General features: G+C 43.9%; 2 protein-coding genes across 8 annotated transcripts; one reads left to right on the forward strand and one right to left on the reverse strand.

The window, feature by feature from the left end:
- Positions 1–10,019: 10,019 nt before the first annotated feature.
- On the forward strand, positions 10,020–117,760 carry APBB2 (amyloid beta precursor protein binding family B member 2). Of its 7 annotated transcripts, none has more exons than XM_054382861.1 (15): positions 10,020–10,038; positions 14,331–15,131; positions 44,045–44,253; positions 49,690–49,752; positions 50,213–50,298; positions 50,924–50,984; positions 73,836–73,982; positions 79,485–79,612; positions 99,879–99,884; positions 111,292–111,406; positions 112,977–113,064; positions 114,599–114,682; positions 115,151–115,266; positions 116,291–116,470; positions 117,593–117,760. In XM_054382861.1, exons 1-15 carry the CDS (start codon positions 10,020–10,022, stop codon positions 117,758–117,760), a joined length of 2,271 nt encoding a protein of 756 aa, XP_054238836.1. The 7 variants fall into 7 exon arrangements, with proteins under 7 accessions (XP_054238836.1, XP_054238833.1, XP_054238834.1 ...); XM_054382858.1 differs by having other exon boundaries at positions 44,048–44,253; XM_054382859.1 differs by lacking the exon at positions 99,879–99,884.
- A 5,746-nt stretch (positions 117,761–123,506) lies between these two features.
- NSUN7 (NOP2/Sun RNA methyltransferase family member 7) lies at positions 123,507–134,768 on the reverse strand. Its single transcript, XM_054383298.1, has 11 exons — positions 134,456–134,768; positions 133,629–133,687; positions 132,769–132,899; positions 131,471–131,623; positions 129,965–130,148; positions 128,128–128,338; positions 127,217–127,360; positions 126,380–126,481; positions 125,424–125,538; positions 124,943–125,060; positions 123,507–124,082 (listed from the first exon to the last, which is right to left on the reverse strand). Exons 1-11 carry the CDS (start codon positions 134,766–134,768, stop codon positions 123,507–123,509), a joined length of 2,106 nt encoding a protein of 701 aa, XP_054239273.1.
- Positions 134,769–143,346: the final 8,578 nt, after the last annotated feature.

The following is a 143,346-nucleotide window of genomic DNA, read 5'->3' on the forward strand; positions in this document are numbered from 1 at the left end:
AGCTCCACATGTGCTTGTGCTGGCTGGTGCAAGTAGTAAACTGCAGTGAGAGCTAGCAGCTGGGACAGGACAGGGACTGCTTGTGGTGGCTTTGCCATCAGACATGAGGAACTGCAGGGTAAGGTCTTGTATTCAGAAATTGACTGTGGGGCTTTGTAGGCTAAATCCTAGGAAGTCATAAAACATGTTTACTCTCTGCTGCAGACTAGTTATAGATGTCATGAAGATGTGTGTTAAAATGATGCATTAGAGCCAACTTAGACACTACTTTTCCAAAGAGTTTGTCTTGGGTATTAATTTCAGGGTATTATCTATACTATAACAAAGGAAATAAATGGTTGTTACACTTTTGACAGGTCTGTGGTGGTCAAGTGCTGCAGTGCAGAATTGGGCTGATCTGTTTGGATCCCTTGACATTAAGTTTAGCCTTCAAAGGTATACTGCAGAGCATGATACCCACATCTCATGGCTAGGCTGGAGGCTTTAAAATCATAGAATCATAGAATTGTTAGGGTTGGAAGGGACCTCAAGGATCATCAGTTCCAACCTCCCTGCCATGGGCAGGGACACCTCACACTGGATCAGGTTACCCAGAGCCACATCCAGCCTGGCCTTAAAAACCTCCAGGGATGGGGCCTCAACCACCTCCCTGGGCAACCTGTTCCAGGCTCTCACCACCCTCGTGGTGAAGAGTTTCTTCCTCATGTCCAGCCTGAATCTCCCACTTCCAGCTTTATTCCATTCCCCCTAGTCCTGTCACTACCTGATAGCCTAAAAAGTCCTTCTCCAGCTTTCTTGTAGCCCCCTTCAGATACTGGAAGGCCACAATAAGGTCTCCTTGGAGCCTTCTCTTCTCCAGACTGAATAGTCCCAACTCTCTCAGTCTGTCCTCATAGGAGAGGAGCTCCAGCCCTCTGCTCATCCTGGTGGCCCTTCTCTGGACATCTTCCAGCACGTCTGTATCTTTCTTGCAGAGTTTGATCTAGTGTCGAGGCAGGTAATCAAGTTATTTTGTATTACTACCTAGAGAGAACAAGTAATGGGCACTAAATTCTTACCAGAAGAGCCTAGGATGTTTTTCCTGTTGTCTAGCTGAGCAGTTAGAGACAGTGAAGAAGAAGAATAATTGTTTGCTTGGAGAAATGCTGGGATTCACATCATCTGGTGGGGCTGAAACTTACGTCAGAATCAATTGGTGCCAAAGCTCTCTCTGTTTTGAGGACAGAGATATCAAAATATCTACATCATGCTTGCTCTATGCTTTTGTTAAACCAAGTTTTCCCTTTCCTTAACCTGTCAGGGTTTCTAAGCCAGGAAACTTGCCTTTTTAATTTTTGTTTTGTTGCTTTGTGATTTGTGCAACTTCCCAGTGCTGAACATAATAAGTGCTTTGGATATCCAACAATAATGGCATTGAAATTGCCCAGTCTTGGGGAAATGTGGATCATAATGAAATCTCTGATAGCAGATTAGATCTCAGGGAAAGTGCTGGTAAAATACATCATTTGGCTTTTGTTTTCTTTGCATAAATAATGAGTAATTGCACCATCTCACCCATTGTATTTCACATCCACAGTTGCTGCCATCTTAACCATTAAGGACCTTGTACCATTAAGGACCTGGTGCAGCCTTGAGCCTTAGTCCCTGACTTTTATCTTCTCTCTGGTATCTACCTAAATAAAGTCTGTGAAGGGCAGGCTTAGGTCTGTGTGGAGTATGACAGTCATATTGCAGCTTTAGCAGTGAGATAATGTTTCAACCCTTTATGACAACAGCTCTTTGGTTGAATGATTTCATAAATTTAATGAATATAATAGTGCATGGTCTTAGGAGAATGCAAAAAGTTTTGTATCCAAGGAAACACATAACAATTTCAATAGAAAACAACTTGTTTGAAGCCCGGTGCTAGGAAATATATTTGAAATATAAGTGCTGAAGATAGAAGAAACTGCAAGGTGTTTAAAATGTCAGATTGAAAGCTGTGACTTCAGCAGGGGTGTGCTAGTTTAGACTTTTAAGTCAAAGTGAAATTAAACAGCAGTTGTCTCCCTTGATTACTGAAAATAAGCAAAGCAGTCTTGGGTGTATCCCTAGTGCTGCTTGTCCTGACTTAACACTCTCTCATGTATTGTTTTGTTGGATTTTATTTTTCCTTTTCTGTGTTTTTCTTATGAAAAGAAAACAGCCACTGGAAAGCAGCCACTGGAAAGCTAGGTTTTGTGAACAGGCTTCTTTCACTAATTTCTCCTGGGCTTCATTGATGTTTATATTTTTCTAATGTTGGCTCATAAACTCCACTTTTCTGCAGCAGCTTTGCTGCAAACGCAGTACTGCTGATGTTGTTTAGGTAGCCTCAGATTTTTCATACCAAAAGAATCCTTTTTTTTCCATGCACAAAGTGAAAGGGGTTTGTGTGTGCGGGGAAAACCCCATTTTGATAGGTTGTCCATGCATGCCATGCCTGGAAGACTGTGTTCAGTTTGGGGCTCCCCAATTCAGGAGAGACAGGGATCTACTGGAGAGAGTCAATAGAGAGCTGTGAGGATGATTAAGGGACTTGAACATCTCTCCTGTGAAGAAAGACTGAGAGCCCTGGGACTGTTAGTCTTGAGAAGAGAAGACTGAGAGGACATCTGACCAATGTCTATAAATATCTGAGGGGTGAGTGTCAAGATGAAGGTGCCAGGCTCTTTTCAGTGTTTCCTAGTGACTGGACAAGGAACAGTGGGTACAAGCTGAAACACAGGAGGTTCCACCTCAAGATGAGGAGGAACTTCTTCACTGTGAGGGTGCTGGAGCCCTGCCCAGAGAGGTTGTGGAGTTTCCTACTCTGGAGACTTAAAAACCCACCTGGATGCTTTCCTGTGCAGCCTGCCCTAGGTGTTCCTGCTCTGGCAGGGGGTTGGACTAAATGATCTCTGAGGTCTCTTCCAACCCCTAACATTCTATGATTTTATAATTCTATGCATAACCTGTCCGCAGCACAGTCTTCATTTATTTTAGTTAGTTGTGGTGTTTTGCAGACCTTTGAAATCTGAGCAAAGCGATGCAGAGAAAATGGAATTGGTTCCATTGCCATTCTGCTGGCATTTAGTGCTCAGGAAGGGTTTAAATGATGATGATAATAATGATGATGATGATCATGTGAAGTTTCGTGAGAGTACTGTGCAAAAAGGAAAGGAAAAAGAAGTGCTTTCTTTTGGGAGACTTTGGAAGTGAGGAAATACAGGAAATCGTGAGTGGTACTTTGGCACTTGTGGACCTTTGATGTGCCAAGGTGGAGGTGCAGTCCTGTGGTGGCATATCAGTGTTTACCAGAGGGATGGGACCTGCTTGGTCCTCGAGCTTCATGTCCAGTCCTTACTGCCTTAAGTCATCCTCTTGATCTGTGGCAGGCAGAGGTGGAATTTTCTTACGTGTTTGAACTATTTGGTATCGCTTCTGTAAAAACAACTCAGACTAGGGCCCATATGGAATGATTTATTGATATAATTCTGCCAATATAATTATTAGAACGGACTGGAGTTTTAGTACAGAGACTTCTGATGGGAGATGATTTTTATTTTTCTTCTGAGTAAACCCTTTTTGGGAAAATCCAGTTTTGATTAAATGTGTATAGGTCGAGGATGAGAATAAAACGTCCCTCTCATGAAGGCAGTCCTGGACTGCAAAGGAGAGAGGTTTAAGTCTTGATTCTTCCTTGTCATCCCCTGTGCTAGAGCTGCTCCTATAAATAATTCAATTTACTTGAGGGCAGAGAGAGCAGGGTTGATTTTATAAACTTGGGCTTTGATTTCCCTCCAGGAACACTCAAATTCCTGCTCTGCCTGTGTCTCTTGAGCTACCCAAAGAGTTGGACAGGCTGGCGGTATTGCAAGGGGCTGTTGCTTAGTGAAAACTGCTGAAAAGTCTTTTATAGAGTCATTAAGGTTGGAGAAGCCTTTTAAGATCTTTGAGTCCAACCATACCCCAATTACCCTGACCATTAGACTATTCTCTGCTTCATTGCAGTGAAATAAAGAACCAGATGTGGAAGTGGTGACTTTATAAATAGCAGGAAACCCCCAAACTTCCAGTCTTGCAATGCAGTGCCAGTACTGACTTTGCTATCAATAACCCAAGATGAGCTGATGTGAAAAAGTACCAGGGAGTGGCTCTGTGGGCTTGGCTTGGAGCCACTTCCAGAGTAACAGAAAACTCACCCAAAGAGATACCTTGAGCCCCAAGGAGGAGTGTGTTCACCATGCAGCTCTTGGTTGAAGCTTCTCAGTTAAATTCTACATTCATCAAGGCTTTTTGGGTGGTCCTGGTGAAGCCCCAAAACATGCACTGGTTTCTATATTTAGGAACTAACGTGAAGCCTGCAGATAAAAAGCTCTCTTTAAGAGCTGAGCATACTCAGAATGCATATTGGCACTTCTGGTTTTATTTCTTAGCATAATTAAGTTCTGCTCCTATCCCAGGCCCCTGGCAGGTCCATTTCTTCTCTGTGGTGAAGCTAGAGGTAGAGTGCTTTGAAGCTCTACCTCCTCTTGGGGTAGTGCATGTTCAATGGAGAACCACCACAGTACCAGATTTGCATTGCATGTTTGTCCCCTTTCACAGGAACTCCAGTTCCTTTGGGGTTAAAGTGCATTGTGAAGATCCATGAGTTTGTAAATAAGAAAAAAAGAGCAGAGACACACATCAAGAACTCAAGAGTCCTTGTTGAAACTCAAGTTTAGTAGTTTGTTCTTTTCCACTGCAGCCAAGTTTGCTGCTTGTTGAAACCAAGTCCACTTTTAACCACTCTCCAATGTAATTAATGTAAATGCCAGGAAGTGCATTTTTTATGTTCTTATACTTTATTGGGGATTGATTTGTTTAGACCATAAAGCAAATGTGATAGTTTGGTTTTATTTATGAGCCATGTGGGTTTTGAGCACATGTGGGTAGAAGTTTCTCAGCATATCACGACAAGGAGCTCTACTGCAGGCCAAGATTCAAGTTATTGCTGTTTTCTAGTGCCATAATTCCATTGGGAGAGTTACTGTAGGCTCTGGCCATTCTGGTCATGTCTTGGCAGCCTGTCAGCTTAAGCAGTGCTGCAACTCTGGGTTTCTAATCTGTGTGTTTATAAACTTGCTGAGCTGCAGCTCTTTGTGTAATGAGCCTTACTTCAGGTCAGCTTTTCATAGAAAACCAGACTAGAAATAGGGAGACCTTTTCTGGTTTGATGCTTCCTGTGCTCTGGAATACATCCTGTTCTATCACTGGGAGCAAGGGATATGTGGGTAGGACATGTGAGCCCAACCTGAAGACCATTTTAGCAGGTAGAATTAAAATTGCACATATAATAAGGTTACCTAGAATATTTTTAATGTATGTGGAACAGAAGCCATCTTGTCAATGTGCAAAACCTTCATCTCTCCTCAAGAGCCCTGATAGTTTTGCAAAACCTGGCAATCAGTCTAATGCTCTGTTTTGTGACTTAGACTTGGACTCCTTTATTTTTGACCACAGGTCTCAACTTACTCTTAGCAAGTTGAAATTATTTGCAAACACTTGCAAATTAATGAAATTAGGGAGTTTCATTCTTTATATTAAGACCTTCGATGTGATTACAGTTTTTTGCTTCCCTCTCTTGCTTCCCTTCCCTCTCTTGCTTCCCTTCCCTCTCTTGCTTCCCTTCCCTCTCTTTGCTTCGCTTCCCTTCAATTCTATATTTCTTTTCATGTAGAGTTCTATAGAGTCTACTGAAAGATTCTCCCATTTATTTAATTCACAGATTTTGATTTCTGAAGCCAAATTTGACACTGAGTATAATCTTAGAGTCACAAGGAAACAATTTTGGTGTACCATACTCTTTCAGATGCATTTTAAAATCTCAGCTATGAGGCACTGCTAACAGTTGGCTCAAAGCTATTGTTACCAGTCTGGGTAATTTGAGGGTGAAAACATTTCTGTATAACCTTGATAAAAGCTTACTGTGTAACTAGCCATGAATGAATTACACTTAATTCAGGGGGCAGCTGAAGTTGTAGCAGGTGAAATCATCATCCCAGACCAGGATAAGTTCCATTGTTAAAATATATCAGTTTTAAAAAGAGAAGCTGAAATTGTTGTGCATGCAGTTAGTTGTTCCTGGGGAATTGGCTTGTGCTCAGGGATGTGCAGTCTTTTTCCTAGGCTTTGCAGAGACAGTTGAGTGTTTGCAGGCTGCAGAAGGCAGGGCCATAGTCAAGACGTATGGGAGCTGGTAAATGAGATATTTTTTTTCCCAAGTAATTATTTTATTTTAATTTTTTGTGGATTTTGTTGTTGGTGGGGTTTGGTTTGTTTTTTTGTCTTTTGTCCAGCACAACATCTGTGCTGGAACTTATCCCATCCATTGCAAGTGAGAGGGGCTTAGTTAAGATTTTTGCTCCTTCTGTTAGTAATGCTGTGACCTATGCTTCATCTCTTTGCTACTTCTGCTCCCTGTCAAAGAGCTCAGTATTGGGCTGGTGCCATTAGGAACAGCTGGGAAGCTGGTGCTGGACCTTGTGGGTTTCCTTAACCCTGTTAAGGAATCGATTATCTGTGGAATGGTTCTGCTTACTGATTTAGGAGCTGTCAAATGATCCAAGTTAAATTTATGTGGGGCTGAAAAATCCCTGCTCTGAACCCAGTCTGAATCAGGCAAAGTCATTGGTTGTGCCAAGTGCATGGCCTTGATTGCTTTCTGTTATTCCATTAAGCAGATGGGCAGGCTGCCTGTCCTCCAAAGCATTTTGGTTACCTTTATTTGCCTGAGACAGCTTGTCTTTCTCATGAGTTTTGGTAAGTCTCATCAGGCTTGATTACTCTTTGTTTACCTTCAGATTTAGTAATTTTGGATGGCACACAAGATTGAAATTGAAGAATATGGAAGACCAACTCCCTCTTGCTTTATTGGTCATCTCAGTGGCAGAAATTCAAGTTAGAATTTCTGGGTTTGTGTCTGAGTAAAAAGAAAATGAAGGGGCTTTTTACAAGGGCTTGTAGTGATGAGAGGGAATGAACTGAATCTTCATGAGGGCAGATTTAGACTGGAGATCAGGAAGAAATTCTGTACAGTAAGGTTTCAAGTAAAGACCTCAGGGAGGTCATGGATGCCCATCCCTGGAGGTGTTCAAGGCCAGGCTGGATGAGGCTTTGAGCAATGTGACATAGGAGGTGTCCCTGCCTGTGGCAGGGGGTTGGAACTAGGTGGTCTTCAAAGTCCTTTCCAACCCAAACCATTCTATGAATCTATGAAAGTTCATGCTTAAGCCCTCTATTAGCACAGGCATTTAAAGCAGTTGTTTACAATTCTTAAATAAGTCTGAGGTGTAATCTTTATTGTAGAGATTTGAGTAATTTATAGATGGATTGGAAAAGAAAAGAATGTGAAGGCTCAGGGGTTTAATTTACACAGCAGGATTAGCCTGAGGTTTACTTAGCAAATGTGGCTGTGAATGTATAGATCTGGTGACAGAAGGTCTTATTAGCTGTGCTTGTAAGTAGCCAATAGATAAAACACACTCCATCTTCTTGCTATGACAACACTGGCTTTGCCTGCCAGGCTGTTCCATTCTACACAGGGGGGAAAATCTAATTAGAGGAAGAAAATTGAATTAGGGAAAGACTTAGTATGCCATCCCGACTTTTCCCTTCCTAAATGCAGGATTAGTCCTGATTGCATGTCATGGCTATACCCTATTTAAATGACAGAATTTCCCCAAGTGATCACTTGATTTGGGAATACTCCAGTAACATAAGATGACCCAGACTGTCTGCAGCAGAGTGTCAGTCAGTCATATACACACTGATTACTTAGATGTATCCTCCAAGAGATTTCTAAGTAAGGGAGCAATGGATTTTGCCTGTTTCTTTCTGTCATTATTACTTTTATTGTTTTTCTTCTTCCTCTCTAGCTGTTAGAATCTGATTCTGAGAGGCATCTTTTTCTGAATTTTTAATGGATGAGGAACTTGGCTGGATGGGAAGGGAAAATTGGCAAATGGGAAAGCACTTGAGTGCCAGAACTCATCGAAGAATCTGCAGTCGGATTTTTCCTTAATTACGTTATTTAAAGACAGATCAGCATTATGGATTTCCATTAATAAGAGCATCACTAGAACAGAGACAGCACTGCTGCTGGGCTGGTGCAGTCAGCTGGCAGCATGATTAGCTCTGAAAGGAAAAACAGCATTTTGGTGGCAGCAGGGCTGGCAGGTTGCCTCTTGGGAATAGAGGAGCCAGGACAGAAAGCTGGTTACCAGGTGGTGATTTCTGTAGGACTAGATGAAGCAGAAGGAGCTGAAAATGGGAGAAGCTGCATTACCAAGCAGGTTGAAGTGAATTTGTGCTGATGTGAGGTCTGAGCCAGGGTGGAGTGGGGAGAGCAGCAGTGATTCCCTATTTGGGCAGGGAGGTAGGACTTAGATGATCTTGAGAGGTCCTTCCCATCCTCAGCAGTTCTAAGGTTTGTGTGGAGGAGCCTGCAGATCTGTTTGACAGGTCATGTGAGGCTGCTTTCCTGCTTTTGCATTCCCCAAACTGCTCTGCCCACTGCTGGAACTTATTTTCCTGACTTTGCTGAGCTTTCTCTCTCCAGCTTCTAAACTCTGTCCATCAGAGATGTCATTGATGGAGGGAGCAGCAAGAGGAAAAGAAAAATATAGGAACATCATATGTTGCTCTGATCTACCACAGCACTTCATTGAAGGGTTTTCCTTCCTTTTCCTTTCTGAGTGTTTAACATTCCCTGGTTTAACATAACTTATCTACGTAAGTAGATAAATAGGCAAGAAGAAGCATGATGACACTTGACCCTAAAAAAACCTCTGATCTTGAGTCTGATTTCAGCTACCTTAAGGATGTAAATCTAGACTTTATTTGGATGCTTTTGGCTGACATCTGCTTACTTATCATTTAGCTGGCCCTAGCTGAAGAACAAATGCAGGGGTGAAAAGACAGCATGTTAGAATACTTAATGATTAATGTTTTAACATTGTGAGTCACATTTTGAGGTGGAGGGAGATTGCTGGGTTTGAGTTGCAGTCACTGTGCAATGGAGACTTTCTCTCCAGCTGCTTTAAGCAGAGCCAAAGAACTTGAGGCTTCTAGCCCCATGGCATCAGTTTGTCACTAGATGTGTTGTGCTCAGCAGATACCCTTGCAGGAATCACAAAGTGTTAGGGGTTGGAAGGGGCCATCAAGTCCAACCCCCTGCCAAAGCAGGATTACCTAGGGCAGGCTACACAGGAACACATCCAGGTTGGCATTGAAAGGACGTTTGCTTTACTGAAAGAGTTTGTATTATTTGTTTCCTTTATTTGCTAGACACAGTGACAGAAATAGTCCTGAGTGCATAGCAATACCTTGTCCCCAGCATGTGTCATTCACAGCCAAACCAGAGACTCTAAGACCAAGTGGTTTACTTAGGAGAAGATGGCCAGGAAAGGGTCCTGGAGAGGATCTTGTCTGGGTAGCTTGCTTTTTATGATTCCCTCCTCTGGGACCAACTCTGCAGATTGTCCTTCTTAGTTTCACATACTGGGTCTCATTCTGCAAATGTTCATGTGAACGTGCCTGACTGCTGTGCTTCCTTTTACCAACACTGCTGTACTTTCCTCGGTAAGCTGTAGCTGGGTAATAGATGGCAAAAAAAACAAACCAGATTTTCTGATGTCATGACATTTTTGCTACAGTCTGTTGACCAGAACTGGAGAATACTGTTGAACCTGTGCTGCTAGAAAAAATTTACATTAAGGAAAATGTCATAAGTGTTTTTAATGCCTTGTTCTCATTGCTGCAGACTAGCCTTTAATGACTCTCAGATATCACTGAAAGCTCAGAAGACCCCTGCTGTTACATTCTGAGGTTTGTTTAGAATGCTTAACGTCTCGTAGGAGCTTCTTAAATGTGGTATTTTTATTTTGTGTTTTCCTTTGGTTTTAATTCTTCAATGATCCCTCTTTTCAGATTTCAAATTATAATCTATTTCCTGATGCATTGCTGACGCCCCGTGAGCCATGTCAGAAGTACTTCCAGGTCAGATGCCCTTTAAAAGATTCTGCTATGCAAATATGTGAAACTTTCTTCTTCCTTTCCTCCTTCGTCTTTCCAGGCCCATACTTCACTTTCATTTTGCATTTATACATGAAAAAGAGCAAGCACTTCATTTTCTTTTTAACAGAGCCTTTTTGAATGAACTCTCAATTCAGCTTTTTAAAAAAACTCTTCCAATAGACCATAGAATGATTAGAAGTAAAACCCAAGTTGGTCATGCAGTGTTTTCTGTTTGCAATGATGTTTTCTCTCTCCTCCTTCCAGCTCTGTTAGCTTTATGTGAGGATTGGAAAGCCTCAGTAAAAGCCATGCAAGTAATAGTGTTACTTGTGTTGTTATGGTCATCTTAGACAACTGGGACTGCTGTATGTTAAACCTGGTAGAGTGGTGAAAGTGAATCAATCTGTATCTGTAGGCTTGTTTCTAGATGTTAGAAGTATGCAGTTGAGACAGATTTGTTATAGAATAAGCAAGCTAAAACATTAATGAGTTGCTGTGACAGATCTACTTAATGAACTGTCCTTAAGCACTACTAATGTTACTGTTCTCACTAGTGAGAACACCCTAATTTATTCTTAGTTTTTCACCAGAGTCCAATTTTTTTTTTTCTTACATACATTATTTTTACTCACAGCTTACTAGTGTTGACCTATTTTTCACAGAATCACAGAATTGTCAGGGTTGGAAGGGACCTCAAAGATCAACCTGCCATAGGCAGGGACACTTCACTCTACATCAGGTTGCTCAGAGACCCAGCCAGCCAGGCCTTAAAAACTTCCATATTTTAGCTGAGATATATTATCTTAGAATGGTTTGTGTTGGAAAGGACCACCTAGTTCCAACCCCATGCCATGGGCAGGGACACCTCCTACTAGACCAGGTTGCTCAAGGCCCCATCAAACCTGGCTTTGAAGAGTTCCAGGCTTGGAACCCCCACAAGTCTTTCTGGGCAACCTGTTCCAGTGCCTTACTTATGGGAAAGAGTAAATATGTGAGCTCAGTGATTCCTGGTCTGCTGGTTTATTAGTGTTCACTTTTCAGTGGAAGACAGAGGAGTTGAAAAAAAAGAGTGCTCTGTGCCAGTAGCATTGTCTCTGGGGGTGGCCATGCAGCATGAGGAGCTGCCCAAGCAGGGTGAAGGAACACAGTCTGCCTCCGGAGGGGGACTCCTGGCACAGGTGATTAGAATTTTGGTCTTCAAATTATAGGCACAGGAGAAAGTTTCACTTCCTAGGAGATTTTAATTAGAAAGCTGGGATGTGCTTCCTGTGGCAGAAGTGATGCCTTTCAAGTGTCACCATGTCCAGTACAAAGGAGGGAACACAGACTGTCACTCTTCTTCCTTATGCTGTTCTATTGTGCAGTCTGGGAGGGGGTCAGCATTTCTTTGAATTCAGAAGTTTCCCAGCACTTAAGTTAGTCCTGGTCTGGTAGTAGCTTCTGCCCTTGAGACGCAAGACCTGCTCTTCCCTTCGTACTCTCTTTTTGCCTCTTCCATTGCTTCCCTTTTTGCTACCTTTTTATCTGTTTCTGAGGAGGGTGGAGAGATGCTGCCTGTGCATATCCCAAAGCCTGGCTGAGAGTGCAGGGTGATGGCCAACAAGCAAGCACCTGTCCTTTGAGAGGACAGCCTGCTCCTCTCCCTGCACACCTTATGGTACTATTTACATGTCCATTGATTATTTAATTGTGATGACTTGGTCAATGGATCATTTGAAAGGGGATAAGGAGGGAGGTGGTGTCTAGTGAAAGGGTTGTTTTGACGTTTTTCCACTTACAATCATACATCAGCCCCAGCATAGCACCCAACTTACAAACACTGCTTGGAATTTTGGAGGCTTTGGCTCAGTCATTGCTCAATGTATCAATATTCATCATAAACCCATGGGGAAACTTTAATAAGCAGATGAATAAAATGCAATACATTTTGTTTCAGTGTTTCTGTGTATGTATTCTAACAATATTTTTGATAAGTGAAGTGCTGACAGCAGGAGACTGGCTAAAGATGGTCTGGCAGACAGATACTTAAACATTTTTGGAGGAAGATTAATTTCTAAGAAGTTTGTTAAGCAGTAAAAATAGTGGCAAACATTGCAGGAAGCTGCTCATTTGTAACAAAGAAGAAGAATAAATTTCAGTCTTGTTCCAGATTGTGGCAGTTTGTATTTATTGATGAGGGGGAGGGGGAAAGCTTGTTTTAATTTGCTAAAGCATGAAGTAAAATACAATCTAGTGAAATTCATGTGTTGTACAGGTCATAATCCATAAGATTTAAAGGCCAGGCAGTGGGGCAAATTTATCCTGCACTATTAATTTATGTGACTTCCAGATTTCAATCAGAGTTTTAACTGATTCAACAAAGATATAAGGCAGGCAGTGCATAAACACAACCCATTTTGTAGTTTCAAATTAAAACGTGTGCTTTGGTAGCATTATGCAAGATCAAATGTGACCTTCCTCACATTAGACTTGGTTGGATTTAGGCAAGATGCAGAAAGCAACAATTATTGATGGATTTATATGAGAAGTGAATTTATAAAGTCCCTTTAAATGATGCAGTGGCTGTGTTCTAGAAGTGGTTTGTGACTAAAGCTCCAGTTGTCTGTAGGATATTTGTTAGTTGTTACCTAAACTGATGGGTTTTGCACAGCGTGGGTGGGGTGATCAGTCTTAAACTTGTAGTTGGTCTGGACCAACTGGCTGGGACTTGAAGGAAATGGCAGAGAGGCAAATTTGTCACATTTAGTTTAAACTCCTGTTTTGAACGAGTTGTGGAAGTTGTTCTAGGTAGATGATTCAAGGAGCAGAGCATGCTCCTCTGCTTGGTTTGAAATGAACCAGTGATGGTTACAAGTGTGCAGCTTTAACAGCACATCAAAGATGCAGCAACTCCATCAACTGTGTGTGCATTTAGGTAACATTTTGAAGTGCTCCTTGTCACTCTGTGTTTATGTATATGTTTTTTTTTAAACCCCATATAGTCAATCTCTTGTAAATCTGTACAGCAGTCACTTTGCTCATATATCAAATACACAAGGATGCAGCCCGACTCAGCTGCAATCAGCTGTCATCAGCTAGCTCAAATTACAGCTTTGCATTGCTGGAGAAGCCCCAGACACATTTTTATGTGCAATATAAGCAGTCAGTGGTATCTGAGAATTAGGAACAACAGAAAGGGTGTTTCATGCTGTGGCAGATGGGAGTGATTTATTAATTGGCCTCTAATTTGGTTGCCAGGTGTCAAACAACAGTAACTACTGCAGTATGTAAATTAAGGTGTTCATGGAGCATTTATGCAGATTAGTGGGAGCCATAAATAGTGCAGGAACAAATTATATTTAAAAAAAAATATTTTTGATCACTTTTAATGGTCTAGAAATCTGTTCCCTCAATAAACTTTTTTTTTTCCTACCCCCAAAAAATGAGCTGTGCCCCTGGCTAGCAAAAATCAGAAACTTGTCTGCAAGTAGACAAAAGAGTGGTTTTATTTAATACTGGAAAGGGTGAACTCTGCCCTAGGATGTGTGGGTGTACCCTTAAATTTGAACTTTGTGAACTGAAAGTGAGTCATCTTCATCTCTGGAGCACAGCACTCTTTTTAAACTCGATTGAATTAGAGCAGGATATTCTGTCAAGGGTTCCCCCCCTGCTTTGTTTCACCTTTGTGAAATATACCTTGCCTTCTGGCCCTCTGCTTCCCACCTCCAAAACAGAAAGTGGCAGGGGGGAAATAGAAAGATGAAGAACAGAGAAAATGCAAATATTAAGGGCAGCAGGCAATTGTCTTAAAATGATCAGTGCTTGAGTTCCACCCTAAATGAAAAAGGAGCAGCTTAGACATTTCTCAAGTTTTCTACTTCCTGGTGCTAAGTGGTTGAGTTTTTCCCCTCCTCTTCAGAGGTAGAGATGAAATACTGAAATGAAAGGATGACTTCTGGACTTCCAGGCATTTGCAAAGGATACCTTTCCTTCCCACAAGCCCACCTGCAACAGAATCAGATACGAAAAACCTGCCCAAAAACTGCCTTGTATCGGGTCAAGCATTTTGCTTTTTCTCAGCTTCATGGTCCTGGTGATCTCTATGTTTTTTTAGTGCTTCTGGTTTTCCTTATTTAATAAGCTAAGCTTTTTGTCTGTTCTCTTACCCACTTAGGTTGTGGTAATTTTCCTACTGTAAACCAATTATGTCAAGTGCTGCATCTCTTTACCAGAAGCCCTGTTAAAATCTTGTGTGTACTGAAGGAGTTCCATGAGTGTCTCTCTTGCTTTTGCAGTCGATTCCGGCGTGGACGCCCTGGCAGTGTTTATGGCCAGCAGCAGCACGACGGACGTTGTGAACCGCAACAGCCCTGCCACCCCACCCAACACCCTCAACCTGCGCTCCTCTCACAACGAGCTGCTGAATGCAGAGATCAGGCACACGGAGACCAAGAACAGCACTCCCCCAAAATGCAGGAAAAAATACGCCCTGACTAACATCCAGACCGCCATGGGGCTTTCCGACCCGGCGGCACAGCCCCTTCTGGGCAACAGCTCTGCAAATATAAAGCTGGTGAAGAATGGAGAAAACCAGCTCAGGAAAGCGGCTGAGCAGGGACAGCAGGATCCCAACAAAAACCTCAGTACCACTGCGGGCATAAACGTAACTTCTGAGAAGTTTGAAGGCAAAGAGCCGATCCCACAGGATTCCTCTGGCTGTGAAATATTGCCCTCACAGCCAAGGAGGACCAAGAGCTTCCTGAATTACTATGCGGATCTAGAGACATCTGCTAGAGAGCTAGAGCAGAGTTTTGTTGCCATGGAAGATAAATCTGCACAAAGCAACAGCCAGGCTTCTACTGTTATTGTCAATGGGGACGTCCTGCCCCGGAAACAAAACATACTGTCGAGCCCAGAGGATGGCCAAGTTGCCACAGTGTCATCAAGCCCAGAGACTAAGAAAGACCACCCAAAAACTGGGGCCAAAACAGATTGTGCCCTCCATAGGATTCAAAACCTGGCCCCAAGCGATGAGGACTCCAGCTGGACTACACTGTCCCAGGACAGCGCCTCGCTGAGCTCGCCCGACGAAACAGGTAGGCAAGGAAAGGCTGCTTGTGGCCACTCTTCTGGACATGCTTCACTTAACTCCTCTCAGCTGGTGGCTGGAAGGAGAGAGGTGATTCAGTGCTGCTCTCTGTGAGGAGGTGACTTGCATCAAAACACAAGCACGGAGCTTCCAGTGCAGCTTTTTGTCCACTTGGGAACGCTTGGCAGCCTCCAACTTGATCCTAGCAGCTTTACAAGCACCAGTGGGTGCTGTGGATAGGTTACTAAAAATACGCCAAGTGAACTTTTTGCTAATTTATAAATGATTGCTCTTCACTAATCAATGGGTGCATGTTGTGAGCAGTACATGATTCTCTAGAGATGCTAAATGATAGGTAAATCTCCACACACAACAAAGAAACTTTCTCTGCAATGATATTTTTTTTTTTTTGGCTCAACAGAGGGTTTGACTTTTCTAATTGAATCTTTTATGAGTGTCCACCCTCTGCCCAAGTCTTTTCATGGTGTTCTTTTATTTTTATAAGAGTCCTCCTAAGCCTTGGCTCAGTTAATTTCCACATTTTATTTTCTTTGTGCAGCACTTAGGTACAGTAACTCAGAAACTTGAAACCATGGCATTTCCTGGTTTGGAAACCTGGGCTCATTAATTATTTGAACAGTTATAATGACTTCTGCACCGGCTCTGCTGTGATTTACAACATTATTTTTGCATTCTTTTTAAAACTCTTGTGATCTCTTTTATTCTAATTAATGGCCTTGAGCAAGTTTTTATATCCAAGCCAGTGCTGAAGCGTATCCAGAGAAGGGCCACGAGGATGATCAGAGGGCTGGAGCACCCCTCCTACGAGGACAGACTGAGAGAGTTGGGACTAATCAGTCTGGAGAAGAGATGGCTCCAAGGAGACCTTATTGTGGCCTTCCAGCATCTGAAGGGGGCTACAAGAAAGCTGGGGAGGGACTTTTTAGGGTGTCAGGGAGTGATAGGACTGGGGGGAATGGAACAAAAATAGAAATGGGTAGATTTATATTGGATGTTAGGAAGAATTTCTTCCCCATGAGGGTGGTGAGACACTGGAACAGGTTGCCCAGGGAGGTGGTGGAAGCCTCATCCCTGGAGGTTTTTAAGGCCAGGCTGGATGTGGCTGTGAGCAACCTGATGTAGTGTGAGGTGTCCCTGCCCTTGCCAGGGGGGTTGGAACTGGATGATCCTTGAAGTCCCTTCCAACCCTAACAATTCTGTGATTCTGTATAAAGGTACAGCTTTGTCAAAAAGGGGAGGCAATGCAATTCTTGATGTTGACATGAGGTTAAAGAAGTTCATTATCTATTGTTTCTATTTTAAGTGATTTCATTATTTTGATGCAGAGATTATATACTCTCTGGAGGTCACCATGTTCCAAACACACAGCTGCATTCCATGTCAGGCATGCATGACTATCTCAATAGTGGTTTTTATTTTAGTATATAGTTTTGGGGTTTTTTTTTAAATCCCAACCAGAAATCCCCACTATGTGACGTATAATGGATCTTCTGAACTTTTTGATACGTAACAAACCTTTGTTGTTCAGAGAGAAACTTTTCATGGAGTCATCTCTCCATGTGCAAAATGAAAAAGGCTTCAGTTTACTAAAATTGCTGGTTGAGTTAATATTATTTCTCTGGACTCTAAAGAGAGTCCCAGAAAGGCTTAGGTTGGAAAGTACCTTAGAGATCACCTACTCCAATCTCTCTGCCATGGGCAGGGACACTTCCCAACCAGACTTGGTCGCTCAAGGCCTCATTCAACCTGGCCTTGAACACCCCCATGGAGGAGGCATCCACAGCCTCCCTGGGCAGCCTATTCCAGAGGTGAGATAGTTGATGTTGGAGAGACACAAATTTTCTTACCCTTGAAACACTTGCCCTACTTGCTGCCTTCAGTGTTCTGGGGACTGCACAGAGGCAGCAGCTCCCTCCAGCTCCTCAGCCTGTGGCTTGCACAGCAGCTTGTTTCCACCCAGGGTTGAAAGTGCCATTAAAAGAGGCATCAAGAGTACAAGTGCCCTTTTTTTTTTGGGCAGTGCCACTGCTGTATGCAACTGCCATGTACCAAATTGCAGTCTGCTGCTGGTCCCTGAGCAAATCTGGGAGGGCCATTTAATAGCTGATTACAAATAACCCAGTGCAGAAATGACAGTGAGGAGACTGGTCCTTGGGCACCAGGATTGTGACTTGTAAATAGAAACTGATATTCTGAAATAACTGTGTGTCTGGGTTGAGTAATCCTCTAATATAATGAAAATTACAGCAAATCATGAACTAGTCAGAAGGGTTCATACCAATGGTCAGCTCTGCCCCTGATTTGAACCAGCATCTTTGACAGAATTAAAATGGGTGTCCTCTTAAAAGCACCATTTTTCCTTCACAGCACCTGTCTGATACAGACAGCAAGTATGTTATTTACTACAGAAGGTGCTTTCTGTGTTCCTGAGGATGGTAAAAGATTTATGGGAGCAGAAATACTTTCAATTACACTGTGGATAAACACAACTACTATGATACTAAAGAAAAAATATTTCCTCGCTGTACAATTGTAGAGTTTCACAGATTACATTGGGTCAGAGGGCATCTGCAGTGAGCAGGGACACATCCACTAGATCAGGATGCCGTGGGAAACATTAACTCTGATCTTGAATGTCTGCAGGGATGGGGCCTCAACCACATCCCTGGGCAACCTGTTCTAGTAGTTCCCCACTGTCATGCTGCAGAACTTCCTCCTGATGTCCAACCTAAATCTCCCCTGCTCCAGTTTCAAACCATTACCCCTTGTCCTATCACTACAAGCCCTTCTAAACAGTCCTTCCCCAGCCTTCCTGTAGGTGCCCTTCAGATACTGAAATGTAGCTATAAGGTCTCACCAGAACCTTCTTTACTCTAGGTTGAACAGCCCCAATTCTTTCAGCCTGTCTTCATAGGAGAGGTGCTCCAGCACTCATCTTTGTGGCCTTCCTCTGGACCCAGTCCATCAGGTCCATGTCCTTCCTGTGCTGGGGGCCTTATAGCTGGACACAGCACTCCAGGTGAGGTCTCACCAGAGCAGAGTGGCAGAATCACCTCTCTTGACCTGCTGGCCACGTGACTTTTGATGCAGCCCAGGATACAACTGGCCTTGTGGGCTGAGTTCTGGGTAAACATTCAAATTGTTTGGCAGAAGAGGCTCTAGTTCACACCTGCTGATCATCCTGATGGCCTGTCAACTTTTAATGTTGAGCTGAGTGTTTGAATCCTGCACCTTACTGGTAACCACATATCAAGAACAGTGCATGCTTCATGGTCTCCGACTTGACCATTTGCTGACTGCTTATGGAATAGGAAAGATGACTCTTGCTGTGTACATCCTTGTGTAGGAGATGTTCTGTGTGTGGAGGAACCAGCTGCATGCTTACCTTCCTTTTAGCTACCCTTGTGATAGGATTTTAGAGCAGAGAAAGTAAGCCAGTTTAAAAGAAATAAAACCTAACAGGCCCTATGGTTACACAGTGTTCACAGGAATGATCAGCAGTCAGGGTCTACTGGTTGAAGACCATAAAAGAAATTGAGCTTGACAGTAAATTGAGCTTGAAAACTGACTCTCTTGAGTACATGCTGCTGTTATCGCTTGCACAGAGAGGCTGCTTGCTGTGTTTGGGCAGTCAGGTTGTTCTTACCCTCTGGTTCCCAGTGGAACTACCTAAATCCATGACTTGAGTGCTTGCATGAGTGGTCTGACTCAAAACTCGAAGCTTCCAGGGTAAAGACCATTGATCAGGATACTTTTGAATTGGGATAGTTAACAAAAATAGGGATGCAAAAGTGAATGAACATGTTTAAATTCAGGAATGGGAGGATAGATGTTTTGTGCAGTAGTGATTAGCATCCTCTCCCAAACTCTGCAATTACCAAAAATTTGGGACCACAGTAGAGGTTTTCCAGGAGGCGCTGTATGGTCATAGTTGCAGTTTCATATTTAACTGTTTGCCAAAAAAGAAATAATCACAGAATCACAGAATGTTAGGGACTTGAAGAGACCTCAAAAAATCATCCAGTCCAACCCTCCTGCCGGAGCACTATCACCTAGAGTAGGTCATGCAGCAATGCCTCATAGAAGGAGACTCCACAACATCTCTAGAAAGCCTGTTCCAGGACTCTGTTTTCCCTTATGTTCACGTGGAACCTCCTCTGCTCCAGCTTGCACCCATTGCCCCTTGTCCTGTCATTGGACATCACTGAGCAGAGCTCCATCCTCCTGATACTGCCCTTCTCATCTTTATAAATCTGAATGAGGTCACCTCTCAGCCTCCTCTTCTCCAAGCTACAGAGCCCCAGCTCCCTCAGCCTTCCCTCATAAGGGAGATGTTCCACTCCCTTCAGCATCTTTGTAGCTCTGCATTGGACTCTCTCAAGCAGTTCCCTGAAGTTCATTTTGACCTGAGGGGCCCAGACTGGACATAATATTCTAAATGCAGTCTCACCAGGGCAGAGTAGGGGGGGAGGAGAACCTTGAACTACTACACACCACTTCTAACACAGCCCAGGATGCCATTTGCCTTCTTGGCCACAAGGACATATTGCTGGCTCATGGTCATCCTTCTGTTCACCAGGACCCCCAGGTCCCTTTTCCCTATGCTGCTCTCCAGCAGGTGAGTCCCCAGCCTGTACTGGTCCAGGGTGTTGTCTTTTTGCAGATGCAAGACTCTCTATTTTATCAGATCTGTAAATTTTCCTCCCTAGGGACAGCTTGATTCAGCTGCCTGCCTGGTGTCCCTTGAGGGTCGCTAATGGTGTCCAAGGCAGGCAGTAGATAGGAGGCAAGCACTAGGACTTATGTTCTGGAGGAGCAACTGCAGGCTAAGTGGGACACACATGAAGTAATGCTCATAACGGAATTAACAAGCTGGACAGAAACTGCAACATTCACCCTGCCCTGCAGAAACAAAATTGTGGCCTGGTGGTGGTTTCAAAATCACTCTTTGGTTAATCACTGCTGTATTGAGCCTAAAGCTCGAGCGCTGTTTGTCATATTCTTTCCAAACAGCTCTGTCATCTCTCCCTGCATGCTCTGGGGTTGGAGGAGATGGAGTTTTAAAGACAGGTGCCTTCTGGTAGCTGTGTTTTGACTTCAAACCATTGCTGTGCCTAGCTCAGTGCTTCAGCTAAAATAGTGTCAAATGTGGCCCTGCCCTACCTGATGTAGTTTCATTCATTTTGACATTACTCCAGCTGAGCTTCTGGCCACTTGATGAGAGTTCAACAATCTGGTTTCTTTTGCCCTTGGTATTTAATTTCTTGTCTGCTGTCTTTTCAGGGACAATTTCCTTGTTAAGTGTAGCAAAGCTCATAGAATCATAGACTGGCTTGGGCTGAAGGGACCTCCAAAGGTCATCTAGTCCAACCCCCCTGTAGTGAGCAGGGACATCCTCCACTACGTTAGGTTACTCAGAACCTTGTAAAGCCTGACCTTGAATATGTCCAGGGATGGGGCCTTTACTACCTCCCTGAGCAAGCTGTTCAGTGTTCCACTCCCCTCATAGTAAAGAACTTCTTCCTAAAGTTAACCTAAATCTACTCTCCTCTAATTTCAAACCACTGTCCCTTGTCCTATCACTGCAGGCCTTTGCAAACAGTCCTTCTGCAGCTTTCCTGGAGCCCCCTTCAGGTACCAGAAGGCTGCTACTAGGTCTCTCTGAAGCCTTCTCTTCTCCAGGCTGAACAATCCAGCCCTTCTAAGGGCTCCAGAGCTGGACACAGTACTCCAGGTGAGGTCTCACCAGAGCAGTAAAGTGGCAGAATCACCTCTCTCCACCTGGACAAAATCAGAGTGGTGCTTTGTATGAGTGTGGTGTGTTTTGAGTGTTTTCAAAATAACTCTTTTCTCCTCAGTAAGATAGATATATATATATATATGTGTGTATATATATATATATATAAAATATAAATACCTAGTTGTGGAGCAAACAAATGCCTGCAGACCTGGCTGCTGCAGTGTGGGGAGCACTGGCATGGCAAAGTGAATGGTGACAACAGGAATGGAGGCAACACAGGAGAGCGAATACCTGCATTGTCCTTCTACCTGAGTGGAAGCTGTAGAGCAGTTCACAGAGTTTTCAAAGTAGCACAAGTTTCCCCAGACTTCATAGTGCAGTTTGCATTGATGTGTGACATTATGAGATATTAGGATGTGTCTTTTGGTGCAGGGCTTGTTGTAGCAAAGAATCTGCAAGGAAAACTCGAGTTTCAGGAGTGATGAACAAGTTAATCATGTCTGGTGCTTCATTTGGCAAACTCTTTTTAGAAGCTTTTCAAGTTTCTATTGTTTCAGGGAGGGGCAGGTGTAATTATGGGTCCCTCTTGTTATCTCTGAGGGTCAATGAGTCTTCCTGAAAAAGCTCTTTTCTGCCTAGGATTATATGTCTTCACAGGTCTCTCCTGAGACCACGGAAAGGTTCAGGTCCAGTCAGATGCAGGACCAAGCAAAGAGGAAGGGAAAACAAAATACAGAAGAGAAACCTGAGAAGGTAATGGTGAGGAGGAAGCCAGGATCCTGATAGGTCTTTCAGAGGGTTGGTAAGGCAGAAAGTTGCACAGAAGAAAAGCCACATTCCACTAGTATCAGACTAACTGCCCCTCCTTAAGAAAACCCAAACCAACAGAATTCTTAGTTCATAAAGCTGTGCAAGTACTGACAAATTACAACCAAAATTGATCCAGTAAACCTCTGCCTCAGCACTTCTCAATGCTGCATAGAACTCAGGCCAAATTCCAGTCCACCTGATGGATGTTTTGAAATGGGTGTAGAAATCTCTGGGGAAGGAGAAACCTGTGCTAGCTTTGGGAGGACTCTTAACCTTTGGCCTTCTGCTTGCTAAGGCAAGCAGAGAACTTGAATATATTCTGCTGAGTGGATTCTGTATGCTCCAGAGCTCTTTGCAGCCTGGTTAGGTGCTTGTTTGTCATCTTCTGTGCTCCTGCATCTCAGCTGCAGGACGGTGTGGTAGAGAAATGGTTTTGTCACTCAGCAGGATGTCTCTTGTGGCTCCTGAGCTTCTGAAGGCTCTCACAGTTGCTGGGGTAGCAGTAACCCACCCAGGTGTGCAAGGCTGGGGATGGCTAGTACAGTTTGGGTGATTTCATGCTCCAAAGTCATCCCTGCCTCTTTGTAGCTAAATCCCCTGCAGAGTAGAAACCCAAAGCCTGTGCCACTGTGGTCATTTCTCTTAAGTATCTACAGTGATACCAAGCATCAGGCCCTAGCTGCGGTGGTGAACTTGTCTCTCGCTGCTGGCTCTCAGTGAACAAGAATTATGGAGTGGGGAGGAAAGCAGGAAAGAGTGGAAGGTGGGAGCATGACCTGGTGGCTTGTTGGGGAACGAGCCCACTGGAAAGGGAAGCAAAAGGAGAGTAACTGCAGCTATGGAACTAAATCAGAATTTGGCACAGACTGAGTGGCAGCTGGAATAAGCAAGAGCTGGAAGCAAGCAAGGGTTAGGCAAACAGGACTAGCACAGAGACAGCATGAGTAAGTAGGATAGACTAAGACTGAGGGTAAAGCAGCAGAAGTGAGTATTGGGGAATCTGCTCTTGAGGCTGAAATTTTATTTCGTGAAGTTCTGAAAACTTAAAGCTGGCAAAAATAGGAGAGCTGTGGGTGAAAACTACTTGATATTGAATTACTGCAAAGAGAAAATCAGATCCTAGTGCAGGATTAGATTAAAGCCCTGGTAGCAAGAGATATCTGTGCATTGAGGGACACAGATCTCTATTCCCCTGGAGTTCCTGCCTGCTATGTTTGCACCTGTAGGTATTTCTTTTCATCTCCCCAAGCTAGTGGCTCTCTTAGACTCCAGTCACTCAGTGCACTGGTTTCTCATGTCCTTAACTCTCACACAAGACAACCTGAACTGATTTAAATTTAATTCAGCTCCTTGGAATAGGCTGCCCAGGGAGGTGGTTGAGTCACCAACCCTGGATGTGTTTAAAGGTTGTTCAGATGTGGTGATTGGGGATATGGTTTAAGGGTGAACCTTGTAGAGTAGAGTCAATGGTTGGACTTGATGATCCCAGGGGTCTTTTCCAAACTGAATAATTCTGTGATTGAATTAATGACATAGGATTGACTGAACTGGGTCCCTTGGGTCACAACTCCACTATGGCAAGCTGTGGTATGAGACAGAAACCTATGGCATGTACCACTGAGATGTGGACACAATGGTGCTGCAGGCAGCCTTGAGTTCTTTGCTGCTGCATCAAGGAAAAGGTGGGTATATTCCAGACAGTACTGAGCCGTCTCAGTGGGCCAGGAGAGATCTTGTATGATGGCTTTTGGCATGCTGCAGAGACCTTTCTCTGAACTCCAGTCCTCACTTGAGAGTGGATGTATGGTCCCTGCCTCAAGGGACGTGAAGCCTTTCTTAAGCAATCCCGTGAAAGCACAAACATTTGCCATTACGACTCAATTGCTTCATTGTGAGATGTATGGAGCCCCGGGGTATTCAGCATAAGGTTGTAAATGTCCAACATCAGGATGCCACAGAGCTCAAGGTAATGACATTAAGTGGGTTTCTTGTAGAGTCTGAGATCTGGATTTCTGGAGCCAGCAGCCCGTGTCCTTCGCTTCGCACGGCAGATTTATCCATGAGAGCTCAGGGCTGAGAAATCCTCAGGGGGAGAGGAAGAAGGCAACCCCAAATCTAAAACATTTTATTTTGGTGCCTGCTTATAATGTCTCTGGGGCATTTTTAGCCATTTCTATATGATGTTGTGTTACAGGGGTTGTTTTCAAGCACTATTTGTTATGCTGGTCATTTTATATGTACATCATTTGATACACTGGGTTGATTTGTTACCTAATACAAATTTCAAACAGAAACCTCCAAGTAATACTTCTCAGAACTAGTCATGAAACTGTTTCTTAATTAAACTATTTTTTGCCTAAGCAGGGACATCATTCAGTATTAACTGAATTATTTTTCCCCTGATTCTAGTTTTACTTGCTTTTGAATTGAGTTTAAATATGAATCACTTCCTCAGTTATTAACCCAGTGCACTGAGAGCACAGTAGCACTGTGATGATATTCAAGTAAGAGTTGTAGCTCTGCAGAGCATGCCTCTTTTGCATGTAACTGATAAAATGCTCTAGATACAAGGGTTTGGCTTCTTTTACTTTTTAGAAGTGGATTTTTGGCTCTTTCCTGACCCTGAGAAGTTTTCAGTAAGGAAGAAAGGAGCCCATCCCTCCTCCCCTTCGTAAAATGAAAGCCAAATGGCACAACTCAGACCAGCCAAATTAATTTTTAAATTAGAACTACATTTCCATGCAGAATTTAATTTAATTTTACTTCTACTCCACAAGAAAGAGACAGTCAGGTTACCCTGGTCATTTTGGCTGCCATGATTCTTGGCTTTGCTTTAATTATTGATTATAGCAAGGGGAGGGACTCTGGGATGAGAGCAGTGCTCTCGCTAATAGAAGCCTTTCACTAAATCAATTCCTACCATTGCTGCAATGCACCTTCAGGGAGTCGCAGGTTTGCAGCCTGAAGAAGAATTTTGCTTTCAAAGAGTGGAGCTTTGCCATTTGTTTTTATAAGCCTTTCCTTTTTGTGTTTATATAGGCAGCTAAGGAGAGAAAGAAACAACAACATAACTACATTTCCAGGGGCTGATTTGCAGAGCGAGGGACCAAAGTTGAGCTGATTAAATCTTGATGTGATTGTGGCTTGTGGGCTGGAAGTACTGTTTTAAAAGCTTGTCTCCTGAGCAGAGTCAGTCAGAAAATACATCAATGTCTTGCAAGCTGGAATCAATTCACTAGAGAAAGCACTGTCTGCACATGCTGCTGTAATTCCTGTGTAGCCATACCTCTCGTTTTTTCCTGGCTGATCAGAAAACACAGGCACTTAGATGGTCAGTGTGGTGTTTCCTCTGTTTCTTCTAGCGGCAGTTGAAGCACTGTTCCTCATTAGACTAATTAAGTAAGTGCCTGTTTAAACATAGCTGTGCCTTTTGCCATATTTGAGTTGGAGATGCCACACAGAAGGAGAATATGAAGCTGTTGGGACATGTATGTGGCAAAGTTAAACGATGCTGGTAGCAGATCAGTACGTGCTGAACTATCCAGGAGCATCTAGTAACTGTAAGTAACACTTCTTGTCTGGTTTGCTTATGTATAGCTCTGCTTACCAGTGCCACTTAGCTCTGGATGCAGTTACCTGTTAATAAAAATCCTGTTCAGTGGAAGATCAGCCTGTATCTGGCAAGTTTTGGAGTGTACAGTGTGCAGTTCATACTGTAAAGTTACCTTTCTAAATGCTCATCATTTTAGTAGTGAACTGACAAGTGATGTATTAGACTTGTGATCCATAGAGCTTGAAGGTTTTTTTTTATGTAGGTTTAAAATACTTTATGAACAGGACTTTCAGTTTCTCCTTCACACATCACAAATTTCTCCCTTGGGACTGCTTTATTTTCCTTGCAGTCAAAAGGGGAAAAAAAGTCTGTCTGAATAATATAAGAGCAGTACCCCTAGTTGTTTCCTAAAGTCCAAAGTAAAGCAACTTCTCATGTACTGAGTGAGGTTTTAGAGGTTAGAAATGTGAGGTGGTTTATTAACCAGTATTTGATTGGGATGTGTCACAGAATGTTGACTAATATCTTGGACATTTTGTTGTTGTTGTTGTTGTTGTTCATTTTGCCAGCCTTAAATCAATCAATTTGGCTGGGTCAGGAAAGTGATCCTATGTCAGAAAAAGCTGGTTCAGGCAAAGTTAAAAAGTACCAGATAGCACATGATACAATACAAAGTTGTAAATAATTCTGCCCAAAATGCTGCAAACAAGTGTTAGCTCACCAGAGTGGCATTTCATTTCTCCAGTGGTTTAAAAGTAAGCTTTTTGAAAGTAATGAGCCTTGCAGCTTGAATTCTGCAATGATGAACAAATCTCCTGTCTCATTGGGCAGTGGGATGTGATTTGTTATTGTGTGTTGGGTAAGGTGGTAGTCAAAAGTTCGGAAGAGAGAGCAAACTCTTTGTTTTCTCCTTCTGGTAATGTTACTGCAAAAGGCCACCAGATCAGGTTATTTTAACTTAGCTATGTTTCATTTGGTTTATCACTCTACAGATGCTATATCAAGCTTGTCTGTTGTGCTGGCCACAATCCTTTACCTGGGCTAATTCTGTTTTCAGAAGGTGGCAGGATTCACTGAGGATTCGTTACCAGTGCAGAAACTGAACTTCAACTAGCATCTCACATCCAGTATATTGCTGTCATCTCTCCTTTCTATTTCTGCATTTTTCTGGAATGCAAATAATATAAGGGAAGCAAGACTGTAAACATTTACTGACAGAGAGCTCTTTTGAACTGTAATAATTGACACGTGTACAAGCCTGTACTTTAAGTGGTGTTAATTACCTCTCAAGAGCAGTCAGCTCTGCAGTAATCACTCCCTGAGATCTGCTTTTAGTTAGTTACTGCACTTTGTGGTGGTTGGAATACATTTCCCTTTCTTGATTCACAAAGATATTTAAGCCAGACAGATGTATTTGCCTATAGAGAAATTTTTAGGTATTAGATGGCTCCGCACAATTTAGTGTAAAAGTAATAACATCTTAATTTTAGACACGTATTAATATATAATTAGAGGTTCCAAATCTGTAAGGATAATATTCAGTCCCATAACTCCTGTTGTCATATGAGGGTATTGTGTGTATTGGGGTAGAAAACTGTGTACCTTTGTACTTATGTTCCTTCTGGGAATATATCTATATCTATCTATGTATCTATGTCTATCTATGTATCTATATCTATCTCTCTCCATATATATATATATCTGCCTTACAAGAGGCTTCTATATATCAGTTTGAGTGTTCTCATTTCAGATGTGGCTTTCTAATCTGGCCCTTTATAGTTGTTGTGCTTACTTCTATCAAAGTCTTTCAATAATTTTGTTAATTCCCCTATTTCCAGTGCAAATGAAGATGCTGACAGGAGGCTAGAGCTCACTTTTACAAGAGTTACAGAGGTTATAGTTCCATTTTGTATGTCACCAGGTAGTACAGCAGCCTGGAAGAATGGCCATATCCAGCCAGCATGCAGTTCTTTATGGGGTGCCTCTGACAGTGGTCAATAGCAGAAAGTTACTGGAGGAAGAAGAGAAACCCCAAAATGGGGCTATCCTGTTAACTTTCAGCATTTGGTGATTTTAGGGCTTTGAGACTTGATAGGCCATTCATGTTATTTTCTTTAATTGCTCTTGGTAGACTTTTCTAACATGAGTCTGTTTAATCATTTTTGGTCTCATTTGTATTTCTGGCATCCACAATATCCTGTGACCATGAGTTCCATAATTTAATTATCTGTTGTATGAAAAAGTACTTCCCTTTGTTATAAAATTGCTCTCCAATAATTTCATTAGGTGCCCACTGCTTTTCTATTACAGAAAGCAGTAAATAACAGTGAGTGATCATTTCCTTTCCATTCTTGCCTTCTTCCCTACCATTCATGTTTTTAGAGATTTCTGTGACATCCTTCCCTCCTCCCTGTCATTTGTTTTGCAAACTCAAAACATCCTGCTGAATTCAATGTCTCTGCCTGCAGAAGCAATTTTATCTGTCTTGGTCTTTTTTTTTAGTTCTGCTACATCTGTTTTTATAAAGGGACACGTGAAAGTGAACTCACTAGTCTGTGATAGTTCAACTCTCTATTAAAGCTGTAGACATAAGGACTTTTGTCTTGATCTTAGTTCTCAGTAGATAACTTTAGCAACTTTTTTTCAAAGAACTCAGTGACCTTGATCCTTCCAAAGCAGCCAAAGGTAATTAGTTGCCTTTAGTAGCAGATTAGCAGAATAACAGTAAAGGAACTTTAAGAAATTAATAAAATCCAGGAGATGGACATCTCTGTGGTGAAGGAAACTGAGAAGTGAAGGCTCTGCATTAGAAAAAGCACTCTTGAAACCATGCGTCCTAATTCTGTAGGACCTATCTGCAGTCTTGTTTTCTTGCACAGCAGCAAAGGTAAATACAAATCTGGAAATGGAAATCTTCCCATCCTGTGTAATTCTGGTTTCCCTGTGTTCCAAGCCTGCCTGCAGCCCTTTGGCATGTCCACAAATTGCAGCATTTTCACCAAAGAAGGGCCATGCTGTTGCTTGCCCATCTCTTGTTCTACTGTTTGTGACAACTTGAGGTGACAATCAGCCCTGTCTTTGCTCTAGTGCTAATAGATCTCGATGGCTTGTGGTACATCAGGTACTGGAGATCTTTTGTATATTGTTTTATTCTGCAGTGGCATCTTTACTTTCTTACAAAGCAGGTGTTTTGAGGTAGACTCCAGCTCAGGTTTCACAATAAAGGAAACTTTGGAAGTGGTTGGATTCTGGGGATATGCAAATTTAAGGAGAGCGTGTCCTCAGGTGGAGAGTTTGTCCTCGGGTTTTCAACACAAGTGGCTATTTTGCTAATATCCTTGGAATTGAAGGTGGTGTTAATTGCCAGTGAAATTCTGTTGTGGTTCTGCAGAACTGTAAGAATGAAGCCCTATCAAATGCTTCTCTAATGCAGAACTCCAGTTGTTATGTGTTAGGTTTGTTTCTGGCTGCTGTTTGCTAAGTTAGCTTTACCAGGATGATTGATGACACACTTACTTTCCTGAATGTGCTTCTAACTCTTAGAGTCAGAACCATTTGGCATCATCAAGTCCAACCATTAACCCTACTCTGCCAAGTTCACCACTAAACCATATTGCTAAGCACCATGTCTAAAGGACCTTTAAACACCTCCAGTGATGGTGACTCAACCACCTCCCTGGGCAGTTTGTTCCAATGCTTGACCACTCTTTCAGTGGAAAAAAAATTCCTAATGTCTAGCCTCAACCTACCCTGGTGCAGCTTGAGGCCATTCCCTCTTGTTCTGTCACTAATTACCTGTGAGAAGAGACCAGCACCAACCTCTCAGTATTATCCTTTCAGGTAGTTGTAGAGTTGTCTTGTTAGTGGTTATGTCAGAGAGACCATTTCTGTAACCCTAACCCTGGATTTATGATTTTAGCATCAATTATGTGTAGAAATCCACCTCCATGGAGAAATAAACAGAGAATTGTGGTGCTGGAGTGCCACAGAGCAGATATAAGATTTCAAATTATAATAATTTCTAATATTAGATGGATGCTTTTGAAGATGATCAGGGGGCTGGAGCAGCTCTCCTGTTGTAGATTCTGTACATTGTGCTTCATACATGGCTTTATGCATTGTGCAGAAGACTTAGTTCAGCTGAGGCAAGGTTGCTTTCGAAAAGGTTAAAGACTGGTGTTGATTGTTTTGGGTTTGGTTTGTGTTGTTTTATGATGATGTTGTTTTGAGGGGGGCCTCTGTTTGGTTATTTGGGGTTTTTTTGTTTCTTTTTGTTTTGTTTTTTAATGTCTCAAAGCTTGAAGGCTGGGAAGTGGAGCTGAGCTCACATCTTGTGGGATTTCAGCACAGTCTGATGTGCCTGAGCTTCTCCCTCATCTTTCTTTGCAGGCCAGCTGTAGATGCTGAGGGCAAATTCCTCCTCTGCTTGTGCAATATTTCATGCTTATGGGCCTCTAATGAGAAGAGTGGATTTTCACCATAGTGACTTCTTCCTTCTCTTCAGTACTGCAGCAATATAAAATGAATTTGGAGGTGGGGAAACATTAACTCTTCACCTTATATATAGTTGGGAAAAGAAGGAGCAGTCATTTTTTCTCTAGTGCACATTTGCCTTAAAGTGGCAAAGTAATTCATTATATAGAAAGTTAAAAGTAACCTTCTGGCTTGTGCTGATAGTTCTAAACTGACTAAATTGGGTAGAATGGGGCAGAAATTACTTTTTTGTCCCATCAGGAAGAGCAGCCCTTCATGTGGGACCAAAGAGGAGTCTGACATGGGGACACGCTGGAGAATGATGGATGGTCTCTGTGTACCTTCGTCTTGTGGTTGGTGTTTGGGGGCATGGAGCCTGCACAGATCGCAGGGAGCATGCAGACTCTGGGCGTAATTCCAGACCTCTCCTCCTACCTCTGCCTACCTGTGTTTAAAATGAGGCTGGCACTCTCCTGCCTCTCAAGGTTGGTGTGAAGATAAAGTTATTTTCACGATGGTCCAGCGGCTCTGCTGTGCTGTGGACTGAGGGATGAGCAGAGCTTGCATCGGAGATGGGAAATGGCTGTTCTTGCAGGTTTTGCTTTTCCTTGAAGCACAACATTTAATTTCATAGAGTAACTCCATTGTAATTCAATTTTATGTTCTGTTTTCATTGAATCATTAAATTCAGAAAAAGGTTTTCCTAATGCATTTGCACAGGGCTGGAAATGAAGCTGTCAAAGAAAAGCAGCTTTAGTCAAGCCACCATTTGAATTGTATCTCTGTGCCAATGGCCAACTTCATTGCCTTTTAATTAGCCTCTCACATGCACAAAACCCACTAATGAGCATTGCTATAAAATTTCAGACTATCAATATAATCATGCAGTATGTTCTCCAGAGAAGTCTAATTCTTCTTTTCTCTACACTGTTTTTTCCTGAAGTCTGTAAGCTTCATCCTGTTTTAGATGAAGAAAATTCTCCTTTGCCTAGTGCCTGGCTTTTTATGCAATTTTTTTTTCTGAAGTTCCTGTTCTAAAGGGAGAAGAAAATAGCAACTACTAGTCAAGTGTCCTTTCATGCTCTAGTTTACTACTTAAGTCATTCAGATTAAAGAGACATTCACTAACATCACCAAATTTAAACTCTTGAGGCTCTTACAATCTGATAAAAAGTGCAGAGTCCAAGCCTGTCACTATTCTTTAGGATCAGGATTTGAAGGCAAGTGTGTTGCAGTTAAGGGAGTAAGAGCTGTCCATCTGTCTTTTGTGGCATGTGTCAAGTTAAGTAGCACCATCTACTAGCAGAAGGTCTAAGGACCCACTTATGTCTACAGTCAGTCCCAACTAAACTCTCAAATGATGCTTGTAAAGCAGAATTTTACTTGGAAGTAAGGCATTGTGGTGCAGCAGTTCCTATGTGGAGATTGGAGGTTGTTGAGGTGACCCTGCTGCTGTATGCTGTACGTTGGCACAGTGTCTCTGCCCACTCTTCAGGCATCTCGTGTCTTGAAGTCAGAGGGACATCTGTGTTGAACTGCTTTTTGTGTCAGTATTTATTGACTGAATCTCTTTGGTTTGTATGATTATTCCACATTATATTTGTTCCTTACCTGAAATCACAGGTAAGGCTTGGGTTGGAAGGAACCCCAGAGATCATTTGCTCCAGCCTCCCTGCCATGGACAGGGATGCTTCTCAACTAGACTTGGCTGCTCAATGCCTCGTTCAAGGCCAGGTTGGATACCTCTAGGGAGGGAGCATACGTCACTTCCCTGGACAACTCATTCTGGAATCTCACCACCCTAGTACTGAAGAACTTCTTCCTAAGATCCAGTCTAAATCTACTGTCTCTTAGCTTGAAACTATGCCCTCTTGTCCTATTGTTAGACACCCTTATGAAAAATCCCTCTGCAGCCTTCCTGTAGGACCCCTTCAGGTACTGGAAGGCAGCTATAGCTATAAGGTACCCCTGCAGTCTTATCATAGAATGGCTTAGGTTGGAAGGGACCTTAGAGATCATCTACTCCAACCTCCCTGCCATGCGTAGGGACACCTCTCAACTAGACTTGGCTGCTCGAGGCCTCATCCAACCTGTCCTTGAACACCCCCAGGAAGGAGGCATCTTCTGTTCTCCAGGCTGAACAACTGGCAACTTGAATGCAATTGTTGATGGTCTCTTTTGTGGATGTTTTGACACTAACATATCAATTTGTTTTGAGGGGACAGGAGAATCAGGCTCTTTGTTTTAGCAGAGAAATACATAAAATCAGAGCTGCTGCCAAAGCGATTTTCCTTGCTTTTCTGCCAGGTGGTTGGCTGCTGTTGCTGTGCATTTATGACTGAAGAAGTACAGCAGGCAGTTCTGTATTCAGTAGTGCTCACTCTTCTCTGGCTACTTTCATTAGTAGGTGCCTGTTGCTTTTGCTGGGCATGCTGTGCAGGGTGGCTGCTGGTATGACAGTACCTGTGCAGGCTTTGCTGGGTGACTCCAGCAGTGCCTTGCCTGAGATGGCCAGTTTGTTTTTCTTCCTTAGACTGGACCAGAGCAGACTCCTCCTTCTACAACCTTGTAAACCACTAAAAAAAGTAGCTAAATAGGGTACCAATCCAGAACACAAGATCACATGCTGCGATCCTGCTCTTCGTGGCAAAAGGCAAAGGAAGAAGTCAGAAAAGCAGATGCAGATTGCTGCTGGGCTGGTTTAGCCCTGGCAGCTAATTCACAAGCCCGTTTCCAGTGCTAATGAGGAAGAAGATATTGCTCTGAGTGAGTTATTTGTTGCTCAAAGTCCTCCATGGTGAGGAGGTCTTTGGAGGTGTAATCCCACAGTGCACGGTCGCAGTGGCTTTAGACCAAGTTAGAGACACACTCTGCTGCATGTTGGACTATTTTTAAAGTAAAACCTTTTGCCATCTAGTGGAAAGAAATGAGAACAAGCATTAAAAAAAAAGGCAAGAAATCCACTAATACTGGTCACATGCAAAGATTTTACAAGCAGGAGTAACTCATTTGCTAGCACAGTAGTAAATTCCTCTGACTTCTGTGAAAATTAGCTGGTAGAAGTCTTCTGAGGTGTGGTGGAGTCTCTGGCTGAGGGCAGAGTGAAAAGGAGGTGTCTTGACTCCAAGCACTGCTCAGCTACAGGTAAACCACTGATGTGTTCTCAACACTTATTTTGGTCACAAATCTAAAGCACAGCACGTTACAGGCTGCTATGAAGAAAATGTAACTTCATCCCAACCAGACCCAGTACAGCCTCTTAGTTGTCCAGCTCTCCTAATGTTCATCAAGAGGTGGAGATCTCATTGCACAGTAGAATCTGTGAAAGAGGTGTGGAATGTGCTTTCCCTACTACTGAGGTGGTTCTTCCTCTATGTCTACCATTTCATGTTGTCACCACTGCTTCACCTGGCCAAGCAGCCAACCATCTCCAGTTGGGATGGGTCTTCCCAGAGCCTGGCTTTGTTCCTGGTTCACAGCTTCTACCACAGCAGCCCCCTTGAGGCAGCAGTCCAGGTCTTCCTTCCTTTACCAGTCTCTGCTTGTTTCATGGCTGGGTATTTTTGGTTGGTGAACAAGCCTCTTGTTCTTACCTATTTTCAGCTCGTTTTCCAGGAAGGAACACATAGAGCTTCCTCACAATCTTCCTGCAGTGTTTTTTCCTACTGCTGTTGGTATCAGTTCTTGTAAATGAAACTGCAGATTTCTTACTGTTTCACCTCTGAACCTCAGGCTGTATTGCCCCTGAGCAGACACCTCACAGAACCCTGAAATTCTTCCATGTAAGATGGACAGATAGTACCATCCCTGAGCATTCCTCCAGGGCTATCATCAATAGTTCTTCTCAACCTCTCTCTTGAAGTCACTTGCCCTTGGTTTTCTTTGGGGTTTGTGCTGGTACTTTGGTCCTTTGTCAACAGCTTGGGGTTTGCTGGTTGAAAGGGAGAAGTCGTCAGTACATCAAAACAAGTGGGTTTAGTGGTATGGCTTTTATCCTTAAATGCTGACAAGTCTGCCTTTCTCTCTCTCCCTTAAGATTAGTCAACTCTGCTTGAATGCCCTGTATGCCTGTAGTAACTCATGATTTATACAGCAGGACAGAGATCACATCACATGAAAAAAAATAAGTATCTACAAGCTTCCTTGGGAGCTTTAAGAAGTCAGTCTTTTCTGATTTCAATGTTACAGTTGATCAAAATGGCAATTCATCTTGGCAGAGATTTTGTCTGGTTATGTCTGTGCCTCTCAATCCCACATTTCAGCACATTCCCCTGTGACCTCTTTGAGAATCTTCCTCTCCCCAGACGCATGTGGTTGCTTCAGCAGTTCAGCAAGGAGGATGACAGGGTTGTCATGACAACCAGTTGCATGCTGTGATAAAGACGACGCCAAATGACCAGCTCCTGGCTGTTCATCACTGCTCATTGAGTAATGTTCCCCAAATTAGACAGGCTTGTCTGATTTGTAATTACTTGTCCTAGTGGTTTGCGTTTTTGCTGTGTTTGCTTCTGAGGTAGCATTCATGCTCCTTGCAATGATGCTTAGGCAGGAGTGCCTGCTGACCATCGTTGTTGTGAGTTATGAGAGTAGGTGGTACTGTTGATTTTGCTGGAGTGTGTGCAAAGGGAGGAGAAAATTTCTCTATGGATCTTTTGTTGTTGTTGTTGTCGTCGTTAAACCCCAGCAATTTAAACTTGCACATTAAGCCCACTGCATGAAATAAACCAGACAAAAATACTCAAGACCTATGGTTTTGTTTATTGTGATGTTTAATGGAGAGTTCTCCTTGAATTTTGTTTGCCTTCATTTAATAATACAGCATGCCTTCTCCTCCCTTCCAATGTCTGCCTTGGTGTTCAGTATGCATATGGAGTGGGGGAGGAATATGCTCCCTTTAGGATCAAATCCTGGATCTGCTGAAGTCATTGGCATCTTCTCAAGAGAAGACTGAATTTTTGTGGCTTTGTTTTTATTTGTTTGGTTTTACTTTTATTTAGACTCAGAAGGCAGAAGGAAAATATTTTTATTTCAAGGTTTTGGAAGTTCAGGACAGGAAAAAAACACTTTTCCCCATATTTTTCCTTTTTAATAAAAAATACAGCCTCTTGTCTTCCCAGTTCCTTCCGTGTGCTTCCCCTTGGGCACCTTGTGGTTTAACTCTTTCTTTATCCCAGCAATGAAGGAAAGCCACCAGATTTGAAGCTAGTGGTTTCCAATTGTTGTCCAAACACTAGGACAACATGTTGTTGGATCTTGTCACCATCCCATTCTTCGCCATTTTTGACATAGGAAACGTTGGAGCGGATCTTTTAGGTACAAAGAAGGTGCTTTTCAGTTTGAATTTCTTCATTTACATTGTGTATCCACGGCTGGAATGTGAGCAGTGGCAGGGCCAGAGGTTTGGAAGTAGATTTACAGATTTATTATTGGCCAGGTTGTTTCTCTAGATTTGGAAAACTGAGCATTCCTATTGGGACCATTCTGCTTCCAGCCTGGACACTGAGCACTCCTTTTCAGTTAACCTTGCACTGTGGAAATCCACTTTTGAGATGATTTTAGATAATCAAAGTCTGGATGAAATCCTGTGTTTGGATGTGTTCCTTTTCTTCTGAGGATCTTTACAGAAGAAAAACTGTTAAACAGTCCAAAGAATTGAGACAACTAAGAGGAGTACAAACCAAGTGAGATTTCTCACCTTTATCTCTGCACAGTATGAGTATTTTATTTCTTAACCTTTTTAGATAATGTAGATCAAGTGCTTCCAAGCATAGTTGAGCCTTTCAGGCAAGTGGTCTCACTTGGTCATTCTGCCTTCATGTAGTGAAGGGGCCCTTCTCAGCTGGGAAATCTGACTGGAAATCAGGCACTTGCTCTGACTCCTGCAGAGCTGGATTTGCATCAGCTGGAGACTGCATTTGCACCTGCTGCTGCTTCCAAGCAGGCGAAATGAGCCCCGTATGTGGAAATGAATCCCTTAAAAAAGCAAAACACGTATCTCATATGTCCCTTTAATGGTGCAGTTATACCTTTCAGGTTCCTCTGACTAGATTTTCTATCTTGCTATGATTCTGCCTTACTGTTCTCTCTCAACTGCCCAAGAAAGTGCTTTTTAACTCATGAAATAACACAGCTAAGTGTCCTGGAACTGGTGCTGTTACGGTGCATCAGGTACAGAATTGCCAGGAGTCTGGTGGCTCTGTACAGCACTTCTACAGTCTCTTGTTATATATGCTGCCAACCTTGAGCACTTTGGGACTGTGGTTCCTCTTATTCCAGAGTACTGTTCTTGGCTATAACGTCATGCCCTAGCCATGTTAGTTGCTGGGATTTATTTTCACCTGAAGAAGTGAACCAGGCAACCAAAATCCACGTCTGCTTTTCCAAGTACACCTCCCAGTTCAATGCAAAATGTATTGCTTTATAATTGTTGTCTTTCTTAGGACTCTTTTGTTCAGATAGTTGGTTTGCTTGGCCCTTGGTGAGCCACATTTGAAGCTCTAGTTCCCTCAAGCATGCAGGTATAAGTAAGGAGATGCTGACTCTTTGGTTTCCTCTCTCAGCATCTTGCTTATCATCACCACCAAGTTCTCTTGAAGTACAGATAACACCTGCTGGCTGATTTTTGTCAATTTTTGTTAGTTCAGCTAAATGAAAGCAGAAAGTTTGTTTATTACAGTCTATTCTAAATGATGGTTTATGCTGCTGTACAGTTTCATTGCTGGTGCATTTTTCCTTGGCCTGTCAATTACTAGTTTTTCATTCTATCGCATAATGTGATCTTTTTATTCTAGTCCTAAGTGATGTGTAAGTACACATTACATACATGCATACATACACTAGTCATCTTCCACTGCCTTGCCTTCAGTAAGGGATGTCATGCAGACAGATTTAGTACCAGAGTGGTGTTAAACCAACTTATGACATTTTTGAGTGCAGTATTTGGTTTGGTTTATGCTGATAGATGCTGGAAAAAAACCAGTTTGCTTGGTAACAGAATTTAGTCTGGATAGGAAATTGAGCATCTTGCCAATATTCTTCCATCCTGCCTTTGTTACGACAGCAATCAGCCTGGATGGAACTGGATGCTTGCAGCCTGGAAGGCAAATCACATCCTGCATCAAGAGAAGTGTGGTCAGCAGTTCAAGAGAGGGGATTCTGCCACTGTACTCTAGAATTCTAGAATGGTTTGGGTTTGAAGGGACCTTAAAGATGACTGAGTTCCAACCACCCTGCCATGGACAGGGACAGAGACACCTCCCACTAGCCCAAGCTGCTGAAGGCCTCATCCAGCCTTGAACACTTCCCCAGAGTGGGAATCCACAACTTCCATGGGCAACCTGTTCCAGTGTCTCACCACCCTCACTGTAAGGAATTTCTTCCTAATCTGCAGTCTAAATCTGCCCTCCTCAAGCTTAAATCCACTCCCCTTCATCCTATCACTACAGCCCTTTGTAAAAAGTCCCTTCCCAGCTTTTTTGGAGCTCCCCTTCAGGTACTGGAAGGCTGCTTTAAGGTCTCCCCAGAGCCTTCTCAAGGCTGATGACCCCACAGTTTCAACATTGTAACACTGTTTCCTAGATCAACCTCAGAGTAAACTAATTTTACCGAGAAATAAAAAAAAGACAAATGCTAAAATCTCTAATCATTACACCTAAGGTATCTGAACTGTAACTACAGCATGGAATTTATCAGTGCTCTGTATCAGATAGTTGGCAGAGGCTGACATTTGGAAAAGGGAATTACAAACAGCAATAGATTACATTATATGGGCTCTAGTATCTTCCTTAGAATGCAAAACGTGTTCCCAAAGCTCTCCTAGCCAGAATTACCAGTTCAAAGGGTCTGTTTCTGGGTTTGTGGAGTTACATGAAATCATAGATTCATTAGGCATCTCTGTTGCTGGATGTTTCAAAAGAACAAATTAATAGTTCCATTTTCTGCAGCAGACTTTATTTTTTCTGTTATCTTTGAAGTTTTAATTGCTCTCCTCAATTATAACCATACTGGGAAGAAGGTTGCATATGATTTATTTTTCTTTCTACTACAGTTTCTCTTTCAGGCAAAAAAAAAATCAGATAGAAGCATTTTTTTCTGAGTGAAACCTGGCCAGACAATTTCAGCGAGTGGGAATCTCTTCAGATTGTTTTACTCCTCTGTACATTTATTAAAAATGGAAGCAACTATTTATAACTTAAGAAAAAAAATCTTGCTTTGGTACTTTTTTGAAGCCTTAGTGGCTTTTTGTGTGTTAGTTCTTTCTCTGTATTTTTAATTTTTAAAGAGAAATGGCTTAACATAATCTCTCTATTGAGTTTTAAAAGGGAATGGTAAGGCTTTATAGGCACTGCCCTCCCCTTGGGCTCCACTTCTAATTATTTCATTTTTTTCATCATTTTCCCATTCTTTTAAAATCCTTCCTGTGATCACTGTTGCTGAGTCTCTGAAGAGATGGAGCTGAGGCTGCGTGGTGGGATGCAGCAAGCAGATTATTCTGAGTTCTGCAGAGATCAATGGCAAAGGTTTTTGGGGAGTAGCCCTGTGCCTGGTCATGTTGGGCCCTGTAAGAAGGGACTATGGCACCAACTCTGTGCAAGGAGCAGAGGGGTTTATTAGGGACTGGTCAGGTCCTCTTGAAGGAAGAGCATGGACACAGGAAAACCCTATGAAGTCCAGTCCATGTGTTTCTAGTTTTCCTCAGATGAAGTTAATTTCTTCTCTGAAGAACATAAACCTCTATTTTAGTCCTCAGAATCCTCTACTGCATCTCTTCTGCTGCTGTGGGTGTTTTGCCAGGATTGGCCTCTGCTTATTCCATAACAACATCCATATGAGTAGCCAGTGTGGGGATCTTTCCTTGGTATGGACAAGGCTTTAATCATCTATCTTTAGTGAGACAGAACTCCAGTTGAAAAATGTCTGCCCTCTCCTTGCAACCTGTCCTTTCACAAGAATCTGCCTGAAGAAGACCAGCTGTGAACGTCTAACTGTGTTGACCTTTAGGCTGGCAGCACTGCGTTTCAGAAGTCAGGTAGTGACAGCTCACGCTTCTCCTAGGCAGATTTCCAGGTAGCAGCTTGCTGATGAGGACTTACTGGCATAGCCCTGATGGGGAGGTCTGGAAGGAGACCTGGCCCTCCTCACTAGTGCTGGTTCTTGTGCACCCTGTCTTTGGACAGGGGTACAAAATGAGGTGAAGGATCAGCACCCAGCTGACTGCCCAGTCTCCTGTGTTGACAGCCAGCTTTGGACTTCATCTCAAGAGTGTGTAGGTAGGCAGTGGAGCCATCCTGTTCAGTGAAGTCTTTCTCCAGAAGAAGAGACAGCTTTCAAAGGTCTGCAGTGCTGTGTGAGTCTGCATGACACCTGGGTGAAGATACAGCTTGTTCCCATGCAGAGTTTTGAGTCTGTTATATCTTAAAACAGTCTTTCTGCAGATCAGAACTGGACTTTTTCTTGCTGTAGAGAGAGGTTATACAGATAATATGAAACAGTGAACGTGGATGAGGAAAAGGCTGAGGTACAGGTACTTAATGCCTCAGCCTTCAGTAGTAGAACTAGTTTATATCCTGGGTACTCAGCCCCCTGAGATGAAAGACAGGGACAGGAAGCAGAATGAAACCCCCACAATCCAAGAGGAAATGGTTACTGACCTGCTATGCCAACTGGACCCACACAAGTCTGTGAGGCTGGATGGGATCCACCCAAGGGTACTGACGGAGTCTGGCAGAGGTACTCACCAAGCTACTTTCCATCATTTATCAGCAGTCCTGGTTAACCAGGGAGGTCTCAGTTGAATGGAGATTGGTAAATGATTCTATGAACAGTTCCTGATCACTGTAAATCATCAGCCACTGAGGAAGCACGAGGGACTTAGACATGCACAGACAGAAGGAACTATTTCCATGCAATGTTTCTATGTAACCTTGCAGACAGAAGAGGAGGAGTTCCAGGTTTCAGACGAAGTCCCAAGTGCTCAGTTCTATTTCCTTGAGTTTGTTTCATGCAAGTTGTTTGATGCTAGGTCAAGAGAACTGGATTGATACACAGCATATCTGCTTCTTTTCTCCCCTGTCTTGTGGTTGCCACTTTGTCTTCTACAAGAAGACTGGGATAGGGAAGGCCTGAATGTAACAGAATATATCAGCATGATGCCTTCATTTACTTGTGGGCACCAAGTACTGCCCTCATAAGGGACTGCTCTTACACTGACCTGTGCAGCAAAAATTAGATGCTTTGACTCAGTGTCATGCCATTGGGCAGAGGCTTTCAGATTCAGAGGGAAATTATTTTACTACCTGTAGTTCTGTATTCAAATAAAGAAAAAGCATTGGTGCCCCGTAGGAGGTCCCTGATGCCTCAAGCACGTTCATCTGTCCTGTCAGCTTTTGTATGTTGACTCTTACTCTTTTTTTATCTTTCTTGTACTGGCGTCTCCTGTGATGGTTCCTTGCCTTTGACTTGCAGACTGAGTGCTTGTGTCTGTCAGAGCAGACAGCAGTTTGTGCTGGTAGGAAAGCACAGCCTGTGAAAAGGTTCTCCCTGCCATTCTGCCCCATCCTGAGGTGTGTTTGCCAGTGGGCTGGGGGGGAACACACATTTCATTTTTTTTTCAAGTAGGTTTGCACAGCTGACATGAGGAGCAGTGTCTGAGTGTGAGCCTGTTCAGCCATGCTTATCAGATGGTCCGAGGTCAGTACCCAGACAACAGCAGTATGCATGTCACACACAGACATAAATCATAGTAGTTGTGTGGAAAATGCAGCTCTTTGAAAGCCCTGAGCTACATTAATTGAAAAAAAAAACAACAAACCCTGAAACCCACAACCAACTGAAATTTAATTGCTATTTATTCTCTAAGCACATGCAGACATATTTTGGTGTATTTATTCTTATTAATTGAAAAGTTTTCCAAGTAAATTAATATTACTCACCTAGTCGATATTTTCTTATCCTAGAGTGCTCCCAGCCGTTTCATGAGATTTCCTTGCAAGTATTCACTCACATACAGGATAATTTCTTCTCTTCTAAATAAATGTTGCAGAAATGCTGTTGGTTTAAGTCTCTGGTTAACAGTTTTCTTTCTGCCATGAGCTTTGTCTGCTTTTACTACAAGGTCTTTTCTGTTTAGGTCTTTCAGGTACTGCATGTCATTACAACAATAAATAAGAGTGCTCTTCCCTCTGCATCTCTGCTTCCTCTGCCTCTTTGGTTGAATGGTTGGAAAGGAGTAATTTAGTGCGGCCAGAGCTAGCTGACTGCATGTTTGAATACCTGTGTACACATACACATATGTGTATAGCAAGGGCAGAAGCAGTGACTCTCTTAAATTGACAAGAGTAACATTTCATGGCCTGGCAATGTTGAGATATGGTTGTTTAATGAATTGTGTGAACCTGCAGTCGTAGATTCATAGAATGGTTTGGATTGGAAAGGACCTTGAAGATCATCTAGTTCCAACCCCCCTGCCATGGGCAGAGACACTTTCCCACTAGCCCAGGCTGCTCAAGGCCAATTTTCTTCCATCCTGCCTTTGTTACGACAGCAATCAGCCTGGATGGAACTGGATGCCTGCAGCCTGGAAGGCAAATCACATCCTGGGCTGCATCAAGAGAAGTGTGGTCAGCAGCTCAAGAGAGGTGATTCTGCCACTGTACTCTAGAATTCTAGAATGGTTTGGGTTTGAAGGGACCTTAAAGATGGCTGAGTTCCAACCACCCTGCCATGGACAGGGACAGAGACACCTCCCACTAGCCCAAGCTGCTGAAGGCCTCATCCAGCCTTGAACACTTCCCCAGAGGGGGAATCCACAACTTCCATGGGCAACCTGTTCCAGTGTCTCACCACCCTCACTGTAAGGAATTTCTTCCTAATCTGCAGTCTAAATCTGCCCTCCTCAAGCTTAAATCCACTCCCCTTCATCCTATCACTACAGCCCTTTGTACAAAGTCCCTTCCCAGCTTTTTTGGAGCTCCCCTTCAGGTACTGGAAGGCTGCTTTAAGGTCTCCCCAGAGCCTTCTCTTCTCAAGGCTGAACTACCTTGGCCTTGTTGAACTTCATGAGATTGGCTTGGACCCCCCCTCTCAAGCCTGTCCAAGTCCCTCTGGATCCCATCCTTTCACCCCCCAGGATGTGAACTTGACCACAAGCTTGGTGTCACCCCAAACTTGCTGAGGGTGCCTCAGTCCCACTGTCCATGTTGCTGACAAAGATGTTAAACAGCACTGGTCCCAGTGTGGATCCTTGAGGGATGCCACTTCTCACTGGTCTCCATTTGGACATTGAGCTTTGCCTCTCTGCCTAATAAAGGCTTAGTGTTTTCCTATCCCAGTGTGCATTAAAGACCCAATATGTAAGTTTTATGAACACTGTCATTATTGTATTTTGGAGTTTTATGAAGCAGTTAATTTAAACTTACCCATGTCTGTCTGGACTTGCAGATGTTGCCATGCATGTTGGAGTGTGATACTTCAGTATTTGATCTTTGATCATCAGTTTTTGCATGATGTGGTGAAATTATTTGAAGTTTTGCTTTTATTTGCCTTTTATATGACTGAGAAGAGTGGCAGCTGAGTTGTTTGGTTGGAAAACAAAAATGGCAAGATTGAAGATGAGTAGGTTGAAAGGGTGGGACCCCAAGTTGAAATGTGTAAGAATTTGGAGTCAGGAATACGTGAATACAGTAGAGGCTACAACAGGGGACATTTAGAAGTGGGTGTTCAGAACATTTCAGAGTTCCTGGAACTGTTTATGTGAAGTTTGCTGATTTCAGATATTGGGTGAGGCTCATTACTGTGTATGAGTGTAATGATACTGTCTAGTTTTTCTTCTGCAGAACTTGCTCAGATTAGTCCTGAAGTGGTGAATCAATAACTTAAGAACTCTTTAAGTTGCTCTGGGGAAGAAATAGTCTGATTTGAGTCATGGAACGTAAGAGTTACTTCAAGCTGTTGTGCCGTTTGTGTGTGTGTGTGTGTGTGTGTGTGTGCAGAAATGTGGGGAGCAATGAGAAAATGAGAGAGATGCAGAAATAAGCAATCATGATAAAACACCTAGTAAAAGGCTTGAGGATAGACTACAACAAACTTTTAATTCAAAAAAGAGATCAAGAAGGGCAATACAACAACAGGTTGTCCATTGTTGTCTACATATAACATCTGTTGTCCACTTAAGATGTTTTGAGGGCTATCTTTGAAGGCTGGAAACAAGTTACTGAACTAGATGAGGCACAGCTTGTGATGCTTCCTTTATTCTGCCTTTTTTAGCTTGCTAACTTGGTTTGCTGAGCTGCTGTCAGCCTTCATCATGTCTTCTTGAGTGCTGCTAGAAACATCAGGCCAGAATATGTTTCTCCCTGCAGCTTGATGGTCCTTGGAGTAGACTATAGCTGCTGGCTAGTAGCACATACCATAATGACATGACTAAAGCAGTTCAGCTGGGAAGTTTAGAAGAGCTCTGGCTCCCGTCCCAGCCTCTGGAAAGCATTATCCAGCAGAAGGTGCCTGCCCCTTCTGGGGTGCAGCTGGTTTGTGCACAGGTGATGCTCCTGCCTTTCTAAAGCACCGTGTGCTCTCCACTGGTGATGTCTCTGATAATCCCAGCTAAATCTGGGAATGTCTCTGATTGCAATATGAGTTGCTAGTGTCTTCTTAAGGCGGTGTCAGTAAAACCAGTGTTTCTTCTCTGTGTTGGCACTGTGGATGAGGTTTATTATCTGGTTTTCCTACCTCATTATAAAGCCAGCTGAAAATAGTATGTTTGTTTGTGACAATCAGACGTGTGCAAAATGGTTGCTCAGTTCTTTTGTTCCCATGATTTTGAGCAATCAATCTTTTAGATGTTTTAAGTAAACCCAGTGTGGGTTGGTTGGTTGGTTGGTGTGGGAAGTTTTTTGGTTTTGATAAGCTGACTTTGATCAGCAGAAATATATCCTCTGCTACCATGCATTGAGAAAGGAAGGTGCTGTGATGAAGAGGATGGAGTGCACCATAACACCAAATATTTCTTTATATGCTGTGATTTAATGTACTTGAAGCTAAACTTCATTAGAAGAGCTCATTTATCTGATGAGATGAGATAGCTGCCATATTAGAGCAGCTCTTTGGAAAGTGGTGTATTTTTCCTTTCACTTTATAGGTCAGGTCAAACCAGGCTTTGTCACCTTACTTGGAACCTCAGTAATTGAGGGTGTGTTTCTGATGCTTATTTTCACAGGAGCTGGTGAGCAGCAGTACCAGCTGTGCATCACCTGCACCAGGGACAGACCCGTTCCTGTCTTACTAACACCAATTCATTTTCCTTTCTCCCATCCTCCCCTGTTCCCAGCAGATATATGGAGTGACCATTCATTTCAGACAGACCCAGATCTACCACCTGGCTGGAAAAAAATCAATGACATTGCTGGAATCTATTACTGGCACATACCAACAGGAACAACTCAATGGCAGCGTCCTGTGTCCATCCCAACAGATCTCCAGGGCTCACGGAAAGGATCACTTGGTTCCATTACCCCATCTCCTACTCCAGAAACCGAGGTAACATACTCTGTCTTCTTGAGGGCTCTAAAGAAAGTTGAAATAGCTTTTTGAACTTGCAGGTTGAACTGTTAGCTAAACTGAGCTTTAGAATCTGGGGCCTGAAAATATCCCAAAGCGTAGCTATTTGTTGAGAACACATCGTAAGTATCTGAGTGCATTTTCTAATGGCAAGACCAGGTTGGATGAGGCCTTGAGCAGCTGAATCTAGTTGAGAGGTGTCCCTGCCTATGGTGGGGAGGTTGGTGTAGATGATCTCTAAGGCCCCTTCCAACTAAGCCATTCTATGATTCATGAAACACCCTAAACTTTGTAGCGTAGAGTAGAATCTGCCCTCTCAGATAAATTAGACAACCTGTCTAACAGGTCTGCAGCATGCACTGAAGCACTGCTGCATTATATGGATGCATCAAATTTTTGGACATTACAGCAGTCTATTGGCTACATCTTTATTCTTGGTTTACTTGATAGGAGTGTTACACAAGGACATAGGAGTTGTCATTTGAGACACTAGTTCCTTCACAGGGTAGTTTCTGTTGAATAAACATGAAGTAATCTCAAACGTAAGTATCTTAACATCCTGCCAGTATGAAATACTTGCACAAGTGGATCACTGTGTTGCAGGCAGTCTTTAATTGAAAACAGAAAGAAATGCATCCTCTCCTCCACATGTCCTAAAAGAGCAATATGCTGCCTTTTAAAATAATCCTTTCAGGTACAATTCTTGGGCTTGATTGGTGTCATATAAGTAGAAAAACAAAAGTATGCTTCAAAAGAACGCAATCACTTTGGTTTAGTGTGTTGGGAAGAGTTCTGTGGAATGAAATCCTAACATCAGATCAAATTATTTGGAAATGAATTCTTTTTGCTACTAACTTTTCAGAGGAATGTCCACAGCTTTATGAAATCAAGGGAGGTCTTAGTATGAGCTTTGAGGTTTGGAGCAGGCAACCCTTAAGTTTTACGTAGCTTTTTGAGAATGTATTTAGATATGACATTTCTTCTGTTCTTGATTTTGCTGATACATAAGCCAAAATCACTTCAATAGAAGTTAAGAGGAGTTAAGGACATTCAGATCTGTATTACCATCTTGATCCTGAAACTTTTATCCCCTATAAGCTTAAACATGCACATTCTTATTCACTCTCTTAGAAAGGTTGCTCCCACATGTTCAAAAATGCTGCTCATAAAGTTTGCAAACTTGACCACAACATTTGAGTGATGGTTTGTATCAGTCAAGCCCCCTTGGAATGTGCTGTGCACCAAGAATGCTGGAAATGATTTATAAGAGGGTTCATGGAGGAAAACCAGCAATTGTTATCATTCAGGTAGAAAACAGGAAAAAAAAGCAATCTAGAAATGCTCAATACAAAATCCTTCACATGCTCCCAGGATAAATTCCTGTGATTTACACTTGAGGTATATATCTTCACTAATAAGTGTTTTCCTTACTTTGAAATGTGGTGACAGGGCTTTAATTTGTGAGTTATAGATGTCTTTCACAAAAGCCCAGAAATCAGTGTGGCTAGTAAATTCCAGTGGGGAAATGCATGCATTCAATTTAAATGCTTTTATACCTGTGTTAAAATTGTCTTTACAGTGAAAATTTAAGACCTGCTGGTAACATTACAGATGCATTTTAACTTTCCATGATTTTTTTCCCCTGAAAAATAGTTTGTGATTATAAATAGTGCTCATTAATTCTCAACAGCAGCATGGAATATATAAAATGTAAAAATTAACAATAGTCTAGATTTTTATACAGTTTAGATGTATTAAATAAGACATGTAAGGAGTCATTCTAAAATTCTGTGTGTGAGCACCTGTGTTTTCATACGGCAGTTCTAATTCAGAAAGGAATTTGATCCAGCAAAGATTCATGCATACGCAGTTCTGTGGCAGCATCAAGACCATACACAGTAGTGTAAAAGATGATACAAAAAATAAGCAAGTTTCCAACATTTTTATTTGTGTGATATTATGTAGCTATTTTATGTAGCCTGAGGCTTTTGTCTCCTGAAAGTTTCTGCATTCATTGATAAGCACCTTGCATACCGGTATTGTAGGGAAGGCTCTGAGGAGACCTCATTGTGGCCTTCCAGTATCTGAAGGGGGCCTACAAGAAAGCTGGGGAGGGGCTTTTTAGGGTGTCAGTGATGGGACTAGGGGGAATGGAGCAAAACTAGAAGTGAGTAGATTCAGACTGGATATTAAGAAAAAGTTCTTCACCATGAGGGTGGTGAGACACTGGAACAGGTTGCCCAGGGAGGTGGTGGAAGCCTCATCCCTGGAGGTTTTTAAGGCCAGGATGGATGTGACTCTGAGCAACCTGATACAGTGTGAGGTGTCCCTGCCCATGGCAGAGGGTTGGAACTGGATGACCTTTGGAGCCCCTTCCAACCCTGACAATTCTGTGATTCTGTTTTTGTGTGAGTGGTTATTAAGATAGCATAGCGATAGAGAACTAGCTGAATTTTGAACTTCATCATTGTCAGTGTGAATTGGGCTCAGGACTTTGTGCACTGCCAAGTACTGAAACTGCTACAAAGAAGGGATGCAGCTGGAGTTATAATGGAAACCATTAAAAAAAGTCTTGGAACCACAAATGTTGAGCTTTATTAAGAGGTTATGGAGGGAAGAATCCTTCTGGGATTCAACTAATTCTCAACAGAACTCTGGTACAGACAGCAGGAGGGAAATAAATCACAGTGTGGGGTTAAGAGGTATGGGTAGGTAATGAAATAATTTGTAGTCTAGATGTAAGAGCATCAGCTCTTGTGGATCTTTGGGTTTCCATCTCTCCACAATCAATATTTGCCAGCACTTCATCATCTCCGGGTCACTTGCAGATGATGCTGGTCTCAGTCCCTCTTCACTGCACTGCAGCCTACCTCAAGTGCTGCTCCCCTTCCTCCATGTGAAGGATTAACCTGGGTATCTGTGATAGGGTCAAGCTGAGACTCCACAAAAGATGTGAAATTCGAGCTAGAATAGAGGCTCCCAAACGCCTTTACCCCGGCACTACCATTGGCAGCAGTGACTGTGGTGGACAGCTTCCAGCTCCAAGCTGGACCACGTGTGGGCTGTGTACTGCTGGTTCCCTCAGTGCTGTCTGGGAGCCTGTGCTCCAAGATAATCAGGTTTGGGAGGGCTGGTTTAGCTCATTCCCACATGCTGGAATTTGTATTGCTTTCTCCTGCAGAGCTTGGGGGATAGCTGGGTTTTAGGCAGATGAAAGAGTATAACCTGGGATTGAAGGCTGGCATGGGTAGCATTTCATATCTGTCCCAGCAGGCTTCCATGAGTCCATAAAAAGTACTTTTCTCATATTTGTTTGTGAAGCATCATGTGCTAGTCTTGAGCTGAGTTTGAGCTGGTTTGGCTTTTGAATTTGTCAAATAAACATTTAGGAACACTTTTTTTTCTTCCCCCCCCCCTTTTCTTCCCTGAGTGATGCTTTTTTTTACCCTTTGTCTTGTTTCCTTTTTTTTTCTTTTTTTTTTCTTTTTTTTTAATTATTTCTTGTCCCTGTCTCTTAAATTATGTGCTATCCAGAGCTTCACTTGGTAGAATGTGGCTCACAGCTGAGAGCAGCCAAGAAAGAAGAGATCAAATCAGCCACTTCTGTGTTGTAGCTTCCTCTGGCTATTTGGCATAAAGAACAGTGGTTGCTTACTGTTTCTGAACTGAGAACCTGAGAAAAATGGGTAGGGAAGAATGATACTGTAATACATACAAATGAAGAGGAAAAAAATTAGTTTTAAAAAGGAAAAAAAATTGGAAATGTCTGACTTTTGTACAGGCTGCAAAAGCAATTTTTCTTTCACAAGACAATCAGTAAATCTCAATCCAAAGCAATTAGGGGTTAAGCATGTGGAAATCATGCAGATTTAACAGAAATGCTAATAAATGATCAGTAGAAATAACCTGGAGCTTTCCTTTCCTTCCTTCTCCTCAAAAGCATGAAAATGTATTTTGGTTTTGTTCAGGTGATTAAATTTGTCTTAGTTTTAGGTGGCTTTTTTTTTTCTCCTGTGTTGCCAGATGACTTCCTTTGTGACTCCCTCTCTTCTGTAGCATTCTCTTCCAAATTTTAAAGATTTTGCCAGCTCTTTCCCATTTCCTGTGCAGAGAGAAAGCCATAGGGTTTAATTTGCAGGAAGAGATTCTTTGAGATCATGGTAGAATTTGGTGATGGTAGTTGTGGCTTCTTGTAGCCTGAATCACCTCTAAAAGTGCTTCTGCAGGTAACACAACCACGAGCAGCTAGTAATGAAAGAGGAGTGGCTTAGGGAAAACTAACAACTCATTTAATTCAAAGGCATGTTAGGGAAGAATTACTCTTGGGATTTGTTTCTCACAAATAATTCCTCCAGTGGGGATATAGTGAGAACACTTCTGAAGTGAGAGTCCCACCCTCCAAATTGATGCATTGGGCCATATGAGCAGGTATCACTTCATCTTGGGGCTGAACTGGACAACCTGGGACAGTTTGTCTTAGAAGGGACTACTATTTACAGGAATAGTTGATTTGGTGAAGGCTCTTGAGTCTTTCAGCAACCACATGTCCCACTTGGCCCTTGCTCAGGACTGTGGGATTTCTTTGTGGGCAAGAAGAAAAGAGCAACATCAGCCACTCCTCCCAGGCTTTATAGAGAAGGACGAAGCTCAGGTTGCTGTAGTGCTAAACACACTGCTGCTTGCTTATTTGTACCAGTGAATGCCTCTGAAAAATCTGAGAACCTTTGAATAGCCATTGAGATGATGGGTGGTTGTTTTGAGGCTGTTTTGGATTTGTTCTGTTTTTTAAAAAGAAAGCTGCTAGCCCTTACAAAACTATCAGCAAAAGAAATTCTCTGCATTCCTTACTAATCCTCTTCTCCTTCACTGCCCTTTTCTTTTGCTTTCTCTCTAGAAATATTTGATTTTTACCTTGTGTGTGTCTTACCCTTGTGTATATCCTTGTGTTTCATTATTTCTAGTTCCAATAGCATTAAGGTGTATGACAAAAGTACCAAGCAAATGGAAATCCTAATGTTTCCCCTTAACTGCTGTTTAGCAAAGGCTGTAGCAGCTGTGGCCAACATTCATATTCAGATTCATTTTGCTTGCTTGTGAGACCATAGTTAAAGAATGATTTCATTGTCTGTTCCTAATTTATATTAACTTTCCTTGTTTCAATCATTTGTTTTGGTAAGTAACTGTTAGAGGCATGTCTCCTCTCCCCTTCCCTCCAAATGCCATGCTATAGTGGAGTAATTAGTTGAAGTTTGAGGTAATCTGTTCCCTAACCCATCCTGTAAATATCAATGCTAACAACAGTGTCTTGTGTTTTTTTTTTCTTTTTTCTTTTCTTTTCTTCTTCTTTTTCTTTCTTTCCTTTTTTTTTTTTTTTTATCAATGTGCTTCTTCCTGTGTGAATAATTATGTGTCTAGAAACAGCCATGGAGTGATTTTGCTGTACTGAATGGGGGAAAGATTAATAGTGACATTTGGAAGGCAAGTATATTGTCAGATTTTAGAACCTTTAATACTATTACCCTTGTTTTTCTGCATGGCAGTGGCTGTTTTGTTTTTCTTTTCTTTTCTTTTTTTTTTCTTTTTTTCCCTTTTTTATTTTTCCATGAATGTCATTCATACCTAGGCCAAAGCAAGCGGGGGTACTGCTAGGGATGTCTAGCTCACAAACATGCTGCCTTTTCTGATCTTTCCACTTGGAATGGATTCAGCCTAAACCAGCAGGGCAACTGCCATGATGTAACAAATAAGATGCCTGCACTGAATGAAATGCAGCTTGAGAAATATATGCATGCCTCTTTTCAACTTCAGCCAGAACCACTATCGCTTCTCTGCAGGGAGGATTTAATTTCCCTTTCAAATAAGAAATAACACAATGGTATACTTAGTATCATATTAATAGCACTTAATACTACACTAATAGCACTGCCTTTATCTTTAGGATCTGCATGCAGCCACTGTGAACCCAGACCCAAGTCTGAAAGAGTTTGAAGGAGCAACGTTACGCTATGCCTCTTTGAAGCTCAGGTACTCAGAAGTCTTCATGGAACGACCAACTCTGTTTTAGCTTATGGAGTTCAGCAGGGACAAATGTAGGGGCTTGCACCTGGGAATGCATAACTCAGGAGTGAATGCATAACTCAGACTAGGATCCACCTGGCTGGAGAGCAGCGCTGTGGAAAGAGACCATGAGAATGATCAGAGGACTGGAAGCTCTGCTATGTGAGGCTTAGAGAACTGGGTTTGTTCGGCCTTGAGAAGAGAAGGCTTAGGGGAGATCTTATTACCACGTACCAGCACATAAAAGGTAGCTACAAGGAGTATGGAGACTCCCTCTTTACAAGGAGTCACATGGAAAAGACAAGGGGTAATGGGCACAAGTTAGTCCTGGGGAGATTTCCATTGGAATCCAGAAGAAAATTTTTCACCATGAGATCAATTAGACATTGCAATCCTGTCCCAAGGGAGGTAGTGAATTCTCCTACATTGGACAGTTTTAAGACTCAGCTTCACTGCCATCTCATTTCAGCTACACTATCACCTAGAAGGGTTGGAGCAGATGATCCTTGATGTCCCTTCCAACCTGGCATTCTGTGATTCTGTGTTTTTGTCTTGTGCTGTAATTTTTATATCTTTTTTTTTTTCTTTACAGAAATGGTCCACAATCTGATGATGATGATTCTTGTAGCATCAACAGTGATCCAGAATCCAAGGTCTGTAAGAAGATCCACAGTGTGCTAGCAATTAAAAATGTGCAGTTGTAACCATAACTTTCAAGGTGCAGAATGTCCCCTGTGGTTTGAAATGAACTGTACTCCTGACACAGTGTAAGCTGACCATGCAAGACCAGTTCCATTAAAGGAATTTGCAGATTTAAAGCTTCATTCAGTTTGGTTAGGAAAGTGTGACTGACTTTAAAATCACAGAAGCCAAGAAATTGAATGTTACAGCTCAAGATTCTACTGTCCAACTGTAATAACTTATCCCTTGCACAACTGAGTGAGTTTTCTGTCCTGTGTGAGAGAGGCCTCTGTTGTTTACTATGGCTGAATAACTTCCTGGGGCATTCAGTGATGGAATTTGCTCTTTATTCTCAAGTTTGTCCCTTTTCAAAGTATTCTTCCTTGTTTATGTGGTTTCTTGAACTCAGAGCTAGTAACCAGGAAGTTCTTTTTTAGAAGGAAGAACTTTGTATTTTGGAACAGATAATGCTACCTGGTTTGAGGATAAATTCGTAGAGGAAAACAACACCATTATGTGAACAAGCACCATAAATGAATCAGAGCCTCTACTGTTGTATTCTAAGATTACTGGGGAGAAAGAAGCAGCAAAAGGTTTTTGAATGCTTGTAGACATACCTCCAGCCTTGTTTTGTTGATAGCTTTGCCTTGTGCCTACATCTATTTTTAAGGCTGTATGTGAATCTCTATAATTGGAAATCCCAAGTGATTTAAATAATTGTTTTGGCTGTGCCATACACATGCAGTGACTGACAGGATCAGAAGCTACTTATATGCAGGAAGATAGTATGTAATGAAGTTAATAATTAGAATAGCATTAATGATACATTTTAGGATAGAAAACAGACTGATCTGGGTACTTAAACTCCTTTGTCATCTTGATTATTTGGCTTGTGATGTTTAAATCAGATGTGAATAAATGTGTTTTGCTTGGCAGGCTGGCAAGTGAAAAACAAGGCTTTCAGCTGTGCTGGTTACAATGAGAGGCTCTGAATTCTGAACACAGTAAATGGAGTTGGCAGAGTGATGAGCATTAGGCACCAGTGCTCAGAACCAGCAAGCTCTCCTGTTCATGATAAGCCTTATGGTATGGAAAGACATTATAGGGAGGCAGTATTTTGATATGTCTGACTCCTTCACCTGCTGGTTTGCACTGGGTGGAATTAGAAGCCCTTATGGCAGTGTTTGTGTGGATGAGTGACCTGTGTGTCCTCATCCCCCTTCCCTCTCTGGCTTGTTGTTTAAATTTCAAAATTCATGGGACTGATACCCCTGCAGCCTTTGTGAAATGGTTCAGAGCCAAAAGCTTGTACTTTTTTTTTGTCTAGCACAGCTGGCTTGTTTCTCCTGTTCAGGCAAAACCATGCTATCAGCGTGTGCTTCAGTGGAGCACTGAAAGTCACAGAAGTGGCTTGAGAGGAGCAAGACAAGAAAAAGAGGAGAAACTACACATGTTTGGGAGTTTGTGTCTGGTTGGTTGGGTTTCTTTTCAGTTACTTGAGTCAAAGCACCTCACCTGGCAGTTGTCATTGGCTGGTGGGGATGCTGTGCAGAGGCAACAGTGGTTGTGTATGTGGTCCTGCTGGTGAAGCTCAGCAGATTTGATGTTGCTTTGCAGCAAGAGAGGCTGTTCAGTGCACCTCCCTCGGCCCTGAGGAGAGGACAAGCAGCTGCTGTGTGCCCAAATCTCAGGGATAGGAAGTGGTCTAGAAACAGCAAGGAAAATCTTCACCTGTGGTGAATGCTCTGAGGTCTTTAATTCTCACATTGATGGGAAAGGGATGGTGGAGGGTGGTGCGGGTGGATTCCTTGCTAACCTGTTTTACCCAAAATATTATGAGACTGAAAGAACCTGTTGGGATTTGAAACTGATGACCTGAAACTTGGAAAATCAGACTTTTTACCCCCATAGGCTCTCCTCTGCCACACAATGTGCCTTAACTACATTGAATTGAAGCTTATTTCTGTTTGGTCCCAAGCACAGATACTTTTTCTTCTTTCCGCATAAGAGAAGGAAGGGTTTTTTAACATGTTAAACTCTGTGTTGGAAGATTTTGTTAAAATGAACCTTGTTAGAGATGTTTTAGAGATTTTTAATCCTATCATGACAGTGGCCAGTATATCTGAAAAAAAATTTATATTAAGTGGAAAAATGGAATTTCCTGAATGGCACTGAGCAATGCTGTCTTTCAGCAAAGTGAACCATGCCACCTTGTGGAATGCTGAAGTAGTTATCTTCCCGCAACATCTGTCAGCTTCTGCAAAGATTGAAACACTGTAAAAATGTCAGTTTTGGGAAATCTGTGTCATCTAATTCATGTAATTCTTGTAAGCAAAGTGATTTATGCAGCCACACAGTCAAGCATTGAATGTTGTCAATAAGCAACAAATGTTTCCTTATATATCACTTGCTTAAGAGGCAGTGTAGAGCTTCATATCCATGGCATCATAGAATCATAGAATTGTGAGGGTTGGAAGGGACCTCAAGGATCATCCAGTTCCAACCCCCCTGCCATGGGCAGGGACACCTCACACTACAGCAGGTTGCTCAGAGCCACATCCAGCCTGGCCTTGAAAACCTCCAGGGATGAGGCTTCCACTACCTCCCTGGGCAACCTGTGCCAGTGTCTCACCACCCTCATGATGAAAAACTTCTTCCTAACATCCAATCTGAATCTACCCATTTCTAGTTTTGCTCCATTCCCCCTAGCCCTATCACTCCCTGACACCCTAAAAAGTCCCTCCCCAGCTTTCCTGTAGGCCCCCTTCAGATACTGGAAGGCCACAAGAAGGTCTCCTCAGAGCTTTCTCTTCTCCAGACTGAATAGCCCCAAATCTCTCAATCTATCCTCATAGGAGAGGAGCTCCAGCCCTCTGATCATCCTCATGGCCCTTCTCTGGACACTTTCCAGCACATCCAGATCCTTCTTGTACAAGGGGTTCCAGAACTGGATGCAGTACTCCAGGTGGAATCTCAGCAGAGCGGAGTAGAGGGAGAGAATCACCTCCCTCGACCTGCTGGCTATGGTTCTCTTGATGCAGCCAGGCTGTAAAACAGAAGGAGAAGGAGGGGAAAGGGGAAAATTATTACATCCAGCTTCTTGAGTTCAGTAATTTCTTTGGATGGGAATTTCTTGAAGAGATGCCTCATTGTGCTTGACAAGGATCCTAATTCTGCATGTGAAACATGCACTAGAAATGAGTTTTGAATTGGTGCTTCCCAGGAGACAGATCATAACCTTTCTGTTTAATACATAAAGCAAGCTGTGCCTTACTAATTGAGTTTCAAGGGAGGTAAAAAGATGCTTTTACCAGTCCTGGACTGTAAATTCCTTTGGAATGTCTGTTTTCATGTTGTTGTAAATTATGGTGACCAGTGTAAAAATATAGAAAGATGCTACGTTTTTCCTCAATCACAGGTTCTTTACCATTAAGGTCGTGGAACACTGGAACAGTTTGCCCAGGGAGGTGGTTAGGGCCCATCCCTGGAAATACTCAGTGAGCTTGACAGGGCTCTGGGCAACCTGATCTAGTTGAGGATGCTCTTGCTGACTGCAGAGGGGTTTGGACTAGATGACCTTCAGAGATCACTTGCAACCCAGACCATTCTATAATTCTATGTAAAGAAACTAAACCTCCTGGGAAGCCAGTCTGTGCCCCAGGAATTGCATGAAAAGTACAAAGCTCATGTGACAGTTTCTCCAAAACCTTGTCAGAGTTGACCTATTTGGGCTTGCTTTTGTGGTCTCCTTTTAATGTTGTTTTCTGCTCAGCCTTGATTTAGTCTTTCCGTGCTAAGCATGGATTTTCAAGTTCCCTGTCCACATTAGCAGCCTCAGCGGAGCTCCACTTTTCAGCCTTGCCATTTTAGAGTAGTTTCAGCTTTATATTGGCATCTCAAAGTGGGAAGAATGTCTTTATACCTGCAGAAGTAATAGCCAGCTGCTCCAAAAGTGTGTTTTCTAGTTTACAAACTAATAAATGCTTAGGATCTCAGAGGAAGAGGAGACTGTTTCCAAGAGGGATGGAGGCTGGAGGTGCTGGTACCTAACATTTAAATTTAGTGACTTACCCACAGGTGAATGAATTTGAGACATGGAAGGAACTCCTATGGATTACCTGAATTTTAGGTACCTTAACCAGTTGGACCTTCTGGAGTGATGTGAGGCATATTTCTGAGAAGCTGGCTTGTGCCTCCACTGCTGTCATGCAACTGGCCTGTAAATAGCACTATTGAAATAATTTTACAAACAATATCTGCCCCCCAAGGAGTTAATCTCCCATCTCTTTGCTGCCTTTCTTGCTGAGGCAGGTATGTTTTGTGTGTTTTGGAAGCATCCTACATTTTCTAGTTTCTGGTCTTCTCCAGAAGCAAATGTCCTGGCTAGACACAGGACCATGTGTAAATAATCAGCTTGTCTCCTTGGAGATGGAGATGGGTCTGGTTTCTGATGCAAGCAAAGGCTTAACCAGAGAGTTTTTGTCATGCCTCTTGACATCAAGACAGGATCCTCTTTTCACATTTTAAGTAAATTGTTCATTCTCCTAGACAGGAGAACTGTTAAAGTTGCTTGTGCACACTGGGAGCATTCAGCATTTTCCATTCACAGTCCATCTTGTGCTCCATGTAATCTTTTCCTGAGCACATGAAACACTACAAAAAGCTTCAGTTAAATTGATTTCTGTTAATGGTCTTAAATTAATTAAGTCTAAGAAGTTTATTCTGTCTTAAATTCCCTTGCAAAAAAAAAAAAAAAAACAAAAAAAACCCAAAACAACCCAAACTTAAATCTAAAAGAAAAATTATATATTCTCAACAATTTTTCTTCCAAAATGGTACTTCTGCTTCGTTTTGGAACAGGATTGGTTTCTTTCTGTCTAACCCCCCCCAGCAGTGAGCAGGGACATCCTCAACTAGATCAGGTCACCCAGAGCCCTGTCAAGCCTCACTTTAAATATCTGCAGGGAAGGGGCTTCAACCACCTCGCTGGACAACCTGTTCCAGTGTTCAACCACTCTCATGGTAAAGAACTTGTTCCTCATATCCCATCTAAATCTACTCTTCTCTAATTTCAAACCATTGCCCCTCATCCTATTACTGCAGGCCTTCATAAACAGTCCCTCTCTAATTCTTGGGTTTCATTCCCTAGGAAATAGGAGATATTACAGGGGAGAATCAGAAAAAAATCTTAAGATCCTAGAATTGCTTTCATTAGAAAAAATCCCTTTAAGGTCATTGAGTCCAACCATTCTCTAACTCTACCAAGTCTGGTGCTAAACCATGTCCCCTAAGTACCACAATGTACTATCCCACGTATTAATTTCAAGTTGTAATCATTTTTTGAGTTTTTTTTTTTCCCTTAACTAGTCTTACTGACAAACTAATTCACGTATTACCTTCCTTTGGTTGTCAAAAACCTTTTAACCTCAACTTTTTGAGGCCATTTTTTATCTTCTTTTTCTGTTTACCTATCTTCTAGTGAATTCAGAGCAGACACTTCTCTCTTCTTCAGCTTAGTTTTATTAATGTAAACAAGACAGCAATTATTCACAGTGAGCCTAGGAGGATTGCCATCTTCTGGTGAGTCACTGTCTCCCTGACTTCACAGTAACTCTTCTGTTTTCTGTCCTTAATTTTTTAACCATGGGCAATCAGATTTGTCACTTGGAGTGAAGTTTTTCTGTGATCTTGTTAGGGTAGCTTTAAATAAAATGTCCTTATTCTCGATTGGGAAGTTCCTGACAGAGAATTTCATTTGCTTACTAAATGAAATTTTTGCTTAGCTTTTCTTAGCTCCTTAAGAGGTGATCATTCTAATTGCAACTCAAACCATAATTATAATCAGTGTTTATAAGAGTGGTAGAAAGGTTCTGGTCATCTCAACAATTTGAATAGTACCTTGGTCAGGAAGGAGTTGGTTGGTTTAGTTTGCTTTGTTTTGTTTTGTTTTGTTTTTTAAAGAATCTTGTTGCCAGTAGCAGAAAGTTTCTTGGGTACAGCAGAATTTTAGGGGGTTAGCCTAATTTTTAGGGGTTAGCCTAATTAGTGTTTGCATTGTTCTAAACTACTGCCAATAAAATTGTGTCTTTGGAGATACTGAGTTTTGTATGGATGAGATGCTATGTAAATGGTTTCACAAAATGCAAGAAAGCAAATTATGCTCAGTGCTCCTGGATCTTCCTTAAATAATGATCTTAAGTATTTTATGTCAAAAGAACAGAGAGGAAGACTGAAGTAGTTTTCTAAAAAAATCTTACCTGTTGGTACTGGCTTATCTGAGGCTTTCAGAGGCAACAATGATCATGTGGGAGTACAATTTACAGATTGCAATGAGTTGGATGCAGTCCCTCAAAGGTCATCTTGGCCAACCTCCCCTTTATTCAGCAGGGACACCTCCAACTAGATCAGGCTGTTCAGGTTCCACATCAAGTCTGATCTTGAATATCTTCAGGGATGGACCTCAACCAGATCCCTGGGCAACCTGTTCCAGTATTTCACCACTCTCATTGTGCAGAACTTCCTCCTGATGTCCAACCTAAATCTGCTCTGCTCTGGTTTCAAACCATTACCCCATGTCCTACCACTACAAGCCCTTCTAAACAGTCCTTCCACAGACTTCCTGTAGATCCCCTCCAGATATTGAAATGTAGCTCTAAGGTCTCCCCAGAGCCTTCTCTTCTCCAGGCTGAACAGCCCCAATTCTTTCAGCCTGTCTTCATAGGGTCTTTAAAAAAACCCAAACAAACAAAAACCCAACCTAAACCCAAAGTAAACATTTTAGTGGAGTTTGAGGTTAAGATTTTTTTCCTTGTTTCTTTTGGAAACTCTCAGAATCCAGGGAGTCATTTAGTTGCTTTCACAACTATGAGTCAAACCACAGATCTTCTGTTTGAAATATCCAGTGAATAATCAAAAAGAGGTCAGTCTTGGCAATTACTGTGTTATAGCAAAGGTTTATCCATCTTCCCATCCTTCCAGCTTCTGGGCAGCAATGGTGAGTGATGGGGATGGCAGCTGTTAAACTGCTTGGTTGTTCCTGAATTTGGCTCTTTGCCATTAGCAGCATTGGAGCATCTCCTGGCTGAGGAAATGCTGCAGGTAAATGATGCAGGTGCTCAAAAGCATTCTGCTTTGAAAGCAGTTTTAGAAATAGCAGAGCAAAGCACTAAAATAATCTCATCAACAAATCTTTTTGAGTGTCTTTTTCACTTTGTACATCAGAACTTTTGGAGCCTGTGTCGGCTCGTTTGTGATTGATATTTACTGCTACTGGCATCTATTGTGTCATTAGGTGATGATGTGAGGTACATCATAATGGAGATTTCTATCTAGAGCATATTTGCTTCCACCTTGTCCCAAAATTGAGTCTAGTTTAATCAAATATGAAGAGGGCAGAGGAAGATGTAGTGTTTTCCCAAATAAAAGCAATTTACTTTTTAAACTGGGTGTTGTTTAGGCTGGAGAAGAGGAGGCTCAGGGGTGACCTCATTGCTGTCTGCAACTACCTGAAGGGAGGCTGTAGCCAGGTGGGGTTTGGTCTCTTCTCCCAGGCAACCAGCAGCAGAACAAGAGGACACAGTCTCAAGTTGTGCCAGGGGAGGTCTAGGCTGGATAGCAGGAGGAAGTTCTTCACATGGAGAGAGATTTGCTATTGGAATGTGCTGCCCAGGGAGGTGGTGGAATCACCATCCCTGGATGTTCAAGAGAAGCCTGGATGAGGCACTTAGTGCCATGGTCTGGTTGATGGGGTAGGGCTGGGTGATAGGTTGAACTGGATGATCTTGGAGGTCTCTTCCAACCTCGATGATTCTACGATAAATGTACAGAGTTACAATAATATTTAATTGTGATATATGTCTAATAGAAATATCTGGGATAATGTGGTTTTATTTCTTGAGCCCTTAAAGATTTATAATTAGATCCTGCAAAATGCTGCATGTCTTTCACTCCAGAAATCCCACCTGCCTCTGGGATCTAATTAGATGTGAACCTATTGTGCAGGATCAGGGCATACACGTCTGCACAGCAGGAGAGATATAGAGGGAGGGATTTTGCTTGTAGTGTAGCTTTCCTTAGAAAAATCACAGAATCACGGAATGCTAGGGGTTGGAAGGGACCTCTGGAGATGAAGTCCAGCCCCCCTGCAAAGCAGGACTACTTATAGGGCAGGTCTCATAGGAACATGTCCCAGTGGGTTTTGAATGTGTCCGGAGAAGGAGACTCCAGAATCTCTCTGGGCAGCCTGTTCCAGTGCTCTTGTCATCCTCACATTAAAGTTTTTCCTCATGTTGAGGTGGAACTTCCTGTGTTCCAGTTTGTATCCATTGCCCCTTGTCCTATCACTGGCCACCAGTGAAAAAAAGACTGGCTTCATCTTCTTGACACCCACCCTTAAGGTATTTGTAAACATTGATCAGATCTCCTCTCAGCCTTCTCTTTTCCATGGTAAACAGCCCCAGGGCTCTTCTCATAAGAGAGATGCTCCAGTTCCCGTTGTCATCTTTGTTGCCCACTGTTAGACTCCCTCTGGTAGCTCCCTGTCTCTCTTGAACTGGGAAGCCCATAACAGGACACAGTACTCCAGATGAAGCCTCACTAGGGCAGGGTAGATGGGAACTTTGAGGGTCACATTTTTCCCTTGAAGCAGTGACTACCTTACGAATGCTATGAGTGACCTGGTTGCTAGGGCAGTTCAGGTGCCCACTGGTGACCGCTGTCTCTGTGGGGAGGTGGCATCCCTAGTTGCCAGCTGGGCAAGACAGTGCTGGGACCAGCATGTCCTGCCTCTAAAATCACAACTGTGGGGCACTGAATGTGCTGCTGTGGCCTCCACATAACAGGAAACCATTTCCAAAGTGAAACAGCGCTGTAAAAATTGTAGCTTATAGAATTGCGGGGACTGGAAGGGACCTCAAGGGTCATCCAGTTCCAACACCCCTGCCATGGGCAGGGACACCTCACACTACATCAGGTTGTTCAGAGCCTGGCCTCCACCACCTCCCTGGGCAACCTGTTCCAGTGTCTCACCACCCTCATGGTGAATAACTTCTTCCTAACATCAAATCTGAATCTATGCATTTCTATTTTTGCTCCATTCCCCTTGTCCTATCACTCCCTGACACCCTAAAAAGTCCCTCCCCAGCTTTCTTGTAGCCCCCTTCAGATATTGGAAGGCCACAAGAAGGTCTCCTCAGAGCCACCTTCTCTCCAGACTGATTAGCCCCAACTTTCTCAGTCTGTCTCCATAGCAGAGTTGCTCCAGCCCTCTGCTCATCCTGGTGGCCCTTCTCTGGACATGTTCCAGCATGATCATATCCTTCTTGTGCTAGGGGCTCCAAAACTGGATGCAGTACTGCAGGTGGGGTCTCACCAGAGTGGAGTAGAGGGGGAGAATCACCTCCCTCGAGGCTATGCTTCTGCAGAGGTGCTGGTTTGAGAAAACCTGAATACACCTGATTTTTAGGTTGGGCTTTTTTATGAATCCTTTCCTGGTTTTTAATGATGCCTTTTCTTCCAGTAATAGCTGTTTAAGATTTGCCTATTGCTTCACTAGGTCCAAGTGCCGTGTCATCTTCAGCGCTGTTTCTGATGGAGATGCATGGTGCAGTTTTTCTTGGCTGGAATCCATAATACAGCATGTTCCTCCATACAACCATTTAACAAACCATGGTTGTTGAGTAGAACACAAGAAAAACTTGGCTGCTACTCCAAGAGATTTGATTTCTTTTCTTGGAAGAATCTGAACTTCCTAATATTTTAATTTATCTTGGTTACATCAATATTAATCACAATTTATTCACTGTTCTGTGGTGCAGCACAGTAAAATCTTTCTGGGTCAGCAGTACTTTGTGTATGATTGATGAAGGATCCCTGAGGAGTGGGAAGAAACCAGGGAAAGAAGCAGTCTTCATCATACTCATGTCCCACAGGCAAAAGGCTCCTCTTGCCATTCTGCAGACCAAAAGATTCAGTGCTCAGGCAGCTCCCAGTTTAGCTCAGCCTCTGCTGATTTTGCTGCCAGATCTCCCCATCAGCTCACCAGCATCTTTGCAGGGTTAATCACAGCTTGCAGCCCTTCATACTCCCCACTGGAGACCAAACATTTCACCTCTAAAGCAATATATAGCCTCTGTCAGCTCCAGCTGTCGAATGGCTTGTTGGTTGTGAACTGCCTCTTGAAGGTCTGTTTATCATCTTGCTGCTCCAAAGTGAACTGTTGAGATGGTATTTTTATATTTCTCTTCAATTATTTACATTAGCTTGCCAGTTTAGGGTGGCTCAGGGAAACAACTTGTTCTTGTCTGCAGTGTCACAGTTTCCCAATTCACTGAATTTTTTTTTTGTAGTGGAAAAAGCACAGAATGTGTAGTTTTATGTGTGTATTTATATTTATCTGTGTTATGTATTGCATGTACACAGGTTGAAAACAGCAGGGTACAAGCTTGGTGTGTCATTTGTCCATTGTGGACCTACTGAGAGGTACATTTATCCAGAAAGTTAATTTAAAAATCGATTAAAGTAGAATTTTAATGAATGCTGTTGAATGACAAAGCATTATTTAGATAGCTCTAACCAGCATGGATTTATTTTGGTGTTTGTTCTAGCCCTGAGTGTCACTTTAAAACCCGTAAGTCATCCTTGCCAAAATTTCCTGTGAGAAAAGGGAAAAGGAGATAATATCTATCTTTTTAAAAGACCTAAAACCATGAGATATGCAGTACCTCATGTTCCTACATAGGTACATGCTATTCCATTTGCTTGAAGGTGATTGCTCCATAGTGCTGCATGGTAAGTGGGTCCTTAAATGTGAAAGGTCCACCAGGGCTCAAGATTTCTGGACTCAAGATTCATGTTTAGTTGAGTCTTTTTCAGAGTGGGAATCAATCAACAGTGATTTAATTTCATTGACTTTGGATCCCGTTGTAAAGATAATTTCTGCAAAAAACACCCAAATTACTCTCAACAAATTGCTCTGAACAATGTGGCTTCTAAAGAGACATGAAACCCTGACTCTAGTGAAGATGGAAGGGTTTTCTCCATTGATTCAGTAAGGGCAAGAGTTCACCTACAGGTTTTTTTCCTTAAGTTGGGTGTCATGCATAATACCTTTGAATTTATGCACCACAGTACTAAATAAAGTGCTGCTGGCTGCCTTAGAACCACTTAAAGCTATCAGCCTGCAGAAGAGCCCTCGTCAGAAAAGCACAACATTGAAGGTTAAAGTTGACAAGGGCAGAGCATTAGTTTTTAAGAAATGAAAGCAGACCTTCTTTCCTGCCCTGTAAGCTCCTGCAGGGCTGTACTGACAAAGCCTCTGTGTGTTTATTGTGGTCATTTTGGTGTGTGGCAGAACAATGAAACCTGCCTGAGTTCAGCCAGCTGTTCAGCTGTTCTGCAGGAGGGACCCTAATTTGAGCATCATTACAAACTATCATAGAATCACAGAATCAGTCAGGGTTGGAAGGGACCACAAGGATCATCCAGTTCCAACCCCCCTGCCATAGGCAGGGACACCTCACACTACATCAGGCTGGCCAGAGCCTCATCCAGCCTGGCTGCAAACACCTCCAGGGATGGGGCCTCAACCACCTCCCTGGACAACCCATTCCAGGCTCTCACCGCTCTCGTGGGGAAGAACTTCTTCCTCACATCCAGTCTGAATCTCCCCACTTCCAGCTTTGTTCCATTCCCCCTAGTCCTGTCACTACCTGATAGCCTAAAAAGTCCCTCCCCAGCTTTCTTGTAGCCCCCTTCAGATATTGGAAGGCTACAAGAAGGTCACCTCAGAGCCTTCTCTTCTCCAGACTGAACGGCCCCAACTCTTTCAGTCTGTCCTCATAGCAGAGGAGCTCCAGCCCTGTGCTCATCCTGGTGGCCCTTCTCTGGACACCTTCCAGCACCTCCAGATCCCTCTTGTAATAGAGGCTCCAGAACTGGATGCAGTACTCCAGGTGGGGTCTCACCAGAGCGGAGTAGAGTTAGTTTCTGGTGAAAATTGTGACTGCCTTTTCTTCACTGAGGAAGCATGGCCTTCATTCCAGTGTATTAAAATGGAACCCAAAACACCCTTAGCACGAAGCAAACTTTACAAACCCCATCCCTTTACGATGTGGAGTAAAGGTATCTGCAAAGCATCTCAAATGAAATCTGTTCTTTCCTGAGGAAACTGGAGAAAAGAATAAAGTGATTTTAATTTCTCCTTCAGAGCTGCATACAGGAAAAGGGTATTAGGAGAGGATAATGGTGGCCATTCTATTTTGTGCTCAATTGACTAGATTTTTGGACTTGATTCAGAAATAGAACAATGAATAAGAAATTGGGATTCAAAAAAAATCTTGAACCAGCACAATGGACTTCAACATTTTCTTGCCTTCGTAGAGGAGATTTGACCTCTGGCTGTCAGCCAGCAGGAGCAAACCACTGAGACAGGAATATTAAACTCAAACCAAGAGAGAGACTTTTGTCATCCTACATGTTGGAGTCTGTGAGGCTGGGAAAAAAAAATGAGGCTGTAGTGTCTTGGAGTAAGGGACTGTGAGAGGAGAAAGTTCAATATTGACCTGCTTTAGAGAGGTAATTTCTTATCAAGGTTATTTTGCAGTATTTGTAAAGCTCTGGTTGCACAGAAGTTTAGTTTATAATAATCTGCTTGAAATAGCAATTACCAGTGGATTTCTGAATTCTGTTGTGACCTGAATCTCTGTGTGCTTGTTTTTGTATTGCATGCACATTTTCAGCAAGTCAAATAACACAACGTGAACTGCAACAGAAAGCTGAAAATGTTGACAAATCTTCTTAGTGTGGGTTTGATTCTGCATGTTTAATTTCCTGTAATTAAGAATTTTTCTATGACAACTGTCAGTATTTCTCTGGGAAAGGGAATGCTTTGCAGTCTATACATGGCAATTGAATGAGAGTGTTTGCTTGTTCATTAATTGCAAAAGATCTCTTTTTTCTTTTGTTACTCAGCTTAGCTTTGATCATCTCCCATATTTTCATCTGGAATCAGTGCACGCTTTCTTGATGTATAGCAGGCAGATTCACTGGAACATACTTCTTCCTCATGGTAGAGTAGTTATATTTTATGATACTTGATTTTCCAGACCAGGAAATAATACAACCTAGGTCAGGGCAGTTGTGGCTTTCAATAAAGGCTAGGGGATGATGAAATTGAGAGCAGCCCTGCAGAAAAGGACTTGGGGGTGCTGGTAGATGAGAAACTGGACATGAGCCAACAATGTGCTCTTGCAGCCCCGAAGGCCAGTGGCATCCTGGGCTGCATCAAAAAAACCATGGCCAGCAGATCCAGAGAGGTGATTCTGCCACTTTGCTCTGCTCTGGTGAGACCTCACCTGGAGTGCTGTGTCCATCTCTGGAGCCCTCATCACAGGAGAGGCATGGACATGATGGAGTGGATTCAGAGGAGGGCCATGAGAATGATCAGAGGCTGGAACACCTCTGCTAAGAAAACAGGCAGAGGGAGCTGGGGGTGTTCAGCCTGGAGAAGAGAAGGCTCTGGAGAGCCCTAATAGTAGCCTTCTACTACCTGAAGGGAGCCTACAAGAAAGCTGGAGAGGGACTGTTTACAAAGGCCTGTAGTGAAAGGACAAGGGGCAAGAGTTTGAAATTCGAGCAGATTTGGATTGTGTGTTAGGAACAAGTTCTTTACCATGAGGGTGGTGGAACACTGGAACGGGTTACCCACGCAGGTAGTTGAGGCCCCATCCCTAGGGATATTCAAACTGAGGCTCAGCAGGGCTCTGAGCAGCCTGGTCTAGTGGAGGATATCCCTGCTCACTGCAGGAGCATTGGACTGGATGACCTTTGGAGGTCCCTTACAACCCAAACCATTCTATGACAGTCTGTTTTATTTTTAAACTATTAAAAAAAAAAAAAATTCTTCTCCAGAAAATGTAGGTGGAATTTCCAGAGTTGTGTTGGCTGCATAAGAAAAGGTTAATTGTGTCCTACATACTGTGTGTCAGGCACAAGCCTGCTCAGTGGTCTGTGAGAAAAGGCCTTATTAAATACAGATACAACCTTTAAAAAGGAAAAACACAAAGTGGAAACAAAAGGAAACTGCTCAAATCCAAGTCCTGTAATCTCAGAAGTGGAGAAGAAATGAGTAGCATCAATTTAAATCATCAGGCCAGGCATGCTCTGGTGTAGGTTTTTTGCCAACCGCTGTGTGATCTGAACAGCAATCAGTGCCTGGTTTTGTAACCTTCATGAGTTTGTCGTTCTGCAAGTGATGTTCTCATCCCTTTTCTCCCTGTAATGGGGGTCTTTTCTACCCATGCCCTTAAGGTCCATCCAGTTTCCCAGGCTACTTTGCCACCAGCAATGTGTAATTGATTTCGTGTTCTCCGTCTAGTAAGGGTTTGTATTTGCTTTGCTTTTCTTGATTACTTAATTTTTGTGTTTTTTAAAGGTACATGCTTAGCACTGTGTGAGGCAACAGCTAGAGTGTGGCCTTTGTCTGTGTGCAGAGATTTGTCATGGTTCTGCCTTCCTGTCAAAGCTCCTTCCAGCACTCCTCCTGGAAAAGCTCCTGCAGAGCAGAACCTTACCCTGTGGTGAAGGTTTTGCAAGTGTGATCCACGGTTCATTCATTCCTTCAAACCTAAAGCTCCCCAGCTTTAGATGGCATTTTAGATCAGAACTGTGCTGCCAGGGAGGTTTGCAGCCCTTTACAGAGTGTGGATTGCAACATTTATGAGTTTGGTTCTTTGGCTACGGATCATTAACCCTAAAACATTAATTAGATTTGCAGCCATGCAAGTGCATGTTCCCCAGAACAGTAAAACTGAGCTGTGATAGCTGTGTTTTCATTTCCCTTCACCTGTCTTTTTGGGTGGTAGTTTGTGATAAAATGGCCTTTTCCCCTGCTAATTTCTTTGCACAGTGTTCTAGCAGGAACTGTGAAGTCTGTATTCAAGATGAAAATACAGATTATTGACATACTATGGTTTAACTGACATTTTACATTCAGTTCTCTCAGACTCACAAGTGTAGTATCTTTGACCTTTCCAATCAAAAGCAGTAGCAATCCAAATGCTGTATAAAATTCCTAAATCTCATTCACCCTGATATATTTATCATCTCTGTTGTTGTTTTTTTGTTTTTTTTTTTCAAACCTGTTTTATTTTGGCAGCTCTTGAGAAGAATGTGAGGAAAATCAGATAGGAAGATCAGGTTTCACTTATCTTCGGTTCTTTAAATCATCCTTTTTGGAGTTATGATTTTAAGGTAATGCAGAGGGGCTGACTAGGCACAGAAAACTAAGAGTTTATTTTGTAAATTAATGCTAATAATGTATAACATGATACAATGGTTATTTGCTGCTGCTCTAATGGAGAGAAGAAGTGAGGTAGACTTACTAGTGTGAGCCAAAAGTTAGCATCTGGGTTACTTTGAAATGATGATGAGGTAGTAAGTATGATTTGTGAGCCTTGAGTACCCATACTTCACCAGCTGATGTTACTAGGAATGATGTTACCAAGAGTCTGCAGACTCTTAATGAAGGAGAGCTGTGCTCTAGTTCTCACCTTGGCTTGTTTTGACTCTAAATGTCAGCTCCAGGAGGAAAGAGGGTGCATTAGCAAAGCTCTTTCAGGTCAAAGGGAGGGGAGGAATTTGTCTCATGGCTATAAGTATCATTGGTGGGAGCCAGGGAATCAGGATGCTGTGTTGGTGTGCTAGAGAACCCAGCAATTCTGCTGTCCTGGCCAGCAGCTAGCCCTGGCTTGAGAATGAGGTCATAGCTGGTTGGAGACAGCAGGTGGTTGGTTTCTGATGGGTTTTGTGCTCTTTTTGTTTTAAAGAGAACCCAAGTCAAGTAACCAAGGGAAGGGGAAACCCATCACAATAATATGTGAAGTGGATCTTTTATAATATGGTTGCTGGCAACGTGTGCAGGGAGAGAGGGATACAGGAGGGCATGCACACACTTCCACTATTCTCCCACCCTCTGTGTGTGTGTGTACATATATATGTGTATATACACTTCTATTATACTGATGATAAACTAACTGTGGTATCACAGAATGGTTTGGGTTGGAAAGGACCTTAAAGACCACCTAGATTCAACCCCCTGCCTTGGGTAGGGACATCACCATTCTCTGAGGCCTCGTATTTTCTGGTGCTGAAGTCTCCATGAAGGTCTGCCATCACTTCTGAGTCATGCCAACACTGGTATTCAGTTTGAGCCAACAAGTAGTAGGATTTTGGTCTTGAAGTATACTTTGAGCAAAAGAATGTTTCTTGTATGTGTATACTCAGGTACGCCTGTTGCCTTGTGAGTGGGGTTTGAGTCTTTCTGGGTTTGTGGAGAGTTTTTTGTTTGCAGTGAGTCCTTCAGATATTGGTTTGTTTTGATGAAACTGTTCTGTAGCATTTTATTTGAGTTATTGTAAGGGCTTCTTATAAAACACACAAACAAAAGCATTGCCAGAAGCCAATGAGTTTTCTCATGTCTACCTGTCTTGCAAGTACCAAGAGGGAAGCAGGGAAGGAAGCCAAGTGCTTCACAAGGAGGGAAATATGTGGGATGGATGACAGAGCATCTCGTTCAGATTCCTCTGAACAGTTGGAGCTGTTCAGCCTGGAGAAAAGAAGGTCCCAGGGAGACCCTGAAGCCACCTTCCAGTACCTGAAGAACAGCCTACAAGCCAAGAAGGGACTTTCTACAAGGGCTTGTAGTGACAGGGTGAGAGGGAATGGATTGAAGCATGAGGAGGGCAAATTTAGACTGGAGATTAGGAAGAAATTCTTTAGAGTAAGTGTGGTGGGACACTGGCACAGATTGCCCAGGGAGGTCATGGATGCCCCCTCCCTGGAGGTGCTCAAGGCCAGGTTGGGTGATGCCTTGAGCAACATGGGCTAGTGGAAGGTGTCCCTGCCCATGGCAAGGGGAAAAACCCCAACAATTGAACAAAAAACCATTCTACCTTCTTTACCATTAGGTGCATGCTAGCAGCTTGAACTGGTTATCCTTCACCAGTTTTTGGCTTTTGTAAGGCATAGTCCTTGCAATGAACAGACTATATTTATCTCTGTGTTTGCAAAGCAGCTGAAGAACTGCAGGTGTTGCTGAGTTGCAAGGATTAATGAGGAAACAATATGCCTATTATATATATTTAGTTTTTCTCCTCTCTTAAGATGATTTAGAAAACGTTTCCCTCTGTTAGTATTTTTTTAGTCAATGTAATATTGAAATACTTGTAGAAAAAAAAAATCCCTTTCTTCTGGCACAGTAAAAATCTGATTGTAAAAGCTTGCAGAGATAAATATTTAATACCCCCAATGGGCATCACAGCACTTTCAGCAGGATTTGTGAGCATCTGATGTGCCAAAAACAGTTCTACAATTTTGATATTAGGTGACCTTAATAATTGCTAAAAAATGGATATTTTAGTATCTTGTGTAGCCCTGAAGTGAAGAGCACTCCCAAGTAGTGACCTCTCCTTTGTTTCCTCTTTCACCTTCTCCTTCATCTCTGTTTAAAATCTGAAAGCCAGCACTTTTGTGAGTTTCCAGCAGAGCTGGGTCAGGAAGCAGCAGCGGAGGAGAATTTGCACATTGGTTTCCTTTTTTGCAAAGCAAAAAAGAAAGAAATCAATAAAAAACTACATCCACCAGAACTGCGGAGGCATGAGGGTCTTTAATATTTACACTCACAAATAGGTCTAACACACTTGGCCTGTTTGCTGTCTTGACACACTTTTGCTGTTTAATGTCTTAGATAAGGCATTGAGCAATCTGGTTCAGTGGAGGGTGCCCCTGCCCATGGCAGTGGGGTTGGAACTAGATGATCTTTAAGGCCCTTTCCAACCCAGACCATTCTATGAGTTCATGAGATGCAGCACTAGTGACTTCTGGACTAGGTACTAGAGGCACAACAAGGCAGGCTCTCAGGCTGGGTTTTCTGTTGGCCAGGCAGACTAGATGAATGTGTTGTGCAAGCTGGAAGGAGGTTTATGAAGCAGAGAAGGAGGGAGAAGCTCATGAGTCTTTTTACTCACTGGTGAATTTTACTCTTCCCTTAGCTTGCTGAAGGTCAAATATTATGCGTATTTAAAATACCTTGGTGGTTTGGGTCTTCTTTTGAGCACAGTGGTTCCCAAGTGGCACATCAGTGGTGCTGCCTGAGCTTCATCTACTCACTGACTTCACAGCAGGTCTTAGAAGGCAGCAAATGAGTATTCAGGGTTAGCCTTTGAACTCTGAAGCTGATTTATTTACTACATCTCAAGAAGGAGGATTATTTGGGAGCTCCGATGTGGACCTGCTGTTGCTGCTCCTGGGCTGCATGCCCATATGGACAGGGTCCTGCTGGAGACAGTGGGGCTCCTCGTGGTCACAATCACAGGGTGATAGGGGTTGGAAGGGACCTCTGGAGATCATCTTGTCCAACCCCCTCTGCCTACACAGGTACACCTAGGTCAGATTGCACAGGAATGTGTTCAGGTAGGTTTGGAAAGTCTTCAGAGAAGGAGACTCCACAGCCTTTCTGGGAAGCCTGGTCCAGTGCTCTGTCACCCTCACTGTAAAGAAGTTTCTCCTCAAGTTCAAGTGAAACCTCCTGTATTCTAGTTTGTACCAGTTGTTCCTTATCCTGTCACTGGGCAGCACTGAAAAGGGTCCAGCCCCATCCTCTTCACCTCCACCCTTCAGCTCTTGCTGAGCATTGAGAAGATCCTTCTCAGTCTGCTCTTCTCCAGACTATAGAGCCCCAGGTTTCTCAGCCTCTTCTCATCAGAGAGATGCTCCAGTGCCTCTGACAGGTCTGTCAGCATGTCCCACTCTGTGTCTGGGAGACAAAACCCTCCCAAGACAGTCTCAGGACCACTGCTTGTCTTCCTGAGACCCAGGGACTGCTGCTGACAGCACAGGAAGCTCTGTGGCACAAGGCAGCAGTGCTGAGCAATGACTGTTGGTCACCACAAGGTCAGAATTGCACCAAGTACCTAAAAGGAATGTGAGTTGACTGGAGCAATTGTAAGTCAGCTTACCAGAACGACATGACACTTCAGAACAGCTTAACGTTCAGGAGAAACATTCAGAAACATTCTGAGCAACACTGGAGCAAGCAGGGTACCAAGGACTGAGTACTAACTCACATCAGTGCTTGAGCTCTCTTGAAAAGGACAGCAAGTTCTGCATGGAACAACAATGTGCTCTTGTGGCCAAGAGAGCCAATGGGATCCTGGGATGTATCAAGCAAGGTGTGTCCAGCAGGGCTAGGGAAGTTCTTCTACCTCTCTACTCTGCCCTGGACCAGCTGCACGTGTCCAGTTTTGGGCTCCCCAGTTCAAGAGAGACAGAGACCTGCTGGAGAGAATCCAACAGAGAGTCACGAGGATGCTTAGGGGACTTGAGCATCTCCCCTGTGAAGAGAGACTGAGAGCCCTGGGGCTGTTTAGTCTGGAGAAGAGAAGACTGAGAGGGGATCTGATCAATGTCTATCAATAGCTGAGGGGTGGGTGGCAAGTGGAGGGGGCCAGGTTCTTTTTGGTGGTTCACAGTGATAAGACAAGGAGCAATGGGTTCAAACTAGAACATAGAAGATTTCAGCTCAACATGAGGAGAAACTTCTTTCGAGTGAGGGTGACAGAGCCCTGGAACAGGCTTCCCAGGGGGGTTGTGGAGTCTCCTTCTCTGGAGACTTTCAAACCCCACCTGATGCATTCCTGTGCAGACTACCCTCAGTGATGCTGCTCCGGCAGGGGGGTTGGACTGATGATGTCTCGAGGTCCCTTCCAACCTCTGATATACTGTGAGACTGTGATGCTCAGGGTGACACATTACACAACGACAGATTTTCAGTTATTAATTGTCACTCGTCTCACTTCTACTTTTAGAGCTTGTGCCTGCCAAATCCTGCCCCTGAGTAGGAGGCATCACAGCTAGCAAGGAGGATTTGGGTATGAGAACTGTGTACAGCTTCATGTCTGACTCAAGCAATGAGTTGCAGGGCAACCAAGCTGAGAGATGGGGTGGGATTCGATTTGGCCACATCCAGTGGTGGTGTCTATTGCCATAGCAAATACCTGGACAAGAGCAGCAATTTAGTATGGAGTCATCCAGGAACTGTTATTGCTGAACCTTTATGGGCCCATCATAAAGGTTTGGTGTGGCTGTTACCGAGGTACACCAGTTAGTCTGTTGTGCATCCTTCTCTTTCTGAAAATGAGGTACTGATCATGTTCTCTGGAGGAAATCACAGGCTCAGAGACAAACTGTGAGGTTGAGTTTGAGGTAACATCCACCCTAAAGCACTTTTTTTCTCAGAATTGCAAGGTTTTCATCCTCTACCCAAGCAAACTTAGGGATGCTGCCATCCCATTTCTCCCATTTTGTTTTGTTTGCAGAAAGCACCATATGTGCCAAGTCCTGATGCCTTGGCTTGTTCTGCCAACTGAGTATTCTGGTTGGCTAAACATCCTTCTGCTAAAAAGATAGTATAACTAGATTGATTTCTTTTAAAGGTCATTTTTAATTTCTCCTAGAAAAAGCCTGCTTTCCTCTTAGGATAGCTTATCTTTTTGGTAGCAAGTTGAATTTCACAGGATCACAGAATTAACCAGGTTGGAAGATCATCAAGACCAACCTATCACCCAACGCCATCTAATCAACTAAACCATGGCACTAAGTTCCTCATCTAGTCTTATTTTAAACAATTCCAGCCCATTCCAATGGCAGATCACTCTGTGAAGAATTTCTTCCTAACATCCAGCCTAAACCTCCCCTGGCACAGCTTGAGACTGTGTTCTCTCATTCTGTCACTGGTTGCCTGGGAGAAGAGACCAACCCCTACCTGGCTACAACCTCCCTTCAGGTAGTTGCAGAGAGCAATAAGGTCTGCCCTGGGCCTCCTCTTCTCCAGGCTAAACACCCCCAGCTCCCTCATCCTCTCCTCATAGGGCTGTGCTCCAGACCCCTCCCCAGCTTTGTTGCCCTTCTCTGGACACGTTCCAGCATCTCAACATCTTTCTTAAACTGAGAGGCCCAGAACTGGACACAGCACTCAAGGTGTGGTCTAACCAGTGCTGAGTACAGGGCAGAATGAATTCCCTGCTCCTGCTGGCCACACTATTCCTGATCTGGGCCAGGATGCCATTGGCCTTCTTGGCCACCTGGGCACACTGCTGGCTCATGTTCAGCCTACTGTCAACCAGCACCCCCAGCTCCCTTTTTCCCTTTCTGCTCTCCAGCCACTCTGTTCCCAGCCTGTAGCAATGCATGAGGTTGCTGTGGCCAATGTGTAGAACTCAGCACTTAAGATGTGTTAAATCTCATGCCCTTGGACTCTGCCCATGTGTCCTGCCTGTCAAGGTCCCTCTGCAGAGCCCTCCTACCGTCTAACACACCAGCACCTGCCCCCACTGCTTGCTGCTTTAGTTAAATTCAACTGTACACGTGATTGTTGTAATCCATTTTTTAAAAATGGAACTTTCTGGTTAAAAGCCAGGCAGTGAGATATACCAGGAGTGTGAAACTTGCAACAGATGTAATCCAATAGAGTGTACCCTCAGCAAGTTTGCTGGTGATACCAAACTGGGAGGATTGGTTGGTACACCAGAAGGCTGTGCTGCCTTTCAGGGAGATCTGGACAGGCTGGAGAGCTGGGCAGAGGGGAACCTAATGAAGTTCAACAAGGATAAGTGTAGAGTCCTGTGCCTGGGGAGGAGCAGCACCGTGCACCAGTACAGATTAGGGTTTGACCTGCTGGAAAGCAGCTCCATGGAGAAGGATCTTGGAATCCTAGTGGACCATAATTATCCATGGGACAGCAATGTGCCCTTGTGCCCCAATGATATCCTGGGGTGCAATAAGAAGAAGCAGGTCAAGGGACATTCTCCTCCCCCTCTACTCTGCTCTGGTGAGACCAGGTCTAGAGTGTTGTGTCCAGCTCAGAGCTCCCCAGTTCAAGAGGCACAGGGATGTACTAGAGCGTGTCCAACAGAGGCTGTGAGGATGATGAAGGGACTGGAGAATCTGCCTGATGAGGAAAGGCTGAGAAGCCTGGGACTGTTTAGTTTGAGAAGAGAAGGCTGAGAGGGCATCTTATTAGTGTTTACAAATATCTGAAGGGTGGATGTCAAGACAAAGGGGCCAAGGCTTTTTTCAGTGGTCCCCTGTGATGGGACAAGGAGCAATGGATACAAACTGGGACCCAGGAAGTTCCACCTCAAGATGAGGAAGAACTTCTTTACTGTGAGGGTGCTGGAGCACTGAAACAGGCTGTCCAGAGAGGTTGTGGAGTCTCCTTTTCTGAAGACATTCAAGACCTGTCTGGATGCCTTCTTCTGTGGCCAGCCTGAGGTGGTCCTACTGTGGCAAGGTGGGGTTGGACTCGATGGTCTCCAGAGGTCCCTTCCAACCCCTAACATGCTGTGATTCTATTTTCTTATATAGTTAAAATCTCAGTTTGACTGTATCCATATTTGTGCTTTTTCCTTTATTCCTACTTGTGTGTCCTGTACCATTTGTGCTGCTCCCTCTTTTCCTCCTTTATATTAACAGAAGTATTTTATTGGAAGGCATTACTGTTCTCTCCACAGATAGCTTTCCTGGCCAGTCACATACTACACCTTTGTTCCTTTGAACCTTTCTACTTTGCCATTCCCAAATTATATTTACATTTACTTAATCTTTGTGCATCAGCTCATCTACAAGGCTTTGATTTTGCTCCTTTCCCATCCAAGGATCTTTAACCTTAACTGACAAGTTTCTGTCCCATGGCAAGATCTCCACAGCTGGACGCAGCAGCATGTTGTGTGCTCTGATACATCTCCAGGTATTTTCTGCTTGCTTTCCAGTGCTTTGCTGTGCGGTCTCTGGGCTGGGTGGAAATGGCAGAAGAAGACCTTGCTCCTGGAAAAAGCAGTGTTGCTGTGAACAATTGCATCAGACAACTCTCTTACTGTAAAAATGACATCAGAGACACCGTCGGCATTTGGGGAGAGGTAAGAACAGGGTGAACTTCTGCTCCACCTGGAACATCCCTCTTGTGTCATGAGGCATCTTGAAAGCACAACCCTGTAGGCAAATATGCCCATGGCTCTGTGTTTGGGATTTCCCTATCTCAGTTGCCAAAAAATACAAAAGGATTTAAGGAGAATGTTGATGGTTTTGTTCCAAACTTTTCAGGGCAGCAGGTGCCACAAAGACCTCATCTTTGTGTTTGTACTGTACTGGCACACACCTCTGCAACAGTGGTGGGACAAACTGTTGAAATCAGCGGTAGCCTTTTCTCCTGACCAGGTGGCTGAGAGTGGGGATTTGAAATAGCATTTTCACATGTTTCCCAGTGACAGAAGGGCTTCAAAGAAACTTAGACTGATCTGACCTGTGCCTCTAAAATCAATGAGAAGATTGAAAACTGATGGGCAGATGGCTCATTTTAAGATGATTTTATCAGTGTTTCATAAGGAAATTAATTTTATGTCATCATTCTGTCTGCTGGTTCCTCTCCAATAACTCTTGAATCTGTTCACCAGTGTCATCCTGTTTTGAAGGATGCCAAATTCCCACACACGGAGGGAAAAACAGAGAGCCCAGCTCTCCGCTTTCTTGGTTTGATGATTGGTCAGTAGAACCTCAGCATCTGAACCATGCAAGCTCTCTGCTTCTTTATGAATTGGCAGCCAAGATGGGATAATGCTGGGGGATCACAGGGAGAAAGATGAAGGGAGCTAGAGGTGCAGAAAAGAGGTGTGCTGGGGACAGATGGAGTGGAAAGGTGCGGAGGGATCAGTAAGTGAAACAAGAAGAAAGGAAAAGTTGGGGTTATAGTGGTGGGATGTACAGAGGACACAGGAGAGGTACCCATGGAAAACATTTATTATTTGATTGATTATGGAGAAACTTAAAGCTCAGTAACAAGTGATAGCAAATGATAGGATGAGAGGAAATGGCCTTAAGTTGCACCAGGGGAGGTTTAGGTTGATATTAGAAGAAACTTCTTTACTGAATGGATTCTCAAAGACTGGACCAGGCTCTCCAGGGAGGTGGTTGAATCTCTATCCCTGGGGTGTTTAAAAGCCACAGAGATATGGTGCTGCAGGACATGGTTCTGCACCAGCCTTGGCAGAGTTAGATGAAGTTTGGAGTCAATGATCTTAAAGGTCTTTTCCAACCAAAACAACTCTATGATTCAGCCAAATCTTGTTCCTAACCTCTCTCCTGCGTTGTTTTCAGGAGGGTCACACTGCTGTCAATTTACTGCACAAGATCTGAATACAAAACTGATGTAAGAGTGAGTGTGGTTTACTTTTACTGATAGTTGTGTACTCTGAGAGAAACCTCACTGCTGACCAGAAAAGGAATTAAAAGAGAGACTTACCTGCTTCACTACAAATTTTAGGAATAATATCCTTCAGTCTCCCAAGGTGTTATTGCAGTAGTAGGCTTGTGTCTAGTGTCCTGACTATGACCACAGCAATGCAAAGAGGAGCACCTGGGAGAAAGTGCCTGGTTAAAAATGAAAGTGGTGCTTCAGTGAACATAGTTACAGTGCCCTGTCTACATAAAGTGATTTCAGAAAGGTGGTTTATTTAGGTAAGAAATTTATATTCTACATAGAAATGAACAAGGTAACATTGGTCTCCCTTCACCTTACTTCTGGGGAGCAGTTTTAATTAGGGACATGCCAGTCATGGATATTGGACTTACTGCTGACCCCAGGAGGGGTAAAAGCCTACTTTCTCTTTACACATGTGTAGCCCCATCCATTTTTCAGATGTTAGAACTCTGACCACCTTGAAATCCATCATTTACTTTGAAATCATAGAATCACCTGGGTTGGAAGGGACCTCCAAAGGTCATCTAGTCCAACCTCCTCTGCATTAGGGAGGGACATCCTCAGCTAGATCAGGCTGCCCAGAGCCCCACTGAGTCTCACCTTGACTATCTCTAGGGATGGGGCCTCAAGCACCTCTCTGAGCAACCTGTTCCAGTGCTCAACCGCCCTCATTGTAAAGAACTTTTCCCTAACATCCAGTCTAAATCTACTCTTCTCTAGTTTAAAACCATTGCCTTTATTTTGGTTTAAGGGTTAATGTTCACACTTTCCATATTTCTCTCTGTCAATCCCATTGTTCTTTGTTGGAAACCTTTGCAGGTTTTCAAACCAAACTGGTGAAAACTTTTGGTCCTGTTGAATGGAAGTTTTAATTAAAAATGCTGTTCATTAAAAAAAAAAAAAAAACAAAAAACAAAATTGTAGTAGTCAGCCTGACAAAAAATAGAGACACTGTGCTCAAATAGGTGGTGGCCCTTCAAGTAAATTGTCTTCTTGATTTTAAAAGAAATCATTACAGCCACATTTTTCCACTGGCAATGTAATGCTTCAAGAGTGATTGGAAGAGGCACATTTTAAGGAGGAATCTGATCAAAGTGTCCTCATCACTGACATATCAGATGGAGCACATGCAGCAGAAATCTATTATGGGGCTAGAACTGATGATTGCAAATAGGGCTTTTAAGATTGCCTAAAGATTTATTTCAGCTAGAATGCAGTGAAAGTGAAATTGAGACCAGGGCCATTCCCAAGTTTTAGTGATGAAAAAAAAGGGGAAAAGGCAAACCACAAACCCCTGACTTGCTCTGGATAAACCCCTGACCATGCAGAAGCTTTGTCACTGGCTTTCATGTGACATTTCATGCTGTCCACTCCCTTCTGAAAGAAGTTCCCTCTAAATACTTTAACTTCCCTGTAAGTATTTTGACTTCCAGAGTTCTGTAAAATGTAAGATGGAAAACAGGACTCTGCTGTTAGTGTTGCTGCTTTGCCCTGCCTTATCTTCCTGTACATTACAAAATCACATACATTTTTGCCATTCACCTGCATACCACAGTATATGGCACTTCCTGAAAGACTACAGGGATTGAGTCTTTCTTTCTTTCACTCATTTTCTCCTTGTGGTGAGGACTTTACAAAATTAGACTATCAGGGCTCTGCCAGTCTTCAGCAGTCTGAGACAGTGAGGCCTGTGTTCAAGCTCCCAGTCTGTCTAAATAATTTCTTCTTGCCCTATGCAGTGTTTTTATCTCTAAAATAGCTTTTGTGCGATAAGGAAACAAACCTTAACAAAATATATTGCTTCTGGCTGAGGCCAAGGTGTCCCTAGAGCACTGAGAGGATAATTTCCTATGACTTATGTTGCTTATCTGCCTATTCTCCCAATCTTTTCTCAGCTAATTTGGATTCAGTTTTATTACCCTAATCCCAGTGTATTTTGCATGATGAACAGGTTTTGCCTTCTTGTAATAACTTCCTTCTGGAACAAATGCACAAGTAGCAAATGGGTCCTAAAAGCAATCTTTGTCACACTTGGTAACATTCTTCATGCAAACTGTTTGCTGCTTCTGACCTCCAAGCAAATTTCTCACCCTTTTTTCTTTGTGATTGTTTTCTGTTTGGTTTCCTTCATCATCCTGGTCTGCTCGGTGTCATCCTAGCTTTGGTAGTTTGTTTCTTGTTTCTTTTCCTGTGTGCCACAATCAGCTCAGTGCTGCTGATTGCCCCCTTTTACATGCATGGTTATCTCAGCTATGTCTGCTTCTCTAGCAGCAGCCTGTATATCCAGCTTTGCATCTCAGCCACAGTTTTACTTTTTCCATCAGGCAAAATGTTCTTGTGTCAGTATCACACGTACCAGCCTGTGTCCCCTTCCTCTCCCACACCCCTCTCAGTGCTTGTGGGGCCAGCTCTGGGTCACAGCTCCTTTTTGAATTCCTGTTAGGAGATTTAGTGAGGAAAGATGATTGGCAGTGTCTAACCATTGCTGCCTAGCCTGGAAATCCTGGAAGCAGGCTCTCCCAGGGTGACACGAGTGTGTGTCGTACATAGACACAGAATTGGATGTCATTAAGACTTGAGCCACTGCAGCCGAGCAGGAAGAGGTTTTCTGTGTCAGTGAGATGAAGGGAAAGGTCAATTCTGAAACATGTAACAGGAGGAAGTCTGATCCTTTCCATTCTTTCTCTTCATTTATAGATTCTGGCACAATAGAGAGGAAACTAATTACTCTATTTTTAGCTGATAGCTCCCACCTTCTTCTTACTATTAGCAGCAGCAGCTTGTCTTACCTCCTGGCAGTAGAGGTCCATGATCATTTCTGTGGGATCCTGCAGTCTCCAGAGTAGGCATACAGCCTCTGAGGGGACAGCTACTAGATGTTCTAGAAGAGGCAGCAGACCTTTTGCAAATGCTAGCCATAGGAGGAAGATCAACTTTTGCAAATTAGCATCAAAAGGAAAATTGTCTCTAAATTGTTTCCTCTAGAGGGGGAAAAAGCCTTCTCCTTGTTTCTACATGCCAGAAGAGTTAGGGAGAAATCCTGGCTCCAGGATGCTGCAGTCATCTGCAGAATTCACATTCATGTCTTAATGCTAGGGTTTCCCCTTTAATTAATCTTTCTTCAAAGAGCATCCCATAAATCCTTTGATAGGTACAAATTGCTGTCTGTTCCCATGACCCCCCTGGTTAAAGTTTATGGAAACAAAGTATGTGGTTTGAAGGAACTCTGCCCTAAGAGAACACCTTTTGATGTGAGCCTTTGCTATTAAGACAGCTCTTGTCTGGAAGAGCTTACTTGAAAATGGATAAACATGTAATTTGTTGAGTAACTCAGTAGCTTGGGGTTGAATGAGTCAAACAGTTGTGTTTAAAAGTCATCAAAGCTCTTTGGAGCAAGATATTATCTGGGCTCTTTTTCACACCAGAAGTAACTGAACTTGTTTCCAGTTCTCTTGGAACAAACTGAAACTGAGTAAATGAAGAGGCTGCAGGTCTAAACAGTGTAAGTGTAATACCTTGATCCCAGTCAGTTTGAATCACAGAATGTTAGGGGTTTGAAGTGACCTCAAAAGATCATCCAGTCCAATCCCCCTGCCAGAACAGCATCACCTATTGCAGATCCCACAGGAATGCATTCAGGTGGGTTTTGAATATCTCCAGAGGGGGAGACTCCACAACACCCCTGGGCAGCCTATTCCAATATTCCCTCACCCTCACAGTGAAAAAAAAAATTCCTCCTGTTTCCATGGAACTTCCTATGTCTCAACTTCCACCCATTGCCCCTTGTCCTGTCCTTGGGCATCACTGAGCAGAGCCTGGCTCCATCCTCTTGGCACTCACCCTGCACATCTTTATAAACGTGAATGAGGTCATCCCTTAGTCTCCTCTTCTCCAAGATAAAGGATGATGTTCCACTCCCTTAATCATTTTTATGGCTCTGTGCTGGACTCTCTCAAGCAGTTCCTTCTGAAACTAAAGGCCCAGAATGGGACACAGTATTCCAGATGTGGCCTCACCAGGGCAGAGTAGAGGGGAACGAGAACCTCTCTGGAACCTTCTAACCACACCCCTTCTAATACACCCCAGAATGGCATTGGCCTTCTTGGCCACTGGAGGACATTGAGGAGGACGCACTGTGTAACTGGGCTTTTGTCTGGAGTTGCAGGGCAAGGACATGTACCTTATCCTGGAGAATGACATGCTGAACCTGATTGACCCCATGGACCGCACGGTTCTGCACTCCCAGCCCATCGTGAGCATCAGAGTCTGGGGCGTGGGGCGTGACAACGGCCGGTGAGTCTGCCCTCTCCTTCCTCCTCCTGACTTGCAGCTATTTCTGTCTGCTGATACAGAGTACACACACCCTCAGAGCAAGTCAGGTATCAAGCCTGTTTATTTGATTGAGTGATTGTGTCCCAGGAGCTCTGAGAGGATGGATAAATTCTCCGTTTTCGTGCTGGTGTTACTTTGTAAAATCCTGCTTTTCATGGCTTATCTCCTTTATGCTGTTCTGCTAAACCTCTATTGAGCAAACCTTTCAGATAAGTTCAGCCAGGTGCGCTCACAACATATTTTTGTTTCAGATATCTGTAATACTTTTTTAATATAAACCCAGCTTTTCAAATGTGTCCTGTAGTGTTTCTCCTGGCTACATGAAAGCTTGTCTTCCTGCTGGTCCTGCTGCCTGCGTTCTAACTCTATTCATGTTTCCACTTTCTTGGTTTGATAGAGGAAAAAAATTGCACTGAAGGAAGAGAAATGTTTTTAAGCCATTACTAAAAGGTGTTGATACAAGAAAATTCCTAAGGGTGTTGCAGAAAACTGAAGTTTGTCCCTGAAACCGACTGCCTGTGAGCTAAGTTCTTCCTTGGCATAGGGAGCAGCCACTAATGCATGCTGAAGACCTTCCTGCCCTGGAAGCAGTGTTTCCTTAGCTTTCCTTCATGACTAGTGGTCCTTTGGTAGCACCCTTCTTTATCATGTAACATTGCTGTGGAGACAGGGTTGTGAGGGTGTGTGATGGTTTGAAACTGTCTCTTTAATTTTTCCTTGCAAAGTTCAAAACAGAGAAGGAGTGTAAATAAGTCCTCTTGTTTAAAGTGGAACACTGAGCTGTCTCCCTGCCCTGCTGAGCATTTTGATGTATCAAAACCATTGCCATTTGTTAACTGCAGGACCTTTGGACAGCACATAGCCTGTCACACAGGTAGTAAGGGTTGAGTAACACTAAGGAGCTGCTGCTTTTTGTGTGTGTGCTTTGTTATTTCAGTAGCAGGGGTTGTGTTTTTCTGTGTCTGACTTTTGATGGGAAATGTCATTACAGACCTGAAAAATCTTTCTCAGGAAAGATTTTTGGGGGAATTTTAACCCCTCCCCAAAACTTCTGATTATCTCTACTTAACTTTCCAAAAGGAAAGGTGACCCAATTTCACCTTCCTAATTTTTTTTTTTTTTTTTTACTTCTATAAATGACTGATTTTTTTCATGGCTTTTTCACTTCCATTGGTGCAGATTTTTGAGAGATCTAAGAGGGAAAAAAATCCAGTTTGAAATGGTAGGAAGTAAAAAGGTTTTAACTTCTTATGAATAAACCATTGAAGTGCTTTGCCTCAGAAAATGAGTGCATTGCACGTTTCCCTTCAAGTCAGATTTTGTAGTAGCTTGCTTTGGTCAGGAAATAAATAGAGCATCTTCAGGGCACCTAAATGTGGTGCAGCTTTATAGAGTAAAGGAAACCAGCTTTGTGCTTTTCATGAATTTGCTTTTCTTTTTTTTAAACATTTGCAGTTGTTTTTAAAAACATTTAACATTTCTTTGGAAAATAAACTCTTTCCATTGTGTTGGTTATGAGACAATGAGTCACATTTCTCCAGGCTGACTACCTGCTTCTCCTAAAGACAGAACTTAACATAGAAATGTAGAGGCACAGAATGGTTTGGGTTGGAAGGGACCTTAAAGATTATCTAATTATTACCCTCCTGCCATGGGCAGGGGCACCTTCCACTAGATCAGGTTACTCAAGGCCTCTTTCAACCTGGCCCTGAACACCTCCAGGGAGGGGGCATCCACAGCCTCCCTGGGCAACCTGTTCCAGTGTCTCACTACCCTCACTGTAAAGAATTACTTCCTAATATCCAGTCTAAATACACCCTCCTCAAGTTTCAATCCATTCCCTCTCATCCTATCACTACAAGCCCTTATGAAAAGTCCCTTTATTGTTGAGCTGCTGCATTTCTCTTCATGTATACAGAGGCATGCAGTCCTTGGGCTCATCCTGTTGAAACTCCCTGTTGGTAATGGGTGAGAAACACCAAAACCATTCACAAGCTGCATAAGGACCTTTCCCTAAGGATGAGTTTGCCATCATCAGGAAGCTCTTCTGGAAGTCATTGCACGTGAATTTTCTTAATTAGCTACATAGAATGGTCTAGGTTGGAAGGGACCTCCAAAGGTCATCTAGTCCAACCCCCTCTGCAGTAACCAGGAGTGTGCTCAACTAGATCAGGCTGCTGAGAGCCCTGTCAAGCCCCACTTCAAATATCTCCAGGGATGGAGCCCCAACCACCTCCCTGGGTAACCTGTTCCAGTGTTCCACCACCCTCATAGTAAAGAACCTGTTCCTAACATCCAATCTAAATCTGCTCTTTTCTGTCTTCTGATCCATGAGCCTGTATAATGAAATACATTGGATTTGCTATGGAAGGCAGAGTTTCAATTTTAAAATACTGTATAAAATGTGTATTTTCCTCTATTTTGAGCTGTTTAAACCTCGCAATAAGGAGGGCCTGCAGATCATTAACTGTCCCACTTGTAGTCATTTATTTGGGGTTGATTCTGCTTTGGAAGATGAAGAGGTTTTCTAATAACACCTGACCAGATGATTTTCTAAACTATGCTGTAATGAAAGATTGATGAAATACAGAGATCTGCTGATGAAAGTTTAATCTGAAGATGTGTCTGCTAATTCACCTCGGGCAGAAACATCTTCTGGGAGGCTGTAATCACTCTCTCCATACATTGCACTGTTCATCTGACCTCTAGAGCCTCTTTTTGAAACAGTTCTGTGGTAAGCAAAGGCTTCTTCATTTTGTTGACTTAGACTGTGTGGTGATTTTGTGATTTAAGAGGTAGCATCCTTTGTTTTCACTTAGGAGAGTATGTCTGGCCTTAAGAAAGGCTGGAATGCCTTTGCAAAGTGGTGAGCAAAAGCAAGGTCCCACAGAGGGGTGCTATGCATATGTCTGTGAGTATGTGTCTGTATAGGCTCTGACCTCCTGTGTTTGGAGTGTGTATATATGGGCATTGATGTCCAACAAATCTACTGTATCTGCCCAACCTTTTGGCTGGTTTGGTTTCTCAGGTGATATCCTGTGGCTTTTCAAAGTGAAAGCCACTGTACCCTGTGCAGTCTTGCTCTTCTGCTGTATTGAAAACAGAGCCATGATGATTCGTTTAGTTTTATTTGTAAATAAGTCCTCACACTTGATTAGTTCTCTTTCAAGATCAGTAAGGCCATTGTCACATGGAGGATTTGTGGAATCACAGTTGTATCAGGGAATAAGTGTCAGTGCTGTTTGCTTCCTAACAAGCCACCCATGACGTGGGGTTGGTTGGTGAGTTTTTTTTCTGGGCTTGAAAAGCATGTTGGAAAATGTTAGCTTAGTGAAGCTACAAAAGGTTTGTTCTTTTCACTTGCAAGCTGCAGGACTGTACATTAATCATTCCCCAGGCTGGGTTGTACATTAATCATTCCTCAGGTCAGGTTTTGTCTCCCCTTCTTGACTGCTGGTGCATGCCCTTTGCTTTCTGAGCAGAGAGAGAAGGTAATAGCCCATCAGTTGTGTCAAAGAGTTTCCTTTGGCACATTTCCCTGAATCTCCTTTATCTTCATTGCTCTTTGTCTAATCCAAAGCCCACCTCAACTTTTAAAACCCCTACAGGACTTTAATAGCCTGAAAGACCACAGTTTCTTTTCTCTTAGTGTCTCCATACCACAACAGTATATTCCATCTGAAAGATTCCGTGGTTTGCTGGGCAGGAAGGCTGTAGGTGAGTTCAGAAGACAGCTTTGATGGGAGTTTGGAAGTGGTTACTGAACAGTGTGGACACATGGCATGTGTCTTTGTTCATCCAGGAGCTTTGCCACCACATAATGCAGGTTTGCATTCTCTGTTTGGTTTGTGTGTTTCCCTGGCAGACCAAGGAAGGAGCCTGGTTGCTCTTGGTGCAGCAATGCAATGGAGCAGCAGATTCTCTGGTGTTAAGGTTTTCTATTTGTAAGCTCTCTGACTAGACAGGGTGAAAGCATTGCACTCCCTCTGCACTGATAATGCTCATTTTATCAGATGGTGGTGGTGAGGATCTCTTCATCTGTTTCTTTGAACTGCAGCCGTGCTTCTGCTGCCTAGACGTCAGGGAATAAAATGAGGCTGGAAATCAAAAAGAGGAAAAGGCAGAGAGGACAGTTGGATTGGAGAAATTAGGGCAATGCATGCACCAAAGATGAGGCTCAAGCTGCTTCAAACAGGGAGAGCAGACAGATACATGGATAGACACCACAAGTCAGATGGACATAACCCAGTAAGACTGGAAGAGAAGACAGTCCTAACTACCACACAGAAATTACCTGAGCTCTATTATCTCAGGAGCTGGCAGGTCAAGAGCCCAGAAAACTGTTGGGGTGATGTGAGTATGAAAATGGGACAAATCTGTGGAAAATAAGGAGGAAATTCTGTAAAGTGATGGCTCAGATTCCTCAGGATGTAGGGAAATAAAAATAGTGTCTATCTTGCTGTTTCAGCAGCTAAATAAAAGTGGCCTGGTTTCAGAGATGTTCAACACCTGCACTGTCGACTGCCTTTAGTTGCTCTCTGTATATTCAGTGTCTTTGAAAATCCACTGTCTACATACAGACTTGGGAACCTTTCTCTAGGCATCCAGACATGGACATTTTCATTTGAGCAACAATGCTACAGCAGCAGGTTGAATGTTTTCTTTTTAGTTTTGAGTCTGTGTCAAGCTAAGAGGTGCAGGGACATACCTGACTGAGAACTGGTTGTTAGAGGGGTGAGTGGAGAGTGTGGAAGCTGTGCTGCACACTGAGTGCCTATCTGATGGGGTTATGATCTCTATTTCCTAGCAGAGATTGTGGGCTTAGATCTTACCTGGCTTGAGCTCCAGTGCATGTCTGTCATTTGGACATGAGATTTTAGGAGGGCTGCCTGGCCTTAATTAGACAAAAGCTAAGAGAAGTAGAGACAATAAATACCAGTTGAGTGTGGGTGGGATATCCTGTTGTAACTGTAATTTACCATTCCTCTTTGCAGCAAATATTTTGTGTGCAAATAACACACCAGGCATCAGTGATGCAGTGTGGCTTATAGCTGCATCCCTCAGGGAGGTGTTTAAGGTCTTCCTGGATTGCTTTCCCTTTGAGGTGATGATTGAATGTGCTCTGAACCTTTTCTCAGTTCCATGAGAGAAGCTTATCAAGCTGTACAAGATAATAATAAAGGTTCTCTTCTGTGTTAGAGACATGGCCAAGAAAAGCAGAAAATAAATTAAAACTGAGATGATGTTCACACCTGCTCTGCTGGAAAGGTAACACCCATCAAAGAACACATAATTCCAGCTGAACTCTTCAAACTCTGAGCACCATTAATCAATACTGCCTATTCCCCTCTGTCCCCATAACCTTGGAATAAGGACAGAACATACCCTGAGGAATCATTCAAGTAGGGTGTAGGTGAGGGATTACATTGGAAGAAGATTTTACAGGCTTTTCTGACCCATATTCTTAGCTGGTTTATGTTTTGTTTTTTCTTTTTTCACACTACTGTGGCAGCTGAGAGAAAAATACATGCTTAGGGAAAAGTTGGCCATGGAGCAATACATATTTGGTGTAAGCTTTGAGAAGCCTAAACACAGGAAGAGTCTCTTGCTTTTCTCCTTTTCACTAAGCCAACTGCATCTGAATATCCTTCTCTGTATATTTTGGCAGCATTTTCCCTTCTCACCAAGAAATGGTTTAGGTGCATATTTCTATAAAGCTTCCCATTTAAATCCATAAGCCCTGACATTGCTTGTTTGCAAGTGCAGCAAGTCCTAGGAGGAGGTAATGAAACAATACAGCAGTGAAAGGGGAAACCCAGTCAAGCTTACAGAATTAATGTGTTTGCAAGCAGATGCAGTGAAGTGGGTGCAGAGAGCTGTAAGTGTGCATTCTCACTTTGATTAATGAAACTGGTGTGGGTTAGTTTGGGGATTCAACATGGAAAGACTGGCTGAAGATGCTCTGAAACAGGCCCATATTAACTTGAAATAAGCACCCAGACTTTTGCACCCATGAATCACAGAATTGTTTTGGTTGGAAAAGACCTTTAAGGTCATCAAGTCCGACCATTATCTAACTCTACCAAGTCTGGTGCTAAGCCATGGCCCTCAGCACCACACCTATGCAGCAGTGGCTTGGGCTGTGTCAGGGCAACATCCCTCTGTCCTTTCTGCTTAATGTCACTGATGAGATGTGACAGTGAGGGATTTTTCTGTATGATAGATGACACTTGTCAGCAGATGAAGTGCTTACAAACGTTGGATTCACCCTTTGACGGCAGCTGAGAGAAAAGGATATGCTTAGGGAGAAAATGTGTCTGTGGAGCTATAGGGATTTGGTAAGCTTTGAGAAGCTTAAACAGAAGAACAGCAGCTGAGAAGCAATAGTAGCAGGAGATTAGTACAAGTGCAGAGAAGTTTCAGGGATCAAGGGAATTGGAAGAAGAGAACTCTAAGGATTTCTGTGGGAGAGGGGTACAGAACAGAAAACCTGTGAAGGAGAGTTCAGGGTAGTGCTGAAGCATTTGCTTGTAAATAAGTGGAGAAAGTAGTAGGAGGCTTCCCCCCTTATTAGGAAAAACAAGCAGACAACCATTTCAGATGTGTCCCTTGAGGAGCTGGAAACTTGAGCATGGCAGTGAATGCTTACTCACCTTCAATGGAACCCTCTTTAAGTATTTAGTTGTAAAATGGCTTTACCTTCTGTATTGGTTTTTAGGAAATAATGAAAAATACTGCATAAAAAATTGTGAATGGTATCTAGTGTTTCCTCTGGGAGGCTTTTTACACAGCAGTTGAACCCTAAAGCTTTCAGTTAGGACATACAGTATGGCTAACCCTGGCCTACAAATAACCACTGAGATGCAGTCAGGTTGTCTCTTATAATTAATAAGATCATTGACTGAGTCCCTGACATAGTCTTTCTGCAAATTTGTGCCAGGAGATCTCCAAAATTCCCTGGGATTCCAGCTGTTAAACTCAAAAGCTTTAGGATATAATTAGAGTAACCAGTGAATTTAAGTGGCTATTGCCAGCATCCCTTGGGAGTAGCCTGAGCCACCTGTGAAACTGTCTGTGGCTCAGGAGAGGATTCCAGTTTGGGGTGGAAATCTGCCCCCTTCTTCTGTTATTCTTTTCACCGTATGTTAATCAAGCAGATGCTATGTCCACACTGGATTCCTATATTTAGCTGCTGCTTTAACTCTGGCAAAACAGTGATGTGATACACAGAGCAGCTAATCTCCAGCTCTGTAACTGTGAAGAGAAAACCTCTCACTCCCAGGCTCTCTGCAGCCTTCCTTGTTTTCAACACCCAGTTAGAAGCTTTGGTCTTAAATGATGATGAAAGATGGTTTGAATTTGCCTTATTTACTTTGCCTGGCCAGTCATTTGGGTGCAAATACAATCAGTTTTTCCCTCTCAGCAGAGGCTGTGCTAACAAAAAAATCAAAGGATCAGGGAATGTTAGGGGTTGAAAGGAAAGACCATATAATGAGAGATGTGTTAACTAAGAGTCTAACTTCATTGCTGCTTAAGATGAGGAGGGTGAAAGAAAGGCTGGTGCCTTCAGGCAACTCCAGCAGGCTTGGAAAGGTGATAAAACACTGGAACAGGCTGCCCAGAGAGGTTGTGGAGTCTCCTCTGGAGACAGTAAAAACCTGCCTGGACGTGATCCTGTGTGACCTACTCTAGGTGATCCTGCTCTGGCAGAGGGGTTGGACTTGATCTCCAGGGGTCCCTTCCAACCCCTAACATTCTATGATTCTGTGCTGGTGGGTTAGAGCAAGGTAGGATGTTTGTGTATGCCTCTGCTGTGTAAATGTTTATGTCCACCTACATAAACACACTTCTCACGTTTGCAGCAGTGTTGTGCTCAGTATCAAGAGAACTTGTGACATGCCTATGTATTTGTAGACCACTGAAGGTCTTCTGGAATTTGGTATGTAGTAAAATAAGGGCCCAGTTTTGTTCTTTGTCTCTCTGCAAGCACAGTCACAAACTTGCCTGAACTGCACTGGTATAATAATTTGCAGTGTGCCTCTAAAATACAAAAGGATGCTCTTGCTATCGACCCACCAATTCAATTATTTAAATGCCACATCTGCCTCAGGATGCTTTTCCCTCTTTCCTGCTGGCTGATTGCAATTCAAATATTTATATGTAGTCCATCTTTATGTAAATTCTAGCATATACTGTCTTAACCATTACAGATATTTAGAAAGCCTTTTCATTTCAGGCTTTCAATTCTGGGAATGGTGTGTTGGCTTGTTTCCTAACATTAGCTCCACCAGGGAAAGGGGCTTTGGTCTGTGGTATTCATCCAAGAACCTGGGAAATTGAGCTTGCCTGTCTTCTGGGTAGCTTTTACTGACATGTGGTAGTGTTTGGGGTGATGCTGTATTTGTCAACTATAGATTACTTAAGAGCATGACTCTTCAGTAGCTCAGGTTTGTTTAAACACAGGATTAACCAGGTTGGAAAAGACCTCCGAGATCATCAAGTCCAACCTATCACCCAACACCATCTAATCAACTGAACCATGGCACTAAATTCCTCATCCAGGCTTATTTTAAGACTTATTTTAAGGCTGGAAGGTTGCAGCCTGGGTCATGATGACCTGTCCTCTGCAACTGCAGACAGTCTCATAGCTGTTAAGGTCTTTCTTCAGGCAAGCTGATCACAGCTGCCATTCACTTTGCTAAGGGTGTATTGAATTGCTTTTGCTTTGTAGCTGTGGATCATCAATCATTCTTCATTGAGAAGTTTATTTTCAGCCTGTTCCTTTTGGTGATGTTTGAAGAATCTAAAGAAACTTTGCATGTATCACAGTATATCAGAGGTTGGAAGGGACCTCCAGAGATCATCAGGTCCAACCCCACTGCCAGAGCAGGATCACTTAGGGGAGTCTGCACAGGAATGCATCCAGGTGGGGTTGGAAAGTCTCCAGAGAAGGAGACTCCACAACCCCCCTGGGCAGCCTGTTCCAGGGCTCTGTCACCCTCAGTGTAAAGAAGTTTCTCCTCATGTTGAGCTGAAATCTTCTATGTTCTAGTTTGAATATATATCTCCAACAGTTCAGGTATGCTTTTAAGATAGAAAGTACCCACACCCACAAGAAAACAGAGGCACTAAGGAAGATTCTTGCTTTGGTTTAGGGTGGACATCATGTGCATTTTAATAGGATGATTACATTTCATCTCTCCTTTGGCTCAGCTACCATCAGGAACATAATGAGATGAATTAGGCAAAGCAAACCAAGGAATTGCTTATGCAGTTCATTTATGAAGTACATGCATGGCTTCAAGAGCTAAGCTCAGTTCAAAAAACAAACAAAGCTCTTCTGGGATATTGCCAATCCAGGTATTCATAAAATGTTTATTCATTTTGTCACTTCTGAGCCTTTAGGGATCAAAGTAGTATCTCAAACTTCCTTCATCCATCCATGGATGCTGGAAACTTGTTTGTACGTATGAAGAGTCTCATATACCTGGATTTAAACTTTGGGAAATGTTTCCCCACTCATCCCATACCTTCTCCCCTCTCATTTAAAGATAATAAGAACTTTCAGATAAAATAGCAGATTTGGCACTGCTGTGGCTGCTTGGTAATTTGTAATGTAAGTAGATGATCACAATGATGGGAGGGCAGAAACAGTTTGGAATGCTGCAGGTGCATGAGCTGGGATACAAACCTGCTTCTGCTTTTATCTCAAGCGAAGGACTGCAAGTCTGCAGGTCTGAAAGTGTGAGGCAGCAGTGTGAATGGAGCTGCTAAGGCCAGCTACCTCTTCGCCCACAAAAACACACTCTTGGCCTCACGTGAATGTTGCCACAATATCATTATCCTTCTGTTTCAGACTGAAACTGAATTCAGGTTCCTTGATGATAAACTCATTTTCCTTTTGCCTCTTTTTTTTTTCTGTATGTGATCCAGTCCTTGCACATGCTTAGGGTGATCATTAGGATCTCAGCTGACTGGTCCTTCAGTCTAAGCCACAGCTCTGCTGGTGTTACCAGGGCTGTGTGTGATGGGATAGTTGGTGTTTTGCTCTGAGGTAAACAGCTTTTTGCCGTGCATGCGAATATTTGATCAGTTTGGGGAGAACACCATCCCTCCCCAGTGCCTGGAGCAGAAGCTAATTTCATTTACTTGGCTGTCCTGCTGTTCACTGGCAGTTTAACCAGGGAACTGGGACATCAGCACTGCTGAGTGTGTGGAGACAGCCCAGATTCTTTACCGTGTTAGGTATCCACTCCCTGACGATGAGCTTGGCTGAACCGTATCTCCAGTGAGGAGCACAGCAGCTTGGGGACACATAACCCAGCTGAGGACCCGTGAGAGGGCAGCATATGGTAGCTGGGAGAGCCTGGGACAAGACATGTTGTATTTATATACCAGGCATGCCCCAAAACACTCCTGCTGCCTGGAATTTGGCACTTGTGGCAGTGCAGGAGTTGAATCTGTTGGGTCTTTGTGAGCTGAGAGCTCTCTTGGGTAGTTTGCACCTTGCCAGGCCTGTTTGCTTGTGATGATGTTGCCTGTATGAATTTCAGCCATTGCTTGCTGCAAGCTCCTTTCTTTTGCAGCCTGTAGGTAAACTGCAGTACAAAGATCCCTCCTGTCTGGTGAGTTGGCTGCAAGCTCAGGGTGCTGGCTGGCAGTGGGAAATGGGACTGGGTGCAGTGTCTGTGCTGGGAGTTTACTCATGGCAGCAGCCACTGCTGGGAGGGCCTGGCAGCCAAACCCAGCAGCCAATGCCAAGTCCTGCAGTTTCTGTGGGTGGTCTCAAAACTGAAGTTATTGATGATTGTTTGTTAAAACATGAAAGACTTCTGTGTGGGTTTCACCTTTAACTTTCAGAATACCAAGTTTGGCCAAGTAAACTCCTAAGTAATCAGAAATCAGACAGCACCACCCCTCAGAGCCTATACCGAACATTTTAAATTCAGGTTAGCATTCACGTTTTTGGGTGAGATAGAGGGCACAGTTGTGGTTACTACAATGATGTATGCACAAATGGGAAGACATTTGGCCCAAATTGTTCTCCCTATTCAGAAACTGCTTGCTAGCCAAGCACTGGGAGACTTTCTGTTGCTGGTGGCAGAGGTAGATCTATTGCCCTTGCCATAGCCAGCAACTAGAAGCCACAAAGTTAGAGGAGCAGAGAGTGTGAGGCAAGGGCAGGGGAAGCTGAAACACTTGTACTAGACAAGAGCCAGAATGTCTAGCCCTGTTGTTACTGCGCAGGCAGTAAGTGTTGCCTGTAGCCCCTAGCAAAATATCACAACCAAGAGAGGATTAGATTTCAGTCCCAGTTCATTTACTGGATAGCCAGCTAAAATCTCAAAGACTGGGACAGAGTTTTAATTCTACTCATTTTTACAGATTTCCAAAGTTCTGCTGAATCTCTTTTCTTGTACTGAAGGGAAGTTCAAGAAAGAGTGGTTCTCTCCCAGAAACTGTTCCAGCATATTAAAACCAGCAAAGTTTGGCTTCTGTCCTTAGAATCCTTTTAAGTCAGAGACATTGTTCTCACAAGTGCTGTCACAGCCAGCTGGAAGTCTACCATATCCTGTTGTATGCTACTTACTGAGAAGGAAACAAGAGAACAGTAACAGGGAGGGGAGTTGTCATAGTTATCAGATTAATCCTGCCTTCATTTGCAAGTTTAAGCGAGTTGTGTTGAACACATTTGGAACCTGGATTAAAAGGATAGCGCATGGGTACCTTACAGCATGTACCCAGTCTCCGGTGCTGTTTTGCTTGCCCATAAAATTCCCCTTTCCTTCCCCTTCAAGTGAGTTGCACACTTGTAGCAAGACTTTCAGAAACTTGTTTGCTTCAGTGCAAAAATTATTATATGGACTTGAATTCGTGTTAGCGTTGGGCATCCAGCACATCCAAGAAAGAAAGATTTGGATCTGTTTTTTTCTTAGGCAGCATCAACAGATTTGTTTACTAAATTCCAGCTTGTTACTCTGGTGGAAACGCGTGGAAAGCTTTCAGGATGGCACAGGTTGCTGTGTGAGTGTAACTGGTCCTGCCAAACTTTGTTGATGATACACAGGAAGATAGGAAAGAAGAAACCTCACTAGACTCTCAGGGTATATTTAGGCTGTGAACAAACATCCTGTTCCCAGTGCATCTGCGTGGCTAGTAGTGACTGCCAGCAAACTGTTGTTAAATGCTTTTCACCCCCTCAGATCTGGTGGTGGAGCTACCTCATGATCACATTCTGTCCCCTCCCTTCACTCAGGTTGAGTTCAGCTAGTTTAAGAGGCTAGATGATGGGCATTTGCAGTGTGATTCCACAAGGAATTCCGCTAGCATGTTTGAAGGAGTGAGCCCTTTGGATGGAGAAGACTGACATGCAGGGCGGTGACCTGTGTCCTCATGTCATTGCAGTTGTTCCTTGCTTGGAGTTTGCCTCCTCTTGGTGCTCCCCTGCATTCAGGAGGAGAGATGTGCAAGGATGTGGGTGGATGGGATTGAAGCCCTGCCACATTTTGAGTGCAGCCCCTGGGGAAGTGGCTTTTCATTGCTGGTTGAGCACGTTTCCGGGGGAGTTCTGCCGAGTAAGAACCAGAGCTCCAGGAGCATTGTGTTTGCTGTCACCTCCAGTGCAAGCAGCACCTGTAAATTAGATTCCTTGTTAGTGCATGTGTCAGTTCTGGAAAATCAAATTATTTGGTGTGTTTGTTTTTACAGCTCAGGGATAAATATCACTTGTAGCATAAGCAGGTATAATTTCATTGAAGCCAAGGCAGTTGTGCTTCTGTCTGAATCCGTGGGCTTGGCTGTAAATCCTCACTGCCTTTTAAAGAGCCTTTCTTCTTCTGTTGCATTCAGTTCAGAGTCACGCTGCAAAAGCTTTGCACTGCTTTGGGAAAACTGGGAGGGAAAGACTCCCTGTGCACTTCAGCTTTCCATGAAAGATTGCTTCTGTCACAGCAGATTAATCTTGGAAGTTTACAGGCGAGAAACCCAAGGCGGTAGCAGCGAAGATTGGTTCAAAGGGGAGGAGAGGGACCTCTTGTGCGGGGCAGAGCGCACAAGGATAGGGAAGGAGGCAAAGACACAGCCCTGATGGAGCGGTGCCTTCCGGGGAGCAGCACTCACTCCTCACAGCTGGAGCCCGCAAACACAGGCGTGCACAGTCTGTGAGGAGAGTGGGAGCTGGCAGGATGTGCTTCAACTCGATGCAAAATGAATGAGCTGCTGTTCTCGGGGGTGTTGGGCCCCCGCCGTTGAAGTACGAGTGAGTACAGGGCGGCATCAAGTGCACGCCGCATCAGCTGCTGCCTAGATACACACTAAGGAAGGACGGGGACCGGGCAGAGCTTGCGCTGGCTGTTTGTGTGTAACGTGCTCGGCATTCGGTTCCTGTTCGCCGCAACAGAAAGGTAAGAAACTTGAAAAGTGGCAAGAAAAAAACAACCTCAGCCAGCCCCCCTAGGCAGCAGCCTCACCTTAGGAGCAGCCTTTGTGTTGGGTTGTGTTTTCAAAGCTCTGGTCCATTAGTTTAAAGCTTCTGTGTGGATGCCTGCAAGGCAAATTACAGCTTGGAGGGTGACAAAGACAAGTCAGATTTCTTTTCTCCAAGAGCTTACACTTAACAACATCCAGGAGAGCAGTGTGGCAGAAATGCTGGACTGTGTGGTGGGCGGTAAGTGTTTGATGCTCTTCTCCCTCTCCTTTATCCCTTCCAATGTTGCTCATTTGAGCAGTAAACTAACTGATGATTAATAGGGTTGGGGAACTGTGTTCAGCTTGGAATTACACATTCCTAAACGGTCTGCATCTTGACCACCCTGATTCTGTAGAGGATGGTCATAACTTGTTTTACTAATAATGATGTGTTAATAAATAATAAGATGCTGTAGTTACAAACAGCAGAAACCTCATTTACTGAAGAGAAGAAACCTCTCTGTGTTACACATTGCCTGTGTAATTGTTTATGTGTAATTCCCAGCTAACTTCTAGCTAGCTAGCCAGCCTGGGCTTTCTTCTTTCCACCCAGAACTGACAATGGAGGTGGTTGTGCAAATTAAATCTTTGTAGAGCTCCAAAAGAAGTAACCATGTTTAAAGACAGAAGTATTACACCTTGTGTTGGGATAAATATATGTCTATATCTATGTCTATATATTTAGTTGAAGTGAAATGATTAATGGCTCTTTTGACAGCAGAGGAAACTTCATGATTTGAATGCAATATATTGCCCTGAACTCCCTGTACTTGCTTAATCCTCTCTGTATTCATAGAGGATTTGCAGCAGGAGAAATCTCATTGATTTGTTAATTGATATATAGCTTTGAATCCTCATTATTCTGTGTGCAGAGAGGAGGGAAGAGAGACAAGCACATTCATCTTTTTCTTTAAACTCAGCAGCTTCACACTTAAATTAGGTTTCCCACATGTTATGGGACCTCACTGCTCTCCCTGTTCTGTGCAGTATTTTTTGCTTTCTTAAAGGATAGCAAACATTGCTGAATCTTGATCTCTAGCAGGGAAATATATGAAGTGTTTTATCTCTTAAAACTATGGCTTTAATTATGCTTTTGTAGCTATTGCCTTGCAGTTAATGTAATTATAACAACTTAGAAGTGAGGGAAAGGATATTATTTAGCCCCGGAGCATTTCTCAGTAGAAACTGACTTATTTATTTTGACAAGGAGTTAAAAGAGAGAAAGAGATGAGGTTTTATTGTGTGATACCAGTTAGAATTTTACTTTTTTTATTTTTTTTTTAAAGTACAGGTTAATTTTCCCTTCTCCGACAGTGGCTGTATGTTAATAAACAACTCTATCTCTGAAGAAACTGCAAACACTCATCACTTGGAATACAGATGAGAATCAAACTGTGTAAATGAGTATTTTAGGTAAATAAGGTGTCTGTTGAAGGTCCATGATGGTTTTTGTTTGGTTACAGTTTGTTTGGCACCTGCTGAGCAAGGCTTTCTGTTTTGCCATTTGGAGTTTTCTCTGTTTTGTGATGTGAAGTAAAACTCTGTTACTGGGCACAAAAATTCTGATCCAGTGGATATTAGAGTTCTAGAGTTGAATCAACTGCTCTCTGTAGCTTTAATTTGTGTTAGAGTACAGACTTTGCTCCAGTGTAGTTTGAGGTAGGCTGAGATAACTTCATTTTCTGACTGAAGTTAATCCAGGTCAAAAACTGAAATGTAACAGTTGTAAATCAAGGAATATCAAGTCAGTAAATAAGCATTTGGTTTCATTTTCTTCTATTAGGAAATAATTGGCTGCCCCTGAATTTGGGTTGGTATCTGCCAAAGAAAACAACATCCTCACTTCTTGTTGTTGTGGTAGTATTTTGAGATGATATTAAAGCCTTCTCTGTATGTTTTAAGAAGTTTCCAAACTGTAGATATCTTTATGGCTGAATGTAATAATTCCTAAAAACAATGACAACACCTCACCTCCAGCTGATCCATCTAAAATGGATCTAGTGATCTAGTCTAATGATTTGGGGAAAAGGTGGCCTGCCATTCAGAGTTCTTCTCATGCTTCCAGAAATGTGTTTGTTTCTCTTACCATGCCAAACTGAACTTTTCCTAAGGAGAGGGGAACAGTCTGCACTGGGTTATGAAAGATGCCCCTGACTGACGTCAAGAGAGGGAATGGCCTGGGGTAGCTGTATGCTTCAGGGAGCTGTAGGTGCACCCACTCTTTCTTCTCTCATTTAGTGTGTGCAGATGAGGGAAACCCTGAAGAAATGGTAAAGTGAGCTGAGGTTGCTTATTTCTGGAGAGAACTTGAGGAGTGACAAGGAAGCCTCTTGCCTATCAGATACCACTGTGATGTCGAGCACCCAAACTTTCAGTGGGACTTCCTGAAGGCTCTGGTCTTAAGGACACAATTTAGCCTTTACAAAATGTGAATTCATACAATGTGTCAGGCTCATGTTTTATTTTTGGTTTTTGTAATAGCATTCCAACTAGATTATAGTAGCCTTCACAATATATGATTAGCAACAGAAGGCTAGATCAAGCCATCAATTTTTAAGCAGAAGTCTTCTTTGCTACTGGTGGAGAATTGCTTAAAAATTGATGGCACAATCTGGCCTACAGTGAACAGGGGATTTCTGCAGAAAGTGTTAAGTTGTACTTCCACTCAGTCTCCATCCCAGTGGTGGCAGGGACCCAGGAACTCAAGGCCAGTTCTGGTGGAATAGTCTAATACAAAAAGCTTAAGGACTATTTACAATTAAAATTTCCTTTCAGTGAAAGCAGCATATGCAAGTGAAGGACATCATTGTTGTCTAAGCAAGAGAGAGGCTTCTAAGTGCACCAAGATGAAGGTTCTTTATTTGTTCATGTTATGTTGTTCAGGTGTAAGTACACATTACATAAATATTTTGCTTCATTAAGTGCTGCTAGACTTCATAATTACAAATTAGAAACCAGAGTAGGACCTCTTCTGTGCCTCAGAGGATTTGCTTGGGCAAGTACTTAAAGCTGTAATAAAGACAAAAGGCTTGTACCATGCATCATTATTTTTAATCAAGTCAGTCATTAAAAAGCAAAGATGTTTCAGCTGGTTCTTATCTCTTGGGAAGAGAGATGGTCAGAGCTGCTGCTGCTGCTGGGTGTAGTCCCACCTGAAAATGTTTAAGGACTTTGGAGGTTGGAAGGTAGATCTCTGTACCTGCTCAGGGTGTAGATGACACGCAGCAGCCTTATTTTTTCAATTAAAAAAAATAGACAACTGGGTACGGTGCAGTTAGCCAGACTCCAGGGGAAGCTACAGGGATGAAGAGATGTGAAGTGTTGGGTTGTAGACTGATTAACTCTGCCAGCTACAGGAATTAGACTCCTGACACTCTCCAAGGCATGTGTGCAGTGTGGTGCCCCACTAAATCATGAGCTGAAGCATCACCCCTTAAACACCTTATTGGAGATGCCAGCAAGAACAAAACCTGTTGGGTTTGGTGGTGTGATCTCCTCTCCATCACACTATAGTCTTGCAGTGAGCCTTGCTGAAGTAGAAGACACAATGGTAGCAGCCATGGGGTATTTGGAGTCCAGTGTGTCTGTCCCAGACACAGGGGTGGGTGGGCACTAGTGGACCTGAGCTGCCAGGGTTCCTGGGCATGTTGTTTCACCCCAGCACTGAGCCAGGCCCCTTGGGCTGGCTGTGTCAGCACAGTGTTGCTGTGTCCCTCTGCACTGCAAGCCTCTGTCTGGTGGGTTGAGTTGTTTCTTGGCCTTTTCCCCTCAGAAATGGAGCTCAGACCCTGCGTAGCAGCCCTGACACACTTTTCAGGGCATTGTCTTCCCACATGGTTGGCAGGCACTGCCTTGACTCCTTTTAACTCGGTCAGGATATGTAGAGCAGCACACCAAAGCCCTGGCACAGCTGCTCTTGCAGCATTCCTGGCACTTAAAGCCATCAGCTAAATCTGCCGTTTGAACCGAAACTTCCCATGTCTGCTTTTTAGCCTTGAAGTGAATCTTTAAGTATTTATTTATTGAAGTTTGAAGGTAAATCATTCAGCAGTATTCAAGCTGCCTGGGTGCAACTAGTCTTTTGTGGGCAAATAATCCATGAATTGGAAGACACTGTGTGGGGAGACTCTGGGTTAACTGGAAAGCTGTCATTAACTGGTGAGAAGCAGGATGCAGCCCCCTTTGATCCATGTGCATCTCATGCTGTGGGAGTCCCCCAGCTCACCACCAAGGGAAGTTCAGCTGTTTGCCTTTTTCTCTCACCTTCCTGAATTCCCTCCTGTGCTTTTTCCTTTGTGCTGGCAGCTGCAGTGGTGCTTGTTCTGCACAGTTGTATCTTGCATAATGATAGGGGAATTAACAGATCTCCCTTTAAGTGTTTGCACCAGCAGGTCATGTTTTATATCTAATTATACTGTGTTCAAAATCTGATAGATCCAAGATACATCTTTTCCCCTTTTTTTTTTTTTTTTTTGCTACCCTCCCCAGTCCATTATGATTAAATTGCTGGAAGATTTTTCCAATATTAAGCTTTTTGTGAGAGATAATCTTTATTTGTCTACTTCATATAAAGTCAGTGATTAATGCATGCAGAAAATTATATGTATTTTGCCTCTCATATTACTTAGAAACATTGTGTTTTCTGGGAAAGTAAAATGAATACTACTTTTCAATTCTGAATTTCAAATTGGCACTGAAATGTAGAATCAAGGTCCATTTAAGGTAGAAAAATTTGCAATATTTGCTATATTGAGATCTAATTTTAACCTCTTAGTTTAGAAAGTGTTAGCAATAGGCATGGTGAAGTCCTTGCTGGTTCTGCAAAGCCTAGTAGAAAAGACATGTAGCTGAAGTGAAGGAATGAGTGGGGTTTTGCTTGGGAAGATCCACACATATCACCACTGGGTATTGAGAAGGAGAAACTCCCAGTTCACTGCCTGGAAGTGGAACAGAGTCCTGTGTTGTTTCTTCTTTCTCATACTTCCATTTTTAAAATTCTGGGAATGTCCATTACATTTCTAAATATGGATCTTCTTTCCAACCTGGCTGTTTCCATAGAATCATAGAACAGCCCAGGCTGGAAGGAACACCAGAAGTCCATAAGATCCCACCTTCTATGAGGAAATGGGATTGTCTAGCACCCTGTCCAACCAGTCACATCTTGAAAACCTCCTGTGATGGGAACTCTACCGTGTCCCTGGAGAGATTGTTCCAGTGAATTATTTTTCTTCACAAGGAGCCACATGGAGATTACCAGGGACAACAGCTACAAGTTGCACCAGGAGATGTTTCACCTCAACATGAGAAAAAAATTAAACCTCTAGCTGTGTATGTATAGATCCATATTAACTAACCATATATATGTTTAGTTGCAACCTGGCTTTAGAAAGCTTCCTTATTCCAGATCTACTCCCCAGCCCATTTCTAAGCAGCAGCTCAAGCCCTGGAAGCTTTGCAAGCTTGCTAAAGTGAGATGTCTAATGGGAACTGGATCACTTCCCTTCATCATGCTCTGTGTTTAACCCTGCCCATACTACTTGAGATGAGATGATTTTTCCATCCTTTTTCCACTCCTTTTTTTTCAGCCTCACTTACAAACTAGGATGATGTTGGGTCCCACATCGTTGTGCACAGGGCATGAACCTTGCTTGGATGCTCACTGGAGATGAGCCCTTCTTAAAAGAGGGGAGTTCCCAGATGAATGCATGAGGAAGGAGTGGGAGAGCAGGACTAAGCAGTGACCCTCTCTTCTGGAGGGTCACTGTAGGTTGCATAAAGTGGTGACCTGTTTTTGAGGAGGGGTAGGCAGAAGCAGGCAGCAACCCCCTCATTCCCCAGCACAGCTCACCTTTGTGGGAATGTCACACAGAACTGTGCTCTTTTTGCACATGATGGCTGCAGAAGTGTGCATGTATCTGTGAACTCACACTGCTGGTGCATCCTGCTGGCTGGCATGACCTAGAAAGAAGCCAGCTGTGGTTGGTACCCACAATGAGCCCTCCCTGGAGCTCAGGCAGGGCAGGCAGAGCAGCTCTGTGTACAGCTCCAGCCAGGGGTCCTTGTGCTTCTCCTACCTGCCTTCACCTTTGGCAGAGGGATGTTGGTTAAATCATATCAAGAGTTAGTGGTTCCTGAAGTGCTTCAGAAGGGAAGGTGTGCACTGATGTTATGTGTCCTGACCTCAGCCAGTGCTCATCTGAAGTTGTTCCCCAGGCTGTCAGTTCTTCAGGGTTCAGCTTTCAGTGACCTTGGGACATGAGCTTTTGCAAAAGACATTTCAAAATCTTCTTATGATCTTTCTACTCTTTAACAACATAAGCTTTTCAGAGCCTGCAGAATTATTCTTGTTTGTTTTGTCAATGTCTGATCTGAGAAGAGTTCCTTTGGAAGCAGGTGGGTTCATGCACTTTCTATGGTTATTTATGCTTTCTGCCTTCTACTTCCCAGACTCCTGTGTGGTATTTTAGGCTTCATTACCTCCTAGTGTTGATATGTCTGTGCTGCTTCTTCCAAGTTCAGCTGATGCCTGTTGGCTTCATTGCGTGTTTCCAAAAATACAAACTTCAGAGCAACAGGATTCAGCCAAAGTTAAGTGTCCAAAGGAAAGAGTGGCAGTATGCTTCCATATGCTCTGCTACAAACAGACAGCCACCCTTGAATGCACAGCAGTTCCCTCAGCTACCCTGTCTCATATGCTGGAGCTCTGTCTGAGTGCTTTCTAACTTGCTCTTTCTGTTTCTTTATGCTTCCTTGGATTCAGAGAGAGGTAAATGATTTTTATTTCTGCATTCTCATGTTTATCCTTTTCTGGCATGCACCAAACAATGTTGTATCAGATTGCTTGTATCAGTGACCAGATGCTAAACTTCATCCAGTGAATGTCTGTCTCTGTCACCATTTCACCTTGCTGTTAACAGTATTGTCAAGTTGATATTGCCTCTTGGTTGGGTGGTTTGTGGTTTGTTCTTTTTTCCAGGTCACAAAGCCAAACTGTTCTAGTCTTAAGAGCAGTTTAAACTCAAGTGATGGATAAAATCGTGTTGGTTTTTACAGTTGCTCCTGCTGTTTGAGTTTAAGACTTAAACATTGTTTTCTGCAAACTGAACTGCAAGAAGGGTATTAAAAGGCATTAATAAATGTATTAAAAGGCATTAATAACTGTATTAAAAGGCATTAATAAATGTATTTAAATGCATTAAATGTATTTAAATTCATTCAATATATTAAAATCCTACCTCTCATTAAAACCAATTAAAACCCCATGGTGCTAACAGCAGAGGGTTTAAGAGCTGTGTTCAGCGAGAGTTGGAAGCAGGATAAATTCTCTCAACGTTTATCTCCTCTCTGTGGTGTTTGTTTTGGATCTGGCTGGGTTGGTCGCTTGTCTTTTGAGTTGGAAAAGTTGTCCCCAGTCTGTTTGGTTTGTTTGGATGTACAAAGGGATCGTTTGGGATTCTCTACAATGCTTCCCGGTTCATGGGAGCGCAGACAGTGAGGCATTGTAGTCAGGTGCTTTGCAGCACAAGGGCTGCTCCACTCCAAAGGCTCTCACTGATAGATGAGATTTGGGGGGGTTGTTTGCTCTTTAAAATTGCAGGGACTTGAAAGTGGGGCTGAGCAGAAGGAATGTGCTTTAAACATGCAGACCATTCCTCATGTTTGCTTGGTGGAATATAATGAGAACAGTTTCCAGGCTTGGCTGGTTTCTAATCAATTCTTTAGGCAGTGTTGGCCTAGGGAAATGTTTGAACTTTCTTGCTGATGGCTTTGCAATCTAATGTGGGTTTCATGCATGTGGGAAGCAAGGATCCTCCCAGACTACCACTGGCAAAAGTGTGCTGCAAGCAGATTGGTGGGGAGTGTCTGTGCACAATTGCTGTCTTCTCTGTCTGAATAATAAGGAACAAAGGAGAGAACCAGGAAGCATTGCTGAAAAAATAAATCACACTGAGAGATTAACTCTGCCACAGTAGTCTGTCGGCTTCAGTTAAGTCTGTAGTAGTGCTTTGAGCATCCCAGCTTGATGCATTTCTTTATTAAATCTTTAAATATTCCTTACAAACAAAGGCCCACGTCTTCCAAGTCGAGCTGCAAGGTAGGAGCATTGTCAGAAATAGCTAAATACTTATTTGTCAAAATCAGATTTAGAGGATCTGCTGCAAAGAGGCTGGTCAGAGGTTCTCAAGCATAACCACACCTTCATTTGCTTAAAGGAAGGTCAGCATTCATCAAAAATACTGCACTGGCTATCCTGAGGAGTTGAACCACCACTTTCCAGTGCTACAAAGGAGAAGCAGCAACTGCAGTAGCCTTGACAACCTACCTCATTTGTGTGCCTTGAAAACTGTGCTGGGCAGGGCAGGAAAGCAGCCCCCAGCCTGCACTTGGTTCATAAACGCTGAGAAGCAATTAAAAGCCAAAAAAAATCACCATGAAAAATTTTCAGCAATGGTCATCAGTCAAGGATTTTTGTAAGATTTGCTCCCAAAGTTCAGTCTTTAAGTTCACTTACAAAACAAGCTGAGATCTAACCTGCTGCTTGACTCTTCCCCTTGCATCTGACTGGCTGTGTGAGCCCCACCTGCCTCTAAGCACTAGCTCAGTAGCTGGGGCCCCCTCCTGCTTGCCAGCACATGGTGTGGGGTTCTGCATGCTCCAGTGGAGCATGCCCCAGGTATCCTCTTCCCAGTGCCCTGCCACCTTGGGAAGGTAGCTGAATCCCCAGGAGGTGTTTAAAAGCCACAGAGATGTGGTGCTGAGGACCATGGCTTAGCACCAGATTTGGCAGAGTTAGGTAATGGTTGGGCTTGTTGATCTTAAAGGTCTTCTCCAGCTGAAACAATTCTGTGGTTAGACATGACTCCATGTAAATATGTGCCCTTTGCAGGGGTCGAATGTAGCCCTTGGTAGCAGAAAGGGATATTATTTGTGACACCTCAGGGCCATCCTTCTGGCTTGGGAGGCAGCAGTGGCAAGGCTGATGGGAGTCCCATCCCCTCCTCACAAGAGGAGAGTGGTGGCCAGTGTTGAGATGTGGGAAGTGCATCTAGGGGAGCAACTTCATGAGGACTATGAGGATGATCAGAGGGCTGGAGCACGTGAGGACAGACTGAAAGACTTAGGGCTGTTCAGTCTAGAGAAGAGAAGGCTCCGAGGAGACCTTTTTGTGGCCTTTCAGTATCTGAAGGGGGCCTACAGGAAAGTTGGGGAGAGACTTTTTAAGGTGCCAGGTAATGATAAGACTAGGGGGAATGGAACAAAACCAGAAATGGGTAGATTCAGATTGGATGTTAGGAAGAAATTCTTCCCCATGAGGGTGGTGAGACACTGGAACAGGTTGCCCAAGGAGGTGGTGGAAGCCTCATCCCTGGAGGTTTTAAGGTCAGGCTGGATGTGGCTCTGAGCAACCTGCTGTAGTGTGAGGTGTCCCTGCCTATGGCAGGGGGGTTGGAACTGGATGATCCTTGAGGTCCCTTCCAACCCTAACAATTCTATGATTCTATGATTGATCAGGCTGCAGCAAGGAAATTGGAGTGAAAGTCATGCAGACACTTTCAGGCTTGTAAGAGCTGTGCTGGGTGCTGGACCTATCAGCTCTGTGAGGGCCTGAGCAAATTTTGGAGGCACACAGAGCTGTGGCAGTGATAAGACATCAAAGCAAAACTGGCAGGCTGTGTCTTTTAGGGCTGCCAGATTAAAGCCTCTGAGTATCACACAAAGTAGCCAGAGCTCCTCCTCGAGAGTCAGCAAGTGACGTTGTTAAGCAGTGAAGCAAACAGCCTTTCAGCAGAGGATAATTTGCCCTACAAACTTTATGCATGAATTAGAAAAAACAAGCTACTACACTCTGTCAATGCCAGACCACTTGAGGAGGATTTAATAAATGCAGAACTGATCTTTTGCTGTGAGGAAACTAATTTTCAAGTTGTGTGAGAAACTGAAATATGAGAAGTGTCCCAAAAAATCTCTGCTTGGGAGAGCATCTTAACTAGTGGGATCAGAAATTAATGACCAGGGTGATGTTGTGGTGGCCAAGTCTCCCAGTCTGGCTTGTAGCTGATGAGCAGCCAAAGTGCAGGAGCTCTGTGGTGTGGAGCACTGGGAAGGAAGAAAAATTGCAAGGTTTTCTTATGTTTTTAGGGTCGACAGCGACTGCCAGAAACACAGGGGAAGATCTTTCTCTCCCACATCTCCTCCAGCTCTGAGCACTGAGGAGAGAGAAGGGTGTGTGGTTAAATGCAGAATGACTACTGGGGAGAGATGGGAAGACTCATGGGAGTAGTTCTTTTTCTTCCTCCTCCTGCAGGATTTGATTCCAAAGTGTTGATGTAGTCACCTGGCGAAGGAGCCGTGGGTTTCCCTTGAAGGGTGTGGAAGCAGTGTTATCAGTCCCTGTCTGTCTGGTATCTGGGAGGTGAAATGGAAGTGGAAAGGTCCCCAGTAAATCAAACACATTTTGCAGTTTGTGTGAATGCTGCATGTTTCATCTGGTTCTGGTTTCTTGCCTTTGAGGTTTTTCTCCCTAACTTTGCAAACTCCTTGACATGACCCTAACAAAAAGACAAGAACTGAACGGAGTCCTGGGCTTCATTTCAGCCACAAATCATTCCCCTTTCTCCTGTCTGAAAGAGCAGGCTCAACAAAAGCTGTGAAGTGTTAATCCAGAAGGTTTGCCCTGCATATTACTGCAGGCTTTCTTGCACTTCAGCTTCTCAGCCATTTGTGATGCTGAAATATCTGTTTGTCATGGAGAACCCCCTCAGAGCATGGTCTTGTGGGTGTTATATTTATCCACTTTTCTTCTCATGTGCCTTCTCTCCCTTCCCTTGCTTTTCTGCCTCCTCTGCTCATTTTCTTTGCTCCCATGGATGTTCATATTTCACTGGGGAATGGCAGCCTCCTGCCAGGTGCCTTCTGACCCTGGTGGTTGCTCTCCCCTATTTTCTTGCTCCTTTCACAAATCACTTCTCAGCTGTTAGCAGGAAAGCAAAGTGAAACTTGAGGGCTGTAGACTCAGGAGATGGTTTTCCCACAGCCCACTGGTGTGTGCTCTGTGACCCCCCACAGTGGCAGCAGTCTTTAGGGTCACACCAGTGCATAGAAATCAACTGCAGGCCATTCTGGGTGAATTTCGATCCATTTTCAGCCAAGCCCAGAGGACACAATTTTCTGGTTCAAGGATTCTTGTTACAATTTGCAATACATAAATCTGTCAAGCAATTTACATTTTGCTGCATGTGTATCATTTTAATACAGTTGTTTTAAATCGCAGCAATTTAATTTTGATTGATGGGTTAAAAAAAAAAAATTGTATTTCAGACTTCAAGGCTAGAGTGTTGGGGGCTTTTAACCAAAGGGGGGGTGGAAATAGGGTTGATGCAGTTCTACACTGCTTTGAAGAAATAAGTGGATGGTGAGAAGGTAATGGAGGATGTGCAGCTCTTTCAGGCAGTACTTAATTGGGCTGTCTCCTAGGACTTTAGCCTAATAGTGGCAAATGGCTGTGACTGCTACTCAAACAGGACAGCATTAGCATAAATTGCATTTAATGTGATGGTATTCAGCCAGGCTTGAGCAGCTAAGTGATGCTTAGCCAGGTGTTAAATAGGTAGGGCTAGGCAAGGTTTAGTCAATTACTGCAGACATTTGCCAATTAAAGAGGGCAAAAGAGCAAATACAAATGAAATGCCTTTCTGCTTAGCACCTTGCCTTGCCTTTGCAGTTCTCTGAATCGGTTTTATAAAATGGCTCTCTCTAGTCCTGTGCTCCTCCAGGATTAAGAAATCTCTACTAAGTTTGTAGCTGTTCAGCCCATTTGTGCAGCAAATTAATGTTCTTACCTAACTGTCTCGATTTTTCCAGAGTACTGATTTATACCCAGTGCCCAGTGGGTCATGTACACCTGCAAAAGGATCTACTGTTCATAGAATGGTTTGGGTTGGAAGGGACCTTAAAGATCATCTAGTTCCAACACCCCTTCCACTAGACCAGCTTGCTCAAGGCCTCATCCAGCCTGGCCTTGAATACCTTCAGGGAAAAGGCATCCATCACCTCCCTGGGCAACCTGTGCCAGTGTCTCATCACCCTCACTGGAAAGAATTTCTTCCTAATCTCCAGTCGTAATTTGCCCTCTTCAAGTTTCAATCCATTCCCTCTCATCCTATCACTACAAACCCTTGTAAAAAAGTTCTTCCCCAGCTTTTTTTGTAGTCCTCCTTCAGGTACTTGGAGGGCCACTATAAGGTCTCTCTGGAGTCTTCTTTTCTCCAGGCTGAACAGCTCCAACTCAGCCTGTCCCCATAGGGGAGGTTCTCCAGCCCTCTGATCATCTCCATGGCCCTCCTTTGGACCTTCTCTAGCAGCTCCATGTCCCTCTTATGCTGTGGGCACCAGAACTGGCTGCAGTACTCTAGGTGGTGTCTCAGGAGAGCAGAGGGTCAGAATCCCATTCCTCATGCTGCTGGTCACACTGCTTTTGATGCAGCCCAGGACATGGTTGCCTTCTGGGCTACCAGTGACCACTGCCAGCTCTTGTTGAGTTATTATCAACTGACACCCCCAAGTCCTTCTCCTGGAGACTGATCTTGAGCTACTGTGCTTGGGATTGCCCCAGCCCAGGTGTAGGACCTTGGCCTTATTGAACTTCATGAGGTTGTCTTGTGCCCACCCCCCAAGGCTGTACTATACTCTGCAGCACCCCTTCTCTATAATCCCCTATCAACAGAACTGGTGCACTGTAAAGTTTGAAGAATACACAGCTTTTTTCTGCAACAGGATACATTACTCTTCCACTAAACACCTTGCTGCTCTCCCCACTGACATGGAAGGGAATTTTCCTAGGAGCTGTGATTGAAATGCTGCAGATTCCATGTACACACAGCTCCCATTGAGACAGACTCCAGCTCTGTATCCAGCCATGAGCTTTGTAAAAGTTTTTCACCCTTTTCCCCCCCCTTTGTTTTTCCCACAAGGTGTAAAACCAGCAGAGGGGTGAGGGGAGGCATTTGCTCTTTGCCAGACATTCACATTGCAAGCACGTCACTCTGCACTTCTTTGTTATCAGAAGGGCTGGCTGCACATAAATCTCACTTAAATGTTAATCAGCTTCAAGGGAGCTGCAGTGGAACCAGGGTTTACAGATGAAGTGACCCAAAAGGGATCTGAAGTGAAAGAAGTATGACAGAGCAGTCTTAGGGCTTATTTGTTATGCAAGGCTTTGGACAAAACAAGGAGCTGTTGCCTTCTGGTCCTGTTTAGGACAGCACAAACCTTTTCCCAAATTTTTGTTACTGAAGCTGCTGGGAGCAGATCCCCAAAACCAAGAGGGAGTGAAGAGCTCAGTTTTGTTCTCCCAAGGCACAGGTGGGTTGTTTTGTTGTTTGTTTGTTTTTTTTCTCCAGCACCTGCAATGCCTAAATCAAGGCTGCCAGGCTCCTGCTGGCACTGGAGGAGCCAAGTGCTGTCAGCCAGTAGCATCATCTCCAAGTCCCAGCTACTGGGGTGCCATGTGTGACCACTCCAGTGAGCACAGGGCATCTTGGTGGCTTAATGAATTCATGGAGCCAGGAGTAGTGCTTGTGCTCTGTCAGAAGGCAGGAGGGTGGTTCACCTCCTAATTTTGATTGATGATTTGCAAACAGATGGTGCTGGCAGAGTTGCACATGATGCAGTGGCACAGGTTTTGAAGAACTCAGATTTCCTCCTATGAGGAGAGGCTGAGGGAGCTGGGGGTGTTTAGCCTGGAGAAGAGGAGGCTCAGGGCAGACCTTACTGCTCTCTACAACTACCTGAAGGGAGGTTGTAGCCAGGTGGGAGTTGGTGCCTTCTCCCAGGCAACCAGCAAGAGGACAGAGTCTCAAGCTGTGCAGGGGGAAGTTTAGGCTTATCTTAGAAAGAAGTTCTTCACAGAAAGAGAGATTGGCCTTTGGAATGGGAGGTGGAGGAGTCACTATCCCTGGAGGTGTTTAAAATAAGACTGGATGAGGCATTTCATGCCATGGTCTAATTAAGGGTTGGGTAATTGGTTGGACTTGATGATCTTGGAGGTCTCTTCCAACCTGGTTGATTCTGTGACTCTGTCTCAGCAGAGGCAGGCCTGGAGCATCTGCAGGTTTATGGATGTTTACAACCCACATGTGTCATTAGCCTGTTTACCTCCTTCAAGCTGTCCAGGTGCTTACAGTGAAGCACTAGGGTGTGAGTCTGGAACACCACCATGAGGTTTTGATTAGCTCTCAGTAGTCAACTCTGCTGGACTAGCTGGGTTTTCATCCTGTTGTGCTGTGCCACCTTGTTAATGAATGCATAGAATCACAGAGTCATTAAGGTTGGAAAAGACCTTTAAGATGTTGAGTCCAACCATAACCCAGCTACCATGACCACTAAACTGTAACCTGAAGTTCCATGTCTACACACTTCTTGAACCCCTCCTGGGATAGGGACTCCACCACCTCCCTGGGCAACCTCTTCCAGTGCCTGACCACTCTATCAGTAAATAAATTTTTCCTAATGTCCAATATAAACCTCCCCTGGCACAACTTGAGGCCATTTCCTCTCATCCTTTCTCTAGTTACTTTTGGAGAAGAGACCAACACTGGCCTCGTTCCAGCCTCCTTTCAGATATTTGTAGAAAGCAGTAAGGTCTCCCCTCAGCCTTCTCTTCTCCAGACTAAACAATCTCAGCTTCCTTAGCTGTTCCTTGTATGATGCCCTCTAAACCTCTCCCCAGCCTCACTGCTCTTCTCCAGACAGGCTCCAGCACCTCAATGTGTTTCCTATACTGAGCTGAACACAGTAGTCAAGCTGTGGCCTCACCAGGGCCAAGTACAGGGGCATGATCACTTCCCTACCCCTGCTGGACACACTGGTTTTGATGGTCTTTACAGAAGCTACAGGACCAAGCACCAGAGAGGCTCAGTCAAAGCATTTTGTGCACTGCCGCAGTGCTGAGGCAGTGCTTGTTGAGCTGAGGAGAGGGCCAGGTGCCCCCAGCAGCATCTCCCCAGCACCCATCAACACCCCTGTGGGTGGGAAGTGGTGTTTTCAAGTTGGCTCAAGGCAAGTGGAATTTCACAGGACAAAAAGGAGAGGTTTCTCACAGCCTCAGGGGCTTTCCAGGCCTCACACCAGAGACTTGGTGCAAAGAGTGGAGGTGTCAGTGTTTCTTGAAGAAGTCCTGCAGCAGTCCATGGAGGAGAGCGTTAGGTGCCCCTCATGCAGGGACTGCTCTGTCAGAAGATCAGCACACTGCATTTTGACTGGTTACAACATCTCTGTGGGCAGTATCTGCCCTTTGCCAGGCACAGAGCAGGTCTGGCTCATCAAGACTGTTATCATCCTCCTCTTACAGGGGCCACAGGGTCTGAGGCACTTTTGTGGAAGGTGAAGTGGCAGGTGAGCCCCTTTGTCCCCTGGAGCATCCCACTACAGATATCACATCCATAACACTCACCAGACTCTTTCTCCCTGCCCTCATGACAGGGCTTATCATTCAGTGATGTTCCTGAGCCTGGCTTGTTCCTTTGGCTGTCAGTAACCTTCCAGGAGCAGAGCAATGCTCTACCAAAAAGCACAGCAGCTTGGTAATGTCAGTGCTGCCCTCCACCTTGGTCTCATTTGATCAAAAAGGAAATTTACAGTTGTGAGAGAAATAAAGCTCAGCAGGCTTCCCTCAGTCCACCTCTCTGTCTTTAAAATGCTGTTGAAAATGCTCTCATCTAAGGGTGCTTCCCACTTACAGGGCATAATTATGGATTTTGTTCCTTTATTAGCAAAATCTTAGATCCTGGCAGAATTCAGCCTTTAGTTGAACACAGCTTTCATTTGCTTACCTCATTTTTCTCTCCAGTCCTTTGAGCCTCACCTCCACTGGGAGGTAAAATGCTGACTAAACATATTTGCTGACTAAACAGATTCCCTTAGGGCTGAAAATCCTTGCAGCTGATCTTTACTTTCAGATAAACTCTCTGCAGGGTGAGATTTTTTGTGGCCACAGGGGTTGTCCATGCATCAAGGACTTGACAGTGCAGTGGAGATGCCCTGCCTGATGTGGTCTCCTGCTGCAAAGCACTGTAGTTTATTGGGGCAGTTGTGGAGTGCCAGGGCCACAATTTCTTGGCCTGTTACAAATGATTTTTTTTTTGTCCACCTAGAATATCCCTCCTGTCTCTTCACCAGTTAGGATCTTGCTGGCAATTATTCATGTGTAAAGAGGAAAGGCACTGGAAAGAAGCTTGAGGCATAAAAGGCCTGAAGCTTCCCTTGTCTGGGGGAATCCTAGTTAGCTTCTCAGCATAGCTCTGCCAGGGATGGAAAACCCCAAAGTCATCTGGAGGTTGTGGGAGGGTCACTAAGTAGGACTGGGCTGTGGTTGCTCAGGGGACATGAAAAGGCAGAGGAACAAGACCAGGGTGCACAGAATCTGGTACATCAGGAAGCTAAGTGAGCTGGGAAGAAGCATGGTTCTGCCTGGTTGCCATCTCTGCATGTCTGCTGAACCAGCCTGAGGTTCCCAGCAGGAGTGGGTGAATGGATGTCTTTGTCCCCAAAGGGTCATGAAGGACCACAGTGATGGGTCAAGGACAGTCCTTAATTTACTATCCCAAATCTGGGATGTGTTCAGACCCTGATGCTTTCTTTACACCATGGCCCCACTTCAACTATTCCAGAAGACCTCTAAGTCTTCAACAGCCTGAGAACAAACGAACATCATCCTGGCACTTCCATTACCCATATAGAAAGCTATACCATGTCATGGTGACTGGCCTGCATGGTGCAAAACTCTCTTTTTGTAGGGCAGCTTTATTTAACTTTAAAAAAAAAAAAAAAAAACAAAATAAGGCCAGAAATTTAGGCCAATTAGTGTGAGCAAAGCTCAGCAGGTTCACATCTCCCTTATGCAGCCAGATCTCTAATTACTCTCTGCATATTTTAAACACTTTGGTGAGTCCTCTGAAATAGGATTTTTCTCCAACTAGAATGTTATGTCCTGTTTCTCATATTTTTTTTTTATTACCATTTAGGAGCTGTGTGTGTCCTGTCTTAACCTGTAACTCTTTTTTTTTCCCCTCTTCTTTTTGTTTGTCTTAACAAAATGCCTGAGTGAATGTTCCTGTGCGTTTTGAGTTGCAGTTGGAATTACAGGTTGTAAGTTCAATAAGATGCTAGTGTCAAAACCATAATGAATCACAGAGTGTTAGGAGTTGGAAGGGAACTCCAAAGATCATCCAGTCCAACCCTCTTGCCAGAGCAGGGTCACCTAGAGCAGGTCACACAGGAATGCATCCAGGCAGGTTTTGAAAGTCTCCAGAGAAGGAGACTCCACAACCTCTCTGAGCAGCCTGTTCCAGGGCTCTGTCACCCTTTCCTTATGTTCACATGGAACTTCCTATGCTCCAGCTTGCACCTGTTGCCCCTTGTCCTGTCATTGGACATCACTGAGCAGAGCCTGGCTCCATCCTCCTGACACTGTCCTTCACATCTCTATAAACATGAATGAGGTCACCTCTCATTCTCCTCCAAGCTACAGAGCCCCAGCTCCCTCAGCCTTCCCTCATAAGTGAGATGTTCCACTCCCTTCAGCGTCTTTGTGGCTCTGCACTGGATTCTCTCAAGCAGTTCCCTGAGGTCCTCATTGAACTGAGGAGCCCAGAACTGGACACAACATTCCAGATGCTGCCCTTCCAGGATAGAGTAGAGGGGGAGGAGAACCTCTCTCCACCTATTAACCACTCCCCTTCTAATACAGCCCAGGATGCCATTTGCCTTCTTGGCCAGAAGGGCACATTCCTGGCTCATGGTCATCCTTCTGTCCGCCAGGACCCTCAGGTCCCTTTCCCCTATGCTGCTCACCAAGAGGTCAGTTCCCAACCTCTACCGATCCATGGGGTTGTTCTTTCCCAGATGCAAGACTGTATGCTTGTTTTAGTTGTATTTCATTTAATTGCTCTTTAATTCCATAGATTAAGCCCAAAGCCCAACATCTGTGTGTCCCGGGGGTGCCATTTGTTTCGTTTGCAGGCCTGCTTTGCCCAAGGTGTGTTTTACTCCCTGTCAGCTGAGACAGGCACTCTTTCATTGGAACAGGACGTGCTGTTCAGGAGGTGCTACTGTTTCAGATGCCTTGATTCATTTTTTGCTTGTCTCTAATGCGTTGCTTGCTTTTGTTCACGCAGAGACTTCGCTTATGTGGCAAGGGACAAGGACACCAGGATCCTGAAATGCCACGTGTTCCGCTGTGACACGCCTGCCAAAGCCATCGCCACCAGCCTGCACGAGATCTGCTCAAAGGCAAGTGGCTGCCAAAGGTTCAAGTTCACTGCATTTGGCTGTGGAGAAGTCTCTGAGCCTAAGGCTGCATAGAGTTGTTCAAGTCAGCTGCATTTGGCTGTGGAGAAGTCTCTGAGCCTAACACCTCCGGTCGGCAGTAGCTGAAGTTTAGTTTATATCGCCGGCAGCCAGGAGCGGTGTAGAGAACTGCAAAGGAGAGGTGTGGTCCTTTGAGGCTGTGCCTACAAAAATTTCCCCAGAATGTGGCAGAATGTAAATAAATTACTACTGGACACAGAAGGGGAAATAATGCTATGGTCTAAATAATCCCTTTGGTCTTGTATCTAACATAAGGTTAGTTGTGTCACCTAACTCTCTCTTCTGGGCTTCTTCGCTCTAGCTGGTGCTTCTGCTAGCTTGCTGGCCTTGGCTGTGTTCTTTGTTGTGGTTAAGTACTAACAAGCTACTCTTTGCTCCTCTCTTTTTTTACCTTGTACAGGGGGGAAGGGAACAGGGAGGGGGAAGCTGTTGGTAACCCTCTGGTTTTGTCCAGGGGGGGTTCTTGTGCTGTTTATAAATTGTGAATATATGTAAATATTGCTTATTTCGTACATATTCCTTGGGTTTCATATTTTAGATCACAGTTTTGCTTGTAAATGTAGCCTCATTTGCTTCCAACTGAGCTAGCCTGGCAATTTTATTTTGGGGGGTAATTTCAACCCACCACAAAAGGACACAGAATGGTGGGGGTTGGAAGGGACCTCAGGAGATCATCTAGTGCAACCCCCTGCTAAAGCAGGGTCACCTGGAGCAGGCTGCACATGAATGTGCACAAATGGATGGGAGTAATGGGAAGGGGAGTGTTTAGATTTAAGGAAGATGATGGCTGTTCAGCCTGGAGAAGAGAAAAAAGAGAAAACTCCAGGGAGACCTGAAGGAAGCCAGGAAGGGACTTTTTACTTGATGATCTTGGAGGTCTTTGCCAGCTAAAACAATTCTGTGATTCTGTAGATGAGCTTCGGAAAGCCTCTGTTAGCTGCCCTGGGTCTCTTCTCAGTCATTTGTAGGGAATAAGCATCCAAAGGTGTTATTCTGAAGGGAGGGCTTTCCCCCTTTTGGCTGGTGTTATAAATCTGGGGGAAAGAACGGGGTTGTGTTTGGCATGGGATTTTTAATTCCAGAAGAAACATAAAAACAGAGGGGAAAAGGATACACAGCAGAAGATGGATCAGAGAGGAACGTGAATAATGAACACTCTGTGTGTTAAATATTTATACTTCTTCCCATATTGTTCCTCACTGCAGTTTGGCTGTTGATAACACAGGGCTAGAGGTTTGGGGTTTTTTCCCCCTCCTCCATTTGTCTTTCATCTAGGCCTGGGACACCACTTAAGTTCTTTATGCAGTTTCAGGAACGGTGAATAAAATGGAGGAAAAATGAGAATTGTGATTTAAAGCAGGACCTTGTTTAGTCACGTAGCTTCTGACTCCTTTCAGGAAGGAGGGTTGTCAGACAAGTAAATTTATGTTTCTAGTTGCTGCTGTATTGTATGTGAAACAACCAAAAGCTGTGCTCTCACTGTCTTCCCCAGATTATGGCTGAACGGAAGAATGCTAAAGCTATGGCTTGCAGCTCCCTGCAGGACAGGACGAGTGTCACCCTGGATGTTCCTCTGCAAGGTACTGTGTGCTACACCTGCTGGCCTTGGGTTCTTCCTCTCTTAGAGAGGTTTTGTTTCTGATGCTGCTTCTGAACAAAAAAAAAGGGAGCCAGGTTGGTTGAAGGCCAGGAGTGCAGTCCTGTCTTTCAGTTGCTGTATCTGACAAGAAGCTGTTGCTGGGTTACATCAAACGTGCCTGCTGGGTGTGGTGACAGTGGGGGAATCCTGCTCCTTGTGTCAGATCCTGCAATTCCTCCTTCATTTCAAAATACCAATGTCCCAGATGAAGTCTGTCTTGCTTGTGACTACTTGCATACATTGTCCTGTGCAAATCAAAACACTTCCTGGCTTGAAACTGCAGAAATTAGTCAAGAATTTCCTTTACAAACCAAACAGGCACTTGGAATCAGAGGAGCTGCAGGAGGATTCCTCCTAGGAGGGGGATGCCAGTGTGTTGTTAGCCGATTTAAGGGTCTTTTGTGCACTGGTAGGAGAAAGTTGCCTTTGCAAGCCTTTGTTACTCATAGCTTAGGAGCTGCTGTTTTGAAAGGGAGTCCAGGAGAACAAACAGACTTTGTGTTAACTTGATGGGAAAGTCTGTGCTTCAAAATCTACCAGCTGATACTGAATAACTTACTCAGAATCACAGAATCAACCAGGTTGGAAGAGACCTCCAAGATCATCAAGTCCAACCCTATCTAATCAACCAGACCATGGCACTAAGTGCCCCATAAAGTCTTTTCTTAAACACCTCCAGGGACAGTGACTCCCACCTCCCTGGGCAGCCCATTCCAATGGGCAATCTCTCTGTGAAGAACTTCTTTCTAAGATCAAGCCTAAACTTCCCTCTGCACAGCTTGAGACCAATCCCCACCTGGCTACAACCTCCCTTCAGGTAGTTGTAGACAGCAATAAAATCTCCCCTGAGCCTCCTCTTCTCCAGGCTAAACACCCCAGCTCCCTCAGCCTCTCCTCACAGGGCTGTGCTCCAGACCCCTCCCCAGCTTTGTTGCCCTTCTCTGGACACATTCAAGCATCTCAACATCTTTCTTGAATTGAGGAGCCCAGGACTGGACAACAGGACTCAAGGTGTAGCCTAATCAGTGCTGAGTACAGAGGCAGAAAGACTTCTCTGCTCCTGCTGGCCACACTATTCCTGATCCAGGCCAGCCATCCACTGGTGGAATTGTCTGCTCAGAGTATATTGATTACTTGTAGACTGTGTTTAACTTATTAACAGGGATGGTGTTAGAAACAGATTCCAGAGTTTGCACAGGCAGTGAAACTTAAGCTTGAGTGTCTCAGGAACACAATCATCTGTATTTTCTGACCTTATCCTTAGCACAGATCAAGAGCTGGGGGATGCAAATTTATCCCTGATTCCTTTAGAAATTATTGAGCCTTCTTCTTGTCAAGAGGAGTAAAAATTCCTTTTAATCAATACAATACCTTCAGAGGACAATTTCTGAGTAAGCTGGTTTATTGATGAAATAAAAGTGGTTTTCTCTGCTGTGAATGCTGGTTAACAGAAACGGATTTTTGTTCCCATGCAGTAGATTTCCCAACACCAAAGACAGAACTGGTCCAGAAGTTCCACGTCCAGTACCTGGGCATGCTGCCTGTGGCCAAACCTGTGGGTATGTAACACTTCAGTGAATTCCAAAGTACAAACTGAGGGCTGGCCTCTGGCTAGCCAAAGGTAAATGCATGATTTTTGGAGGCCAGCCACTCTGGTACCTCAGCCACAGAGGTCAGGCATGAGGACATCTAATATCCAGGGCCTCATTTGAACATATGTTTTGCAGCCAGAGAGCTTTGGGAGCTGCTAAGATGATGGAGGTTCTTTCTGCTACTGCTGAGAAGGGCCCTAGAGAACCAAACTTGTACCACAGCTAACCAAGATCTGATTCTGGGTTTTAATAAATAAGAGGCACCTGGTTTCCTTTTGCAGATGAGGAAAAGCAACTTCACAACCCTTCCTTCACATCATCAAATTCATTCCAATGAGTCCAAAAGAATGTGTGGACTACTATTTGGAAATATGAATTATTTGTGTTGTCTGCTTATGTATTTATTTTCCATCATTGCATTTTCTTCTCTGTTAGGAATGGATACTCTGAACAGTGCCATTGAAAGCCTGATGACTTCCTCTTCCAAAGAAGACTGGATGCCAGTTACCATGAATGTTGCTGATGCTACTGTCACAGTCATCAATGAAAGGGTAAGGCAGAATGGCTTCTTTAAAACACATCTAACAGGATGGGAGGCTTGAAAACCAGGAACACAGCAGCACTGGTGGAAAGAGTAAACTCACACTAGATTTCAGTTGGTTATTTCCATAGCCTGCAGGGGCTCTTACTGCTGGTATCAGTTTCAGCTTTATTTACCACTCCAAGCTAAATTAAGTTTCTAATGAATACTTTTATTACAATAAAGCAAGCTTTGCCTTTTCTAGGAATTTTGAGCATAAATTATTGTAGGTAAAGCCCTAAGTAACAATCCTAAATTCCAAACTGTAGCTGGTATGGAAGCAAGAGTAATATTCAAACCTATTTCACATCACTGTCCTTCTGAGGAGCTCTTTCCAGAGATATCAACAGAATGAAACTTTCAGAGAGTGTCTTTTATATGTCTGTTGATGAGGTACTAGAGCAACATCTCTGTACCACAGCAGTGCTAGGGGAGCATGTCCTGGGGTCCTCATAGCCATTTTCTTCTCACAAAAAGTTGTTTTTAAAATGCACAACCACCTCAGTGCCCGTGCTCAAAGCCTTGGTCTTCTGCTGATAGCCTGGAAAGGGAGATCCAGCCCAGCCTGAGCACACTGGGTATATCATAGAATGGTTTGGGGAGGAGGTGTTCTTCAAGATCATCTAATTCCAACCCCCTTCCCATGGGCAGGGACACCTCCTACTAGACCAGCTTGCTTATTTAACCTGTTGTTGTTGTGGGGTTTTTTTTTTTAACACTGGCTTTTGGAGCCTCTGCAGCTTCTCTGGGCAACCTGTTCCAGTGTCTCACCATGCTCATGGGGAAGAATTTCTTCATCATATCTGATCTGAATCTACCCACTTTCAGTCTGGAATTGTTATCCCTTGTAAAAAGTCCCTCTCCAGCTTTCTTGTAGGCCCCAGCTAGGTATTGGAAGGCTGCTGTAAGTTAGATAATGGTTGGACTTGATCTTAAAGGTCTTTTCCAACCCAAACGTTTCTATGACTCTGTGTCTCTGTTTGCTTTGTGAGCAGAACGAAGAGGAGGTCTTGGTGGAGTGCCGCGTGCGGTTCCTGTCCTTCATGGGCGTGGGCAAGGACGTCCACACCTTTGCCTTCATCATGGATACCGGGAACCAGCATTTCGAGTGCCACGTCTTTTGGTGTGAACCAAACGCAGGCAACGTCTCAGAAGCTGTTCAGGCTGCTTGTATGGTAAGTGACCTTCTTCAGAGGCACCCAACAGCATCTAGGTCTATCACCACCTCCATAAACGATCGTCTCTCCAAATTGGCAGTTGTAGGAATTTCCAAGGGAGAAGAAAAAAGGAACAGATAATAATAGGGATTGGGATTCTGACGTGTTGAATCAATGAAAACCCAAAGAGTTTTAAATCTGAAATGTCAATGTGTCCCCTTTAATCATCTCCCCACCTAATCTCTGCAGCTTCTGTGTGAGTCAGATCTTTTCTTTCACTGTGCTGGAAAAACATTCTGCTCAGAGCTGTGTTATACAGTCTAGTGACAGCCCAGTGAAAATCATCTTGTTTCCAGAGCAAATGAACCCAGAAATCTTGATTTTTCAAAGGGCTGCTTGTGTGGTTTAGTATCCATCATGTGCTAATGAACAGTTTCTGCCCACCAATGTCCCATTCACTTCATCTGGACTGTTTCTTAGAATCACAGAATTGTTTTGGTTGGAAAAGACATTGAGTCCAACCATCAACCTAACACCACCACAGCCATTAAACTATGTTCCCAAGTGCCATGTCCGCAAGTTTCATGAACACCTTTCATGACTCCACCACCTCCCTGGGCAGCCTCTTCCAATGCCTGACCACTCTTTCAGGAAAGAAATTTTTCCTGAGATCCAATCTAAACCTCCCCAAGTACAATTTCAGTCTATTTCGTTCACCTGATACTAAAAAGAGACCAACCCCACTTGACACCAACCTCCCTTCAGGGAGTTTTAGAGTTAGAAGGTCTCTCCTCAGCCTCCTTTTCTCCAGATTAAACAATATCAGTTCCTTCAGCTGTTCCTCACCAGCCCTGTTCTCCAGACCCTTCACCAGCTTTGTTGCCCTTCTCCAGACCAGCTCCAGCACCTCAGTATCCTTGTAGCAGGGCCCCAAAACTGAACCCAGTATTTGAGGTGTGGCCTCACCAGTGCTGAGTGCAGGGGCACCATCCATGCCCTACTCCTGCTGGCCACACTATTGCTGATCCAGGCCAGGACATCACATCCAGAAGGGAGGTTTGATTCTATTTAATGACCAAGCATTCAAAGTGTGCCTGCAGTGCAGGGTGAGGATTGCAGAATGCTTTTGCTGTGTTGCAGTTACGGTATCAGAAGTGCTTGGTGGCCAGACCTCCTTCCCAGAAAGTCCGACCGCCCCCGCCTCCTGCAGACTCGGTGACCAGAAGAGTTACAACCAACGTCAAACGAGGAGTGCTGTCCCTCATTGACACTTTGAAACAGAAGCGCCCGGTCACCGAGATGCCCTAGCTGCCCCAGAGAGGAGGCTCCTCCCCTGCAGCTGAAGATAGGCATGGCCACACTAAGGAACATGAACTGACAGTGTCTGGCCTTCCATTTCCAGTTGCTGATGCTTTGTCTTCAGAGAATTTACCCTTATTGAACCTGTGTTAGACAAGCATGTTCTCTCCTTCTCGCCACCATCGTGTGATATGAAAAGAAGCATGAATAATTTTTTTGCTGTCAGTGAGTTCCATCATGAGCAGTGGAAGGTCTGTTTGATTGTAAATACCTGAACAGTTAACCCAAACTCACACAAAACAAGAATATGGCCACGTCCCTCCTGGTGAACTCATGCTTGAAGTCCTTAGAGTGAATGATGCCTGTGTTGATAGTTCCACCGTCTTGAGCTGGATTGGTCACAAACCCATCTTAAACCCTGCAGCGCTTCGCTCTGTTTTCAACACTGGAGTAGGTACCGAGTCTTAGCTACCCTCGAGTTACTGTAGATTCCATACCAAGGCTTGTTTTTCACACAGCTACACCTGTTAGTTTGCAGTTGTTTGTCAGCATTGCTCTGGCAACCACTCCAACGTCTCCCTGCCACGCTTTTCGATCATGGGGTCGTTATTTCATTGATGGGCTGAGAGAAGAATTGTGGTTAGCACCAGACCAGTGCTGGGAATTCCACAAGAGTGTCTGCAGCAACTGAGCTGCAGGGTCATCTACGGAAGCTTTTCAGCTTTAACCAACAGATGCAACTGTTGGCTGTTATTCTCCCACATCTGTCATTCATCCATCAAAACCACCACTTGTTTCACACCGGGCTCAAACCAATCAGGAGTAAGAAAGAATTTAGTAGTTTTATTGTCCTACCTCCTACAGGGACTAGAATCCCAGCATGGGCGGTGGAGGTGGGGCTGGAAGGGACCTTTGCAGATGAACAAGTCCAACCCTTCTGTCAGAGCAGGGTCACCTAGAGCAGGTTGCACAGGAATGCTTCCAGGTGGGTTTTGAAAATATCCAGAGAAGGAGACTCCACAACCTCTCTGGGCAGCCTGTTCCAGTGCTCCAGCACCCTTAGCAAAGCAGTTTCTCCTGATGTTCAAGTGAACACTCCACACCTTTTCCATCCAAGTGTTGGATGAAAAGTTCAGTTCAGTGTCTGGTTGCACAGTGCCCCCCCCCCACCTCAGATTTAGTAGCAGACTAATTAACATGGCACAAAAGGAACAATCATGGATCTCATTCAAAACTTCCATTCAATTCCTTTTAATGCTTTGTGACACAGTAAGAAGAGAGAGCTTCTAAGAGGGCAGTGCTTGAGGTGCTACAGCCTGACTTCCAAGGCCTCATCTGCTTGCCTTCCTTGACACCCTACTGCAGGCCCTGGCACAGTCAGCCCAGTGCCACCCCTTATAGGCTGGTTTTCCACCCCAGCTGTACACCTTGAGTCTCTCCCTTTGCCACCTTCTGCCTAGACCTGCAGATTGGTACAAACTGTGGAAATGCAACATTAAAGGTATTTTTAACTAGCAGTAACACATTTTTGCCTTCATTTATAGATACATTCCACACTGTCTCCCCAAGCCTGCAAATCTTGTCATGCTGTAATCCTCAAAGAACAGTGGCAAGGTTGTTATTACAGGAACTCTTTTTTTTTATTTTATTTTACTATGCAAGAGACTGTTAGAAACAAAACTATTTTGCTTTTATTTCCTAAAAGAAATGAACAGCAACACCTGGCAATGAAACATAGAAACACAAGAGGTAAAGAATGATGATTCAAGAAACTTCTGCACTGGAAAATGCAGAGAAACCTTAACTGTGTGATGCATAAACAAGTGTCAGGTGAAGGCTGGCTATGCAATTGTCATTAAATTTAGCTCTCCAGAACACCCTCTGAAGAGCTGATCCTCCACCCAGCTCAAATCTCTTTCTGATCCCAATTCTGCACCCCAGGCACTGAAGTCTCCCCTCCCAGGGCTAACATTCCTGCTACCTCCTTTGCACCAGCAAAGCTAGAGGAGAAGTTGCTTACACCAAATAGGCAGGGAGAGCAAACAGCCCAAGGTGAAGGGATGACAACAACCTCATCCCTTTTAACCTGACCATGGAGCCACATCCTACACGTGGAAATGGCAGCTCACATAGGTGCTTGTTTAGTTTCTAGTATTGATCCCAGTGATGCCTGCTAGGAGCAGTGTGAACACTCACTTCCTATGATGACTGCTGTCAAGGTGTGGTGGCTGTCAGTGTACCTTCAGGTAGGATCCTGAAGTCCGGAGATCAAAGTTTCCTTCCTCATCACTGTGCTAGAGATTCCAACTTTATCCTCTTTTAACTTGCAGAAAATACTTGACAGTGTCTTTTTACAGTTCCAGGATTTGGGATTTGCAACCATTCTCTGCAACAGTGCATTTTAAAAGAGTAGCATTAAATTCAGTTGCATCTGCACAGTGCTGCTTCTCCCCAAGAGAGATCTGGACTCTATTTAAGCCAACACTTAGCAAACAGCGGTGTAAAGGTTCTTCTGTGTGGGTGTTGTGGAGGCTGTGAACATCAGGTGAGCTTTCAGTAGCACAGCAAGGGCTGAGGAGAAGACAGAGAAGTATTTGCAAAGCTGTAGGTCACTTTGCCCATGTCTGTTTTAAGAGTCTTGTGTCTGTCCACAAAACCTTGTTGATTTTGTGAATATTTAAGTAGTGTGCTTAATGGTCTGACTATATGTGGCCTTCCTGCTTCAGCAGAGCTCCTTACTATCCAAAAGGTGAGCCATGCACCCAGGTGTTTGCAGAACCAGAGCCTAATCCTGCAGTAGCTTTTGTTAAACAATATCTCAAGACATTCTTCTTACCACGGCCAAAAAGAGTCTGTATGGAGTGTGTGTGTGTGTGTGTGTGTGTGTGTGTGTGTCTGAGCAACTGCCACTGGTTTAGTTGATGTTAGATCCACCCTTCTGTGACCTATGCATTTTTGGGGTAATACCTAGTTGGCTCTGTAGGCAGGCAGCTGTGTTCACTATGCCTTGTATGTCTGATGCCATATTCTAAATTAACCTGTTAAATACAGCTTAAAATATTTTTATTTTATTTATTCTATTTTTACTGAAATCTCCTCCATTATTATGTTGATGTATTTGTCTTTACTCGGATGTGCTCTTGTAACATTCTCCACTCTGTATACTATAGGTTGCCTAAAAAAAAGGCAGGCTTTGTAATTATTTGTAGTCACATTTTTATTGAAGTCTGTAGAAAAAAAAAAAAAAAAGAAAAAACCCCATGTAAAGCAAAGCTAATTTCTTAATTTTTTTTTCAATGCAATTAGGTAGTTAGAGGTAAGTATCACACATCAGCCGCCTCATGAATACCCTCCCTTGCAGAAGCAAGGAGATTTTATATTCACAGTCAAGGACTGAGAGATAAAAACCTTTCTTTTGAAATCTGCAGTGCTGGCTGTAGGTTTGATTGAAGCCATTTACTCTTTCATTTGAAGGGGAGCCAGGGGGGATGTGGCAGAGATAAAAGGCCACCTGCAGGGTGGTTAAACAGGAGTAACAAAAACGGCATGGAAGGGCAGAAAAGCCACCCTCAGAAAAAATTGTCACCTGTTTTGTGTGCAGTCACCTGTGCCTATGGAAACAACAGGCCCCTTCCTGACAGAAACCATGGAGTATCTCATAGCTTATGCCAGTTCTGCCTCACTAGGAGTTCTACATCCCTTTTAATTTCATCAAGCATTTCAGAGATCGTTTAACCGGGGGTCTAAAATGATTAGTAAATCACCCATGGAAAACAGAACTTTCTCATTTCAACAGTCAGTAAGGGCTCAGCCCTTCAGCAGTACCATGAACCCCCTCACTCCTCCTTGGGAGGTTCATGAATACCTTGTGCTGTACAGTCAGCCAAAGCAGGTCTGAGTTATCTGAACAGCAGGGAGAAAGAAGGGAACCCCCCCCCCCATTTGCTAGCAGAGTTCAGTCATACCCAAAGCACCTGACTGACACCCATGGGAACAGTTTTCCCTGCTGTTGACCACTTCTCCACATTTAAATGTAATCTGTTCTGAGAATAAATTTAGCTGCATAAAATGCTGGTCTCAATTGTTACTGGTCCATCAGAGCGGGAAATCACTTCTTTTGTTCCACGTTGTGCTTGAGGGGAGGGAAAAGCACACTGGTGGTTTAGAGGCAATAGCAGGAGAATGGACACTTTTTGTACCTGGAAAGCTGAATCACCTGGTTCTGGTTTAAAATCACCAATACCTAATGGGATTTCAGAAAATGAGTTACCAAGACACAGCTTTACTGTCAAAAGTTACCGAGTGTTCAACTGAGCACGCAGGCTTCTCTCCCTACAAGCAAGCCCAAGTCGGTGCCAGAGGTTGCCACCATGAGATGTTCCTGCTTGCAAAGCGAGCTGCTGACCTGCAGAATCAACTTCTTCACCACCAGCTCTGGTATTTTGGTAAGACATCCACGTTCTCACTGGTTCAGCCTCCAAAGCGTTTCAAAGATGCCAACACCTGAAGGTAAGATGAGGCCAATTATAGGACAGCATGAGGCATAGTGTGTCTGTATCCCAGACATTCTGTCATCAGGCACAGCTCTGTTCTACAAGGAATTTTAATTGTATTTAATAACTAAATGTATTTCATTGTATTATTAGATTTAAGTTTTAAAAAATAGTTCTCTAACTGCAGAAGCTTTATTTTAAGCCTTTAACAACCATATTGAGAACCCCCCAGAATCTCCTCACTGTCCATTCCTTTTATCTAACGTGCAGCCACCTCTCCTCCTCCAAGATGGATTTGGAATGAAACAGGGAATTTTTTGCCATCAGTTCTATCCATTGCATGTGCACAGGTATATATGACTCTGTTCAGAAGCAACGGCAGAGCTCTCCTCTCTGTTGGAGCAGGTAAGGAGCATGGGTTGCTCTCAGGGATGTGCAGCAGGTGGGTGATGCCCTGGAGGAGGACAGCTGGCTCAGCTTAAAATACTAAGAGCAATTGTCACTGATGCAGTGAGGCAACCATATTTATCTGATGAACAAGAGCCAGCTGTCCACACTGCTGGCATGGTGTCAGCAACATCCTTTCTTTTACGGGTGGTGCAGTCTCACTTTACAAAAAATGAAACTGAAATGGAGTATTCCTACAGATCTGTGCAGGTTGTGGAGTGGGGAGGGAGAAATGTGTGCTTTAACTTCTCCCTTGGCAGTGAAAAGGAAGAAGCTGTTGGGTTTTGACCTCACTTCCCCTCAGCAGTGTCAGCCTTCTAGAGCTGAGCTGCGTTCACTTTACAAACGGCCATCTAACATGGGTATTCCTGTACAAATAGCCCTTCAGCTCTCTTTCCCACAGCAAGATGATCCTGCATCAGAAGCACAGAATCACAGAACGGTGGGGCTTGGAAGGGACCTCTGGAGGTCATCAAGTCCAACCCCCATGCCAAACCAGGACCTTCTAGGGCAGGTTGCACAGGAACGCATCCAGGCAGGTTGTCAAAGTCTCCAGAGGAGACTCCCCAACCCCTCTGGGCAGCCTGTTCCAGTGAACCAGCACACCTAAATTAAAGAGGTTCCTCCTCACGTTTAGATGGAACTTTGTAAATTCAAGTTTGTTCCCACTGCCTCTTGTCCTGTCACTGGGCACCACTGCAAAAAGACTCACCCCATCCTGCATAAGTGTCATCTAGGTGTATTGATTACTAACTAGAGGAGTTTTTACCTGTGTAGAAAGGTAGGGCAGAGGTTGAAGAGTCTCACTGCCACAGTCAAGGGTGGCTTGGCACAGCTGGTTTGACCGCTTTAGACAGAGGCGGTGGAAGTGTTCTACCACTGGACCCTTTTGCTGCAGCCCTGCAATGCAAGTGCTGATGAGTCCAGCTCCTGGCTTTGTTTCGGGGCAGAGCTGCAGGTGGTGGTATCACAGGAGGCAAAACGATCTCCACAGTCTTCAGCACAAGCCTCTTGCGTTCCGCCCGCACCTTCCTGCCAGGTGCCTGCCTCTCGCGCACCTTGCCCGCGGCTGGCGCATGACCTGTGTCTGAAGTGGGCTGGATAGATTTCTTCACCTCAGCACTGCTCTCTCTTTGGTCCACCACCTTCTCTTCTGCTTTACTGACTGCTTTAGAGACAGACACCTCAGCCTTAACTTTAGATAGAGTTTGATGGTGAGGTTGGGTGATCTTTGGCTCTGCTCCACTGGTGGTAATGTTCTGTCTGCGCTGTGCTCCTTTCTGTGCTCCTTTCTGCTTCTTCCCTCTCTTTGTTTTGTCCACACCACCATCTAGCAGCCCTTTTGCTGCAGCACGAGCCAAAATGTCAGACGGGCTTTCAGGAGGCTCTTTCTGAACATTTTAAAGGAAACAACAGTGAATCAGAGCTGCAAACTCCACACCTTCATCCCAGATCCCTCAGAATTTGCTCCACAAGAAAACCAAGGCAAGAGATAACTTGAAAGGCTTTTTGGTGTCATTCTCCATTCCAACTTCCCCCCAAGCCTCCTTCAAGCATTGTAATTGCAGTATGACAGGAAGTCCTACAAATAACCATGTAAGATCTCAGAGCTTTAATTTTCAATTACATTCTAATTAGCTCCTCTCTTCTTAGTGAAAGAAGTCCTACTTCTCTCAGACACGGCAGGGCAATGTTGGCGCGGAGAAATGCAAACTAGCCCTTTAAGGCCTTTCCTCAGGTATCCTGCCAAGACTTCTCCATTTACTCAGCAAAAGCCCCCTGCCTCTACAGCCAGGTTTGCTTATAACTTAAGTTTTGGAAGGAAACATTCATCCCTATGTTACTCAGATTCTAATGAAGTACTAATCCCTACAGGTGACACTGGAAACCCTTGGTGACACACAAAGATAGAACAAGTAATGTTATACTAAACACCGTTTATCCTGAGCCCAGTCAAGCTGTGGATTTCATGCCAAGGTGTCACAGCCACAGTTTCCTCAAGATGCTCTTAGCACTGACTTGGATCAAGAGACTGCTCTGATCAGGAATAGCCCCAGAATAAAAGGGCACAGGCTGGAAAGTTGTGCTTGGCATCCAGCTCCGGAAGTGGCACATTTCAGCTGCTTGCCTGTTCTTTGTTCATAAGAACATCCAGGATTTATCTGTCAGAATGTTCCATTTCCTATCTTCTTTGGTGGCAAATGGCAATATTCCTTTCCTGTCAAGTGGGTTTAAATGGTACTTTGCTTACCTCTATTGCTAGAACAGCTAAAAAACAGCCACTGGAAACATCTGATGGCTCCATTTTGAAAAAGGTTTCAGTGGAAGCCTCCAAATCAGAGCAAGGAGAAAAAACAGGAGGAATAAGCCTGCAAAAAAAAAAAAGTGACCAGAAAATATCATTTAAGGATCTAAAAGGAAATAGACAAAGCTATATCAAGAGTAATTCCCAAATTATGTCTTTCAATGACATTCTTCTACAACCTTTTTATTTTAACTGCAATTTAAGAAAGACTTAAGGATTCATCTTTTTAGAATTGATCTTTTCTAGTAATTCCCATTTATTTCTTTCCAGTAATTAGTTATATTAACCACTAGATAATTACACACAAACATAATTAACAGCTATGTTCTTTTCTAATGCAAGATACAGATCAGTTCAGGATAAGACATCTGCTAAGACTTAAAAGTTACCTTGAACTTTTCCATAGACAAAACTTCTCATTCCATACCTGTATGGCTGCATTTTCTTTCCTTCCACTCCAGATTCCAGGGCTTTTTTCACCACTAGTTCATTTTCCTCTGGGTAAACTGAACAAGTACAGTAAACAACAGCTTCTACTTTAACTGCAAAGCAAACACAGACAACTTTTCTACTGTTCAAATTCTCCATACACTCCATGCTTCAGTAAGGACCAAATCCCACACAAAATTATGTCTGGATGTCATTTTTACTAATAAAATGTGTCCTTCTTCCACATATTAACATTCATAGAATTGTTTTGGTTGAAAAAGACCTTTAAGGCCATCTAGTCCAACCATTCTCTACCTCTGCCAAGTCTGGTGCTAAACCATGTCCTTCAGCCCCACATCTCTGCCTCTCCTAAACACCTCCAGGGATGGTGACTCCACCACCTCCCTGGACAGCCTGTTCCAATGCCAGACCACTCTTGCAGTGAAGTTTTTCCTAATGTCCAGTTTAAACCTGCCCTGGCATAAGTTCAGGCTATTTCCTCTCACCTATCACTTCAGAGGCCAACACGCACCTCACTACAACCTGCTTTCAGGTAGTTGTAGAGAGCAGTAGGATCTCCTCTTAGCCTTCTCTTCTGCAGACTGAGCAACCCCAGTTCCCTCAGCTGCTCCTCATACAATGCCCTCCAAACCTCTCCCCAGCCTCGCTGCTCTTCTCTGGACACGCTCCACGACCTCAGTGTCTTTCCTGTGTGGGGCCCAGAACTGAACACAGTACTCAAGCTGTGGCCTCACCAGGGCTGAGTACAGGGGCACATCACTTCCCTAGTCCTGCTGATCACAGTTCCTGATCCAGGCCAGGATGCTGCTGGCCACCTGGGCAGCCTGCTGGCTCCTGTTCAGCTGGCCATCCAGCAGCACCCCCAGATCCTTTCCCACAGGGCTGCTTTCCAGCCACTCTTCCCCAAGGCTGTAGTGCTGCTGACACACTTACACTGCAGTGCATGCCTCAGCTCATTCAGCTGCCCCTCAGCCAGGACATGGAGTCTATCCTCAGACACTGATCCTTGGAAGATGTCTCTCAGCAATCCTGCATCTAAATGCAGGGAGTTGTACATTTATTAATGCAACTTGTATTTCTGTCTTAAAATCCAGCTGTCTGCAGAAGATGCTCTAGTAACAGACCTGGGTATTAGCAGTGCAGTGGGAAGGGAGGTTTTATGAATCACAACCCTAAGCAATGCTTAATTCATGCTTCTGTCCCTCTTTACCTGTAATTATTTCTGCCTTTTTGTTTCTGTTTCATGAAAACTGTACGTTGAACAGACTTACAGAATCCACCAATAAAGGAAGGTAAGCAAGGGTAAATTGTATAGACTCACTGAGATCTTGAAATAAATTCTTTACCTACAGCTTTTTACTTTAAAAGAAAGGCTACATACACTCTGCCCCCCTCAAGAACCCTCAAGCTTCACACCACCAATTTTGAAATTGTCATTACAAAACATTCTGAATCCTTCAGTGCCACCTAGAAAGTTTTCTCATTGGGAATCTTAAGCTAGGAAAATATATTCTTGTTCATGTTCTGTGGAAAAATCACCTGTATAATTTATTTACTCTCTTGTATTTTCATAGTAGTCTGCACATATATTGCATATGCAGAATTATGCAAGTTACTTAACTTCTATGCTTTATAGCTGTTAAAAAATCTAAAAGGAGGTGTTTGTTATTACATGAGACTATTTACTGAAGCAGCTACATCGTCCAAACCACAATACCTGAATACTATCTCTACCAGAAAGCATGAGCTACCTGTTGTATCAGAAGTTACCTCCACATTCATTTAAAATAAAGTCTATTGGATTGCCAACACCCAGCCCAGAGCACTGTGGTAGCAGCAAAATGACTTTTGCCTTTTCAAGTCTCGGGTCTGTTGGTTCAATCTTAGTGAAGTCTTCATGTAGCAACTGAATATCTGGGGGGGAAAAAAAAGGAGGGGACACTCAGGAGGTCTACATGCAAGCAAACCTTCCTAATTTTAATGTGATAAGGGCAAAGAGTCTGTGGGGCTACACAGACTTCCACAGAGCTAGAGCCTGCTAAATCCAGCTCCTGCAAAGGGCAAAGTCTGCCCCACTGATTTCAAAGACATTGAAGGGCTAGGCTGTAGCACCTTCCACTGCAAAGTCTGCTAATGGGGTTCTGGAGTCCTGTTAGACTCTGCAGAGAAGTGCATGTTCTTTGAATTAACACTCTCAGAAACAGGTGAAAAATCAAACTGAAAGCAACAGCCAAGACACCAGATAAACAGAGCCAAAAGTTGCCAGCTACAGCAACCACTACACAGTAACTGTGCTTCTATGGAAAACTTCACCATGATGTTTCAAGAGCCTGCACCCATGACGGTTAATCTGCAACCTTTGATTAACTCACAGATGCATAGACCAGTTTGGGTTGGAAGGGACCTTAAAGATGATCTAGTTCCAACCCCTCTGCCACAGGCAGGGACACCTTCCACTAGACCAGGTTGCTCAAGGCCTCACCCAACCCATTGAAGGCCAGGTTGGATGAGGTCTTGAGCAATCTGGTTTGTAAGCTGCAGAGTTGTCAGTTCCCCTTGGGCCAAAATTTGTTTTTCCTGCCCTCCCCAAACCCTCTGAATCCTGACACACATGTCACATTGATAGGTATCACAAGTAGCTGTGATGCACTTCATGAGTGCACACACTGTTGGTCACCTACTTTGACATCCCATGTGAGTGAGTAAGTTCCTCAGTTCATCTGCTTTTGCTGACGATTTTACACCACAGACAAAAATCCTGGATGTGCTCTGAGCTGTCAGTGCTGAGAGATGGGCAATGGTGAGATGGGAACCCAGGTGAGCCACTATAACATCATCTTCTGTACCCAGCTGTGCCTGCACAGAGTGCACAGCAAGGCTGCGAGACTTGTCCTAAAAATAATGACACAACAACCAACTCACGTGGAGTCTCTGAGTGCCAACCTTCCCTTCCCAATTATTGCATTGTTTTCATGGCCAACTAGAAAGAGGGGAGGAGAAAATCTAAACAAAGATAACTGCTAATATGGAATTAAATAAAGGACAAAACCAAGCATCTTATTAAACTCACTAGAGAAATAATTCTAAATTAAAACTCAGTAAATAATTCTCAATTAAATTCACTACATTTAAACAATTCTCAGTTAAACTCACTAAATAATTTTAAATTAAGCTCAATGAATGAAGTGTGTATGATCCCTTCAGGAGGAACTCTTAGTGACAGCCAGTTGAGAAGAGAAAACACAGCCCACAAAACGCAAAACTCATCCTCAGAGACAGCTTGATGGCAAAAGGCAGAATTATTCACACAGTTCTTGAAGGTAATTATTGGAAAAGTTAAGCCCTACTGCATCAAAGCCTAGGATTTTGCTGAAATTTGAACACTGAGGCAGGTTGGACTGCAGAAAACACATTTACAGGACTAAATGATCTCATACTAGAGATGCTGAAATGAGAAGTCCACATCAAACACTGTTTCAATCAAATTACTTTAAAATGGCAAAGAGTGAAGGTAGGGGTCACAGGTACCAAGTTTTGCACCGAATCTGGCAATTACTGGTGTTCAGGAGGAAAAAAATTAAAAGCTCACATTAACATCTGTGTTTGAGTACTACCCTACCCCACCACACACAGATGGAATTTTTGAGGTTTCTATTCTCCAGGTTTGAATATTCTGTAGTAGTAATGCTCAGAATTTGCTCTGGTGACCTAAGGGGCTGTGATGTACACTTCTTTTCTGTATGTCTCCTATTCAAAACAGGCACACTCAAATGAGATACTTGGAATTGCTTTGTAACTGGTTAATAAATTTTAAATTACTTGGTTGTTGAGTAATAAATTTGCAGGCTAAAATTTCAGGAAACGATAAACACAAAGTAAAAAGAGCTCTTTGAAATGTTTCTCCTAAGTGTCATCAGACTTTGCATCCTTTGTGGTTGTGTCTTGTTGCAGGGTTACCCCAAAGCCACTGCTCTGCAACAGGAACCTCCAATCAGCCTTGTCTGGGGAGGCTAATGATGGGAAAAGACCCAAAAGTAGGGTTTAAGGAGATTTAGGAACCACACTACACAAAATACAAAGCATCATCATCATCATCATTCCATCACAAACACACAGCTGAGGAGGAAGAGATGTCATGTTATCAACATATCATTATCTACTGCCTGGGGTAATGCATGTAGAGTCACATAGAAACTTTTCTCCTATCTTCAGAAGTGAGACTGCCTCTTTGACCACATTTCATGTTTACTTCAACAGTTTTAAGATTAATAATGAAACATTTTGCTAATTTAATTGCAGCAATCAATTCTAAGCATTAACATTTACATGCTAAATTTACTAAGTCAATCACTTTCTAACCTGCTGGTTATTAAATATGTCCAAAGCCTTTTTGAGAGTTTGTTGCTGCCTGAGTGATTTAATAGGACAGACAATACATGCCCTCATTCTCATGTACTGGAGCATGAAAGCATTATTTTAGTTTGCAGAACTTACTGTTCAAGGGTGACATCAACTCACCTGCAGTAGGAGTTTGAAATCTGCAAAAAGATCTGAATTCAGCAGTTTTTCTTTAAGAGAGGAAGGAAAAAACAATACATCATGGCAATGCTGGTCCACACAGTAAGTGTCATGGTCCAAGTCTGCCACAGATGCAACTCTTGTGAATCCTTCCTCCTTCAAATCTCTGAAAGCATCTTGAAGGCTGTTAACAGACAACTCTGACCATTGAATCTGCAAGTTACTTAAGTGATGTAGTTTGCATTTTAGTATATGGATTTTTGCACTTTATTTTTGTGTGTGTGTATACACGTGTATGTGCATAGAGAAAAAAATGCAGTACTCCTTGTGGGGGGGAATCACTCCCATTTAGGTGTAGGTTCTAGTCTGAAACAATAATTCTGCTAAAATCAATTAAGAAAAAGGTGTGTGTTTCTAGAGAGTGACTCAAATCATCAGAACAGAAATGTCAGCATCCTTAGTGGACACTAGCAAACTTACTACTGCTGGATGAGTTAAGTTCTTTCAATTCCTGCCCATCTCTAAGTCTGGTGCTAAATCATGTCCCTCAGCACCACAGCTCTGAGGCTTTTAAACACCTCCAGGGATGGGGATTCAACCACCTCCCTAGGCAGCCTGTTCCAGTCTTTAAGAACCCTTTCAGTCAAGAAGTTTCACCTAATACTGAACCTAAACCTCCCCTGGTACAACTTGAGGTCATTTCCTCTTGTCCTCTCACTTTTTTACTAGGGAGAAGAGACCAATGCCCACCTCACTCTAAACTCCTTTCAGGGAGCTGGAGAGAGCAATGAGGTCTCCCCTCAGCCTTCTTTACTCTGGACCAGTTCCCTCAGACACTCCTCACCAGATCTGTTCTCCAGACCCTTCAGCTTCACTGCCCAACTTCGGACACACTCCAGCACCTCAATGCCCCAAAACTGAACCTAGGACTCAAGGTGTGCTTTCACCAGTGCTGAGTACAGGGGCAAAGTCACTTCCATGGTCCTGCTAGTCACCCTATTTCTGCTCCAGGCCAGCCAGGATAATGCTTGCCATCTAGGCACACACTGGCTCACCTTCAGCTAGCTGTTTATCAATACCCCCAAGTCTCTCTCTACTGGGCAGCTTTCCAGCCTCTCTGCCCCAAGCCTGTAGTGTTGTATGAGGTTGTTGTGACCCAAGTGCAGGACCTGCCATTTGGCCTTTTTTCTCTACTTTTCATCACACAATTTAATCACCCATCTCATTTTTTTCTATCTTTATTTCCTCATTTATTTGGTAGAAGACACAGAGGCAAGAGTAAAGCTGTTTCACCACTTTGTTACAGTTGATGAATGCCATTACTGCAATATGCAAAACCTACCAAGAGACATGACACGGTATCATTGATCTAAGCAGAATTCACTGCAAGAAACTTCAATTCCAGGTAACAATATAACCTAGAAATTCTAAACCAGGGGTGCAGTAAAACTATACCACTTGATTAAGTAAAAAGGTCAGCATTAGATGATATTTTAAAGACCTCACCTGATTTTCAATGTGTTTACCCAAACACATAAAGGTAAAGCAGAAGCCCTTTGTTCCCGCTTGCGAATGGCTTCTGGCAGAATGCACTCAATGGAAAGAGCATCGTTTTTGATGCGACATCTTGCTAGAGCAGCTGCCAGTTTGGTCCTAAAACTACAAAAGTATAGGCACAAGTTTAGCAAGTTTTGCATCACCTATTAACATGCAGCATTTCTGTCACAATGTTGTCTTGCCCAGAAGCCAAAGCCAAACACCAGGCCTCATACTGCGTTGTGTTACAGGACATTTTCTACCCCACACAAATGTAGATGCACTCTGGTTGAGACTGTTCCACTTAAATGCCACCAAGAGCTGGAATTATGACAGGTGACTCTCACATACAACCCATTTTCAAAGAAAACTTTAAAAAAACAAACACACAAACAGATAAACAAATAAATAAATGCCAGTGTTTTGAAACTGCAATCTGTAGAGTGCAATCATCAGATTTTTTCTGGTATGTTTAGAAATACAAATACATGTTTGGGCTGGAACACCTCTGCTATGTGGGTAGACTGAAGGAGATGGGGGTGTTCAGCCTGGAGAAGAGAAGACTCTGGGGTGACCTTAGAGCTGCCTTCCAATACCAGAAGGGATCCTACAGGGAGGCTGAACAGGGACTTTCCATAAGGGGGAATGGTTTGAAGCTGAGGGAAAGTAGGTTTAGACTGGATCTTAGGAAGAAGTTTTTTCAGTGCAAGAGTGGTGAGACTCTGGAATAGGCTACCCAGGGAAGCTGTGGATGCCTCCTCCCTGATGGTGTTCAAGGCCAGGCTGGATAAGGCCTTGAGCAGCCAAGTCTAGTTGAGGGGCTGGAGCAGGTCCAGAGAAGGGCAACAAAGCTGGTGAAAAGTCTGGAGAACAGCTCTGGTGAGAAGCAGCTGAGAGAAGTGGGGTTGTTTAGTCTGGAGAAAAGGAGGCTGAGGGGAAACCTTCTGGGTCTCTGCAACTCCCTGAAAGGAGGTGAGAGTGAGGTGGGTGTTGTTCTCTTCTCCCCAGTAACAAGTAAGAGGACAAGTGGAAATGGCCTCAAGTTATGGCAGGGGAGGCTTGGATTGGATGTTAGGAAAAGTATCTTCACCGAAAGCACTGGAAGAGACTCCCCAGGGAAGTGGTTGAGTTGCCATCTCTGGAGGTATTCAAAAGACAGAGATGTGGTGCTTAGGGCCGTGGTAATGCTGGGTTACTGGTTGAAGTTGATAATCTTAAAGGCCTTTTCCAACCCAAATGATTCCAAAGGAAGTTCTCAGCACATGTACCTGTACAGATAATGCTCTACTTTCCGAACTTCTGCTACAGGTTCCTCTTCATTAACAACCTTCCGTGGTTCAAACTTGCGGTCTTGTAGGTCATAAAGCATGACAACAAGCAAGCTGGTTAATTCATCTGGCTGCAACGGAAAAGCAGCTGGATAGTGAAAGGGGCACAAAGCAAAATGATCTCCCAGTGCTGTTCACCTCCTCTGTCAGCAACGTGGGCAGTGGGACTGAGGCACCCTCTGCAAGTTTGCCAGCGACACCAAGCAGCTGACACACTGGAGGGATGGGCTGTCACCCAGAGGGACCCTGAGAGGCTTGAGAGGTGGGCCTGTGCAAACCTCAGCAAGCTCAACAAGGCCCAGTGCAAGAAAGCACACTGAGAGAGTGACCTGGAGCCTGTACACTTGCCAGCACAATTACAATATTTGTATAGTACACAGTTTGGCCAGGCAATTAAACATGGGCTCCATGTCTGATGGGTTCACAGGAGAAAGGAAGGGAAGGTGATTTGTCTTCCTACTCACAAAGACACAGTGGGGAAGGAAAGCAGATGGACATCATCACAGCTTAAGTATTACAGTGCAGTAAGCATTGTAGCTCACTCTCCTATTTTCTTTGAAGGTTTTGATTCCCAGCAGTAAGATGCAACAAGAATCTCACAAACAAGGTATCTAATGCCTTGGAAATTGACACTTTAGACAACTATCTAAAAAGAACAGCAATATTTCAGTCTCAGGCTACCAGGTAGTTCAAATCAACAGATGCTGTTCTGAAGACTGTTGCAGAACCCTCAGCAAAGGTTCTAATTGCATCAACTCAGAAAACTTTTGATTTACTTCCTCACAAAAACGTTCACTTACTATTGATGGGCACGGGTAAACACTACTATCTAACAATATTTCTTCCAGAAGATCTTGATCTGCAAAAAAATACAATATTGACAAGTCACACTATGAAGTCCATCAGGATTCTACAGAAGAAAGACCTCTAAATCACTAAAGAAAAAGCTGAAAGCTTAAACAACATGAAAATTAAGGGTAAATTCTACCACAGACTTCTTTACACAAGAAGGATAGAGTTTAAATGTTTGATTTCACAAAATGCCAACAACATCTATTTAAATATTTGAGGGATTCAAGTGGTAACCTGAGGTTTAATAAAAACATTTCCAGATCATAGAATCACAGAATGGTAGAGGCTGGAAAAGACCTCTGAAGATCATGGAGCCCAACCCCCCTGCCAAAGCAGGGTCACCTAGGAACACATCCAGATGGGTTATGGAAGTGTGTAGAGAAGGAGACTCCACAACCTCTCTGGACAGCCTGTTCCAGTGTTCCAGCACACTTACACTAAAGAAGTTTTCCTCATGTTGAGGTGGAACTCCCTGTGTTCCAGTTTGTATTTACTGCCCCTTGTCCTGTTGCAGGACACCACGAAAAAGAGCCTGGCCCCTCCTTCTTGACACCCACCCTTCAGATATTTATAAGCATTAATAAGATCTCCTCTCTGTCTTCTCCAGACTGAGCAGCCTCACGTCTCTCAGTCTTTCCTCTCAAGACAGATATTCTAGTCTCTTCCTCATCCTCAAAGCCCGCTCTTGGACACACTCCAGTATATCCTTGTCTCTCTTGAACTGGTGAGCCTACAACTAAACACTTTCCAATTTCAGGAAAAGCTTTGTACTTACATTTGAGAGCACTGAAAGCCAGTTCATAAGCTGCACGCTGGGAATGCTCATCTTGAAGAGTCACCATGGGAGACACTGAGTCACCACCGTACCGCACCAAGGCTCTATCCCTACGCTTTTCCGTACGAATGCCTTGAAAAATCTGAGCTGCACTGGCGTACACCGAGTCGTGATAGCCACTCTTCTCAATCACAGTCATTCTTCTTCTGTCAACAGATCCCTTCTCATCTGAAATCCTCACTTCACTCAGTTCTGAAGGATCATTTATAACACCCTCATGTAAAGACACCAAGTCACTTTTACAATCTGGCATTTTCCCAGCCTCTGATTGTTGAAGTTCAAGTCACAATCCTGCTCCTCTGCAAAAAAAACCACAAAGTTTGTCCTGAGTTATGAATTTTCTTTCACTAGAATATGCTTTTCCCTTCATTTTCTGGTTTTAAATGGGATTTAATTTCTTTTCTAGTCTTTAATCCTCCATATATACATACATTGACTACACTTCTATACATCTATCATCTTACAGAGGAATCTGGACAGAAAGCCTAGATCTGGTGCTGACAAAAACTTCTGAATATTTTAGGATTACCAGAACAGAATAGCAGAATTTGTTCTTTTTACCAGTTTAAAAATAAAAAAATAAAAAGGTGATACTCTGACCAAGCAGAAACGATTTGCTCTTTTGCTACATAATTTGGTTCAGTACAACCATTCTCAAGTTTTGACCTGTGGTCCTCCACATCCCTCTCTTCCCTGGGTCAGATACTTGCTCAGCATCGTTTTTTCCTCTCCGCTTTCTTGCTCCTATCACACAAAGCACAGTGGTGAGGGAGGATGGCAGCACACATGGTTGGAGAAGAAAGATCACAAGCTGTTACTCCTTCAGCAGGCAGCAATGAAATGCCCTGTGTTGAGCCACCATCCCCTTCTTCAAACGTGTCCTGAACACAGGTCACACTCCACCCATTCTTCCCATCTCCAAGACCAGCCTGAATCAGGTCACCCACGCTCCAGACAATCAATCTGTTTTGGTTCCAGGATTCTGGTGGTTCATCATTTCCCGCAGTTTGTTCCCCAAAACTGAGAGTTGCTAACCCTGTCAAAGCAAATTTTACTGTCTCTTTACAGAGGTCCTGTGCCTCAGATCACACAATCACAAAATCAACCAGGTTGGAAAAGACCTTAGAGATCATCAAGTCCAACCTATCACCCAACACCATCTAATCAACAAAACCATGGCGCTAAGTGCCTCGTCCAGATCTCCCCCTACTCAAATTTGGATCTGATGCCCACATACTAGGACCAGAGAACTGCTCATGGTAGACTAGTACAGCTCTCCTTCTGGAAGAACTCTCCTCTTTACTCTCCTTTGTAACTCATGCACTTGTGCCTGCAGAACAAAGGGTTTCCATCTCATACTCCTACTGTCTCCATACTCACACAGGAGACACCACAGGGTTCCCTGTGCTATGGACTGTTCCTGTTTAGCTGTAGGAGAATTCAACTCTGCTAGCTAAACCAGTTGGCTCATCTTCAGTGTAACAGTGTCCTGGCTTCACACAGCCTGCTCTCAGGAGCAAGCCCTTTCCCTCACACACAGATGGGCAGGAAAACAACCCCAAAAAAAACCCTCCAGGTTGAGACAAAGAGTTTACTGAGATGAGGTCCACGAGGATGATCAGAAGGCTGGAGCACCTCTCCTATGAGGCCAGACTGAAAGAGTTGGGGCTGTTCAGTCTGGAGAAAAAAAGGCTCCGAGGTGACCTTATTGAGGCCTTCCCCTATCTGAAGGGGGCTACAAGAAAGCTGGGGAGGGACTTTTTAGGCTATCAGGTAGTGACAGGACTAGGGGGAATGGAATAAAGCTGGAAGTGGGGAGATTCAGGCTGGACGTGAGGAAGAAGTTCTTTCCCATGAGAGTGGTGAGAGCCTGGAATGGGTTGTCCAGGGAGGTGGTTGAGGCCCCATCCCTGGAGGTGTTTGCAGCCAGGCTGGATGAGGCTCTGGCCAGCCTGCTGTAGTGTGAGGTGTCCCTGCCAATGGCAGGGAGGTTGGAACTGGCTGATCCTTGTGGTCCCTTCCAACCCTGACTGATTCTATGACTGATTCTATGATAGCGCTGTACAGTTACCTTAGCAGAAGCTGTGTGGGGTTTCTTGTTTATTGAACTTAATATTGGCCTATCAGTACCATATTTGGGTTTGTCAATAAATTATCTAATATCCAAGAGTAGTGGAACATCCTGAAACTAGCCATATTAAGCATCTAGCAATCTCTACAAGTCAGTAATTCATATTTGAATATTATTTTAATATCCACTCTTTCTCAATAACACTGGTTTCAGAGTCTGGCCCTTTTCCGCCCCATTTTCCCCTCAAATGCCAGAGCACCTGCCCTTCCCACCCACTTCCCTTTTTAATCCCCCCCAAGGAAGGGCAGAAGCCCCAGGCTGAGCCCATCTGGGCTGAGGATCGTCTTCTCATCACTGGTGAGTCCCTGTGGTGCACACTGGGTGAATTGGGTTGGGGACAAAGGCCGGGGGGCCTCGTGGCCCCCCCAGTTAGATAGGAAGAAGGTTCATGGCCATTCCAATATCATCCATGGGTGCTGGCTGGGCCTCCTTACTGGGGCTGACTCCTCTGTGTGGTATCTTGGCTGGTTGAGGGTCTTGCCCCTGGCTCTGGGATGGGTGCAAAAACGGTGGTGGTGCAGGAGCTGTTTGGCAGAGTGGAGGATGGTGTAGAAAGAGCAGGAGCTGCTTTAGGAAGACAAAGGGGGTGGGCAGTGGTATATGTGGAACAGGAGCTGCTTTGGGAAGATGAAGGTGGGGGAGAGGAGTAGGAGCTGCTTTGGGAAGATGCATGTTGGGGGGAGGAGTAGTAGCTGCTTTGGGAAGATGCAGGTTGGGGAGAGGAGTAGGAGCTGCTTTGGGAAGATGAAGGTGGGGGTAGAGGAGTAGGAGCTGCTTTGGGAAGATGAAGGTGGGGGAGAGGAGTAGGAGCTGCTTTGGGAAGATGAAGGTGGGGGAGAGGAGTAGGAGCTGCTTTGGGGAAGATGAAGGTGGGGGAGAGGAGTAGGAGCTGCTTTGGGAAGATGAAGGTGGGGGAGAGGAGTAGGAGCTGCTTTGGGAAGATGAAGGTGGGGGAGAGGAGTAGGAGCTGCTTTGGGAAGATGAAGGTGGGGGAGAGGAGTAGGAGCTGCTTTGGGAAGATGAAGGTGGGGGAGAGGAGTAGGAGCTGCTTTGGGGAAGATGAAGGTGGGGGAGAGGAGTAGGAGCTGCTTGGGGAAGATGAAGGTGGGGGAGAGGAGTAGGAGCTGCTTTGGGAAGATGAAGGGGGGGGGGGGGGGGGGAAGGCAGGAGGGTTAAACTAGATGACCTTTAGAGGCCACTTCCCATTCTGGTGATTCTATGACTCCATGATCTAATTCCATGCTTCATTCTCTCTTCAAAAGAGCCCATCAGTTGCAGAAGGATCAGACCAGCCAAACCAGAGTATGAGGTGGAACCCAGCCACACAGGGACTGCACTCCTCCAGTTGCTTATCACAGAATGACCCAGGTTGGAAAAGACCTGTGAGACCATCAAGTCCAACCTATCACCCCACACCATCTGATCAACTAAACCATGGCACTAAGTTCCTCATTCAGTCTTTATTTTAACCATTTCCAGGGACGGTGACTTCACCATGTCCCTGGGCAGCCCATTCCAATGGCCAGTCTCTCTTTCTGGGAAGAATTTCTTCCTAACATCCAGCCTAAACCTCCCCTGGCACAGCTTGAGACTGTGTTCTCTCATTCTGTCACTGGTTGCCTGGGAGAAGAGCCCAACCCCCTCCTGGCTACAACCTCCCTTCAGGTAGTTGCAGAGAGCAATAAGGTCTGCCCTGGGCCTCCTCTTCTCCAGGCTGAACACCCCCAGCTCCCTCAGCCTCTCCTCACAGGGCTGTGCTCCAGACCCCTCCCCAGCTTTGTTGCCTTTCTCTGGACACATCCAAGCATCTCAACATCTTTCTTGAATTGAAGAGCACAGAACTGGACACAGCACTCAAGGTGTGGCCTAACCAGTGCTGAGTACAGGGCAGAATGACTTCCCTGCTCCTGCTGGCCACACTATTCCTGATCCAGGCCAGGATGCCATTGGCCTTCTTGGCTACCTGGGCACACTGCTGGCTCATGTTCAGCCTACTGTCAACCAGCACCCCCAGCTCCCTTTCTCCCTTTCTGCTCTCCAGCCACTCTGTTCCCAGCCTGTTAGGACTGCATGAGGTTGCTGTGGCCAATGTGTAGAACTCAGCACTTAGATGTGTTAAATCTCATGCCCTTGGACTCTGCCCATGGGTCCAGCCTGTCAAGGTCCCTCTGCAGAGCCCTCCTACCCTTTAACAGATCAACACCTGCCCCCAGTTTGGTGTCATCTGTAAACTTACTGATGGACTCAATTCCTTCATCCAGATCATCAATAACTGATTCAACATTAAAAAATACATGCATCCTCTCAGTGATCTGACTAGAGATAAAACTGCCTCATCTACAAAGCAGAAACTTGCTGCTGCAGCCCAGTTTCCAGGTTCTGGCCAATATACTTCCACATATTTTCCTCAAGCTTGCTCTGATTTGCAAGTTAGAGTATTAACAGAGGATGTAAAAGAAGGGAACTTCTGCACCTGTGGCTAAAACTTAATGGGATCATTATTGGACAGCTGTTCTCTAGAGCTGTAAACAGCAAGCACCTCTCTAAGGAAAATATTTGTTATGAAAGCACAGAAAACAGACAAGAAAGTCTCTCCATTTCTGCTAACAAATCGTAATTCACTAACCTGATGACAATGTACAATACCAGTGGTATCACAAGGCAAAGAGGATGCTTCTTCTGAACATGACCTGCACAAAGGGATATGCAAATCTCTCTTCTGAAGTAACACAGGTTACTGCTACCCAGCCACAACAACAGCAATAATGAGTAGACTGAAGGTTTCAAATAGCAGAGTGGGAACTAGAGGAGGCTGGGGAACTGGATCGTACTGTATTGCTTTACAGCCAGGCAGTGCAGGTTGGAGGCATGGAGGTGTTCACAACAGTTTTTCCTTTTTCCCAAAGGCTGTGTGCAGCTCTCAGCTGCTCTGGCAAGCTCTGTGTTTGAGGTGCACAACACATCTAACACTGAGCCCACAGGAAAGGCACTTGGAAGAGCACCTGAAAAGAACATGGATGAGAGAGAACAAAGACTTTTGGCTCATGAACAAGATATCTTAAGTAACCTTTTTTTCCCCACTCCCTACACCATCTGGGAAAAATTAACACATCATTTGTCTGTCAGGTAACTTCACTGGATGCCACCAAACAGAACTGTTTCCAGACCATCAGGTTTAAATAAGAGTTTTAATCATTGCTTCTCAATACCAGAGATACACAACCCTTTTAGCCAGTATGCTTGCCAATGGAACTGAAAAAAAAAAAAAAAGGATTAATTTATGTGAATACCCTGTTTCAAGAGAAGCTGTCCATAGATTGTATGGCTTTGCAATTATGAAGTAACAATACTAGATAACATAGATCCATATGAACAGTACATAAAAACTGCTTCCAGCTACATGTACCTTCACCTAAAGTGGAAGTTAATTAGTGTATCATAAATACTCGAACTCCAGTGAACAGAATTGTGGCATTTATGCATTACACAGCATAGTAAAGGATTGACACATACACACCACCACCCCCATGAAAGTCACTAATTCCTCTGTTCATACACCAATATACATCGTTTTTCTATTTCTTCAATTACCACTGTTTTGAGTAGCCTCTCCCATTACACAATTCAGGAAAAGAGATAAACAACCCCATAGCATTTGTGTTGTTTCAGGTACAGCAGGCTGACCCAGTACTAATTCACCTTCACAGGAACTCACTGAAAGTGGCTCTGTGAGCATGGACACTGCTCCTCATGCACCAACAAACACTAAATCCTTGACAGCCACAAACTGTGGGTTTTGTCCTAAGAGTCTTATTGGTATAGATGACTCTATCTGCTCTCTAACATCAGCTCTGGGTGTCTGATACAGAACTCCAATGGACCACAAAGTTTTTACTGTCCCAAACTTCAGTTAACTAAGCTGAAAAGGGAAGATTAGTGAAAGTCAGGAAAAGAGGTCAGCCACAAGACTATTCCCTAACACCACTCTAATGATGAGAAACAGTCCACATCACCTCACTGTACAGAGAGTCATACAGAACGAAGATACTTACTTGTATAAACATGTGAAGGATTTCTTGAAACACTGGGCTGCGAGGCCTTAAAAAACGACCAATTCTCCCCAAACGACACAGGTGCTGATGGAGCAATGTCCAACTCCCTTCCCATCAGCGGTATCCCGAGGGTCTGCCTCCCCTGACAGGGCTTCTCCCGCTGCCATCTCTCTCTGGCCGAGGATGGGCGACCCCCGCCAGCGGCCTGCGGGGCTTCCGTGCTGTCTTTACCGCGCCCCCAGCCCTGTGTTGGGCAGGGAAGGGAGAGGCCCTTCCGATCACCCCTCCGTTGGACCCCCACGCCCCTTTAGCCCTCACCCGCCAGCGAGCGGCTCTTTCCCGCCCAGCCAAGCCCTGGGTAGGACACGCTCCCCACCTACAGGCCCCACTGCCCGGCCGCGCCGGGGGCCATTGGCTTCGGGGGGGCAATCCGCGACCGTGTGTGTCCCGGCCGCGGAGGCAGTCCACCTGCACGGCTCCCTGACCTGTCCGTGTCCTCCGCCAGCACCCCGCTCCGAGCCGGGGCCGTTGGTGGCGCGGGTGCGAGTGCGAGGCTGCGTTGTGAGGCGGTGTCAGGCTACGGCGCTCACAGCGCCCCGCCGGCCCCGACCGTAGAGCGGGGCCTGAGGAGCTGGGACTGCGGCTCCGGGCACCAGGCCGAGCGCTGCCTCCAGAGCTTCGCCCGAGAGCTGCTGAAGTAACTCAGAAGCCACACCGGAGCGCCAAGATTCACCCTGGCAACGGCACGCCCGGATGCCTGTGAGATGTCTCCCAGGGGCTGCCGTGGCTGGACCTTTGCGAAAATACCTGCCTCGGGAACAAGAGCTGCTCGAGTGTGCCCTTTCTGGCTTTGTTCAGGGGTTTGGTGTGTTGTGTTGGTTTGATTCTTAAATAAAAAACTTGCATCAAATTCTTGCAAACTGCATGGGCACTTAAAAAAAAAAAATCTTACTGACATTCTTATTTCTAACTGTGTCAAAACATCACCAGTTACAGGCCTGGAAATACAGGAATACCCCCAGAAAAGTGCTGGGATTTAACTAGCAGGGTCCTGTTATACCACGTTCCTGTAGTGTTTTAGCTGTCTTTTAAGTTGTTTCCAGACTTTTGTGCTTGGGTTTTTCGTTGGTTTGTTTGTGTTTTTCTTTGTGTTTTTGTTTGTTTGTTTTTTAATGTTTCTTGAAATCATTCCAGTAATCAGTGAAAAACTAAGCCATTACCTTGTCAGAAATCTTCTTTGTCCCCATAAATTTCATTCTTGTTATGTTAGTACTGTAATGGGAAATCTTTACATTCTCCTTGCTAAGGGGAAATGTTAAAATCTCCCATAATTCAGTTTAAATCTGTGGTGACCTTTGGTGTATCATTTCTCCAATACCTGGTACCATGCACAAGCATCTGCCAGAGGTACGAGTGCTCATGCATGAGCAAGTTTGAAGTTTGGACTCAGTTCTGCAGTGGGACAGCAAAAAGAATATGAACTAGCTGGGGCTTTGGTCCAGCCTGACTGTGCACTTTAAAAAGCTCAGTACAAATCTTAGCACATTTCATCTTTTTACAGACTGTGAGATCCCAGAATGTGGAGGGAAGAAGCTCCATTGAAGCACACAAGCCAATGCTTGTTATCCCTGCCAAAAATTTGGGCATTATCCAGGTCCATTTTTGGTGTTGATATCACAGTATCACAGTACATCAGCGGTTGGAAGGGACCTCAAGAGATCATCAGGTCCAAACCCCCTGCCAGAGCAGGATCACTTAGGGTAGTCCATACAGGAATGCATCCAGATGGGGTTTGAAAGTCTCCAGAGAAGGAGACTCCACAACTTCCCTGGGCAGCCTGTTCCAGTGCTCTGTCACCCTCATTGTAAAGAAGTTTCTCCTCACGTTAAAGTGAAATCTTCTGTGTTCTAGTTTGAACCCATTGGTCCTTGTCTCATCAAGGATAATATCATGAGATACCTAATCAAACTGAACTGCAACTCTATGAAACCAGCCTTCGACTCTATGCAGTAACGTTCATCAGGACTAGAAAATTTGGAGAGTTAAACCCAATCCTTCCTTGCTGATAGGACAGAGATACTTTTCTGGTTTGGATCTGCTACGTGCTCCAGCAACGCTGCTGCAATTGCGACAGCAGCAATTAATTACAAAGTCAGCCAAGCAGACTGGGTAAACTTTGCACATAGCAGTTCAAACAAATCTTGAATCCTTCCTGATGAAGGGGAGGAATACATGATTAATAGGTTGTGTGGATCAATAGGCTACTATACTAGTGACAGCATAGATGGAAAGGAGGTTTCTGTGCTGTTTATTTCTTTGTCCAAATACACACGGCAGCTCTTTAATTTAAAAGACCTGCCTGGAAATTACTGCTCAATATCATTGTCATTTCTGTGTACTCCTCCTCTTTCACCTTCAAAGTGACTGTGAATATTAATTGACTTTCAGGTGAAAATTATTTTGCTACTGAAGATAGAGGAAATGATTCCCTTCTTCTTACCAGACTTTATGAATTCAGATTCCTCCTCAGGTTATGTTTCAGTCTGGCACTGGCAACCAGAAAGTAATGAAAGAATTCAGAGCAGAGTTGCAAACAGGTCTGTCTTGAAAAAGAAGGTGATGAAACTCAAGTTGCATTTTTAAAGGCA

Source organism: Indicator indicator, chromosome 8 (genome assembly GCF_027791375.1).
Source record: "Indicator indicator isolate 239-I01 chromosome 8, UM_Iind_1.1, whole genome shotgun sequence".
NCBI lineage: Eukaryota > Metazoa > Chordata > Aves > Piciformes > Indicatoridae > Indicator > Indicator indicator.

Excerpts from the sequence above, each read along its gene's own strand:
- APBB2 (XM_054382861.1), top strand. Across the intron at positions 15,132-44,044 it reads GAGCTCGCCCGACGAAACAG|CAGATATATGGAGTGACCAT; the intron begins GTAGGCAAGGAA and ends CCCTGTTCCCAG. Across the intron at positions 111,407-112,976 it reads TGCACGAGATCTGCTCAAAG|ATTATGGCTGAACGGAAGAA; the intron begins GCAAGTGGCTGC and ends TGTCTTCCCCAG.
- NSUN7 (XM_054383298.1), bottom strand. The coding sequence starts at position 134,768 with ATGCCAGATTGTAAAAGTGACTTGGTGTCTTTACATGAGGGTGTTATA. Across the intron at positions 130,149-131,470 it reads GTAAACACATTGAAAATCAG|CCTTCAAGATGCTTTCAGAG; the intron begins GTGAGGTCTTTA and ends GTCTGTTAACAG. Across the intron at positions 124,083-124,942 it reads TAGCTGTTCTAGCAATAGAG|AAAGAGCCTCCTGAAAGCCC; the intron begins GTAAGCAAAGTA and ends TAAAATGTTCAG.